Source organism: Rhinichthys klamathensis, unplaced genomic scaffold (genome assembly GCF_029890125.1).
Source record: "Rhinichthys klamathensis goyatoka isolate OS25496 unplaced genomic scaffold, OSU_Roscu_1.1 h1tg000040l_1, whole genome shotgun sequence".
Classification (NCBI taxonomy): Eukaryota; Metazoa; Chordata; class Actinopteri; order Cypriniformes; family Leuciscidae; genus Rhinichthys; species Rhinichthys klamathensis.
Window position 1 is genome coordinate 11,226,258 of NW_026606587.1, and position 144,179 is coordinate 11,370,436.

The 144,179-nt window shown below is 39.7% G+C and overlaps 3 protein-coding genes and 1 long non-coding RNA gene across 5 annotated transcripts in view; 1 reads left to right on the forward strand and 3 right to left on the reverse strand.

Moving 5' to 3' along the window:
- Positions 1 to 6,462: 6,462 nt before the first annotated feature.
- Positions 6,463 to 76,569, reverse strand: antxr1a (ANTXR cell adhesion molecule 1a). Its single transcript, XM_056246858.1, has 18 exons — positions 76,041 to 76,569; positions 61,851 to 61,922; positions 61,196 to 61,267; positions 57,980 to 58,061; positions 57,739 to 57,772; positions 57,213 to 57,292; positions 55,079 to 55,147; positions 54,833 to 54,913; positions 51,023 to 51,083; positions 49,558 to 49,656; positions 43,894 to 43,963; positions 43,687 to 43,765; positions 42,157 to 42,252; positions 34,781 to 34,822; positions 32,720 to 32,815; positions 28,619 to 28,786; positions 25,866 to 25,946; positions 6,463 to 6,879 (listed from the first exon to the last, which is right to left on the reverse strand). The coding sequence occupies exons 1-18, from the start codon at positions 76,181 to 76,183 to the stop codon at positions 6,463 to 6,465; spliced, it is 1,842 nt and encodes a 613-aa protein (XP_056102833.1). The 5' UTR covers positions 76,184 to 76,569.
- An 8,644-nt stretch (positions 76,570 to 85,213) lies between these two features.
- Positions 85,214 to 85,657, reverse strand: LOC130082080 (uncharacterized). The gene is made up of 2 exons (XR_008806738.1): positions 85,586 to 85,657; positions 85,214 to 85,288 (listed from the first exon to the last, which is right to left on the reverse strand). It is a non-coding gene; the product is annotated as an uncharacterized LOC130082080 (long non-coding RNA).
- Positions 85,658 to 95,597: 9,940 nt separating this feature from the next.
- Positions 95,598 to 104,213, reverse strand: LOC130081786 (beta-microseminoprotein-like). Its single transcript, XM_056246489.1, has 4 exons — positions 104,209 to 104,213; positions 103,901 to 103,995; positions 96,855 to 96,975; positions 95,598 to 96,026 (listed from the first exon to the last, which is right to left on the reverse strand). Exons 1-4 carry the CDS (start codon positions 104,211 to 104,213, stop codon positions 95,936 to 95,938), a joined length of 312 nt encoding a protein of 103 aa, XP_056102464.1. The 3' UTR covers positions 95,598 to 95,935.
- A 3,247-nt stretch (positions 104,214 to 107,460) lies between these two features.
- Positions 107,461 to 144,179, forward strand: part of kansl3 (KAT8 regulatory NSL complex subunit 3) — a 43,815-nt gene continuing 7,096 nt past the window's right edge. The window contains exons 1-21 of one of the 2 annotated variants that reach the window (XM_056246861.1): positions 107,461 to 107,660; positions 108,999 to 109,287; positions 109,594 to 109,764; positions 109,988 to 110,078; positions 111,295 to 111,480; positions 111,588 to 111,719; positions 111,900 to 112,016; positions 113,431 to 113,529; positions 114,306 to 114,377; positions 114,462 to 114,536; positions 114,666 to 114,823; positions 117,411 to 117,474; positions 118,842 to 119,030; positions 119,487 to 119,643; positions 121,253 to 121,330; positions 125,005 to 125,181; positions 128,087 to 128,174; positions 128,917 to 129,044; positions 135,462 to 135,550; positions 135,655 to 135,847; positions 140,981 to 141,093. In XM_056246861.1, coding sequence (XP_056102836.1) covers positions 109,073 to 109,287; positions 109,594 to 109,764; positions 109,988 to 110,078; positions 111,295 to 111,480; positions 111,588 to 111,719; positions 111,900 to 112,016; positions 113,431 to 113,529; positions 114,306 to 114,377; positions 114,462 to 114,536; positions 114,666 to 114,823; positions 117,411 to 117,474; positions 118,842 to 119,030; positions 119,487 to 119,643; positions 121,253 to 121,330; positions 125,005 to 125,181; positions 128,087 to 128,174; positions 128,917 to 129,044; positions 135,462 to 135,550; positions 135,655 to 135,847; positions 140,981 to 141,093 — 2,592 coding nt within the window. In that variant the 5' untranslated portion in view covers positions 107,461 to 107,660; positions 108,999 to 109,072. Of the gene's footprint in view, positions 107,661 to 108,998; positions 109,288 to 109,593; positions 109,765 to 109,987; positions 110,079 to 111,294; positions 111,481 to 111,587; positions 111,720 to 111,899; positions 112,017 to 113,430; positions 113,530 to 114,305; positions 114,378 to 114,461; positions 114,537 to 114,665; positions 114,824 to 117,410; positions 117,475 to 118,841; positions 119,031 to 119,486; positions 119,644 to 121,252; positions 121,331 to 125,004; positions 125,182 to 128,086; positions 128,175 to 128,916; positions 129,045 to 135,461; positions 135,551 to 135,654; positions 136,289 to 140,980; positions 141,094 to 144,179 lie in introns of those variants that run through there. The other variant, XM_056246860.1, reaches the window with a different exon arrangement.

Here is a 144,179-nt window from a genome sequence, read left to right on the forward strand (position 1 = left end):
GATGACTGGATTGCTTTATTGGCTAGAGCAGAAAGTGGGTCAGGGAGTGTGATGCTAAACCCAAACTTCACCGAATGTGTAAAGAAAGAAAACCAACCTACAATGGTCTGTCACTCACAGTAACACATCACTGGCATGCCACCCACTTTGTATATGGTCAGTTTGGGTAAAATGTCAGTTTACTGCCAAGTCTGAGCTCACTTTAACTCCATTGTGTGTTTAAATTCACTGTTTATCCAGCCACAACTAGTTTTCTTTTGGGTGCAGCGTCTGCCAGGAACATAAATGTAAATATTACAGTGGCCTTGTTACCTTTTAAGTAATAATTGATTAAAATCAGCATCGAAAAGATAATAATCGAACAGTTTTCCAGTGAGAATACACCAGACAAAATTTGCCCTATCAAAACATTTCTGAAACTGTGTTCAACCATCTTTCCATACAGTAACACCAACATTATCACAAGCAAGATTTCTCTTGTGGTGATATTCAGATTCATAGTGTGATCGACTGGTAATGTTTTATACACCAGTTCTACAAACAGGAGGTTAATGACTTGAGTTTCAGACCATATTTGGCCAGTTTGTCTCTTTTTTTCTCTGCCAATAGTTCCAAAACAAGCCAAATCATCAATCTTTGTGTGTGATAAAGCAGACTACTGACTGAAAGCCGGTCTGGATTATTGTTAATGTTTACGGAGTGGAAGAGCATTTACTCCAGGTTTTTCCACTTGTAAATTCCGTCATGTAAATAGCGAATCCGTCATGGATAAGCACAACTGCTTTTAAAGGGAATGGGAGATGAGACTCTGATTGGTTTATTGCACGTTATGCCCAAAACACACCCATTACTCATTAAGAGAATAGGGACAACCACTTTAGTGCGCTTTAGACCATGCGCTTAGATCGTTAAAATTGGGCCCTATATGTGTATGGCCCTTACACCTGCTATTAAGATGCATTTTAGTCGATTGGATCACAAATAATAATAGGTGATCCAGACACTTTTCGTTTACTGTTAAGAATTCAGATACTATTTTCACATACTGTGTTCTGCTGACTATAGCATTAACAAGTACCAATTCAGATGTAGCCTACCGGTTAATAATGATGAAAATATAACAGTTCTTATATTTCTGGAATGTTTATTTAAACGATTTATCTGTGCACATCTTTTTAAAAATCAATTCCCATCCTACTGTACATTTCTTGTTCAAGAAGCCGTTTCACTCGAAAAGACTCGCAATCAAGCCTACATTAAACTAGGGCTGTCATTTTGACATGTTTATTTTGTTCAATAAATGATGGGATAAAAATGAATGCAAAAAAAAAAATGACAATTACACTCACCTAAAGGATTATTAGGAACACCTGTTCAATTTCTCATTAATGCAATTATCTAATCAACCAATCACATGGCAGTTGCTTCAATGCATTTAGGGGTGTGGTCCTGGTCAAGACAATCTCCTGAACTCCAAAGTGAATGTCAGAATGGGAAAGAAAGGTGATTTAAGCAATTTTTAACGTGGCATGGTTATTGGTGCCAGACGGGCCAGTCTGAGTATTTCACAATCTGCTCAGTTACTGGGATTTTCACGCACAACCATTTCTAGGGTTTACGGGAAAAACATCCAGTATGCGGCAGTCCTGTGGGCGAAAATGCCTTGTTGATGCTTGAGGTCAGAGGAGAATGGGCCGACTGATTCAAGCTGCTAGAAGAGCAACTTTGACTGAAATAACCACTCGTTACAACCGAGGTATGCAGCAAAGCATTTGTGAAGCCACAACACGCACAACCTTGAGGCGCATGGGCTACAACAGCAGAAGACCCCACCGGGTACCACTCATCTCCACTACAAATAGGAAAAATAGGCTACAATTTGCAAGAGCTCACCAAAATTGGACCGTTGAAGACTGGAAAAATGTTGCCTGGTCTGATGAGTCTCGATTTCTGTTGAGACATTCAGATGGTAGAGTCAGAATTTGGCGTAAACAGAATGAGAACATGGATCCATCATGCCTTGTTACCACTGTGCAGGCTGGTGGTGGTGGTGTAATGGTGTGGGGATGTTTTCTTGGCACACTTTAGGCCCCTTAGTGCCAATTGGGCATCGTTTAAATGCCACGGCCTACCTGAGCATTGTTTCTGACCATGTCCATCCCTTTATGGCCACTATGTACCCATCCTCTGATGGCTACTTCCAGCAGGATAATGCACCATCACAAAGCTCGAATCATTTCAAATTGGTTTCTTGAACATGACAATGAGCTCACTGTACTAAAATGGCCCCCACAGTCACCAGATCTCAACCCAATAGAGCATCTTTGGGATGTGGTGGAACGGGAGCTTCGTGCCCTGGATGTGCATCCCACAAATCTCCATCAACTGCAAGATGCTATCCTATCAATATGGGCCAACATTTCTAAAGAACGCTTTCAGCACCTTGTTGAATCAATGCCACCTAGAATTAAGGCAGTTCTGAAGGCGAAAGGGGGTCAAACACAGTATTAGTATGGTGTTCCTAATAATCCTTTAGGTGAGTGTATATATCCATGACTCATACTTAAATTCCAGGGAGAGGGAACGATGGGATAATGGTGAAAAAAATAAAAAGTTAAACAGATATCAGGGTCAAAGACGTGAATTAACACCATCTATACAGAACATCACATTAGATTTTTGTAATAGATCTGAACAAAACGGGTTACACAGGTCCCACTGCACTGCTGGAGAAAATGCATACTTATCCCAATTTATTTTTCCAGCATAATTTCATTTGCTTATCTTTGGCTGCTCTTGAAACATGTTATGCCAAACCTCGCTGGGCTTGTGCTTATTTCACTGAATAAAACTGGCTTTTGAAATTGGACACATCACTGATGGCGAGAGTGGTTTATAGTCTCCGTCTCATGAGACGCCAGCTTTCTGTGCAGATGTTGACAGAGCCGACTCTGGACTAAATTATACCTGGACAAAAGGGAACCGGTTCAGGAGAGGAGGCCGAGCTGCCGGAAATGTCGGATGGAAAATCGACATTTCGTTGTCAAATTTCACTGTGTGTTTTTTGTACAATGACAATAAAGGAAGTCTAAGTCTAAGTCTAAGTCTAAAAACAACACGGGAAAAGGAAGAAATCATTTGTATCATTTTTTGTTTATTTCCTTGAGCAGACTTAAGATCACCTAAAGATCAGATGATATTTTATAACCAAATTATGCAGAAATCCAAGTAACCTATGACTCTTTCAAAGCATGTTGTCAACCATGTTGAAAATCAGTCCAAGAATGTTTAATAAATGTCCTGGTAGCACTTTATTTTACAGTCCTGTTTCGCTTGTATACTATGTATTTATTGTAGTAATGACAGTATTTTTGTGGGTAAGTAAACTGTAAATACATTGAAAGTGCATGTACTGTAAAATAAAGTGCAACCAATGTCCTTTTAAAACATCATCCGATGACCACATGATTTATAGTCAGCTTCTGGTGCTTTATGCCAAGAAAAAATCTGTAAATGTGATGTATTTTTCCTATAACAGAGTTGAACTCTTCACATTATATTAATAAACATTGAAAGAAAAAACTAAAAACTTACCTCTATTTAACCATGTGGTAAAACCATTTTTATGATGTCACTCCCTTAAATATGACTTCAGACTGTAGAACAAGATTGAACAATAAGATTTTAAGGAAACGATTCTTCTCTTGATGAAAACAACAGGCACACCATCCATGAAACGCATGCAAACAGGAGGACCAGTATATGACTTTTATGACAACATTTTATTTCAAAACAATAGAACGTAAAAAAAAATAAAAAAAATAGTGTAGTGTAGTCATGATCAAAGTCATTTGGAGAGAGATTCATTTACATGATTTCTTTGAAAAGCATATGTGATTTAACATGGACATATGTGATTTCTTTTATGTAAATTACCCATAAAACCATCATCATAACAGGGTTTTGGAGTTATATAAACAACACTGGCATCATAGGGACCGCAATAACTTAGACTCGGAGACCAACGGAAAATGACAAGAACTCTTTAGAAGCAAATGATTGTGAAATCTGACACTGTGATGCATTATGACAATAATATATACAGCATGTAATTATGAACAAAAACAAACTCATATATCAAATGCATTGGACTCTGGGTTCTCAATCGTTTTTTTGGCAGAAATAATTTCCAATGTGAAAAGCTATTTGTAATATTCCCCTGTGGTTATTCATGGTGGATAAAACGCAGAGGCTTTAGAACTCTTACTGGGAAAATGTGCCATCTTTTGTTTTGCCTCTACATTATTTCAAATTGTAATCATGCCACAATATTAATAACAAAAAAAAAAAAAGTTTTATACATACAGCATGTGTAAAAGTATGATAATTTGTACTATTTTTAAATGATGCACCCATACACCATTACAACTGTGACATGTGCAAAAAGTAAGGTGACGTTGCTTATAGTTTACATACATTTCAGATTTTTTTTCTGATGTTTCAAGTCCGTCCCCATAAACATCTTAGTCGCTTCAACATCATTCTAAAGTTAATAGTTGACCCAAAAATTATGACAGAATTTAAAATTTTGAGTAAACCATCCCTTTAATTCATCATGGTCTGGTACTTTGTTAATAAATTCAAAGACCAAAAAGCAACATGAAAACCCACCCCCCCCAACCCAAACAAAGCCACTAAAATCACTATTGCACAAAATAATAAATGTCAATTACCTGAATGAGCAACAGTTTTTTGCCTTCCTGCAAAGCATTTAATCCAAAAATGTTTGTAAAGTGGTTCAATTTTGCAACTGCATTTAGTTTGAAAGAAATCTTTTTTTTTCCACCATCGCTAGAATAAAAACACATCAAGAATGATTCAGCCACAATGGGTCATTCACAATGGTAAAATCAGTGTACAAAAATGTTCACATAGAAATCATGATTCATTAATATGTTGCCATTAAAAAATATTCTAAATTTACCAACTGAAGTCACATGTACGCTGCACGCTTATGCCTGGTTCAGATTACATGATTTTAGGCCGATTTTGACACGATATGTTTGACGTAGAGTGTCGTGGGGATTCGCAAACGACAACGGGCGTCGGGACGCAAGATTCGATCGTATCATCTCGTATAGTGTGTCATAGTGTGCGACAACCTACGTCGCGTCTACGATGCTTCACGACATCACGACAAAAAGACTAGCATGTTTAATTTTTTTAACGGTCGTCCACGACGGGTTCCGTCACATGTATGAGGTTGACCAATAGGAGCACAGAAGCTTTTCCGTACACAACTTTCAAAAATGGCGAAACGAAAGAGAGACGATGGTGCTACTAGGTGGAGTTATGACATGGAGGAAAGGTTCAGGAGCTGTGGCAACAGTAACAGAAAACAATATTATTTTACCTCAAGTTCTCTTTGGAGGATTGACAGCCCATACTGTCCTCTTCGAGCAATCCAGGAACGTGTCCATTGACGGGTTTTCTTTCTTTTTTTAACGTTTTTCTGAACACAGGACAGCCAACACTCACCGCTTCATCCATTGTTTGTTTACGTTCGTTTCCGGAAGTCACTCGCTACTAGTTTCGCCTTCTCGATGACATCACGCGCGTCGTTAAAGACGGCACGCGATGACTGGTCAGGAAGCAACGTGTAGTCTGACATGTTTCTTGTCCACGACAAGATTTTAGGAGTCAAAATCGCGTAATCTGACACAGCGACTATCGTAACAGAAAAAAAAAAAAAGTGTAATCTAAACCAGGCATTATATTGAACATAAACCCTTATATGGAGATGGGCGTGTTTATGCAAATTACATTTGGGGATTGCAGTCTTTCATTTAGAATACTTCAAATCATTAACATTAGAAAATCCGTGTGCATAGCATACGCACCATGTGAATCTGGATTAAAATTTTGCGCAAAGTTTTCCGGTGTAATTTATAGCGAATGAGACGCAATGTTTAGTTTTGCCTTTTAAGGAAGTTGACCTGTATATAGTCACACTAGATACAAAGGTGCATATATTTTCTCAACTGTTCTGAACAAGAAAGCTCCTGAAAGGTTATTTTGTTTCAGCTTTCCTCTTTTGTGGAAACCTGCTTTATGAGATGGTCCCATGTGCATGCGATTGTGAAACATCCATGAATCCATTAATAGAACCAGCCGCTTCCATTCTCAAAGCTTGGTTAAACTCACAAATCACTCTTGCCGAGAAACAGGAGCTTCGAACGTGAATTTTCTGTTTCTTTGCAATGCCTAGTGTGTGTGATTCTGAGTGTTGCTCCCTTTAGAGTTTCCCGGAGGCTTGTGTTCCATTTCATTGCTCTTTTCACGGGAGCGAATGCCCTTGATGCCACAGGTGAGCCATGTTTTATTGTGTTAGGCCACACAGCAACGGAATCTTGAGGAGGGTGTGGAAAATGTATATTTCCTGTTTGCTTCCAGTCTTCATCTTTAGACACAGGGCCGTGGAGGTGGACGATCTGGAGGAGGAGCTCTGCCTGGAGGCGGGGCTTGAGGGGGTGGGGGCAGGGAGGAAGTAGGTGATGGTGGAAGAGAGGGCAGAGATGTGAGTGGGGAAAAGAAGAGGGTGGTGGGGGATGAAGACCAGACGGGGGGTGGAGAATAGGATGGAGGAGGAGTAATGGGTGGAGATGGGTTGATGGTGAGAGGAGGAGGGGTGGAAGGTACCGGAGGAAAACTGGAGGATAGGGAGTCCGGTGGACTGTGTGGAGGAGGGGGCAGCTGGCCCTGAGGAGGGGGTGGGTTGAGGGTCCGTGTGGGGGTGTAGATGGGGGAAGAATGGTGGTTGTAGGATGGATACCGTGGAGGAGGATTAGACTTGACGCGGGTGAAGTTTATACAGCGACCCTGAGAGAGAAAGATAGGACAGAAAAAAGTCTTTTAGAATTTAAATGTAACATTTTTCTGAAGAAAATGTGCTGTGGTATGGTTTTTCCTGTTGTCAAGGTGTTGCTATGAAGCAGCTTACATGTTATGGGGGATTGTCAAGGTGTTGCTATGTAGTGGATAGGATGTTAGGATGTTCATGGAGGTTGCCAGGGTATTAATATAAAATAATCACATTTTTTGTTATGCAGTTGCTTGGGTGTTCTAAATGGTTGTCAAGGGGTAGTTACACAGTGAATACCATGTTTTGAGTGTTGTTAAGGTGTTGTCATTGCTATTCAGTACTAAAATGTTCTAAAGAGTTTTTAGTACTTGCTATGCAGTTGTTATGTGGTTGCCAGGGCATTGCAATGCAGTGTTAACATGTTCTTGGGAGTTTTTAGCATATGCAGTTTACTAGAGATCTCTAGGTAGTTGCCAGGGCGTTGCTAAGCAGGGTTAACATGTTCTTGTGGGTTTTTAGCATGTGCAGTTGCTAGGGATCTCTAGGTAGTTGCCAGAGTATTGCTTAACGGGGTTAACATGTTCTTGTGGGGTTTTAGCATATGAAGTTGCTATGGATCTCTAGGTAGTTGCCAGGGCGTTGCTAAGCGGGGTTAACATGCTATTGTGGGGTTTTAGCATATGCAGTTGCTAGGGTGCTCTGGGTAGTTGCCAGGGCATTGCTAAGCGGGGTTAACATGTTATTTTGGGGTTTTAGAATATGCAGTTGCTAGAGTGCTCTGGGAAGTTTCCAGAGCATTGCTATGTGGCGGCAATAATTTATTTGGATTCTCTATGGCTTTGTTCACACTGTACACAGCAGCTTTTCAATTTAGTTTTAAGGACTCACTGTCTGGAGTCATTTTGAAAGTAAAGAAACTGGATCTGTTTCTTCAGACAGTGTTGTCAATATGAGGTGATCTACATCGGTTGCTATAGTAACAGTGACCGTGTAAGCATCATCACAATGCAAAGAGATTATTTCCATGCAATACACAAAGTAGCATGTAGAGAGAGAGGACAGAAAATTGGAAAATTTGATTTTGCGTATCATGACGTATCTCAAGCTTGAGATCCAATATGACATTTAGACTGAGACACATTCCAAAACAAATTCTGTTTACTTCGATTTCAGACGAATTATGGATGTAAACCCTTTGATGGGTTTGTAAAAAGGTAACACTTTAGTTTTTAGGGTCCATTTCTCACTATCAAATAACTATTAACTTCGACTTTTGCCTCAATAAACTCCTAATTACTGTTTATTAATAGTTAGTAAGGTAGTTGTTAAGTTTAGCTATTGGTAGGAATAAGGGATGTAGAATACGATCATGCAGAATAAGGCATTAATAAGTGCTTTATAAGTATTAATAAAAAGCCAATATTCTAGTAATATGCATGCTAATAAGCAACTAATTAATAGTGAGATTGGACCGTAAACTAAAGTGTTGCAATAAACAAAACCGATTTGAGTAAAATTTGGCTGGGAATTAGTAAATTAGGTCATTGATATTTCATTACAAAATGTGGCACAAATAATAAACAGGCATGTTGCTCCCCTCATGCTGAAAACATACGGCTTATTGTTGAGTTGAAACTCTTCTCTCAGAGATCGCAAAATAACCATAACATTGACTGGCAAAATGCCTTCCATTGAATTTGTTATTTTGCAGCCTCGGCCTCAGAAGACGATCGTAAAAAGCTTGTTTTGATGCCATCGTGTAGGACAACGTTGCAGGAGAGAAATGTATTACATTATTCGATTTCACTTCAGATGAAGTGAATAAGCCAGGGATATTCATCTCAAGTCTCCAAATGCATGTGTCTGCAATGATGGACTTTACCATCAACATGACAAACACACCTACATACCGAGGTAGAGTAAAGTGCGAGAGGAGTCTTTCTGCTCTTTTTCTGTCTGCTGTAGGAAGTTATAAATGCCAGACCAGTTTTAATGATAAACAGAGTAAAAAGCTAGTTGTTGATGGTTTACTAGAAACGCTTATGGAAAATTAGTGCACTCTGTCCCAATTTCCTGTCAACTAATGAAGATCTCCCCCGCTGGCCCCATAAAGGCGCACACACATAAACACACACACACACACACACACACAGTTCATGCAGTTAAGAGCTTATGGTATGTACTGTAACTAAGCACATCAAAGACTGAAAGAATGTGGTATGTATAGCTCTAGATTTCACGTGACATAATACCTCTATAGGAACGCCCACTTAGAGGACAAAACAAAGCTTTCCTCTGCTCCCTGCTAGTTAGTTCTACCAGGTTTGTACTAAGTACTAATGTAACAAGACATTGATATATTAAAAGACCAAATTAAGTATACACTTAAAACCTCAGTAACCTAATATAGGCAAGCAGATGAAGCAATATGAACATAACTCACAAAGTTTCACGTTAAAGGATTAATTTACCCAAAAATGAAAATTCTGTCATTATTTACTCACCCTCATGCCGTTCCAAACCCGTAAGACTTTCATTCATCTTCGGAACACAATCTTCGATGAAATCCGAGAGGTTTCTGAACCACCCATTGCAGCAACGTCATTGCAACTTTCAAGGCCCAGAAAGGTAGTAAAGACATCGTTAAAATAGTCTATGTGACTACAGTGGTAGTGTTTAATGTTATGGAGCGACGAAAATACTATTTGTTACGCTGCTGCTTATGGCTGGTTCAGAAACCTTTTGGATTACATCAAAAATATCTTCATTTGTGTTACGAAGATGAGCGAAGGTCTTACGGGTTTGGAACGATATGAGGGTGAGAAATCAAATACATAAATTTCAATTTTGTGTGAAATAACCCTTTAAGTGTTTTCTTTATTATGGGTTTCTATGGGAAAGCGCTTAAAGGTATTGTAGGTAGGAATTTTTAAAAAAACTTTTTGCCAAATGTGTTTAAACTTTCTATATATATCATTGCATAATTAAAATGTAAGTACTCTGGAAAAGAGAGTATAAAAATCGAGTGTCTGTAGTCCTCTCAGGGCTGTAATAAACACAGCTACTTATCTCCATTCACTTCCACCCCCTCCATTCTGGGCTCCTTCCAAAACCACGCCCCCAAAACACATGAACGCGCGATGCCGACAGCTCACAGCTGGAGGACGCGCTTATACCAGCGCCGAGCGGAGAGGAGCAGTGCGTAGTGACATCATGTCAGACTCACATGTAATAAAATACCTAACTTTATCATTATGAATATAAACAACTAACATGGCTGTTAGTACTCACTATCAAGCTAGCATATCGATACTGGTAAAGTTTAAAATATATTGAGTTTGATTCGTTAACGAGCTAGTAACATAAAGCAAAGCTAAAAACAGGTTGCATTGATACACGTTTTCCCATTACAATCAGTTACACTGTGATGAAGGTGAATTTCGTGTAAGATTCATAACATATACGCCGTGTTTTGCATGTAATTGTGTCTCTTACTAGTCTCTTACCCTCCTCGAGTCAAACGAGTGTAGCAGCGGGGGTGTTGCCATGGTTGCGAGAGAGTGACAGTCGCCTAAGCCAATCCATTGTTTCGTCCCGGAAGGAAATAATGAGCTGTGTTTAGTGCAGATTAAACGGTCTAGAGTCACTCGATTTTTATACTCTTTTTATCAGAGTACTTACATTTTAATTATGCATTGATATATATAGAAAGTTTAAACAAATTTGGGAAAAAGTTTTTTAGACCAAAAACGACCTACCCTACCTTTAACGTGAAACTCTGAGTTACTTTCATATTCTGCGCGATTTAGTGTGATGCCTTTATCTTGTGGGCTCATTTGCTTGCCTGTATATAGTATTCATCATCAATAAGGTGTAAATTGAATTTGATATTTTAATATCTCTAGTAAGCCACGTAAGGCGTTTTAGAATGTCCCGCTGTTTTTAGTGATTAAATTACTGCGACAGGTTCTGTACTTGCATCACAAGTGCCCAAAACTTGCAGTTTGTTCACATATCATTGTTTTTTATCTGTCAGGTGATTTAAATATTCTCGAGACAGATGGGAAATTGACAGGCCTGTGTTGCAGTTTTATGGATATTTTTCCCTCCAGGTCTCTGCACCAGTCATGTGACTGAAAACTATATAAGGTCAACAATATAAAAATGAGACCAACCTCTAGAAGAAATTATGGAAGAAATCATAATAGTAAATGTGGAGGAACAGAAGTCCCGCTTTTTAATAAAATAACCAATCATGTGTTTGGTTACCTTGGAATGTGCATGCATAATATCTGGTCGTGACAGAAAAAAGAAAAAAAAATCAGTGTGATTTGAGCCAAATAAGCTTTATTCATAATTTTATTGTCATATTTTATTTGTTATTTGACAGATATTAATATCTTGACAAACGGTTACAGAGATTTCAGTGTTTCCCAAATAGCTGGGGTGAATTTTGAAGGGACTTCGGCAATAAGTAGACAACCAGACAAACTTTCAGCACACTTATTAAAACCCTCTGGGGTCCTTCGGTCCAAATGGACCCGAAGCATTTAAATAATTTTTTTTTTTAAATCATAGCTTCATCGGAATGGTCCGAAATTTGGTGACTTTGTTGGTACTTGGTATATGAACACCCAAAAAAATTGGGGACAGGATTTGAATAGTCTAAGTGGTTGTAAAAAAAATAGTCACACTCAGGACCTTCGGGTCCAAATGGACCCCCATGGGAAATGAATGGGAAATTGTCAAAAATATGAAAACACAGGGTTTTTTTGTGCGTACAATCTACAAATCAGCCACGATCCAGAAAAAAAGCACACAACAGTGAAGGGGTGAATCTATAAAACATCAAGAGTGCAAAACAGACACACACACACACACACACACACAATTTGCAAGCCTTTCTACAGAGAGCTGTAAATCCACTAGTGGTAAAAATGTGCTATTGCTATCCATCTCATTTCAAAAATTGCTTTCATGAGGCCTAGGCTTGACTCTAAAATGAAATACAGCTTTAATAAAAAAAATAAAAAAATTGTATATATATAAAAAAAATTATATTATATTCAATGGGGAAAAAAATGGGTCATAATTATTGCATAAATATTAATTATAAATCATAAAATTATCTCAAAACACCAAAAAAGAAAAGAAAAAATATTTTAAAAAATAAGTAAAAAAAAAAAAAGATTTTCTTTATATATATTAATCCCGCCCTCCGTATCCATTTGGACCCGAAGGTCCTGACTGTGACTGTTAAATGAAGGACCCCAGAGGGTTAAAACAATATAGGTGTCTATAGTTATAATAAATTGGCAGCTTGCCAACCCTTAAAAAATGATATTAAAAAAATGTAAATGGTTCTGTTCAATTATCAGAATTTTCAAGAATTGTGTTTTGAGCACTGAATTGAAATTGAATACACATTTATAGACCAAAACAGTCTTTTTATTAAAATGTTGCATATTGTTTTGCAGTCCTTTATGACTCTAGTAGATTGTAGGTTTCACTTTTAAGGACATTTTTGATTTCTTTTGTATGCAAACCAGTTTTGTAGGGTGCACTCTGAAATCGGTCCTGAAGCAAAACCAGATGAGAAGCATCTCTCTATACTCCATCTGAACACTGTTGCCTTCATTTCAGATCGTTTCTCTCTGTCTCCACGCTGTCTCTCTCAGAAGTAGCCGGGACAGCAGCCAGCTGTAGTTTCTTTTTAATTTTACAGTCGCCAGACCCTACAGTTTTTTGCTAAATAACAACATGCCTACATGCCTTCCTCTGTTAATGTCTGGTCTTCATTCCCAGACTTGTGTCATCTGCTCTGCTTAAACGGCCCTTATTGTCACCACTTGCTCCACTTCAGAGCGAATAGAAAAATCATCACGCAACAAATCAAAAACATAACGATACCTTCCTGTTTAAAAGGAAGTACTGATGCTATTTAACCAGTGCACATGTTAGGCATATGTGCAGACAACAGGATAATTACATTTTATGTAACTATGCATGCATCTTTACACTGCAATGGTGGCGCAGATGCTCCACATCTGAAGTGACATACAGTACAGTATACCATGGTGCATTAATACAGACTAAAGCAAGATTGTTATCGTTAACTTTCAGACTATTTTTTTATCTAAAATAAAACTGAGTTTACAAAGATCAAAACTCAAAATGATAAACATGCACAACAATGATGTACAAACAAAAGCTAAATGGAATAACAATAATTGTGTTATTGTATTTTCAGTTAATGCTGGATGGTCTGGATTCATCTCTTGAGGCACACTTTCGAACCATATATAATATGTTAAAAGAAATGAACATACTGGAACACTTTATGATGTATGTTCACTATGTTACCGGTAATACAACTCTCACACTTCATATTATTGTCAGCGCTGGTTGGAACGAGGACAGATGAGGCGAGAATCTATTCATACTTTATTAAATAGAACAAAAAATCATGAAACACGAAAGGGAATGCAAACCAGCACCATAGAAGCTTGTTTCCGCCACAAAAGTTTACGAGTTTACATCTTCATTATTGCGTGTTAAAAAGTCAGAATTGTGAAATATAAACTCGCAATTCTGACTTTTCTCCGAATTGCATGTTTATTTCTCGCAATTTTGACACCTTTTCTCAGAATTGCGAGAAATAAACATGCAATTCGGAGAAAAGCTAGTTAACTTGTGTGTTATAAATACCTCACAATTGCGAGTTTATATCTCGCAACTCTGACTTTATAACACGCAATTCTGACTTTATATCTCGCATAAAAAAAATCTGTTCAATTTTCGGTAAAATAACGGCAGCTGTGGTTGCCAGAAATTTACCGTATAAAATAGAGTAGCAAGACTTTACGGTAGCAAGGTTTTACAGACTTAACTTAAAATTTACAGAAATAAACCGTATTTCATTATCTGATATAATGTTAATTTACTGACCTATTGTTTTGTACCATTGTAATACACTGACAGCCAACAATCACAGCAGTAATGAGAGTCAAATGCCTTGATAACATAGCATAGCACTTGCTGAATGAGTACAGCAATATGAAACATTTGGCATATATCTGTTCTCACACTAATCTCATGCTCCACTTGTCACCATGATGGTAACCCTCTGTAAACCCTAACGCTCAAAATACTTAATTGGTTTGAGTAGGACAAACTTAAAATAAACTAATTAGTTTAGTCAAATTAACTTTTATGAGTATTTAGCACTTTCTTTTTCTTTCAATTTCACAGAACTGATATATTTTAAGTAAACTGAACAGTTTCATTGTTTTGAGTTGTATGAAATTATTTCTTTTAATTTAGACAAACTTAAGTTTAACTAAAACGGCCGGGATGTCTATTTCCCAGCATGCTTTGCCGATGGCACTCGAAAGGGAGAGTTAATGCTAAAATAAGTGTAATATAATGTTTTTTTGTGCAAGATTAATGTTAAGTGGGAGATTTAGAAAGTGATTAATGTTTTGTTATGCTATATTTAGAAGAATTTCAGTTAATGTTGGTTTTAGGATAGTTACCATCATGGTGACAAGTGGTGCATGAGATGATTTGAGAGCAAATAAAACCTCTATAGTGCTGCACTCATACAGCAAGTGCTACTGTTTAATATACATGTTTGCAAACTAGCTTGTTAAAGCTAGTTAAGTATACACTAATAAAAGTGATTATATTGAGATTACATGAAAGTTTTAAGTTAAATGTATGATTTAATGTACTCAAACATTTCAAGTTAAGAACAATTAAAATGTATAAGTACTAAATAAAAATCTGCCAGTTCTGCTTACATAAACTTCAAATTTCTTAACTTAAAAAATTTGAGGCAACTTATTCGGGTTTACAGTGTACAAAGAAGCAACATAACAGAAACTCTTCTACACAAAACATTAAACACAACTAAATATCCAACTTAACAGTAATCATTATATAACACTTAATTTTAGCATTTACTCTCCCTTTTGAGTGTCATGGTAAAGCTGGGAAATAGAAATCCCAGCCCAGTTTCAGTTCAATTAATGTTTGTCTAAATTAAAAGAAACAAGTTCATAAAACAAGGAAACAATTTAGATTACTTAAAATGTGTCAGTTTTGTGAACTCAAAAGAAAAAAGTTCTAAATACTCATAAAAGTTAATTTGATTAAACTAATTTATTTAATTTGAGTTGGCTCTACTCAAACCAATTGATTATTTTGAGCATTAGGGTTTACGCAACAGCTATTTCGTTCCTGAATGAATCCACGTTTTCAACAAATAGAGTGAGTCATTCATAAACACAGTGGCTGCATCTGGAATTGCATTCATCCCTAATATAATAGTAAGTGCAAAACAGTATGTGACAAAAGAAGTATATCTGAATTCATAGTACTCATAAAAGAGTAGGCAAAAAATACCCAAATGACCTATACATCTGGTGAGATTGATGGACTTTACTATCGATTGTAATTGCAGTATAAATGTATTTTTCCCCTCTGAGCTGCATTGAAAAGTCTGTTTAAATCAATACATCAACTTGTGCAACTTGATGGATTATTTTGATACTGATTTCATTAGTGGTAACAGCCTGATTATGTCTTATTATTATAATTGAACTTACATAATTGTTTAAAATTTTTTAAACAAATTTAAATACATTTTAATTCAAGAATTTGACACAAGAAAACATCTGACAGAAGAATTTAACAGATCATGTCAGAAGGATACTGTTCATTTGTTCACGACATTTTACTGCAAATTAATTTTAAACAAGACAAAGTTCGACGCAGGAGAGAAAATAAAAGAATGATGCAGTAATGCATAAATGTTTCACATTGTTGGCAAATGTTTCAACTACTGCGACATTGAAAATTATTTTAATATGCAAAACTGTTACCCAGTCATAGCAGTGGATGTTTAGTCTTGAATGAGACACACCCATCAAAAGAGAGTGATCGAAAGAGAGGGTCAAAAATAGGATAGAAAATAGCTTCTAAATTAGGATGTTTTGATAACATTATAAGTAGACCTCAGAGAACATTATAAAAAATGACCCTTTATAGAAGATATCATCACAGGACGGCTCAATAAAATATCGTCTGCTTCTTAGCCTAATAGATTCATGTTGTTCGATGATTTTGTACGTAGCATCAACTTGACCACTTGACAGAAGCATTTGGCATACCGTAAAATTTCAAATAGTAGCCCGGGCTTTTAATTACCCAAATCGTCGAACTGCACCGGCTTGTATTTGAGACGGGCGTCTATATGAGACAGGCCTTTATAATTTAGTGTTGAGATGTTGTTCATTGAGTGTATAGGCCTGTCTCTAATCTCTAGAAATCTCCAAATGCTCCACGTGAAACTGCGGTCTTCCGACCTTTTACTATCGCGTCAATTGATTTTGATTAATATGCGCGAGGGAGAGAGAGCAAGACAGAGCTCGTGTTGTTTGAAGACGGGAGAGTGCGCACGCGCGGCCGGGGCGCTCTCTCTCTCTGCTCGCGCGCCCTGTCAGGCGCAGCAGTCATTCTATTCTACATCACTCATCGATCAAAAAAAGGCTTTGGAGGGACAAAAATGTGCTTTGGCGGCCGCCAAAAAGCGGGCGATCTGGCGGTTTTAGAGGATTAAATACAACCCGAAACTAAAAAACAGACCCGGCCTCTATTTGAGACCGGCCTTTATTTACCCAAACCTGCAGCCACACCAGGCGTGTAAAAGAGACAGGCGTCTATTTGGGACTCGGCTATTATTTGAAGTTTTACGGTACATTAAAACTGGTTAATTTCCCATTTTGTTTTTGTTTTCTTTTTTGAAAATGAAAGATGTCTTGATCCACTCAAAGCTCGGCAGACATGTATGACCACAGTTGCTATACGTGACCCAAGAGACACAACCACTGAACTCACATTATGATAATGTCAAGTATCTGAATCAGACCCACCACTGCAAAAAAAATTCCAATACATATCCATCAACTGACACACATCTGATACATATCCGTCAACTGACACACATCTGATACATATCCGTCAACTGACACACATCTGATACATATCCGTCAACTGACACACATCTGATACATATCCGTCAACTGACACACATCTGATACATATCCATCAACTGACACATCTGATACATATCCGTCAACTGACACACATCTGATACATATCCGTCAACTGACACACATCTGATACATATCCGTCAACTGACACACATCTGATACATATCCGTCAACTGACACACATCTGATACATATCCATCAACTGACACACATCTGATACATATCCGTCAACTGACACACATCTGATACATATCCGTCAACTGACACACATCTGATACATATCCGTCAACTGACACACATCTGATACATATCCGTCAACTGACACACATCTGATACATATCCATCAACTGACACACATCTGATACATATCCATCAACTGACACACATCTGATACATATCCATCAACTGACACACATCTGATACATATCCGTCAACTGACACACATCTGATACATATCCATCAACTGACACACATCTGATACATATCCGTCAACTGACACACATCTGATACATATCCATCAACTGACACACATCTGATACATATCCATCAACTGACACACATCTGATACATATCCATCAACTAACACACATCTGATACATATCCGTCAACTGACACACATCTGATACATATCCGTCAACTGACACACATCTGATACATATCCGTCAACTGACACACATCTGATACATATCCGTCAACTGACACACATCTGATACATATCCATCAACTGACACACATCTGATACATATCCGTCAACTGACACACATCTGACACATATCCATCAACTGACACACATCTGATACATATCCGTCAACTGACACACATCTGATACATATCCGTCAACTGACACACATCTGATACATATCCATCAACTGACACACATCTGACACATATTCATCAACTGACACACATCTGATACACACATCTGATACATATCCGTCAACTGACACAGATCTGATACATATCCATCAACTGACACACATCTGATACATATCTGTCAACTGACACACATCTGATACATATCCGTCAACTGACACACATCTGATACATATCCGTCAACTGACACACATCTGATACATATCCATCAACTGACACACATCTGATACATATCTGTCAACTGACACACATCTGATACATATCCGTCAACTGACACACATCTGATACATATCCATCAACTGACACACATCTGATACATATCCGTCAACTGACACATCTGATACATATCCGTCAACTGACACACATCTGATACATATCCATCAACTGACACACATCTGATACATATCCGTCAACTGACACATCTGATACATATCTGTCAACTGACACACATCTGATACATATCCGTCAACTGACACACATCTGATACATATCCATCAACTGACACGCATCCACTAGAATGCTGACTATGCATTTTTTGGTAAGTGGCTAAATTTACTGGGTACATTTGTTAACATGAACTAACAATTAAAAATACTTCTAAAGCATTCATGATAACACTTGATTTTACAGTGTCTGTGGTAGAGGGATCTCTCTCTGTATGATGTTACTGTCATAATAACAGTAAATTATGCATAATTACATGCAACTAAACCAAACCCTAATCCTAACCCTATAGAAAATACGTTGTTAATATTACACAGTATCTAAATGCAAAATTAGACTGTAACAAGGACACCTTAAAGCAGCACTTAGTAAGAATTCCGTTTTTGTCAAACAGCGACCCCTAGAGTCGCTGTGGAGCACTTGTACTGTCGTGAATAGCACTCACGCAGAGATGGCTCGCACTCACGGCCGGATCCCCTCCCCCTGTACACCGGTACCTGTTCAGTAGGATGGACGCTGTAACGAGTGGAAATAAGGTATGGCCCCTTTAAGAGCTGCGCGCGCCCAACACCACATGTATACGGCGCCGGGTTATTTCTGTTTGATGCTCATTTTATCATAGACTGTAAAAAAAGATGGACGACGCCCCTTCGCTCTTTTCCATTGGAGAGAACTGAAGCCGCCAGCGTCCCGATATGGCGCTGACATATTGGAACTTGAGTCTGCGCAGTAGCGTTTTCGGGACCAGTCATGCGCAGTCGCGAGCAGGAAGTAAAGCCGCGAAATCAAGGCCCCGCCCCCACTCTCGTTGAATCAATCGTAAGCACACGCCCTGCACTTTTCTTAAGTGGCCTTGTCTGCTCCGTTCCTCTCCAATGATGTCTGCTGAATCCAGTACCTCGTTAAAATAAGGTAAATACAACTACTAACCACATAGTCAACATTATGAAAAAAAGTCCGTTAGTACTTTAGTGACTACTTCGCACAGAGAAGCTGTCAATCACAGCTGTCAATCATGATGTCACAGCACCGTTTTTATAGCATCAAATAACTAACTAAAAACTAACTTATTTTAAAAACAAACACTTGAAATTACATCAACGTGATAGAAACTACACTAAATGACAGAAACTATCTTTAGAAAAAAGATATGTGAAGTGTAATTTAATTATTTAGTTGGTCTCACGTCCCGTTGAATAACATGGGGAGGCAGGGCTTATGACCAATACTAGGACCGGTCACCGGGGGGCGATCGAGACGTTTTGGCTTCACTTTTGAAGGCTTGTGCGGCACGCTTGCATTTTATCAGATCTGTTTTTTTTGCCGTAAAGCAATTCGTTACCTCGCGAGACCTGATATCACACGATACTTCCTAACACTCAGGCCGGCGGCTCGCCGGCCCAAAGTTGCAAGGGTGGTTTTGCGGCTCACAGGCACCAGGGGGGTGCGAAACGACCACCATTCAACACGAAATCAGTAATATAAACATTACAATGGCTCCAAAGCTTACTTAGTTACTTAGTTCACCTTTAGTAAAAAAGTTACTTAGTTCACCTTTAAAGTGTGTTCGTAGTAATCGGGTGCTAAAAAGGCAGACAATGCATGCAAATTAACATCACTATCAATTCAGTCATTGACTGAAATAGTCATTTTGATCTCTCACTTCATGACGCATATTTTTCATTGTGTCTTCACTAATCGTCATCAACCAAACATTTTCATCAGTAATTTTGTTATTGTGGATATATGATAAAAGAACATACGGTTTTCAAAGGAATCAGTCATGATGCGCACACGAGTGTTTAGGTGAGGTGGGTGAAGTCAGTGCTTACTTAAATGAAAGATTACAATAGCTTGCAACAAAAAATGTTTGCAAAGCCCATTAAAAAGTTAGCTCAGACTCCCTCTGCCTCCTGTGCCCCATTATATAAGCAGCATATTTTAAAGCTGGCTTCAGATACTGAAATCTTCCGATGGGTTTGCCAGACAACAACATCCCTATCCGGCACCATAACTGTCTGTGTTTGCTTTACGGCTCACAGCTGTTTGTCCGGTGTAATGTTCTGCATATGCGACCTTTATCATCAATTTAACTACTGTACCACTGCACCAAAAACACAAACCTAAAAAAAATATCATTTGTCAAACACATAATTGCAACTCTAACAACATTTAAGATACATAATATTCATTTTTTGGACATAATGCCATGGGAACACCAAGTGTTCCAGACAGTTATTGTGTTTTTTGGAGATATGTACCAATAGTAACACCAAGGTCTTCTTTGAAGTTGTGCCATATTCTTTCATCTTCAAATAGCATATTCTAAACATTATGGTAATCATATACTACTATGGTATCAAAGCAGTGCTTCCCACAGGATTTTGTGAGACTAAGGGTTGGACCTTGGTCCCTCTAGAGGGGAAATTTTTTGTATATTTAAAAGTTAAATGCATCGGTCTGGTACACTTTGAGAGTTGAAAACTAAGAGCTCCAACTTGTTTTCAATGTCCAAATTGAACAGAGTAAAAAGTCTTTGCATTGACTTGTACCTGGACTTTAAAGGTGCAGTATGTAATATTGACAGCTAGTGGTTGAAATGGGTACTGTAGTCCAAATTCTAAATATTGCAGTTCGTTGTTTCCCGCCCCCTCCTGCTCAGACTCGACGCTCACACGGGTTGCCAGATTGAGGACACGCAACAGGAACGAGCGCAATTGACAATGGAAGGCTTAAATTGTAAGTTTATGAGTTGATTTATGATTCCATGGCTACAATACGCTGTGTTTTCAATTCCGCCAACTGTCAACCCTGAGGTGTCAAAATACGATTGGTTAAATTGGAAGTGGGCGGGATCACACAGATCAAAACAAAAACAGACATTCCGACACGGAACGCACATTTCAAAGCAGAATAACTGGCTTTGTTATTGGTAGCATTGTTATTTAGAGAAACGAGTATGTGAACTTAGCATGTTTCCTAAATCTCTGCAAATATATTATGTTTTTTTGTGCTTTAGTAACGTCAAAAATATTACATACAGCACCTTTAAAGTGGACTCAAACCTCTTTTTAGTTGTGATATAGTGTCTCAGTCTTCATTAAATTCACAATATACTACTAATAATGCACTGTAAAATAAATGTAAATTAAAAATGAATATTTCATAATACTTAACAGTATATTACAACATTTTGGTCTTAAGTTCTTCACTTGCAGTTGCTTCCTCAAGCTTTTATTTTTGTGAAAATCTGAAGTTTATGTAAAAACAGGTTTACAAACATGTTTTAATAATGTTAATGAGAAGTGTAAACCCAGACACCAACACAGTGTCGGCCCACATCTGGTACACGTGGATTCCAGACGTACCAGATGTGGGCCGGATCTGGGCCGACACTATGTTGCTGTCTGGGAAAATATTTTTGGTTCATTATGAAACGGTGGCAGGACAGATTAGACCGGGGGTTTTCAAAATCGGTCCTGGAGGGCCACTGTCCTGCAGAGTTTAACGCAAGCACAGCTGCCCGGAAGTTTCTAGTATGCCTAGTAAGAGCTTGATTTGCTGCTTCATGTGTGTTTAATTGGGGTTGGAGCTGAACTCAGCAGGACAGTGATCGAACCCCCCAGGAGGAGGACTGGACACCCCTGGATTAGACTGTGACAGGTCACCAGAGTCTAGGTAATTAACTCTTTCCCCTTATTTTTGAAATAAGTTGCCAGTCACCACCAGCATTTTCTATCATTTTCACAAACGTTTTATGGTCCCCAGATTAATTTGTTGTATGAATATCTGAATATGCAATATATCAATAGAAAGAACAGAGCCTCTGATTTAAAATGCATGCATGCTTCATGCATTCCTTTTTTTATCAACACTTGAATGTGGGTAAGTTTTATAAATGGATGGAATGGGATGGTCTGGATGGGATTAAGAATGATGATCAAAACACAGATGGAGTAAATTGAGTCCATCAACACTCATTAAAGGGACAATGTGTAGGAATTTTTTCACATCTAGTGGTGAAATTGTATTTTGCATTCAAACGAATAGTGCTCTACAGCGCCTCGCTTTTTCAAATGCGTGTTGCTTCTATGGTAGCCGTTATGTACCAAAAAGCTATGACAGGATGTCTTCTAATAGCACTTCATCGAGTTTTCCTTTGGGTGAACAGGTTTGTTATTTCAAACAAACTGCAACTTGACACAACGAACAAACGGATATTTGATAGAATTGAAAGTTTCCTAGCAGCAATGAAAAAAAGCTTGTAATTTAGACCGTAACATTGACTTACCTGTTGAGAAGAAAGCAGGCAAGTTCAGCATCTATTTTGAATGAAAGCTTTCTCCTGCATCAACTCTTTCCACCCGTAAAAAGCTATCCCGACATCAAACCTTGTTTTTTGCTAATTCCACATAAGTATGGTCCTCCATTATAAACAACGTGAAGTGCAGCCTTTTAAACTTGCCGTGGCAGTGACAAGCGTCTCTCAAATCTTTTTGTCCGGTTCAGCTGCTTTTAGTCACGTGACGCTGGCTCTGAACGAAAACGAGTTGTGGAAATGCGTTGGCATAGTACTTTTTGTCCCTCTCTGCTATTATAGTTTATCAAGATGGCGGAACGACATGGAAGCCTCCGTGGACCTACCCGTCCTATGTATATAAAGATAATAAATTCTTCGTTAACGAGGATAAGTCAGATCATTGGCAGAGGTATTTGTACACCAGTGAGGACATATTTATGAATAAAAATATTGATTTTAGATAATTAAATATTTAAAAAACTACACATTGTCCCTTTAAGCTTCACTTAAGCTTCTACAGCTCGTCCTGGGTCGACATTTCATTCAGTAACATTAGGCAGTTTTGAATTATATGCTGTTTAATTTTGATGATCACGCCATTTTACAGATCGCTTGTTTCTTCTTCTTCTTCACATGTGTTTTGATCAGGAGATTCTGTACTCTTTCGGAAGATTTGTAATTTCCGTCAATGGCGGGGAAAGAGTTTATGGGAAATACTGCAATGTAGTGTCATTGCCATTCCATGCTATAACTGCACAATAGTACTGCCACATTCATTTTCATGAGACCTGTGAACACTCAGTCATCCAGATCATCACTGAATATCTTTTACTGTTTCGTTTTGGAGCATCTGGATGTGTTTTTCCATTAGGTATCGGCATGCGTCCAAGTGGCTTCATCCATTGTGGTGAAATGGTGATGTTTTCAACCTCATACTGTGATGTCATCATACTCTATAATCTCTGAGGGTGTCGCCTCCCTGATGGTGTTAATCACTGTACTATGTTTGGCTGTCCTCTTGTAAAGCAGTTGTATAATTTTCATGATAGACAAGTCTAGACTCTATTGTTTCTGGTTTTCTGTTGGATCTTTTAGGGCCATATCTCTTTTAAGCTTCTTTGTTGAAATCTGATTGCTTTGTTGAGTAGTCAGTTGTGTTGAGTATCACTGTGCATGTCCTTTCAATAAAAATCCTTCTATGATGCAAGCACAAATTCTTGGCATCGATCAGCAATCTGATCAACACCATCTTTCCTGCAGATACATGGAGCAGCATAGCACAAGACAGTGAGGAAATGATTTGTTGGTGATTTTGTGAAACATCTCTTTAAGAGGATTAGGTCCAAAGTTGAAGTCAAATGTGACTCACAGTGGGGATATGGCATGTAGAGCTACTAAGCAAGCTCCTCAGAGAAAATGAGGGTGTGGGTGTTGAGTTTTGCACTGTGCTTCACATTTAGAAATGACAACACCCTCTGCGCATGGTGTTAAGTCCAACTGGTTCTGTTGACATTGGAACCCATCTTTTTACTTTGGTAAAATAAAGCTGCACATGTTTCGTAGAGGAGAAAATGACAGCCTGGTTTAGCAGCACTCAGTACAGGCTTGCAGGAGCCGCCAAGTTATTGGTAGTGCATTGTTCAATGTGATTTATCTTGTTCATACAATCTAGATTTCATGCACTTGGATTAACTTTGTGAAGAAATTGTGAGTCATGGTTGCATATGCATAAGTTGCTGCCAAGGTTGCGGTGCTGTTGCAATGTGGTTCCATTCCATTCAAAGGTTTGGGGTCGGTAATAAGTGATATCAGTAACCAGTGTATTGTATATTTTCTGAACAACGAGACCTGATCGTGCCCTGAAAGAGTTCATCACATCTCCAACCCGTATTTAATAGTCTATGAACAGCATTGTGTATGGGATCCTGTTCCCATTTTTTATAAACTTTATAGTCAAATCACCCACTGCATAAGTAGCATAATAACATACGAGTCAACCCTAAAGAACTTCATATTTAATTTCATGCACATCCCCAACTGGGATACATGATATGCATTTCCTCTGTTTATTTGCTTAGCCCAGGAGACCCAGCATGCAACAGGTGGGCTTTGACTCGGTCTGTAGTTGTTCTCCGTCCAGACGAGGATAGAAGAATGTTTGAAAGAAGCACGGAGTGAAAGCAAATGCAGGCTATAGAGACGAAGCCAAGTCTAACTGCAACATTTGTCATAAACGTTCATGATAAATGTTTTAGCAAAGGTGACCTTTGTTTTACTAAACATTACTAAATGAAAATATACACACTTATATGAATAGTTTATACAATCATTATCATAATTTATTGAACCCTCAAGCTGTTCCGTATGTTTATATTTCTACATATGACACAAAAGGAGATTTTTTAATAAACAAAAATGGATAGTGAGCACAAGCTCCAAAAATGACAAAAAAGCTCTTTGAAACCGAACTGAACAAAGATCTAGGATGTCTATATCCATGCTGTGTAAAGCTCTGTCAGTGTGAGCCTGGTTTTCATTTCCTATCAAGCTGTAGAATAGAGCCATATTCATCTTTTTATTTCTGCTTTTCAGCACTTCAGTAAAGCCAAGTCATATTGAATTAACTGACAGTTATAATAGCGATTTAACAGATTGCTCGGTTGGACTGTGAAAAATGAATCAAGAAAAGTCAGTAAAGATCTTTTTTTAAGCTTCGGAGTCATTGAGTGTGTGTTCGTCTTTACAAAGAAACTAAGTGGAAACTGGAAACAGTAAACTATTTGCAGATAATTACCCCGTTCAGCTCTAAACTCCCCAACTTCCATCCACTCTTCACACATATTCCCAACAACCGCATCCTACTCACTCATATTACCAAACAACAACTCATAAAGCGTATACAGTACTGCATGTCCGTATATCCAAATCATGTCTAATCCCAACTGCTCAAAACCTTGTATTATTCCATTCCTGTTCACAAAGGAAACGACGTTCTCACACCCTTCTAATGTTGCTCCTTTGTGCAAACAAAAATCAATAATGCATTTGACCAATATTTTTTCCCCAAAGTTACATACAGTACATTCGAGCTATATACAGTATGTTAATAGGGAATTGAACCCATGACCTTGTCAATTATAATGCTATGCTTTACCAGCTGAGTCACGGGAACGGGAAAACAACAGTAATTATTGACTTCTAGATAACACCGAATTATTTAATTTTCGTATTTTAGTTACTGTGTATATACGCACAAAGAAATGGGCTCTGATAACATGATAAAGAAACAAATTGTTCTGTGATACAATAAACAATGAACTAAGTGGCTTACCTTGTCTCCTGGTTGTGGTCGCATGATGGACACTCGATCATACCCTTTCTTCAGAAGTACCCACAATGCATCCAGTTTTCCCTGCATACACACACACACACATCAAAGACATGAAAATTAAGTTCGAAAAAGCAACTGTGCTTCTGCTGTGCGATTCAGGTCTTCTTCGACCCTCAGGTGTTTAAGAGCTTGTTCCTCACATTGATCAGTCACTAAACTCTGGGAAATGGGTTTTATTAACAAAGAGATTTCCTGAACTCAACACCCCACATGTGGACTATCTGGCTCATTATCAGATGAGACGGATAAATCTCAAAGCCATAGTTTAGAATGAATCAATGCTTCGCTATCTGCCCCAGGGTTATTAATATGAAACAGCATTCTTGGGGGGGACTTGGCAATGCTCAGCGCTCTTGGACGGCAGGGTCTATGAGAGTGATTGTACAGAGAGAGGTGAAATGAGGGAAACCTGGTTTTGAGTGTAATGAAATGCTGACTCCGCAGGCCCAGTTTCTTGGAGGTCATCACAGTTTCTGGTCTGTATTACAAATCCCCCAGCTATGATTCATGGACGTTTGATTATAAGCATTGACATCTCAAGTCATGGTTTTAGACATATTACTTCAGCAGGAGAACTGCGTGGTGGGGGGCTGCTCATGTATAGCTGTCAGCAGAGTCTCATCTACAGTCTTAGGGCTCTATCTTGCACCCGGCGCAAATGACTTTGTACACTGACGCATGTATCATTCCTATTTTGCACCCGCGCAAAGCGGACTTTTCCCTCCACAGACACACGTCGGTTAACTAAGAAATACACTTGCGCTCCCCGGGGCGGCTCAGCGCAAAGAGGAGGCGTGTTCCGGTGCAAACTTTCCCTCATGCTATTTTGCTGTTCTATAAAACAATTGCCCCACTGACCAGAAAAACCCTAGTCTAAAGTCAGTGGCGCGTTGCGCGTTGTTCATAATGCTATTTTAAGCGCGCATGCTTGGCCACAATGTAGCGGGTGCACAACGCGCATACACTTTGATTCTCTCATCAACACAGATGCAGCAGTTTTTATTTTTGCAAATCATACATTATAACAAGGAAAAATATTAACACATGAGGGAAATCATTGTGGTGTCCATGAAGATGTAAAATTTTTAGTTTTTTTCCTCCCACGCCTGTTTAACCGACGCTGATTTGGGTGGGTTTCTCCCATCCCCATACAACGTCACTTCTCTGTCTTTCACGGTCCTGACAAGAACGTCGGTCTCCTCGGCTGTGAACCGCTCCTGGCGCGCGCCTGGTAAATCCGCAGTTATAATAGCAATCCGCCATGCAACATGCGCACCTGCTCTTAAAGGGAATGTGAGATGACGCTCTGATTGGTTTATTTCACGTTACGCCCAAACCACACCTATGAATAATGAAGCTAATTCAGACCAACCCCTTTTAGATTTGCGCCAGGCGCAAGAGGCATTTATCCCGCCGGGAAAATAGCAACAGCGCCGGGATCCGCCCACAAAGTTACTTGCGCTTTGCGCTTTGACACTTGCGTTTCAGATCGTTAAAATAGGGCCCTTAGTGTTCAATGGAACACGAATAAACTTTTTTTTACAAACATTCAGTGTTTTTGCGCATTCATTGAAAGTGAATTGAGCCAATTTTGTTGTTCTTCAAAATATCTTCTTTTGTGCTTCACAGAAGAAATCAATGCATTATCTACATGCCCATAATAGAAAACCATAGAAAACTCATAGAAAGAGACTATAGTGCACCTTGTGGCAAAGCTAAGACTACAGCACGTAGGTATTATAAATTTCAGTCTGGCACAAAACACGGCAATGCCCAAATTTAAACGTGTAGCTAGATGCATCTGCAGTCACATACTTATGTAGAGTATGTCTTGGGCCTTATTCAGAACTCAGCAACAGGGCCCATCCAAACGAACAACACTGTGAGCTGCAGTCCAATACAGAGATCAGCAAGTCATAACAAAGGTCATGTACATACTGTATGCAAAGTTCCTCTGATCCTAGGCTAAAATCTGAAGTCTTTGTCCGTTAGTTTGACATGCTCACCGACAGCCGATAAATGACCGTTGCGATCGAATTTTACCTCAGATGAAATTCTGCCAGTGTCAGAAGGTTTGACTCTCACAGTCCTGCAGTGTAACGTCTACGACGACCGCCAAATGGTCTTCAGTTTTCAAGAAAACCCATGACCAAAATTAACGTTAAGATTTCTTTGTAGCCACCATTTCAATCCCGCGTGTCATGCAGCTCACTGTCACCGAACGTGTCATTGACTGATGATGTGAATTGAGTGTGTCCGTTTTTAACGCATCTTGATCGTCGTACAGTCTGACATCAATGACAACTGAGATCTTACAGTGTGACGGATTACATCGGGGATCATGTTCGTACAGTCCGACAAGGAACAATCGTAAAGGACTATTATAAATGGAAAACGGTATCGCTCTTTACAATAACGGTAATTAATATGATTAGCCTTTTGCTTGACTACGTTATAAATAAGCTAATAATGTGTTGCCATGTTCCCATTCGCCATCTCAGAGTCAAAGAGCGCCTTCTACCAATCAGCATCCTTAGAAACACTTTGAACAACTCAGAACGTCGTCAGTGGAGAAAGGCATAGGTCATCATAACATCGTAATTTACATCATATACATAATTCACCCGCTATATTGCTAAATGTACCCGATTTTAGTTATCATGTGTACCCCGAGAACATGCTATTGTTCTCACCTTTATAGGGGAGTACCATTTGCGAGGGCCTGGTGGTTTCCGCATGCCATTATTTAGGATGCGAGAAGGAGGAGCTTCAAACTCTTGTTCAGGCATCTTTACCCTTGCGTTCTTCGCCTTTTCCAGTTTAGCACCCTCTTCGGTCGAACCTTTCTCACCCCAGCGAACCTGAAAGGATGGTGATGATCATGTTATCCAGCATGATATGACAATGATCTGAAGAGCTTTAAAGGAAGCAAGAACATCCGACCTTCTCCAAAGAGGAGTTCAAATGACAAATCTTACTCTGAAATATTTCTTATTTTTTTCCATTTGTATTATATTAGTTACTTTGACTATCGTGTTATGTAGAGGAGAATGAGGAGAAGAGGAGCTAAATATCAATTAGACATTCAACCTGATTTATAATAGTAACAAATTGCTTTCAGAGTTGGGAGGGTTAAAATGTGTTCCGTTAAAGTTACAACTTACTTCATAAAAAAGTTATTCAGTAATGTAATCCAAGCACCACAATATGAAAGTAATGTAATCTGATTACTTTTGGATTCCTTCATGGTCACGTATGTAAATAAAGTCAAGTAAAAAGCAATATTCAGGAGAATGATGAGACACACATGAGTCATGACTGGCAACAGAACCAGCTGTCAACTAGAGATGTGCGGATCAGTTCTAACGTCAACCGTATTCACTGTTAATATAAATCATCCACCCGCCACCCACTCGAACCTATGATTTTCTCTGATTTAGATATCTGCACCCGGTCGTCACATTGCGGTTTACCGTGAAATGAGAGTTCCACGTCTTTATTAAAATCAACACATTGATGATTTATCTCTCATCCGCCAGCAATTAATTGGAATGTTATTTTTTTATTACTTGGCCCGCCCGCCCGGATTATCTGCTGTCTCCACTGATATGATGCAATCTGCTCATCACTAATGTCAATATATAGCGTTATTATGTCAAAATACTAATTTATTTAGTTTTAAGTGAAACCATTGTAATCCTGAGAGTATTCCTTTTTTTTTTTTTTTTTTTTTAAATGGAACTATAATCTGATTACTTTGTTTTTTTATTTTTGTTTTACAGTTACCACATTTTCTTATCCTGATTACGTAACACCATTGCATGGATTCAGTTACTCCCCAACCCTGATTGCTTTCAATTATTGATGACATCATAGCAGCAGGCACAGGTTCAACATAGTCGTTGTCTGTGGCATCAAGATAGGGGTGGGATCCTTTTGGGTAGGGGCGTTTTTGTTTTGGTGATTTTATATATCAACAGTGATCCAGAAATCGGTTACTGCTCCTTTACATCGCCTACTCTGCAGTGCTGGTAATTTAGCGAGAATGTTTGACGGAAGGAAGGATCCCAAACAGCAGATGAGCTGTATAATGCACACACGCTTGTTGTCCTCAATTTAAGTCCTGCTGTGATCGTAAACTCTGATACTCTACCGGCAACTATTTGTTAAAAAAAAAAAAAGCCTTAACCAGCCTAAAGGCCGGGACACACCAATTTATTTGGTGTGTACCACACCGTTGGCTCTAGTTGGACGCCGTCAGGGTTTTTTGGGCCGATTCAGCATGTTGAATCAGCGTTGGGCCGTCGGTGAGAGAGAGAACTCTGATTGGCTGCTTAGCTAACGAGTCAGTGCACAAGAATAAAAGCAAATGTGATGGAAGCGAGTAAAGAAGTCAAGACGGTACAGACAGAAGGGTGTTATCATTTTATGTCATCTTACCTGAGCATTCAAATGCACAGATATTTTCATTATAACATGATGACTGGAAGTGATCAGCGTGACTGATATTCAAAATGGTAAGCAAGCGCTTCTTTGTTTATGGTTTTTATATCTGCAGATCTAGTTTCAGTTTCCCTTTTTGAATGATGAAAATAGACTATTGATACCTGCTGATTTAGACAGATACTTACTTACATGCAGGGGCAGAACACATGCGCTAGTTAACAGTCGCCTTTAGTCCTTTTAGTGTGTTCAAGCGCAGTTTTTTGCAGAGACGCAGCTGACGAGAGGCGACGCTAGTTCTTTGACGTCGGCTTGGCGTGTCCCGGGCTTAAGGTGGTTTAGCTGGTCTCCCAGCCCAGTTAAGCTGGTGTTCAAATGATTTAGTTTAGCTCCAGTGTCCAAAACCCATCTAAAACCAGCAAACTAGACCGGATTAAACTGTTTTCCCTTGTTTTATCATGGCATTTGTAAGGTGTTGTTAATGAGGTTTGCATAGTAGGCTACATTGTTTATTTCAAGCTTACTTTTTGTGAATGCACCTAACAAACATTTTACTTTCCCTTCTGTATTTCCTGTTTTTCTCCACAGTTGTAGGCTTTTATATTCACTTTCGGCAGCATTGCTGACTTCAATTATGACGTGCTTGGGGAAGTCTCTTGGCAAGTAATGTAAACAACAGTGGTTTCATTCCAAGTAGAGGCAAACTGTCAACTGGAGATTTACAGACAGAATCGATCACCGTTAAGAAAGATACTTAACCCTAGGTTCCTCAAGAGACACGGCCCACTTCATCTGGATGAAAAGCATCTGTTAAGTGACTGAGTGTGTGCTAATTTAGTGGCTGGTGGCCTCTAGTAACAGTGGCGGAGCCAGGGGGTGGCCAGGGGTGGCCATGGCCACCCTTGGCTTGAGCTTGGCCACCCCTTTGGCCACCCCTCTCACAACTTCTGTTTCTATCTCGCTCTATTTTTTCTTTTTCTTTTTTTCTTTCTTACAAGAATTGCGTTTTTAAAACACAGAACCGTCTCTTTAAGACCACAAAAAACGTGAGACTTTTCAGACGCGCACCCCAACTTCACCTCAGCGCCAGGCGCAAGTCAAACGAGTGCGGAAATGTACAGGTGCCGAATAAGCTTCAGCAGTGATCGGAGCATAGTAAATACAGATTCGAACATTCGATGTTCCTCAACTGGTGGGTTGCATAACCGTTTTGAGTGAGTCGCATATGTGCAGTCAAAGAAACAACAACGTAATTCTCTTTTTTTTCTGATGCTACTTTTATTTTGAACGATCTGTGTGAAAGCGTGTGACACTTCTGTCAGATGCGGAGAAAAACGCGTTGTCCTGAATCAGTAGGACTGCGGCAAGATGAGATGTTGTAAGGTCAACAAATGTCAGTAAAACTAACTTTCCGGTCCTGTCAGCCGTTGTACTGTACTTGCACATCACGCGCAAATGTGGCGTGCTGTAGTTTTCTGTCGTCAATTAACTCATGAAATAATCAAAAAGGCGATAAAATCTGTGTCAAAACTGCATGCATGCATGTATTTGTTATATATGCATCACATATGTCTCGACTAAAATATTCTGCCATGTGAGATCACAATTAAAGGCACAAACTGATAGGCTATGTAATTTTTTAAATAAATGTGAGCACTGTGCATTTGTACTAGAAGATATAGGCGGTAATTTTACATTAATTTGTAAAGGACAAACAAAAATGGATAATTTTTAAATTCATAAAATAACAAATTTTACATTCTGGCATTTATGTGCTGTTGACTTCCGCCTTGTTCACATTCTTGCACATAGGGATTCAAAAGAGATGTTTACCCCCCTTTTTAATTTAGGTATATTATTTATTTTGACAACTAATAGCCTATAGAAAGTTGAAGTTCATTGATTATATAAAATTCAATGAAGGTTAAATAATCTTTGAACTACAGTAGGCTATCTGCATGTCTCATCCATGAAGGTGCAACAATGTTAGGGGTTTTGAGAACCAGAACCAAGCTAACTGAGCAAGTTGAACTTTAGCTATAGTGCGTGTCCCCTTTATTAATATGCCTGGAGGTGGTAAGTAATAATAATAATAAAAAAGATCAAATTCACTCAGTATTCCATGATTCCTAATTCACTACTATCTCAATTACAATTCAGTACAAATTAACTGTATTCAGTTGTGTAGGAAGGCACTAAAACAGTCCAATACATTATTTAAACAAATTTTTATGTTAAAATAATTAAGATTTATGTGCCACCCCAGACTGTTTGCTGGCCCTTGCCTGGCCACCCCTATGAAAAAATCCTGGCTCCGCCACTGTCTAGTAAGTAATAAAACTGTTGTTTACCTCCATTCTTTTAATGCCGCCAACTCCTCTTCCTCCATAGTAGGACGCGTCGACTGTGGGCCACTTCTTCTTCGGCGTTCCATCCTCTTCATCATCCTTGCACAGCAAACAACGAGACAATAAACAAAAATAGAGCTCAATGGTTCTCAGCCAGCAGGCTGCAAAGCTATTCTAGTTTAGGACAACAGGTAACAGGAATTGTTTTTTGGTGCACATTACTAAGGTAGCCAAATTAAGAAGATGCCAAAATCCTCATCCCTCAACCCAGACCATATTAAGTAGGGGTTACAGGTTTCATACTAAATCTGGTTCTCGGGTGTCTCTACGTTGAGAACTAATATACATATCTTGTTGAATGAAACAAGAACACTATTGTGAAGATTTTTTTTTTTTTGTTCCACAAACATATTTTTGTGGCCTAAATGGCACAGCATTTTCCTAAATGAGATGTGACTCACTCTTTTAAAACATGACTTTTTCATTTATTGCCTCTCAGAAAGGCACGAGCAATGCCTTACGCCCTCCCTAGCTCTTCCTGATCCAGTAAAATAAGTCCAACTTGGCTCACTCAAGTTATGACTTTATTTTTCCAGCTCTGAAGAAATTTAACCCTGTTTAACAATCAGTCCTCGGGATTTGAACAGCCATCTTTTATCAATGACTCTATACTTAATCAAAGAAGGTTTACAGCCGTCCCCTCCCTTCATATTTCAGACCACCCTCTTGATTCCCCATAACATTTATATCCTGAAAGTTTAGTGTAATTTAAAGAAACCTTTGGGGAAAATTCCCCAACCCACAACCATTCCACATATGACATTCCTATGGTCTTACAAAAGTGACATCACTAATGAAAGATTTAAAAAGCTATCATATTACAGTTCTTTAATAAGGCCAGACTGAACTAATTCATTTTAGCACAGCAGAGCATGGTTAAACAACAGTCTACAAAGATCTAGATAGTTTTATTGAGTCGAAAGTCTCTCCCAAAGTTCCTGTTGAATAGCTGGATCATTCTGGCCTTCAGAAAGAGTTTGTCAAAATAACATTGTTACACAATTGCATCAAAATTAGACTCTTTTTATGGTCTTAATTAATGCACAATTTTCATGTGTGGATTTGTACTTTGAGACCCCTAGGGATTAATCCTATAATCCAAGAAAAATAAAGAGTTAAATAAGACAATCACCATAAACTCTACAGTTTAGGGTGATACAACACCCCTCCGTGGTCTGAGTTTATTTAAACGACAATGACCAGCATGCTATACGTTACCCCACTTATTACACAGCTACTTACCGGGATATTTGTCATCTTACTTCCAGATAACCTACAGACACATTTTCTCAGTAATAATGTATTAATAGTAATTTGCAATCCAAGGTACTTGTCTTTCTCTGTTTTAAGTTCTCTCTTTTCCAGCTCTTTGTGTCTCTATGACAGAAATACCAATTACGAGATTCCAACTTGTAAAAAGCATTCATGTCCTCACAAAACTTGTAATTACATGGCATGAACACTGCAACGTATTGGGAACTTGTTGGTCAGAGCAAAATTTTTATTTTTTTATGCTGACCATATATAGTATATTAAAATAAATAAAAATTCTATTTAGAGTTTCTATTCTAAGTTCCATTTTTTTCTTAGAATTAAATAAACAAAAATACTTGACTGCTCAGTTCTATAATTGATCAATCAGAATCAAGTATTCCAGAATGCCATAATAAAGTGCTGATATTGCAACACATTAGCTGATATTTCATTTTGTTTCACACCACTTGTCTGTGCTCATTGCGTTCCAGACCAGAGTGTGTGCATGAGCGTTGGCATGATTATGCTTTGAGCAGAAAGGGGAAATCTCCACTGATTTTCTGTTCCAGACCAGTTTTCATTCTGTGTGCTGCTTCGTGGAAGGCAAACCTTGATGCTTTCTTCTGGCATTATTTTTTTGTTGGCGGGGAAGAAATAAATGACCTAACTAGCCAGTTTAGAATAAGATGCTGCTTAATTACATTATGACAATTGTGTGGCAATTACCATAAAACCAAAAAAAGTTCTTACCGAACTATCTTCCACTATTGGTGGTGGAGGTTCATGGATAATCTGCAGAGAGAGAGAGAGAGAGCGAGAGGAGAGAGGATGGAAAGATAAACAATCTCACATGAGCCCACTCATGCTGGCATGTCAGACCACATGCTTTCCAAAGTAAAAAACAAAAACAAAAAAAACCTTTTTCTTCCACTGACAAGTCAAAGGACCCAAGTAATGTTTTCAATGTGCGCCAGAAAATCAGGTTACACAAAAACACATGGCTAAGGAATTGCACCCCTCCCCTCCTCGTTTTCAGTGTGTTTACAAGCAAGTTTAAATGACCTAAAAATCTGGAGCCCATATCTAAATGCTTAAAGGCAGAGCTCAACAAGCTTTTCCAGGTACGTGTCTTTCAGAGTAATACAACTGATTATTTACTTGTCCGGAAATCACCCAACAACATCTTAACAATGCAGTACAAAAATAAAATAAAAAGGTTATGTTTTCCAGCCCAAATTAATGTTCCTCTGGGTACGGATCACTGATCATTATAATTAATAATAATAGTTTTATAATATAATTATAATAATTTTGTTATTATTAGTCTTATTATTATTACATTGATTATAATCATATAATTCAACAATGTACTGTTATATGATTTAGCAAGAAATAAGATTCTACCCTCCTTAGACATCAAGAAATTCTGAAAAAAAAAAAGTTTGTAAATTCTGAAAATCAAATAGCTCGTTGCATTATGACATTTCTTGATATCTTTTTGCAAAACTTTGTGTAGTATGAGGTTAGCAGACTAACCAGTTAGTGTATTCTAAGTGTATTCTCAGCTAATTGGAAAACTGAAAACACACAAAAAAGATCTACCATGCAGCTTTGGTTATATGCTGTGACCTGCAATATATCATTTAAAAGACATGAATTGAAGTTTAAGGCAGCATCAGTTAAAAAAAATATTGTGGAATTCCAAGTCAGGCACCAAGTAAGTAACCAAAAGAAGATCTTTGAAAAACTAATATTAATAGTGCAAAAGAGTGTAAAACACATCAAGTATTTATCCACATGCAAAAGAGCACATGTTGTTATTGTTTTGAAAACTCATCTGGAAATTTTCAGGAAATTCTGGGAATCATGTGAAAAACATTTCAAGGATAGAGACATTAAAAATTCCAGAGTGTAGTAATAAATCCAGCTCTTTTGCTTTTTCTTTGGACTGAAGGGGACATTATTTGATTAATTTGAGTGTTTGTATAAACATTTCTGTGGTCTCTTTCTGTGATTTAGTGTTGTCAGGGATCAGGATGATCGTATTTATGAGTGAGAGCATAGGGACAACACCACACTGCAAAAAAAATATTTTCTATTTTGTTTTACATTACCAATATCTAACAATTCTTAAATCAAAATAAAACTATTTAAGACATTGTTATTTTCTGAAAAAAATTATCAAATTTAAATGTTTATGATTAAACAAGAAAAAATATCTGCCGTGGTTTAAGAAAAATAACTCCCTTTGAGTTTAAGTTTATTTTTCTCACCCCACTAAGTGTAAGGGATTTTCTGGTTTTAGGTGGGTTTGTCACGTGTTTTAGTTCTGTGTCCTAGTTTTCGATTAGTTTACATAGTTTTTCATTGTTTGACTTATTTGCGCACCTGTTATTCATTCCACTGATTAGTTTTTCTGGTTATTTAAGCCGTGTGTTTCTTTCAGTTCTTGGTCAGTTCTCGTCGCTTTTTACATGGTTGTTCTGTTCGTGTTTCTAGTCTGGAGTTCTTTGATAATAAAACTAAAACTGCTGCTATTAGATCCGTTCATTCATATTTATTTTGCAACCATAGTAGACAGAAGGACAGACCATCTAGCGACAATTTGTTTCCTCCTCTCCCTGGGGGACAACACCCTCGAGAGACAGAGACAGGCCTTCCTGGATTTATGCCACCTTGTCCACTATGACGACGACAGCCTGTATTTGTTTTTCCTCGAGGAAGCTTTGTAATGTGGGTCCCTCTTTACCATCGGCGAGATGGAGGAGGATCGCCACACTACAGCCCACGCTGTGCACTTTGTGCCACCTGCCACCACATTATCCGTCACTGAGGAAATACTGGTGGAGTATGAGGGGAGGGAGTGGAGCCCCATCCCATTAGCTAAGGCGAGTGTGTTTGAGGATATGGAGGATAATAGCACCGAGCCTGTTTCGTCACCCAGTACCGAGTTATTGATGCTGGTGTTCCTGCCCTGCCTCCCACTCCAACCTCATCTGCCTGTTCCAAGTCGGCCAAGAGAGGTGTTCCTGAAATGTCTGCCTGTTCCTCGTCCACCAAGAGGGTCGTTCCTGAGATTTCTGTCTGTCCCGTATCAGTCAGGAAAACTGTTTGTGAAACCCCTGCCTGCACTGCCCAATCCTTCAGCCCTGCCTGCACTGCCTCTCATCAGCCCTTCGTCTGCTCCTATGTTACCAGCTCGGTGCTTCGTGGATCCGCCATGGGCTGATAGTTTGCCAGCTCAGCCTTGGACTGTCGACCTGTTTATTCCGCCTAGAACCTCCGTGCCTGTCACTCCACCTCGGGCCATTGACCTGTTGGCTCCATTGTGGCTCAACGCTCCCTCAGCTCCACCAGGGACCGTCGTCCCTACGGCTCCACCGGGCTTCCTCGTCCCTACGGCCTCACCTTGGTCAGTCGTCGCTCTGCCTTCACTGGACTTCCGGGCCTTCAGCTGCGATTTGTCCCTCCACCCTTTTGGCTCCATCTTCCCTCCGGCACCACCTCAGCCCTTGGGCGCACCGGCTCCGTCTCAGTCCTCCGGCACCCTGGCTCCGCCTTGGTCTCCAGGACCTTCAGTGTTGCCTGGACTCTTTGGTTCTGCCTGAGTCTCCATCATCATTGGCTTCATCTTGGTTGGTAGTCCACCTGGTTCCGTCTGCCAAGTCTCCACCACGACTCCTCACTCGACTCTGCCTTGGGCTTTAGTCCTGGGGTACCTGCAAGGGATTCCACCCCATTTTCTCCAACCCTCATCTCTGCCCTGGTTCCTTCCGTTGTTTAGTCCACCATGGCCCCTGTGCTTGTCCCTGCGCCCACCTCCTAAGCCCCCTCTTTCCCTCCTCTGTTGGACTCCTCTGGTTATTGTTCATAAAGTTGTAATTACCAGTGAGAAATGTTTTTTTTAAGCCCCCAGTTTCCGAGTTAGGGTATAGGGTGTCAATTAAAGAATTAATGGTAGAAGGAAACTGTTATTGAAAATGTTGTCATGAATGTTGATGTACCATTTAGTTTTATACACATATATTCTGCTGATGAAGATCAGCAATAAAGCTTATTTTAATACAGCTCATTTAGCTACAGTAGTTTAAGACAAGCTTGTGCAACAAATCTACCCACAATTGTTGTTGGCTGAGATGGATTGAATACAGATAAAGTAAAATGTAACCAAATGCACAACAATTACTCTTTATTTTGTAGTGCTACAAAGTTTCTTGTCTTTGTTGAGATATTAAAAAAAGAAACAATTTTCCAACACATTCATTTTTATTACATGCAAATTTACATTATGTTGTAAATAAAATTTCTGAATTTGAAGGTTGAAACTGCCCAGAAAGACTTGAACACAGCATTGAAATATACAGTGTGTTTCATATACTGGCTATCCTACAGTGAAAACAGCTTTATTTATTAAAGAGGAAGCATTCCAGTTTTGTTTTGTCGCATTGCAAATATGGCTCTGTACCTCCAGTAAAATGCTAGCATTAGGCTACTTGGCAATCAATAGATCTTAATGAAATTGAGAATGGGCACTATTCCTCCTTGTTATTTTAGAGGTCAAATCACAATTGTATTTCCCATGGTAACACAGGATAACATTTCCCAAACAGAGCCGTGCCCCCTTGAAGTTCCCCGGAGAGATTTCAAGTGGCAGACAGACAAGTCTTTTTCCGTATTTTTGGTCAAGACTTGTAATAATATTCATTTCATAATGCATTTTGCCGAGCAGGATTGAACTTGACTAACACACATGGTTTTTAAAATCTAAAAGAACTTGTGTTAATAAATAAAGCCAAGCTATTTAAACGTAGCAATAAGCTAATGCTAATTTGGTCCATGATAGCCAACAGTTGGTCTCTATGGAAACTAATTGTGGCTGAGCAGGATTTTAGTTGGTTTAGCTGGTTCAACCTTCCATGAACTTCACTCCAGGGCTCCACACTCCTCTAACATGGCAATGACTAATTTCTTCTCTTTTCCTGTTGTGACTTTCCAGACAAATTCCAGACTTGTCTAGTTCTTCTGATATTCCTCAGTTGGACCTCACTGACAGTCTAAATTATTATATGTCCCCCAGAAATCAAGAAAAAGGCCAGGCTAGGGTTTTAAGCAGTGGAAGCACAATGTCCTGTAGAAAATGTTTAATCTCTGTAAGATCTATAGGTCAAATTGTACCCTGCGGAAAACCTGCCTAGACCCTTTCAGGCAGGTGTGTTGATATTCTGCAGGATAGCATCAGACACCCCTGTCTGATGCTATCCTGCAGAATATCAACACACCTGCCTGAAAGGTTCTAAGCCAACACCTTGTTCTGGTTCAAGTGTGTTTAATTAGGGTTGGAGCTAAACTCTGCAGAAAGGTGGCCTTCAAGGAGCAGGATTTGGCATCTCGGGCCAAGACCATCTTGGGTTCTGCTGTTGATTATCTTAAATTACTAGTCAAAACCATCCTATTGACCAGTATGAGGTATATTTTAGGCGCTTTCATGCTGCTTTTGACTCGACTGGTTTTAGTCACCATCATGGCTACATTGGTCAAGCTAGTTTACCTGCAACAATGACCTTCTAACCAGCTTGTGCTAGTGTAAAAAAAGGCCAACTAGTATACAGGTAAGCTTTTTAGCACCTTTGATGGTGTGTCTGCCTTTGACCAGATACAATGGCGCTGTGACACGGATGGGAGTGAAGTTTCAGAGGGTGACACTGGGTCTATGCTGGAGGCAACAAAGCAACCATTGCAAATGAATTTGTCCTACGGGTCATAAGTATTGCAAATGCTTTGAGTTTGTCAGAAATAGAATGGGGCATCAATTTATTGTTGGGGATTTGTCGTGTTGCATTGCGATCTGCCCAGTGTTGACAGCATCACTTACTATAATGGGTTCTATTATTATTATTTTTTTATGTTGCGCAGCTCACGTCTGTTGTAAACACAGTGTAACGAAGGCCAGCTGGTAAGAGCAGTGCAGGTAAATGTTAAGAGGCACGCTAGCAACTCACGCTAGAGGCTGCAGTTACACTAGTAGAAGAGCAGCATTACCCAGTAGTTGAGACCAGCTACTTTGAGTCAGAGTTAAAACCAAGACCAGAAGAGCATCAAGTCCGAGTCCACATGCTCCCGAGTCCATGACAAGATCAAGATATATATAGTATACCTTCTTATCCACTATGACCTATATCTTGATATAGTATATATCAAGATATATATAGCCAACTTACCTCTATTCCACAACAGTTTTCTAGCATCCCTCCACCACCTCACAAATTTGCATACTTTTAACTATTTCCGATTATATGTAGGGGTGAACTTGTGATTCAAGTTAGGTTAAGCAAGAATAACGCCAGCAGTGGCTGGCACATGGACTTGGGTGCATGTGGACTCTGTCTTGACTCAAACTTGACAGTCTTCTGATCTCGGTCTGGTCACAATGAGAAAAAAAAAATCGAACAGTACAAGTCAACCTCACTAATCAACAATAATTTTTGGATATTGTTTTTGGATGTCTAGTCACATTATCAACCATTTTGACCCACCCCTAATTCACACTATTCTTTTTTTTTTTCTCTTATCATCTCTACATTTTTATATTGAAACTTTCTTTGTTGTAAAAAAGGTTCCACATCTGCACCTCTGCAGGAAACGTGATGAGGAAAGTCACAATTGACATTTGACCTTGAGAGTTCAAAGGTGACATTATATCCAAGAGTTGTCGGGCGAATCTGTTCATAAATCCCAGGTGGCCTTGACCCTGTGTGGGTCTAATATACTCAGTTGGGGCTTAACAAGTCATTACAGAACAAATAGGGCATGAAAACTAACTTAACACAACCTGCACATAGTGTCTGGAAACACAGTGTACTGGAATTAAGGTTAGCAACAGAAAGGCTCATTACATGGTCAACAAACCTGAAGGGTCATGGCAAGAACCAAAGGTAAATCTTCTCAAATTGTTATTGATTCATTCTCAGTTACCTCATAACATAAGAACCATGGCTGTGCACTTATTTGGAAAATAATGAGATTTTACATTTTTTTTATAGTTTTCCAACCAATAAATAGGCCCACACATTCTTTTTTCACAGATTGTGGGGGGAAATCTGATCGAATCTATGAAATGGTAGTATTAAAGTACTAAACTCTTAGTCCTGTTCTAAGAATAGCAATTCCAATATGCTACTTTTCATAGTTTTTCTATGTAAATTTGCTAGATGGATGAGTACACTCACATATTGCATCTTTTGCACCGTCTCTTGAGCATGACACAGCATCCTAAAAAAACACGACGTTCAAGTTAAAAGAACTTCGATTTAAAAAAAAACTTCTCTAAACCTTGCAATTTTTTCCCCAGCATTTCATATTAAATGCAAAAATGCATTTTATGTGAACGGTCCCCTAATGCTAGCTGATTATTGTTTATTATTAACAAATTACTCAAATTATTTAGTAACTGAGCAAACAAAGGGAGAGGAATGTGAATAAAACTGATGGGAAAAACAAGTTGATGAATAGCTTATTGTGGCCACACTTATTATTACTGATTGAAGACTGTGTTTGTTGGTTAACTTAGGAGTAAAAGTCATTCTGCTTTTAGTGTCACTTGTGGTCATTTCACCAGGAAACTGCAGTGATTATTATCCGTAGTAACCTTTCTAAGATTTAGCAGAAATGTGTGTAGTCCAGGGGTGCATTTCCTATACAACAACTGAATAACTACCATAGTATTATACATCATTGGAGAGCTAGCTAGTCGCAATTGTTTCCCGAAACCTTAGAAACTTTGTCAAAAATCTGTTGGTTCAACAATATAGAACTGCCGTTAATGACGCCAGGCAGGTTTTAGAGTAATAATTCTGCTAGTTAATCATTTCGAGATTATTATTGAGATTATCCTTGTAAATAACGAACATGGCATCTGAGGAATACTTCGCAAATTTTTGTTCTCCATTGTTTTTTTATTTCCAGATGTTTGATTCCATAGTGGGTTCTCCGAGCACATGCACATTCATCTATTCATTGAGTTTTCTGTGTAATTCTGCAGATGCAGATTTGGGTGTAAGTCCTAATATGTAGCAGCACTTCTGAGTAAACTAGCACAGAGGTTGAGCTGTTTCACGCAGAGGACTCACCACAGTGCAGCAGAGAGGCCAGAACCACCACAGGAGAGCCAGAATCAGCAGTAGCATCACTATCAGTAGCGCTATGGCCAGGATCGTACCATCAGACTGCAGGGAGGAGCAGATGAACACCACTCTGACTGGGACCGTTTTTTGTTATCACATCAGTTCCAAATGACATGCAGAAAAACATTTGGAAAATGCAATGGAACAAAACAATGAAGTCAGTCCTTCAACCTCCAGTTCAAACAATGGCTCCATATAAGGGTGCTAGCTGTGAAAATAACAGATGATGCATGTCGACAGAGATGGTTAATAAACGAGGGGGTTGAACCAAGTTACAAGTGATCTCACTGGGAGATCTCATAACCCATTGACTCTCTGGCTGGCGGGAAGCATATTGTGCTCTTCTAAAGAGCTTTGACTGGCATCACTTTACAGGCATCAGACATTCCAGAAATCCTTTTAATGAATAGGTTTTTTTCCCTTTCTTTGCAAAAGTTCCCAGCCTGCAGACTGTAGTTGGACCCTGTTATTTTCCTTTAACAATTTTTTTTACTGATTAATTTTCAAAAGCTAAAATGCATGACTGTTAGCTAGAGAATCCATTGTGATTACCAGTGGTGCGGAGTAACTAAGACTTCTTCCAACGTGTATCAGTACAGTTTCATTAGCATCACTGGAAACAAAATAAAAAACAGTGACAAAATAATGTCACATTGTCATTTAATGTAAAATACACTTTCCTAAACTGTTTTGTATAATCTGAAAGTTATATTTTAAAATATATTGTCCCTTTAAAACAGCTTTGATGTAGATAGCTAATTTTAGAGATACAATACCGATTTGGGGTCAGATTTTTTTTTGTTTTTAACAAAGTGCTACTTTTATACAACAAGGGCGCATTAAATTATCAAAATTGACAGTGAAGACATTTAAAATGTTACATAATATTTCTATTTCAAATAAACGCTGTTCTCCAAACTTTCCTTCATCAAAGAACACTGAAAAAACAGTAATACTTTATTTTACAGTGTCCTTGTTACACGTTACATGTAGTTACTGTATTAATAACTATAAATGATGCATACTTAAATGTAACTAACCCTAAACCAACCTCTTTTCCTAACCATATAGTTTTCCCAACCATTTCTATCAAATAATACTAATCAGAAATGTTTTCTAAAGCAGCAAATCAGCATATTAGAATGATTTCTGAAGAATCATGTGACCCTGAAGACTGGAGTAATGATGCTGAAAATTAGCTTCGCATCAAATAAATAAATAAATAATATTTTAAAATATATTAAAATAGAAAATAGTCATTTTAAAAGTTATTCATATTTCACAATATAACTGTTTACTTTAATTTATTTGAAATAAATCCAGCCTTGTTGACCATAAGACTCTTGTTTCAAAAAAATAAATAAAGATCTTACTGGCTACAAACCTTTCAACAGTAGTGCAGCTGTCCCAACATTGGTTGTCAAAAACAAAAACACAAAACATAAATAAAGAAAGATAATTTAGAATAATACTTACACAGCTTACAGTGGTGATAGTAACAGAACTAGAGATAAAACTCAGGCCTTCGTTCATGCTAACATAAAGGGAGGCTGCCCTGCAATTCACATGGAAATAATTTCTTAAGTCTTTTGAAAACAGTATATTACGTTCCGTCATGAGTGAAGCCAAAGTTAAAATTCTGCAACTAGAAAGAATGCAAAAAGGTGTATCTGGGACACTTACGTTCCCTCCTCTCGAAGAACAGGAGCTGGGCACAGTAGATACGTGTCCTCCACTATCAATGGCTTCACCACTAATAAAAAAGACAAATTTAGAGTAGCGTCAGTTCTGGCAGGTCACGTTAGTCAAGCTCGCATCAGCTGACTCTCAGCTGATACACGTCTACCTGGTCACCGTGATTTTGCCAAGTAAGACATGGTCCTGGACAACATAATTGATCCTGGATCAACATTCCTGTCCCAAAATGTAGCCCTTACCCAATCCCTAGCCCTAAATCTAACCCTACTCATAACTTTTCCCTAAAATCAGAGGGTAATGATAGGTGAATAACACTGATGTTTAAGTACTTCACCCTGGTTCTAAGCCTAAACTTGACATAAACTGTAAACTTGTCCCTCAAATCTGATTTGGTTGATTGGAAAGTTGATCCAGGATCAACAAAGATGTTGATCCAGGAACATGTGGTACTTGGTGAAATGACGTTCACCCACTGTATACGTATAAGCTCCTTCAGTATTATCAGCAGCTATCGCATTTCTCAGGAGCTAATACCCTCCTCCATCCCCAGCTCCTCCTGTCGTCAGTCAGTTTGGCATTCTGATTCCCCTTGAATCTAGCCTGGTTAAAACCAGACCATTCTCAGTTGTAACTGAGTTATGGTCTGGCAAAGCGTCATAGACAACTCATTTCCAGAGGGGCATCACCAAAGGACGTCGCGGATAGACCTAAACCCAATCAGAGCGATGAAGGAGATGACGTATGCAGAGCGGTGGAGAAACATCTCCGAGTGTTGTTCTTTGCTCGGTTTTTAACAAAAAGGTAACGTTCAAATCGCTTAAAACAGACGCGATAGCTGATTCGATCCATCTTTGTAATGTAGGCTACAAAATCTGCTTCAAAATCCCAGCGCTGTCGTCATCGTGTAAAGCCCGCCCCAACGTTTCTGATTGGTGCCTCGATTTCGACGGATTGGAAATGGGCTTGAATGAGCAAATCATTAACTTGCAGAGCAAATCTAAATTTGCCGGTAGTTGTCTGGGTTTTCCCAGGCTACCTAGAATCAGAATAAATTCTCGAATCATGTTGTACTTTAAAATCTTGAATTATGGATATCTGCAATACATTCATGTTGGTTCTGTTCTGTTTTATTGCTGCTCTCCCTGCTCTTATCCATGCTATGGCTGCATGAATTCGCAGGGAGTTCTCGCCCAGAACAGAACCATACCGCCAATCCAAACTGTATGCTATTTGTCAACCGTATTTGACGATAGTGGCCCTGACAGAAATGCAGACTAACATTTCAAACGGCAAATCTGGAAAACACTGCATTAAAAGTCATCATATTTATTTTGTTTGATTGCTTGTTGTGTAAGAGGTTAGATGATGACAGACTGCATTTAACTTTTACTTGTTTTATTTTTACTACCCACTACATTTTTATAAGCTTGGATTTGAATGTTAACCTTTAAATGTAACGTGCACTGCTTCTAGTAGTGGCTAATGCTCAGGGCTAAACTAGAAGCTTCCCATGAGCTTTCAGCATTGGGCTCTTAAGCAAGGCATTTAGCAAGGCCACGGATTGCAAAACAGGAGAAATGGGATCAGAGCTCCGGAGCCTCTGACTGTCAAAGGCCTGAGGACTGAGAAGCCAGAGGAGGCCAAAAACAATGAATGATTGAAGATGTCAAGGTACATTCTTGTAATTGCAACTTTGTGATTTTGTATATTGCCATTGCACCACTGCAAGAAATCAAATGGACAGGAGGTCGATTGTTGCTTTAGCACCTGACACAGCCAAAGCAAGAGACAAATATGACACTACTGCTTTTCCCTTTATCCTGTAGGAAGTTGTTTGTTGGTGTAGGCGGTTGACTCAAATCCCAAAGAATTCGAATTCTGGCAGAGGATCCTGTTGTCATTGTGCTTTAATGGGCTGTTTACCCATAGCATATGAGGGAAAGTCATGTTTTACTACTAAGTAAAGACATGTGCACATGGTTTCGACTTGCGTGATAAATCAATAAGAATTACTGTTGGTACCAAATTGCATCTGAGCCTTTAGAGAGGGAAATAGCTTGCACTGGGCTCAAGCCTAAGGGGTGAATTCAACAGCTCATGTGCTTATTATGCAAACATCTAATTGCTTGAGAATTTCCTTGAGGTTAAAGAAAGGAAATGCAAGTAAAGGACAGCTACACTAGACACCCGCAAACCGCCCACAGTCCATTCACTGGCCGTCAGTTTCATGCTACACACAAGCAAAAACCTTTGAAGAAGAAGCCGTTTCTGGATTGGCAAAGTAAGTGGTATCCATCCTAATTGCTCACATACATTTTCATTCATTTCTTGTGCATCTGTTCACTTTTTTCCACACTGTGATTTCAGCTAATTAAGATTTATTCACTGCTAAATGGCACATAAAAAATAATTGATGGACCCTTTTCACATTTTAGAGTTCTCAGAAGTTCTCAGAAAACAGTTTTGCATTTCTATGACTTTACAAATAAGGAAAAAATATTAGAGATTGATTACATTGGTCAGAAGAGAGAAAGATGTCAAATTTGCCGTGACTCTCTTAGCTGTTTTCCTATGGGCAATATTAGCCCAATCAGCATGCACAGATGCACATTAGTAGGCTACACTATGACACTGTATACATTCAAAGCGCCTATATCATACTATTTAATACTACAATTTTATGCATTAATACTAATCTTCTATTCTAATTAGGAGACATATTATGCAAATTGGGCAACTTCAAGAGCTACGACTGAAAGTCAGAAGCTAAACACGCTGGAACCACACGGGGTTCTTTTCCGACAGCCTGCAATCAGCCTTGGGCTCAAAGTAAGTAGAACAGGTTGTGTATGATGCACATTATTATTCATTGACAGGATATTCTCTCTAGTGTTTACAGTGGTCAAGAGTAAATAAACAGCAGGCCTCCGCAAAGTCAGAGTAAATTTGCTGCAGGTCTGAAAATGTGCCTTTAGGATGGGAAAGTGGGGCCGGTTTGCTGAAGGGTGGACAGAAAAATGTTTTTTCTTGCTGTTTTTTTTTTTTTTTCAAATTACTTTCATCACACAGCTACACTCATCAACCGGATGTTCTGGTCTTTGTCGGACACAAACAATTAGCATGCTGCTAGTTTGAAAAGTCCAGCTTTAATCAAAGCAAAGACAAGCAAGATGTGAAGCACCAAAGCTGGTACCTATTACTGATACTGTAAAATAGGATTGCAGGCAGATGACTGGGCTTTGATCTCATATCCAGTGCCAATTTTAATGAAATTACGATTGTTTGGATCAAATAAGACACTCCCTGAAGGCTTAATACCATTACACAATCGCAGCATTTGAAATGTCAACACTGAATCACTTGCACTTCAATAGTTTAACTTCAAAAGGAAAGTTGCCAGGCAATTAACAGCAGATTTTGTTAAATATACAATGCTTTCACATCTTTTGCATAACTGCCTTAGTAATTGATTTGTGCCATCATTGATGGGACAAATGTGAACCTTAGCAGAAAACATCTCTTTATTTTTGTAAAGGCAAAGCTTATTGTAAAGGTTCTCAAGTGGTCTGTTCAGGTCTGTTCTGAGAGTGTAAAATATGTTGCCACCAACACAATCTCACGGCAATTTGAAACTATTTTACACTTTGCCGATTTGGTGGCTAATTCGTATGATCACATTCATAATTTTTTTTACAATCCGCTTAAACCCCAGTGACGGTAATGTTCAGGGGTGGGGCTAGGGGAGGTTGCTTTTTATAAAAATCATATGATACAAATCGTACAAATTCGTGCGAAATAGCTTGAAGCAAAAATCAATTGAGATTCACTGCCATAGAGTAGTTCTGCATACTAGTTTAACTCTTTCCCCGCCGGAATTTTTATACGGTAGGGGGCGCTATTAGGCATCTTCTATCATATCCCTATTTTAACGATCTAAGCGCATGGTCTAAAGCGCAGGGCGCAAATGCACTTGGGTGTGTCTGAATCCACTTTTGCTAGTTTAACGAAGGGAAAAATGGTCGGCGTGCAGCGCATGGTCTAAAAGGGTTATCCCTATTCTCTTAATGAGTAATGGGTGTTTTAGGCGTAACGTGAAATAAACCAATCAGAGTCTCATCTCCCATTCCCTTTAAAAGCCAGTTGCACCCGCGCAATGGTGGATTCGCTATTTACATGACGGAATTTGCAAGCGGAAAGACTGAATTTAAAGCTCAAGCAGACCATCTGGGACAAGCCGGATTCCACCATATCTTTGTGTACACAATATTAATCTTTTACAGTACATTGTAATCCTTTTATTTTTTATATTTGGCATGTTTGTGTGTTGCTGCCTCCCTGTGTGTGTAATAAGCAGAGTGTACGCACATTGTATTATTAAACGCGCTCTTTAAATATTTAAAATATTGCGCCATTGACTTTAGACCAGGTTTCAGTTGCCTCAAAATAGCAACGCGCCAACAATGTGCCCGAACACACCTCGTTTTTTGACCAGTGCCCATGGCGCACAAATGGGCGCAAATGCATTTGCCATTTAAACAACGTGGCGCATGACATGAAAATGAAAACTGCGATAAATTTTTTCAAAAATGCTGGAACGAATAGAGTTAATTTCATCGTGCCATTGGCTCATCTGCCAGGCTCTGCAACACTATAGTGTACAAGAAAGGATGCATATCCTGTTTGAAGACGAGACCTACAGTAAAAACTGCAAGGGGTTGAGCTGACATTTGCCTGACGGGCTTTGCAAACTCTGTTAGCCTCTTGTGTGGCAGTGTATCTTTCTTATATCTCCTTCATTTGGCAGGAATCCATCCTGTAAAACTCCTAATGTAGCCTTTAAAAACAGCTATTAGCAAAAAAACAAACAAATGAGACTGGTATTTGTCTTGGCTTGGTCGGTCGTTCCAGGGTTTCTATGAAAACGAGTCTGCCGGGACATTCGGTGGAAAAATGATAGCTAATCAGAAGGGTTTATAGATTCTGACTCAAATCATTCCAACCATATGATAATGACGCAAGGAAGTCACGGAAATGTCTTATATAAGACTGCTGTAATCCCACATAACATTTCACCCCCTTTTTAGTAGACTTTTTCGAGCCAGTGATGTGTTCCGCATACATGATCTTTGTAATACAAGACGTATGTAAGCAACCAATTCAGCCTTGTGGGCTTAAAGGGATAGTTCATCCAAAAATGAAAAATCACGTCGTTTCATACCTGTATGACTTTCTGTTTTCTGTGGAAAACTATTTTTTTTTTCCATTTCAAAGTTCAAAGCTACCAAAGTGAGGAACAGACTGAAACTTAAATCCCTATTAGTCTTCACCAACAACTCAAATATTGCACAAGTTACAAGACCATAGAAAACCAATAACGTTTACATAAAAGTCTACATTTTATTTAAAGCTTCAGAAGGTCTGTTTCAGGTCTGTTCACCGCACAAAGCTACTGCATGCCTGCAGAATTTTGTACACTATATGGTGCACTATGGTTTAGTAGATCGACAGTCCATGGTCACTATGAACTGTAAATGAAGACGACGATTCCAAAAAAAATTAAAATTGCGTTCCATGGAAAAAATAACAGCATACAGGTTTAAAACGATGTGAGGGTGATTAAATAATTGCTAGAATTTGATTTGTACTTACTTCTGGTAAGGGTGTCATTTATTCGGAAGCTGCAAAGAACCTTCTCCACATTTCTAGCATGAAGAAATCCATTTCCTCTAACAACAACTTGGAATGCCTCTTTAAAACAGGAAGTTAACATATAACAATGTTAAATCATGTGGCAAATTTTGAAAAGCACTTATCAGAGCCATCAATACAATTTTTATTTTAAGATTCATTTTCTAAAGGACAAAGAAATGTTATGGTGCAAAGCATAATATATGATAACATCATCAATATTTTGCTTTAAGGTGTGGTGACATTAGCAAAATTTCACAAGCAAAAAAGGTCTGTTGCAAAATCTGCATGGGGAAATTATTTGTTCTTACTACTAAATATTATTACATGTTGTTTTTAATTGAATTTAAGTGCCTTTTCAGCCTCCTTATTAGCATATTTAAGTAATGGTTTACAATTTATTTCGATAGTCCACTTTAGACATTATACTTTATTTTGATGTTCCCCAACAGACATTCTACTGATGATAAGTAACTTTTCAACTACATGTCAACTAACTCTCATTTAGAGTATTAGGGTAGTAAAGTGTACGTTTACACGAGAGATATGTACTAAAAATCGAAGTTTTTCCTTTGCAATTTACGCATACAGACGACATTGTTGTTAAAACGATGCCCATTCACAGGGTTCCGGGAAAACCACTTAAAACGCTGTATTCTGCTGCCAGGCCAGTAGTTGGCGTTGTCACCTTGTACAAAAACACTATAAACTGAACATGCAATATGGCTTTCACCAATTGAACTGTTGTGTAAATAAAAAGGGGATCCGTTTTTAGTTGAAAATGGTGTTATGTAAGTACTTGCGAAGTCAGTAGAATGTCTGTTGGGGAGCAGCAAAGTAAAGTTTTAGCAGATATTAAGCAGACAGTCTACTAATACTCTAAAGAGAGTTAGTTGACATAGTAGACAAGTTACTTATAGTAAGTAGAATGTTGGACTATCAAAAGTATTACCAAGTAATGTATAATATAAATCCACTTTGTTAAAGGTGTGTAAATCAGTAAGGTGTGTCATTTTTTTTTTAGATGTTAAAATATTTTTCAAACACAAACAAACCTCACTTCCAGGCTTTTGATCAAACTAAATCAAACCTACTAGTCTGGAGGATTGTTCGCTACTGTTGCAAAAACCTTGAAGCTGTGGCTTAAGGTTGCTTTCCTCGGACACACAGGAGGAAAGCAACCTTCATCCCGAGGGCTGTCCAGCTTATGAACATTAATAGGAACAAATTATTTCTATGTGCATTTTTTTTCTTTTTTTCGCATTCTGATTAATTTTTTATTTATGTATAATGATATGTGGTATGTAGTGTGTGGTTGTGCAGTGTGCCTGTGCAAGCTACTGTAATGTGCCCTTCAAATTTCCCCCTGGGGACAAATAAAGTGCTTTGAATTGAATTGAATTATATTAAACAGAATTGTACTCACCTCCAGCACAGATACTGGAAGGTTCTGCAGCGAGAATCTCTATGCATGATTTCTTCAAGATCTGGTGGGTACAAAGATATTTAGCAGGTAAAGAACTAGGTTAGCTTACCTACTAAAACTAACTCAATTCCATTCCCTTAAATTCATAAAACAAACAGTTAGTAGAGAAGACCTTCCGCTTTTTTTTCAGAATACGTTTATTTTATCTTGAAGGATCCACCAATCAAATGAAGCAACACCTCTCCAGCGAGTGCCTCAACGGGACAATCCTCATGTGGTATTTGTGTTTTGAAATGTACATCTGCTTTCTCCGTCTCTTTCCTCTCGTCCTGGAAATAGCCTTCATCAGCCATACCAGCACCTATGTGTGGCGAGATTGTTTTGATCTACATGACTGCCGCCTTCCTCTGTCATCTATGAAGTGTGCCTTCAGATCCCAAGGTCCCTGCTGATTTACGACACTCTTCTCCTGAGCTTCAGCCAAGAGCTTTCAGCGTGCAGCTAATTGAGAGCAGATGGAGGCCAGCTGGACTGACCCCAGTCTCAGCTCATGAAACAGACAACCTCTGCATGGGCGAGACGAGTCTTTACCCAAATATCTCCTCTTTTCTTCTACCTTCAGAGCTTAAGAAATATAAATCATTAGCTTTCATTGCAAAAAGAAAGGACACTGTGAAGAGGCTTTGATCGTGTTTGGGCAGACTCCAGCGGACCGTGGGATCAAAGAGGTCCAGGCAGGGCATGGCAGGTCTTTGTTAGAATTCGGATACTGTAGACAATCCGTCATCTTCAGTTGGGACTCAATGATTATTCTGGTTTGTTATTCTTTGTTTTTTCTTTAATTCTTCTATTGTTTTTTCATCATTAGGCTGTTTCTTATGGTAATTTGTATCCAAGGGGTCAAGGATTGGCTTGTTGGCATGGCCCTGTTAGACCCTGCTGGTAAATGCATCTTTCTCCAGTGATGGCCATGAAAGGTAGGGTAGGTCATTTTTTCGAACATCCCTTCAGAGAGTCTACAAAGCCACGCGTCCTTCAAAACACATGAACGCGTACAGCAAGGAGCAAACAAAAGAGTCACGAGAGACGCGTTCTGACTGAATGCAGTGTAGGGGTGACCCCGAATAGTCGAAGATTCGATGCTTCGATAGGAGGAGCCTGATTCGACAACCAATCTCATGGTCGAATCTTCGCAGATGTGTTATTAAACGAGGATTATGTCATTTTGGCTATATGAGTGTGCTCAATGTCTGATTTCACATAGAACTACTGGTTTTCTGTCAATACGTTAATATACAGCCTATTATGATAATGCTGTCAATAAAAATGTGCAAAGAAAGAAGCTTTTAATAAATATTTTTTAACGTGCGTGCAGCGTGAATAAATCCAAACACCCCGTGACAGATTTAAGTTTCACTTTCGATCCGTGACCGACAGAGGAGCGTCTTGTCGGCAGGGATTTAAATCTTTAAAAATGTCTGGGATAAGAAAATCTAAAGATGCACACCATCAGAAAGGATTTTCTCCAAGGCTGGATTTAGCATCAGGAAAACCATGATCGCAATTCTGCCGGCCAACGTTAACAGGTTGGTTTTCCTCGGGACGTTCTAAAACGCTTAACGTGAAAAAAGCTTTTAAAACGCTTAAATGGCACTTTTACGTGCTTATGTACACAGTAGGCTACACACCTTAAGAAACCATTCTATGTGCAGATAAGCAGATGAACCCAGAATATGAACGCAACGTGTTTCTCCTATAGAAAGTCACGTAAAGCTTTTTCTTTAACGGGTTTCTATGGGAGGAAAATGCTTAACGTAGCCTATAATAAAACGCGTTGCGTTCATATTCTGGGCTCATCTGCTTTTCTGTAGTAGGCTATATAGTATGCTTTATTAATAAGGTGTGTACAGAATTTGATCTTTTATTATAACAGTTTTAGGACAAAGCCATTAAGCGTTTTAGAATGTATTTTATCCGCGCACACAATTTGAAAAGACTCAAACGGACACAGGCCGAGTGAAAGACTGGATTTTGTTTTTTCGATCAGGTATGGGTACAAGTGATTTCAAAACATTTCAGCCGGTTCTAATTTGATTTTTGGATACTGTGAACACGTTTAGCTAAAAAGACTGCCGCTCCAGTTTAGCGTTTATTGTTGTTTCTGCAGTTAAAAAGACAAAGTTGACAATCCTGGCCATACTTTCGTTATTTTAATAATTTCTTTATTTTATTTTATTAATTGATCACTCAGGGTGATCTAATTTAACTATTTGTGACTTGTGTTTTGAATATTTGTTCCCCTGCACTTTAGGCATTTTGCACACATTTGTTCTGCTTCTTGTGACTTGATTCTGACTTATTTCGTTTTGTATTTTTATTTATTATAAATGTAGGCCTATATTGTGTTCTTAATTGTTGATTATTTTTCAGTGCATCGATGTTGCGCTGTAGGCCTACTTAGAGCATGCTCGTAGGCCTACAGGCAATTCAGCCGATTTAATTTGATTTGCATGTGAAATGCAAATCCTATCTGCAGTGTGGCCTTTCTTCAGTTATTTATGTTATTTCTTAGTTTTATTGATCCAAAATGTTTTTATACATTTTCTTCTATATCTTTGTGTGATGTTCTGTACATCGCGGCTTTAAAATGTTAAAGCCCCGCCCCCTCCCCAACACCACACACCACACACATGATTCGACTATTAGTCGACTATAGGCAGGACTTGACGAATCTGATTCGACTATGAAAATCCTTAGTCGGGGACACCCCTAATGCAGTGATTGGACAAACATTTTATGGTCCTGCGCCTTTAACAGACGATATATTATACATATAAATACATTTAGACCGCTTAATTTAGTGATTGCTATCAGGATGTGAAGAGACTTTCAACCAGCATAACAAAAAAGGTTTCTGAAATTTCAGAAACATTTCAGAAATTTATTTTGTTATGTATATTTAAAAAAAAAAAAATTTAATATATTTTTAATCACATACTACATACTAAATATATTTGAAATCACATACTACCAAAGCTTTTGGCAGATATTTATGAAAATAGTCTAATTAGTATTGATTGAGTTCGGCAAAAAGTAATTCATAGAAAGTGCATTAATGAAAAAAAATCACCTCATTAAAATTTTAAACTTACATTTAATTGCTTAACTAAAATTACTATAAATAATACATGAAATTAGATATATTAATAAAATACTAAAATATTTAAGTGGTTACCAAAATTACAAACTTCAGTGATGAGTCATTTTTGAACCACTTTGAATTATATTAATGCTGGATTTTTTTTAAAGCTGAAATTCTGACAAATAATAAAATCAAGTTAATCACAAAAATCAAGTTTGTGTGTTCAAAATGTACAAAATGTATATAATAAGCTAGTACATCATGAATCTAAACTAAACTGTGTTTTTGTCTTATTCCTGAATCACTATGGTACACCTATAATAAGTGTTTATATTCTGACTATTTTAGACTGGTACGGGTCATACCACTGTGGAGAATCCCAGTACCTGCGTGACTCGCCATAGACATAAACACAGAGAAGGAGCTCCGGCTACAATGTTCTTCCACAAGACAAATGCAGTTTATGAACTGCTAGAGCACCAAAAGTTACGGACTGCAGCTTTAAATGGATGGAAACAAATATGTTATTATAAAATGCTATATTTTATCATAATAATATTTTTTATTTTATATAATCATAAAAAATACAGTGTGACTTTTCTCACATTACTTAAATATTTCATAAAGAATACAATTTACTGTATTAAACCATATACATAAAAACTTACCGAATCAATGACACCTTGTAGAGCTTCAAAGCCGTCATTTACTGGGAAGACATGATCTTTGCTGTCAGCAATCTTGGCCAGCTATGAAAAGTGTAAAAATAAATTACAAAAAAAATATATACAGCATTTACTTAAACAAGTGCAAATTCATAAACGCCCAAGCATCATTTACAGAAACCTTGTAACACTTAAATGGCATAAGTGGCAAGATCTATTTTTGTGCACAGCACACACACACACACACACCTGAGTCTCATTGAAATCTTTCACCCCTACGCAGTACACAGAGGCACCCAGGCTGCGAGAGCGATTGGCCTAAGGGAAACACAAGAGCAGAAACACTTCAGACAGCTGTAATCTATTAGACATAAACTGCCTTATCCAGAGATCATGCTTTTGGCACTGGCTGACAAAGCTAAACATCAATGAAGAGGACACTGGGTAATTGGAATCATTAGAGATGTTGAATAATGTCTTTGTTGGTTGAAGCTGAGAGGAAAATTGGGTCAAAACATGGGGATGTGAAAAAATGATGTACAGTACATTATTATTTCAGTGAATGTGGCTGACATTTTGTGTGTAAAAATTGTGTTGATGATTTATGCTAATTCAAATTTATGTTACTTCTTATTCATTTCTTTACACAAATCTATGGTTCAAATTGGTTAATAGGTTGTAATATTGTTACCCTCTTGTTATAGGATGATGAACAAAAAAGAAATGTGCGATCTAATTCCCAGTCTGCGAATAAGTTCAAATGGGACACTGATGACTCAAGTGTTGCGTCACATTGTTGCTTTGCAGTGAAGAAAAAGTGCGCTTATGTTAAGCACTAACAAAAGTACTTCATTACAATTTTACTGTAGTGTGTTATTCAATATTTAAAGCTAACTCATTTTAAATGTACTAGATTACAACTTAATTTCTAATGTGTAATTACAAATATATTTAAATACATGATATACCCTAAATAAATTACATTAAGTATAAAGTAAAGTTAGTTTACCATATATGCTTTGTCGGTACATTCACATTTCAGACAATAGAAGTAATTATGAAATTGCTTACTTAAGTCCTACTTAAGTGGGCCAAATGAAGTTCAGCTAATTGAATTTATTATACGTTTAAACTATGATACATTTTGATTTAATTGCATTTACATGCAATAAACTGTCAATAAACATTACATTCAGTTCACATTTAAGTATATTCTTTTAAAGTATTATTTCTGTAACAATATTATTAGTGCTGTCAAATCGATTAACCGTGATTAATCGCATTTAAAGGTTGGGTAGGTCGTTTTTGGTCTAAAAAACTTTTTCCCAAATTTGTTTAAACTTTCTATATATATCAATGCATAATTAAAATGTAAGTACTCTGATAAAAAGAGTATAAAAATCGAGTGACTCTAGACCGTTTATTCTGCACTAAACACAGCTCATTATTTCCTTCCGGGACGAAACAAAGGATTGGCTTAGGCGACTGTCACTCTCTCGCAACCATGGCAACACCCCCGCTGCTACATGCGCTGCCCACATGCGCGCACTCGTTTGACTCGAGGAGGGTAAGAGACTAGTAAGAGACACAATTACATGCAAAACACGGCGTATATGTTATGAATCTTACACAAAATTCACCTTCATCACAGTGTAACTGATTGTAATGGGAAAACGTGTATCAATGCAACCTGTTTTTAGCTTTGCTTTATGTTACTAGCTCGTTAACGAATCAAACTCAATATATTTTAAACTTTAACAGTATCGATATGCTAGCTTGATAGTGAGTATTAACAGCCATGTTAGTTGTTTATATTCATAATGATAAAGTTAGGTATTTTATTACATGTGAGTCTGACATGATGTCACTACATGCACTGCTCCTCTCCGCTCGGCGCTGGTAAGCGCGTCCTCCAGCTGTGAGCTGTCGGCATCGCACGTTCATGTGTTTTGGGGGCGTGGTTTTGGAAGGAGCCCAGAATGGAGGGGGTGGAAGTGAATGGAGATAAGTAGCTGTGTTTATTACAGCCCTGAGAGGACTACAGACACTCGATTTTTATACTCTCTTTTCCAGAGTACTTACATTTTAATTATGCATTGATATATATAGAAAGTTTAAACAAATTTGGCAAAAAGTTTTTAAAAAAAATTCTACCTACAATACCTTTAACAGGAACGTTTGTGTATATACATATATATATATATATATATATATATATATGTACACACACACACACACACAATATATATGTTAACAAACTTTTATGTTAGATGCAATTAATCCATTTGAGAGCACTAGATGCTATTTTTAAAACTATGATAAAGTGAACTGTCAACCACTCCACTCCTTTTCTTCCCCTTCTCCTGTCTTTCATCATTCTTACCTCTCTCTCAGCGTAATAGAAGAGATCTTCATGCAGCTCCCCGTCTGTGAGGCCGATGATGACACTGGCTGTGCGGTATCCTTCACAGAGACACAACATTTTTGTTACGTTTGCAACTTGATTACAGATTTTGATTGATTTTTTGTATATACATTTTTTAAAAGCAACATGCAACATGCTGAAACTAGCAAGCAAGTAATTTTGATATCTAAAAGAACAATATGAGGGGAATAAACAGTAATTATACTAAATTGAAACAGCTAAATTGGTTAAGCTGATGACCGGCTTAAATAACCAATTAAGACCATCTTGTTGCTGGTTACCAGTACGAGGTGTGTTTTGGGCACTTCCAATGGTTTTAGCATGGAGTTAAACTGGTCTACCTGTTAGGTGTTAATGGTTAACTAGTTTATAGCCAGTTTATCTTCTGTCAGTAATATAAAACCAATTAGAAAAAAAATTAAGACTGCTTAAACTGGTCTAAACAGTTTTTTCTTTAAGCAAAATAGTGGTTAAATTGACCTACCCTCAGAGTTACCATAGTAAATCTGCTCACTTGCCTAGTAAAAAAAACAAAGAAAAACATCATACATATTGTAATCTCAAGCAGATCAAACAGCATTCAACGTGACTGGTTATTTCACTGAACAGGTCCATCAGTCTGAGTAGAGGCCAAACATTACCTTCTAGAAGACTATTTAGAGCTATATGTCATAGCTCTGTGGGAAGCACTGCTGAGCCAAAATGGCTCCCATTGGCTCACTCACCCTCTGAATGCCGTCATGCATAAAAGTGTCTCCACCTGGCCGGACATTCTTGAGTTCCTCCAAACCTTTACGAATTTGGTCCCTGGCATTTGCACACAATGAAAAAGAGAGAAAAATACATAATTACCAATAATAATAACAATAATTAATAATGATATAATTAATTAATTAAATAATTAATTAAATAATAATTCCATAATTCCGGAGAACATGGTTTGACCAGCCAAAAGTTTGTAATGATGAAGATAGTAATATTGCAAAAAATTACTACAAATTAAAACTTTTTTTTTTTCATTTTTAATATATTTATAAATGTACACCCAAAAAAATGATATGTTGGCTTTACTTAACTTTTTTATGTAAACAGGTTCCACCGGTTCCACATAACTATGTTTCGTTAAACAAACATAATATGTTCATGTAACTTCAACATCATGGAATTTGGTCATTTTAAGCGACCCAATTAAACTCTGAGCTAAAGAGTTAATTAAGTCAATAACTGAGTGATGATTGAGCATTATTGAAGACACCTGATGTTAACAAGCAGAATCTCTAAAGGAGAAAACCGGAATGTTTAAGTCACCATTATGGAGATAAGTATTTGATTTAGTTGGGCTCTTGACCATTAACTTTAGATTTTGTTTGGTTGCTGTACATGAGTTATAACAGCCGGATGAACAATGAACTAAGGAGATCTGATGGTGTTGGTTGTGATTTAACATAATCATTATTTCACAATCATTTGACCTCAATCACTGAACTTATATTGAACCCAAATTCTGAGTTAAGTTTACCTTACTGTCATTGTAGAGCATACTATTTTTAGGCTTTTCAATGAAATTCAAATGATCAAATCAAGAAATAAAAAATAAAACTTCTTAAAAAATATGTTGAGTAGGCACACACAGACATCAAGAATCAGCATATGAATCTCAGCAATGGTGACAAACAGATCATAAGCTCATTATTTATTCATGCAGCAATGCATGATGGGAGCCATGAATGAGTTTTGATTGGTGGCACCCAGAATGCACTGCAACATGCTTTATAATTGTCACCATTGTTGAGATTCACAGGCTGATTCTTGATGTCTGTGTGTGCCTACTCAAAATATTTTTTAGGAAGTTTCTTTTTTATTTATTGATTTGATCATTTGAATTTCATTGAAAAGTCTAAAAATAGTATGCTCTACAATGACAGTGTTGCTATTATTCGAAAGGTTAACTTAACTCAGAAATTCGGTTTAATATAAGTTCAGTGACTCAGGTCAAATGATTGTGAAATAATGATTATGTTAAAACACAACCAACACCATCAGATGACCTTTGTTTAATGTTCATCCGGCTGTTATAACTCATGTACAGCAACCAAACAAAATCTAAAGTTAATAAGTTAATGGTCAAGAGCCCAACTAAAACAAACACTTATCTCCATAATGGTGACTTAAACATTCCGGTTTTCTCCTTCAGAGATTCTGCTTGTTAACATCAGGTGTCTTCAATAATGCTCAATCATCACTCAGTTATTCACTTAATTAACTCATTAGCTCAGAGTTTAATTGGGTCGCTTAAAATGACCAAATTCCATGATGTTGAAGTTACATGAACATATTATGTTTGTTTAACGAAACATAATTATATGGAACCGGTGGAACCTGTTTACATAAAAAAGTTAAGTAAAGCCAACATATCATTTTTTTGAGTGTAATTTATTCCTGTGATCAAAGCTAAATGTATGCATTATTACTCCAGTCTTCAGTGTCACATGATCCTTCAGAATATGCTGATTTGCTGCTCAAGATTTTTTTTTTTTTTTTGCCTGGGAGCATCAGACTAACTGCAACAACAAGCAATTAAGGCCTTTTTATGTATATATTTTATTGTTTTACACTTGTCCCAGATCCAGACTTTCAATCTATATCTTTAAAGACATACTATTTCAGGCAAAATGGCTGAACAATCATAAATACAATCACTAGTAATATGATTTAATGGTTCATCTCCTTTGACCAATAAGTGGGCTGTTACAAAATTGATCTGGAGTGGTCAGAGTAAGGTGATAATGACATGTGCAAAGTTTGTCAATATGACAAAGCGATTGCAGAAATACAGCCTCAGAGTTGTTTTGGCATCATGGCATCAACTTATCATACGAAAACTGTTTTGTCTATTGACACAAAATCCAAACATTTTTGCTGGCATGGTCTGAAAATTCTACAATTCGATTTTGGCGGAAATAGGACAAAAGATCTAGGAGGAGTCCGAAAAAGTAGGGTTTGAAAGAAAATCAAAATGGTGGACAAGAAGTTTGGCAAAATGATGGCAAACTATGGCAAAATTGGTATCTATGTTCTCAGCATGATCCAATTGATCCAATTAAGACCAGTTTCCTTACAATAGGCAAATCTAATCATTTAAAAAAATATATATCCACATAACTTTTTACCAAAAGGTGGCGCTGCCCCAAAACGTTTTGAGAACCTAAAACGTTTACCTAAAAAAACCTAAAAAAAACTTTAAACCGAGCCAACTCTTTAGTTTATAAATGAATTATGTACAGAAGATGGGGTCGTTTTGACCAATCAAATGAAAGTAGCATCAGTGCCGCACTAGTTGAATGAAATACTCAAGCCATAAACTGAGGTAGGTATGGAGAGGTATGGAGGAGGTATGGAGACGAAACCTCGTTTTCCATTTGTTATTAACAAAAATAAATGATGAACCTCTTTCGATTTATCATTATTCCTGTTCAAATAGAAAACATCACGAAATGGTCGAACGTACACCGACCACAAATGATACCATGAATAATATTGAAAATCAATCATTGACAAATCAACACTTCTCTGGACGCCTTAGTCACAATGAATTTTGGCATTGGCAGCCCACAAAAGTGACTTTCCTTTAGAAATTGTAAGCCACGTGCTGAAGTCATAGAAGTTCTGTTTTAAAGATCGGAGACGATCGCCAAGACCAGGAAATGTTCACAGCAGACGTGTCGTTCTTTATGGGTCATTAACTATCACATAATCGATTCTCACAGATTTGGCCTTCGTTTTTTTTTCTTTCTTTATTTTTGGTAAGAAAATTGTCAAACTTCTGTTGGCACAAACTCATACTATGATCAAAACACTTCAAGACAGCAAAAGTTATCACAATGCGTTTGTGCAAACGGCTGGAGTTAAACAGGTAAATCATGGAGATAAAGTTTACTCACCTGTCTTCTGTAAGCTGCATCAAAATCTTGCCCTGATCGGAGAATACAATGAAGGACATCCGCAACTGTGGGCTATATGCAATAACAAATTATAATGTATAAACATGTATATTTGACTTAAAATGATTATTTCAATGTAAATTTCAGCTGCACTGTAGTTTGATTCCAATTAGATTTCCACTATTTTGAATGAACTGAAATGGTGTATTAGTTTTAAAATCATATTTGGTAACACTTAAAAATTCTGCTAAGTAACTTAGCAACTACATGCAAACTACCGGTCGACTGGTAGACTGTCTGCACACTTTATTTTTGATGGAACCTCAACATGATTAAATTCTGCAAACCCTAAACTAACAGTCCACTAATAGTCTAATGAGACATGTAGTTGTAAAAATACTCACTGGTTGTAGAATGTCTAAAGTGGACCATTGAAACAGCGTTAATAGGGAAATAGAATTAATTAATTTACAGAACTTATTAAGACAACTAGAAATTAAAGATGCAACTAGTCACTAAATATTTTTAGTTAAACATGTTTAAGAGAGGTGGTGTTTGTGCAGGGAATTTTTCATCCACATACAGTATAGCAGAAAAGATTACATAAAATGACATGCACACACACACATTTTTGTAAGACTCAGTCTTTGCCTACCTTATGAACTTATGGGCCAGATGTTCCACAAAGTTATATATTTCATTCCAGTGATGCTGCACACTTCCTGATCTGCAGGGTGAAACAGACAAATTGGACACTTACAGTCGAACATCAAGGGGGCAATAAAGATTCACAAGCTGAGAAGAATAGCCAAAGTTTGAGATTTACAGCTGTGTGAATAGGACCGGTTTTTTTTTTCTAAAAGCAGCAGTTCAAAAACCACATTGACACATTTTTATCCTCCCCAGAGGGAAATCGTTCAAGTATCAGCATCCTCCCAGAGCAGCTGTCTGAATGATGTGATGCCAGCTGCTAATATTCCATTGAGTTTGAATTAAGCCAAAGATCAACAATTGTGATCCTCAAATATTACAATAGCACTGAAACCTCACATTGGAATCTGGCTTTGAAATTAAATTAAATTAAATGAAGTAGGGTAAGATAGGGGAGGATACCCCTCTTAAAAGGATAGTTCACTTTGAAATTAATTTTTGGTATGTTTTAGCTTACCTCAAGGGCATCCAAGATGTAGGTGTCTTTGTTTCCACAGTAGTTTCAATTTTGATATTTTTAGGTCAAACCGTTCTTGTCTGTCAGTCATATAATGCAGGTCTATGGTAACTTCCTTAAAGAGCATGCACTCGTAAATGTAAGTACACATTGATGGCCTAAGACACGAAACGAGCGGGTTGTGTGAGAAAATGAACAGTATTTATATCGTTTTTACCTCTTGTAAACACAGCCACGTCCAAGTGATCTGAGGGCGCCGGCGCTTCGGTCTTTTCCGGCAAGCGCCGGAAGTGATCTCTCGCGCGTGTACGTCACTCATACAATTGTTTTATTTTTTTAATTGTTTTTTTACGACGGTTTAAACATCCCGGATAAGCGCAAATTAGTACCATTTTAATTAGCCGTCTTACCTACAATCTCTGTTCTGTGTAAACAATGAGTGACGTACACGCGCGAGAGATCACTTCCGGCGCTTTCCGGAAAAGACCGAAGCGCCGGCGCCCTCAGATCACTTGGACGTGGCTGTGTTTACAAGAGGTAAAAACGATATAAATAATGTTCATTTTCTCACAGAAACCGCTCGTTTCGTGTCTTAGGCCATCAATGTGTACTTACATTTACGAGTCATTAAATCATGTTTAATTTGGACTTCTCTGTGCATGCTCTTTGAGGTGGTGACCATAGACCTGCATTATATGACTGACAGACAAGAACGGTTTGACCTAAAAATATCAAAATTGAAACTACTGCGGAAACCAAGACAACTACATCTTGGATGCCCTTGAGGTAGGCTAAAACATACCAAAAATTAATTTCAAAGTGAACTATCCCTTTAAGAACAATGTGCATTTACTTTTAAATTGTGACATATTTATATGTAACTTAAGAATGTACAGGATGATGATGCATCAGCTAATGTGTTTTTAATGGAAAGCGAAACATTTGGTACTAGGTTACGGTGACTTCATAACTGGGTTAAGCAGATATTTTATAAAATGTATACATTACTTTTGATATCATTCTTATTAATATATGTCATTAATGTAACTATAATACTGTATCATATATTCTATTTAAATTTGTCTTTTGAAATTTTAGTTGAATAATTGAACAACTGGTGACGAACAAAGCAGAATCCTTGATTGTCAAGTCTGTGTTTGGGATTGATTTCATGTTCAAGTTTTCTTGTCTTTTATTTTGAAATTTGTCATAGTCATGTTTCTTTCTCATGTCATGTGATTCCCTGTTCCCCTCATGTGATCTTGGGTCTGTTCATGCCCTGTCCCAAATGGCACCCTAAACACTCGCGATCTTCCTGCAAATGCGCACTTTCGTGACGTAATGGCACTTTGACTGCTGTGGAGCTCGCTTCAGTGCGGGCTCGGCAAAAGTGTGCATCGAGGGTGCATATAGACCACGAAGGGGGCGCTCGCGAGCACCTTTCTGAGACCTAAAGTGACAAATGGTACACCCTACGGTCTCATGGACTCAATGGACAGGCGCACGCGGCAGCCATTCCATGTCCACAAGACCATGGGCCCTATTTTTACGATCTAAGCATGGTCTAAAGCTCACGCCGCAAGTGCACTTAGGACGTGTCTGAATACACTTTTGCTAGTTTAACGACGCGAAAAATGGTCGGCGCACCTGGCGCATAGTCTAAAAGGGTTGTCCCTATTCTCTTAATGAGTAATGGGTGTGTTTGAGGCGTAACGTGCAATTAACCAATCTGAGTCTCATCTCCCATTCCCTATAAAAGCCAGTTGTGTTCACGCCATGGCGGATTCGCTATTTACATGGCAGCATTTGCAAGCGGAAAGACTGAACGCTTCTCCAGCGAGGAAATGGATCTGTAAGTGTACGCGCGTTGTGGACCAGCCCTATAGGCGCATATTACTGACGCGCTCTTTAAAGAACAAAAAAAATATTGCGCCATTGACTTTAGACCAGGTTTCAGTCTATTTGTTTGCCTCAAAATAGCAAAGCGCCAACAATGCGCCTGAACACACCTCGTTTTAAGACCAGCGCCCATGGGTGCACAAATGGGCGCAAATGCATTTGCTATTTAAACAACGTGGTGCAGGACAAGAAAAAGATAACTGCGTTGGGCTGAAACTAGCAAAAAATACTTGCGTCGCGCCTGACGCTGAATTGTCTCGTATCTCTCACGGAGGAGCGGAAGCATAAAAGGAGGAGCGACGGACAGTGAAGGACGAGATAGGACCAGGCCTGGACTATTTTATTTGCTGTTTTGTTTTATTATGTGTGGCGGCAGTCGACCGTGAGAAGCTGCCGTCTTTACTTTCGTTTTTGTATTTGTTTCTTTATTTTATTTAAAGTCTTTGAATGTTCACCGGTTCCCGCCTCCTTCTTTCTATAACATCTAACTGCGTTACAGAGGCTAAGTGCATCCCATCATGCATCATGTTCAGGAACTCACGTCACATGCCCAGATATTGAGAGATGTCGTGGAAAATAAGTAAGTTAAAGTAATAGTGTCCAGGTATGACATCACTTTGTAGGACAAAACGTGGAAGCGAGTTAGCATTTTAGCACTTCTGGTTCCATCGTCCTGAACTCAATGGTTTTTTTTTAAAGGATTTTGGTTGAATGGCTGAAGGTCTGTGGTAAACAACTGAAGGTCTGTGGTAAACAAAAGCTCAAGATACTTTCACGTTTTATTCTACGACATAAAATACATAACTATTACCCCACTCGTGATTTTTTTAAGCTGTTGTGTGTCTTGAAAAAGGCGGTTGCAAACAAGTGTCTAAATGGGACTACAGAGGCAGTCGAGGACATTAAACGCCCAGTTTCACAGACAGGGCTTAGATTAAGTCAGGATTAAGCCTTGGCTCCACTAGGGCACCTCAGTAGCTTTTATTAACATGTCTTAGGAAAAAAAAAACATTACTGGTGTGCATATTGAGACAAATCAATGGCACTGACATATTTTAAGATATGCGAGTGCAAGTTGCTTTCAGTTAAAACAGCTGAAACATGCATTTTAGTCTGGGATTAAACTTAAACCTTGTCTGTGCAACTGGGGTATAAGTGTGTGAGCCATTGGATAATCAAAAGTTCTTAACACACTTCACGCTTACTTGAACACTTGGGCCAAATACAGCAAATATGTCATGTAAGTAGACAAGTGGTCAAGTGCAAAGACCGCAAGTGTGTGTATTTGGACAGGCCCCTGGTCATTTTGTTCCTTTGTACATGTGTCTTGTTTTAATGGTTTCCTTTGATTCATGTGTCATGTTCTCATTGGTTCTTGCTTCATTAGTTCAGTCTGTTCATTGGTTGTTGATGTCATGTTACACAACAAGACAGGGCAAACATAAGGCTTCAATACATGAATGGGCATGGATTTATGCTATCGTGTTTGCCTGGTCTTTTCATGTATTGAAGTTGCTGTTCCATGTTCCCATACGTTTATAATGCATAAATAGCTATATTACACACTAACTGAAAGGTTAAAAATAAAATAAAAGCATAATAGATGATGCCATTCATGTTTTAGTTCCAGTATAAATACCTCATGAAGGCATTCTGCTAAATGCAGTTGTCAATGTGCCAGATGTTATTTCAATGATGCCATGTCTAGTGCAGAGCAACGGCCATTGATTGATTCAAATGATGTACATGTTGTTATAAAGTGTAACTCTGCCAAAGATTACATTGCTTCCAGACAGATGATCATGTTTTTGCATAGTAATGCTGTTTAAAAATCCAGGCCCTGCTCTCAAACCTATCTCAAAGTGATAGTGGTTTACTCAGATGTGCACTTTATATTAGTTATTATAAATATAATCATTGTTGCCATATTTTACTCATTTGTTAGAGTACAATGTATGTCAAGTACATTGGAGAAATGTGTTTTGCTACACTTTAATACTGTTTGAAATGTGTAAATTTCATGGATAACAAAATATCAAATTAAGTAGTATCTGCAATGTGATTTTAGTAAAAGTGTATAATATGTTTGTACTATTTAAAACCAAATAAACTTGGTTACATTTTGATTTAACAGAGGCTGTACTGTATTATTATTATGTTATTATATCTTATTTCTGCTATAAAATCCACAATATATTCACAGCGTAAAACACCTACAGAGTAGTATACATATAGCATATGGATATTTTTGTTGCATAGCAATATTTTGTTATGGCACTGTCTTCTTATACTTCTTAAGTATTGCTCTGGAACAAGTGTAAAATAATACATCTACACATAAAAGGCATTTGAAAAGCAACAAAAATAGTTGGTGTTGGGATAGTACAGTACATTTTTACAACACACTTTCTTATAAAAACAACAAAATAAAATTAAAATCTGTTTGTTTAAATAAAAGCTGACCCCTGGGACATAAAAATTCCTGTAGTTGAAGAAAAACTTACATATTTTAAGAGTGTCCAAATAATAGAGCTGAGACAAAAGAAGATATTTTAAAGAATGCTGGTAACCAAACATTTAACAGAAGCAATTGACTTCCATAGTATGGAGGGGGGGAATCTGTTTGGTTACCAACATTATTCAAAATATCTTCTTTTGTGAGTTTTCAACAGTTACTCAGGTTTTGAGTAAATGATGACAAAATTTTCATTTTTGGTTGTACTATCCCTTTAAAGGTGCTACTCCAACTCAACTACTGTACCTCATAACTGTATATGTTTAGAGTTATTAATTGCGGTGAAATGATGTGAGATATTAGGCACTGCCTCTGTCCTCCTCTCGCTCTCCTCTATGCTTGTCTTTCTCCCTCTCTCATTATTTTTCCATTGTTAGTGGGCTCTAAAGCAGCCAAAGCAGGCAGGGTTTGGAACATCTGGAGCTAATGGTGAAATGGTTTAACAAGAGGCAAATGGTATGTGTGTGTGAGTGTGTAAAAGAGAAGGATTTATTTATATAGCTATAACTCTTAATGAACTAGCCTTCTACAGCGGCCCAATATTGCCTATTCATTTTCACTGAAATTGGACTGGATTGTCACATTATTCAGTTCCTCCCTAACCCAAAGGTTTAGATAATCTCTGGGAATGGATGAGAGCGCAAATCCCACCCCAAACCACATCTCTCAGCTTTTATTTGAGTCCTAGAACAGGTCAACGAGGACATTTCACTTATATTGGCTCAAAACAATAGCACCTAGCAACCATTAGGTAAATTATGTTTTGTATTATATTTAACCTTTGCACAAGAATAATTTGGTGCTCAGAGCCAGATAACTAGAAAAGAACTCCAAGAACATTATTTCAAAATCAGTAAATGTGCTCAGATATCATTAGATCAATGCTAGGTCATAAACTGTAATAGAAGTATTAAAGGTCTTACTGTAAAAGTAAGCCATGGATAATGTATAGTCAGACAGTTACAGAAATCATAAAGTATCCATTACTTGTTTAATTAAAAACACCATAAACTGACTCAAATAAAGTTAAAAGTAGCCCATTAAAAAGATCCTTAATTTTATTAGAATATTAAAATATTAAAGTAAATTATATAAAAAAAATATTTAAGTATCAAAAAAGTACAGTAAATGTTTATGAATGGTATCAATCATGCCTATTTTAGGATACAGTTAAAAGTATTCATACAGTCATAAACTCCTAATATACAATACTGATATTAAACATAAATGAATGTGTCTTTTATTAACGTAAAATGCATTCCTTGTTTAATAATCCATTACTTGTTTAATTAAAAACACCATAAACTGACTCAAATAAAGTTAAAAGTAGCTCATTAAAAAGATCCTTAATTTTATTAGAATATTAAAATATTAAAGTAAATTATATAAAAAAATATTTAAGTATCAAAAAAGTACAGTAAATGTTTATGAATGGTATCAATCATGCCTATTTTAGGATACAGTTAAAAGTATTCATACAGTCATAAACTCCTAATATACAATACTGATATTAAACATAAATTAATGTGTCTTTTATTAACGTAAAATGCATTATTTGCATGAGAAAGTACAAGTATAATATCATTACTAGAGAAACTGCTAATATGTCTGATGTCTCTGAATATATAGAGAGCTTTGGCATCACACAAATGCACTAAATCAAAGAAATAAACCTCAATATAAATATAAGCTGCAATTACATAATGAATATTATACAGCTTACAAAAATCTGGATCATGTCCAAAACACCATGGTAAAACTGTGGTACATTTTGGTACTTTGTCGTACATGTAAAGTGTAAAGAGTGTGTGCATCTTTTTTTTTTTTGGAAATGATCCCCTGCTAAACACTCCCCCAACTTCGACAGTCAAGAGAAGATTCAAAACGGATTGCAGAAACATTTCTCTCGGGGAAGCTTGGTCGTTTACTAAACTTTTGTTTACATAAGCAAGCTCGTGCGAAGAATGTTACGTTCCAGATCACTCAACCCTCTACTAGGAAATAACATCTGGAACGCCGCTCAAAGTCGGACATCCGACCTGAGAACTCGAGGTAGATCGATCAACCCCGACATCAGCGAGACGCGTCATTCGACGTCAGTTCCATTATAGAGGCAAGTCCTGCTATGTCATACGTAAAACCAAACTTTAACATTAAACATTAAAGGTGCTCTATGGAACTTTTAGCGGCCTCTAGTGGTGACGTTTCAGATTGCAACAAGAGCGCTCGTGCTCGTGTGCGTGTGCGATCTCAGGAGCGAGCATTCACTACCGGCAGAGACTATTTATATAGAGACATGCCACTTCCCCAATCCTTAATACAACTATATAGGGAAAACCCGTAACGCCAAAGATGGCGGTTGTATGCACATGCCCCGCCCCTCCCGCTGGAAAGCCAATCGTCTGCTTTTAACAGTCAAGCCGGAAAACATTTAAGCCTATCGTCTGGTTCCACTGACGCATGCGCACAGTTGAGGTTTGCGACAGCGGAAAATATGTTACTGTTTGAAAAGGCGGCAGATTTGATGTGTTAGTTGTGTAAATATCAGACATCCCAAGTCTCCCGGAAGTTCCGGGAGTCTCCCGCAGATTGATAGCGGCTCCCTGATGACCGCAAATTAGTTCAAATCTCCCGGAATCTAGAGCGAGCGAGCAGTAGCGCGCGCACGACAGAGAGCGAGAGAACCCTTGCGCATGCGCAGTAAAAGTATAACCTGTGGGGAAAAAGGCGTTTTAAACCTTATTTTGGGGCAAAGTCATCACACTTTTTCAGCGATTTTTATCATATTTTATTAGTGTTTGTATACATGCAGTTTTTATGTCCTGGTGACCAGTGAAAGTGCAGTTCTGGGTCTCTGCCCATTCATTTAGATAGGAGCCTGGTCTTGTTAGTCCGAAATAGCTGCCCGGAGGCGTTGCCAAGATGGCGGCCGAGTGGCACGACTTGCCTAAAAGGACTTTGCTACCGGCCACACGGAGACTTTCAACGCAACGGCGAAAGCATCACACAACATGCTGGAAACTCAAGTAAACTCCCACTGCAATGTTACAATAATAGGCTACTTTTATCAGCTTGACGTTGAACTAATGCTCCATGCTCGTACCATGATAACGTGACATTGACTGCATTTAGCCGACATGTGATGTTATCTAGCATAGCCTACGGCATTTCACTAACTATTCGTGTATCTTTCAGTGGGTGAATGTATAATAATGATAACGAAAACGGTTAGTGAACTAGACTAGACAATGTCAGTGTAACAGTAAGACAGTAGGAAGTAACATTACTGTACTGAACGTGTCTGGAAATGTTTATTATAAACAATATGATAGTGGGATGAATTACGTTATAGCGTAACGATGCATAACGTAGATCTAGTACATAAAACAAGTATCCTAAAGCACCTTTTCTTATCCTGGAACAGTCTTTTGTATTCATTCCATGTCTCATGTAGTTTACCTTGCTTGCTATTTCATTTGAGTTTACTAATAATTCAAAAGCTCTGCCGATGTTGATCCGTGTTTTCGTCCTGAGTCGATCAGAATCACGTTTGGCCTGACGAGCTTCAGCAGATAAAACTTTGTTTTGTTTTTTATATTTATGTGGAGTTAGTGTTGGAGTGTGTGTTGTGCTTGAGGCAGGTCGTTTTTTGGGTGTTATCAGACTCCATGTCGTCAGCTGCAGTGCCGTCGGTCGCATAGACTGTATATAAGGAGAGATGCTCAGGAGCGCGCATGCACGTCACATCCGATGGATTTCGCGGTAAATCCGACCCGGAGACTTCACATATAAATATGAATATTGGCCTTCAGAGGTAATAGCAAAACCCGACAAGTGGATCATTGTAATGTGTGATTACAACCCCTTCACACACAGGCAATAAAAAAGGATTCATTTTAGAAGAAAAGTTCCATATAGCACCTTTAAGTTTATATAATGATACCTTAATTTTTGCATCACGTCACCTATTTTGAAATTGAAAGCCATTTAATGCTATTATTTTATTATTTTTTGCTATATAATTGTCACAAACACAAGAAATACTCTCGTTGTGTCATGGCCAGTGTAACGCAAATCAAGTAGCCTAACTAAGTTACGTAATCAGATTACTTTTTTCAAGTAACTAGTAAAGTAATGCATTACTTTTAAATTAACAACAAGATATCTTCAAATAAGTAACAACACAATTGACTTTGTTTCCCCACTTATCGACTGACCCATTTTCAGTCCCCATGTTGAGAAAAATCAGGAGTAAGTGCATTGTGTGTGCTGTGTTCAGTATTCTGCAAAATGAATAAAACAGTGAAATGCAAACTCAGAATATAACACAAACCTACAATTATTAAATATAATAAATTACACCAATATAGCCTACTTTATGCATTTAATCTCACTTTATTAACCAATGCCTTTGCTGACCATCAATAATCCAATTCACAGGTGTCACATGTACCAAAATGGTATCAATTAGTTTTAATAACTTGTCCGTGAAGACATAAAAAAAGACCGGTATGCTGAAAATTTGGGACAATGGACAAATATTTAGTTGAAAGAATGATGTGACTGACCAGAAGTTCCAGAACAATTCCAGAACGGGCCTTGGTAATTAGTGTTATGAGTTATATTATTAGTTTCATAACACATGTGCCTTTATTCCCAACACTGCTTCTAAACTGTTCTCTTGTTGCACTTTCTGCAGAAGTGATTGAGCTGAATAAAAAGGAGGAGAACAGTAAATGTCCTTCACAGACCCTCCTGAGCACAGAAGCCAAACCATCAAGCCCACAGCTATAAAGTGGAGCCACAGAGATGGCCCATAAGTAGAACAACCAAACCCTGACTTTCCCATAACTCAGATACAAGGAGATAACTTAACCCGTGTAAACATAACCAGAACTTAATGGTAGGCATTGTCCCATGATAGCTCAAAGGCTCATGTTTTATATGCTAAATTAATTTCATTGTATCTCTTTTGCTGAAGATTCTACTGTAACACCACTAGACATGTGCCGGTATTCGGTAATGCGATAAATCGCGGTAGTGAATATGCACGATATTGTTATCGCGGGCACTTCAAAATACCGTGAAAAATAATATATTCGAATTTAGACTTTTAGAACGCGCATTAGCTTTTTTTCCATCAACCGCTTTAACACTGCGTATATGCTGCGCAAAACACGTGCGCACTCTGATGTAAACAATCCCCACATGTATAAGTACTGTGTGCATGCGGCGCAGTGTGCACTCTAGTCTAATGTAAACAATCCTCACATGGAGAAGAAGCATGGCGGAAGGAGGAACGCTGCTGACGATTTATCCCCCGCACGGCTGCCAACTCTCACGCATTCAGCTTGAGAAGCGCCTTTCAGACAGGACGTGGAATACGCGCGAGACGCGGGGGGACGTTTTGTTTCTGCGTCGACCAAACCAGCGCCACGCATTCTGCGTCCTGTTTGAAAGGCGCTTTACGCAATTGACACTTTTCACACGCTCTCACGCAGAGAAAAATCGCGGAGCAAAGAGACACTGACACCGACAGACTAGAAAGAGCAGGTTACTTTTGATATGAAAAAAAATAAATAAATCAGCTCTTAGATTCTGTCCATTGTGACAGATCGCTGCGCCTCAGTTCAAGTAAACCGATCATCTGTTACTTTTTATTTAAAGATACAGTACAACTTACTGAAAGGTAAATGCCTCATACATAATATCGATCAATCAGTGTTTTTCAAGCACGGAAAGAGGTCAATAAAACTGCAGGAAAACAGTTATGTCACAGAACGTTACATTTACCTCAGGAATGCCATTTAATGACCAGCATAGTTGACTAGAAAAAATAGCGAGGAGTATTTTGCTAAATATGTGCACTATATTACATATTTGTTATATGTTTACTTGTCATTGCATAATTGTTATTATAATGAAAAACGCATTATATTTAATTTCTCTCTGTATGTTTACAGCATTATGTGAGATACTGTATATTTTTTTCTTGAGAAAAATTAACATGCAGACTGTAGCCTACCTAATATTTATCCAAATGAGTCAATATTGAATTAAGATTGAAATCAAATCCAAGAATTTAATTGAATAATACAAACAGTAGCCTACCAGTCATTGTAGCATGTAAACATTGTAACATGTTGTCACTAAACTTAATAAAATTCTGTTTAGTTACCATGTTTTGAAAATCACAATTACACATTGTGATGCAAGTTGTCACCCACAATCCATCCGTTTCTCTTGAGCAATTAAAATATCGTGATAATACCATATACCGTGATAAAAGCTCAATCAATTAACTGCAGCATGAAAATTTGATACCGGCACATGCCTAAACACCACATGACTGATTATGACGAGTTGTGTATATAACATTTAAAATACATGAATCTGATGTGGAAAATAATTCTGAAACTATTGCAATAGTCAGATTTGTCTGTATCTTGCCAAATTTATACTAAAAAGGTGCCACAGGAGCGCTTTGAAGTGGCATTTAGGTGTCTTTACATCGACTATTTAATGCTGCTCAGAGGTGGCATACAATTTACAATCAAATTACAACTGTCTACTTTGATACTGGGGGCTGAGGTGGGTCAGAGCATGCAAGATTTAGTATGGCTTTTGTAATTGCATCTTTACACTGAATTTTGTGCAGGCACACAATAGCCTTAAAGGTAGCTGCATTTTTTTTTTTAATAAACACTTTAAAACTCTTCACATCCTGATAGCCTGTCAGCATATGCATTTCCATCCATACCTCCTCGCGCAGACATCACACGTCATCAGCGCGTTCTGTAAGGCTATCCAGAGTTGAAGACAGACGGTCACCGAGCTCCACAAACAAACAGCAGCGTTTTATAGTTCCTCCTGAACGAAAACAATGAGCTTATGCTGCGTTCACGCCGTGTCAATTGTTACATTAACTACGAGATGGCAACCCTTGACGTTCTACCCGTCAAGTCCTCAGACTCGGACTTATGTGTTTCTATGTCAACACTATCAACACCTTAATGAATCTGCAGCAGTCAGGTGGTACAGCCAGAGCTCTGTAAGTTGTTTTCGGTCATTATGATTGTAATGTTATGAGGCTTGAGACATAAGGTAGTTTAACGCCATCTCTCATAACACCATATGCAGACTGCTGCGTTCATGTGTTTTGAAGGAGGTGTGGCTTTTGAGAGCATGGCTTCAGGAGGGAGTGTGGGAAATCATGCTTTCAAAGCTAGCTTGCTAATGTTAGCATCTCAGATTGCCTAATGCCTACCGTACCTTTAATGCCACAATAAAAAGGGGGTGTTATTAACATTATTAAGAAATAAATAATTTAAATCAAAGAAAAGTTTTGTTAGAATGTTAAATACATACTGATGTCCTTTCAATCATTCAAATCATATGGGAAATCATTCTGAAGAACAAGACCATCAGAGTCACTTTGAGTGCTGCTGTTATTAAAGTCAAATTAGACAGCAAATCAAATCCTAAAATGAATGTAACTTAGCTATTTGCTTTGGTGGCATGTTCTGTCATCATTGCATTCATTAACTTTATTCTCCCATCGCATTTCTAGAATTAATTTTGTGTCTCTAATAGAACAATAATATTTTGACTTCACAAGTCTTGTAGATGATGAAAGACATGAAAAGAGTGAACCCCTGACAGAGTGTCTTGGCCATTGGCTGCTGAAAATGACGACATGTTATTTGCGCCAATATGCAATACATCAAATCAACATTGTTATATTCATGTAAATGTTCTTACTGAATACAAAAAAGCGAACGGACGAAGCGAAAATGAATTAGATCCAACAGAATTCGATTTACACACAGGATCCAAGGCAGTGGCGTAAAGGGGAAATGAGTTGAGATACAGCTGTATGTCACTGTAAAACAATATCTGTCCAACAAAAACATCACATTCACAGCTGAACTGCCAGGCTATCCATGACGAATGATTTACATGTATTAGGAAACACAGCTGTGTTATTTTTGACTTAAAACACATTCGTCGAACATGAACATAACACTCAGGGGAAAAGTTGCCAAGTAGAGCCAAAGTTTAGACTGGTAGAATCGAAATAGTTGGAAACTGTGACCCACATCCAATCAAATGTATGTCCATGTGTGTGTATTCATATTGTGTACAGCACACAGGCAAACATGATGATTGAGTTCAGGGCCATATGTGATTGATTTTCCATGTGTTCTTATGAGTCCTAGGGCTTTCGCCACAATACACGCCAAAATTAGGTCAAGATAGCTTGTGATTTGCCATGCATACTACCAAACAAAAACTAAAGCAACCTTTATTTGTAGTCAAAATGCATAAAAGTACATTACTTTTCTATTCAACTGCCTATGTGGAACTAATATGGCAAATAGCCTCTTAAACCAGCTGTTTAATCTATCATTCCCTTGCAGGCTTTTGGCTCACGGCTGCATATCTGTAAACTGCCCTCAGAGGGGACCACTGTCCGCATTGACCCCAAACATGCAATTTTCTCACCTCATGTTAGATGGGACACATGTTACAGAGGAAAACAATTATCTTTATCATCATTCTCTCTCTCTCTCTCTCTCTCTCTCTCTCTCTCTCTCTCTCTCTCTCTCTCTCTCTCTCTCTCTCTCTCTCTCTCTCTCTCTCTCTCTCTCTCTCTCTCTCTCTCTCTCTAATATGTCAATCCCATTCTGCACTAAACTGATAAAATATAAATCTAAAGCAAAATATTTCACCAAAAAATGTAACAATATAATAATAAGTATAAAAAAATAGATATAGTGAAGACAAAATATAGGTTATTTGGGCACTTTGCTGTTGCTGAACATTAGTGGATAATATTTACTGCGATGATCTACATCTGATAGGACACCTGTGTGAACTTGAGGAGAACTGACTTTAATAAAAGTCACTGAGCAAAAATTACGAAGAAAAGTATTTCTCAGAAAACAATGTGCAGCATTTGTCAGCAGACGCCACTTATTTTGCATCTTATGTAATGAATTTCAGTCAGTGAGTGTTTAAATGGCATAGGCATTCATTTTAAAATGATCTTCAAAGTATCCTAAAGAGACGGACGTGACTGAGTTAGTTTCCATTGAAACAATGGGTTACAACATTAATACATGAAAGCATCACTTTCATTGTTCACTCATTGGTTCACTCATTGTGAGTTTTATATGGTATGCAGATGCCAACACAGCATTTATGGAGTGTTGTCATGCTTAACCATTCATGGAGAAGTGGTAAATAACAGGATAACTTACTTGTCAAGAACAAAATAGAGGTCAAAACCCCCATAGCAGGAGGAAGCTGCAGTCCCTCTTTCCGGCACAAGTCCTGTATTTCCATTCGCAGTGCCCACCAATTTGACACAGAGCAAAACTGCTATCCTCCAAAGTCTGCACATGTTGTAAAGCACTGTTTGAGTCAAGCAAATGTCAGGACTACAGGAAAAATATAAAAGTGACCATGAGAGGAAAAATAAGGTTTCACAGGGTCCTTAACAATCCGTAATCCTTATGTGGAGACGTAATTTGGAGAAAGCATTCTCCAAAAGACTGAATTTGTCTTCTTTGTTCTTCTAGTGTCCTGTGGTAGCAGAGTGAATGTTTTACAGAAAAAAATGTCTCTGGACAGAAATAAGTTTCTAGAACCCAAATGCACACATGTAAATGTGCACATGTACCCAACAATCTGACACACTTCTGCTCGCTGCCCCAGTTGCTTCTAGATTGATGGAGTGTGGGAGGGAGTGTGGATGTGTGTGTTTATGTTAGAGAATGTGTGTGTGTGTGTGTGTGTGTGTGTGAGCGTGATTTTGCCAGACAGTGCAAAATCATTGTCTCTCTCAGCCCCTTGACTCCAAAACAACTTTCCATCCTTTTTTTTAAAGCAATAAAGAAAGCCAAGGCATTATTAAGGTTGTTATTTTGCCATCTAGTGGTAAGAAATGTTAGTGAAAATGTTGCTGTATATTGACGGCATCACATTAACCATGTTATCCACCAAATTTCAACCATTAAGAGTTTAGGCATATTTGAAAAAGTGTCAAGATAGTACTGGTCTGTGCTGCTGTAAAAAAAAAAAAAAAAATGCTACCAAACACATTGTATTGATTCAGCTTTATTGATATAAACACAGGTGTACATTTAAAAATGTAAACTAGAATTTACATCTTTTAATTTATGTACGTAATTTCATTTACATTTTTAATGTCAAATGCAGTTAATAAGCTTGCCTAAATACCTCAAATCATGTTAACTTACACTACCAGCCAAAAATACAGTGAAAACAGCAATATTGTGAAATATTATTTCAATTTAAAATGACTGTTTTCTATCTGAATATATTTTTTAATGAAATGTATTACTTTGAAGGCAAAGCTGAATTTTCAGCATCATTACTCCAGTCTTCAGTGTCACATGATCCTTCAGAAATCATTCAAATATGCTGATTTAATCCTCAATTATTATACATTTCATATAGATGCACTTCATGAGTAAGAGACTTCTTTCAAAAACATTAAATCTAAAATATTCCTAATCTTTGACCGGTATTACAAATTTCATGTTCATTTGGACATTTCTGTAATTACCCTTTAAATCCGCAGATAAAACTGAAAAATTATGATTGATTTCTTTCCCTATAATTCATGGCCGTCATTTACCAATAGCACCATGAGCACATGGAACTTTCTCAAAAACTTCATATGTGCATGTAGTGTAATCATACTCCACTGTGCACTTGTCAGGATATGAAGTGGGAGTCGCCATTCTACAGAAATTAAACAAAATAAAAGGAATTGTTATGTATCATATTAGTACAACACTGTGCCACAAAATGTATGTGTGTTAGCCTATGTTAAAATGTCTCTGGATTACGCATGTAACCCGATTCCCTGAAAAGGGAACAAGACGTTGCGTCAGTCACTGATGCTATGGGAACGCCTTTAGCATGCACTGGTGTCTGAAGCACAGATTTCAGAGGCATGAACACTCACCTCAACTCAATGCCCCTTCTAATAGAACTCCTAGAACCCATGGGAGAAGAGGTAGCAAGAAAAGCTGTAGACGTAGTATCAGCCAGATTAGCAAGAGTAGACCAAGAGCCTGTGGCAATCAACCAATTTTATTCCACCTTCACAAGCATCATAAAAGTTTCTAAAAAGCAACCCAAGCGTGGGGAATGCAGTCCTGATTGCACTTCAACCTCTAGTTAATTAACTAAGGGAAGGTGACAGGTTATGGGTGGTACGCCCATGGCGATACTGTCCATCTCTTCTACACTGTCAGTTGCCTGTTCAACCCTGATCCTAAAAGTGCTGCACAGTGGATCCCTTCCGTAGCCTGACTTCGTCATACTCATATTCTAGTCAGAATGTGAGTCTGATGCTGCTCCATAGGGCTTTGATTATGAGGCGTGTCTTCTTAACCGAACCAGGAAAAAAACAACTCTGCACTCAATTGGATAGACCTACAACCAATCAGAGCAACGCAGTAAGTGTTTTTTTTTATGAGCTACGCAAAGTTGTCAACACAACTCAACTACACACACGCTGGAAGAAGTAGTAAAATAATGAGTGTTGCTTCTTTTACTTGGTCCTCCATGAGTGCGACCAAAGGAGAAACCACAACGACCACAGGGTTTTCATTGCGTCCCATTTTCTTAGTGACCATCAGAGCCAGCTGATAAATGAAACTTTTGCCGAATCCTGTAGGAAGGACGGCAAACACATCTTTCCGATCGACAAATGCCTTGATTGCAGTTCTCTATTCGTCTTTTAAAGTGAATGAGCTGTCGATTACTTTTACAACAGACGCGATAGTGGAATCTATACATCTCAGTTCTCCAGCGGCAGTCTTCTCTGAGGGAAACCAGTTTAACCCAGGCGCTCTTTGATAACGTGATGATTACGTAACTGCAGATCATCTATCCATCATCGTACAAAGCCCGCCCTGGCAATTTGATTGGCCCGACGATTTCTGAACCGATCATAATTACTCCTCAATGGATCGAGTCCAGACCGAACTTCCCGACCAAAAAATGTTGTGGGCGGCGTTCGGGCTGGCATCCAGGCTATCCCTTCCGTGGAGCAAAACAACATACTAGGGCAGTGTTTCCCCTACAATGTATTTAGCAGCGGCGCAGCGCCGCCACTGGATTTTCAGCGCCGCTGCAAAATCTTCAGATGATCAGTAATATCATGACATTCACTTACACACCTAAAAACACTGAGACATGGCGAGCGGCGGCGCTGCTAATGCGGTGACTCTGAATCCACTTGTTGACAAGAAAGGAGGAAAGAGCCACATATGGAAATATTTTCGATTAGGCTAATGTCACGTTGCCATAAGGGGCCGTTCACACAACGCGTTTCTCTGCGCGTGCAAATTCGTTATTTCAAATGTAGGCGCACTGGAAGCGCGCTCATTTTTCCAGGCCGCCTCTGTTCATGGTTGCATAGCAACGACAGACGCCACGGGAGAGCAAGCGCTTTTGGAAAGGAGAAAGCGGCGCTCTCCATGAGGACGAGGAAGTATCAGCAAAGAATTAATTGATTTCTAGCCCTTGCATTAGCTTTACTACTAGATATATTTATGGAGATGAGAAATAAAAAGCCGCACTGTACAGCTATGATCAGCTTTTCGGCCGAGCTTTCGATGTTGTTACGGAAAGGCCGTAGCTGATCGGTTGGTTTTTGTCTCATGGCCTGTTGAGATGAGATGTTACGATGTTTTCATCTCGCCACGCGCGCCTACAATTGAAATAACGAATTTGCGCGCAAAAAACGCGATATGTGAACGGCCCCTAAAGTGGACTCGGGTGCGGTTGTATCGGGGTAGTTTTGCGAGTCGGAGTACATGAGCACAGTATCGGACTGACACCCGAGTACGGTTTATCTCATTATTAGTCCGTCAGAAAAGCAGTTCTAGGCTTATTCTTGGCTGGATAACTCTTAGCAGGTTTTAAAAGCCTTTTAAAATTAAATATGAACACAGTTTTGGATTTAAATAAAAGTACAGTCAATTCAAATAAAACACGTTATATCTCCTGTATTGTTTGGTAACACTACAATAAGACACCATTCATTAACATTACTTAATGCGTTATCTAACATCAACACATTGAGTGAACAATATAAAAATGTTAGAAAAATTAAGTGCTCACAGATTGGGTGTGGCCTTTGCCATTAAGATAAAATTTTCAATAAATTCTAAATAATCTTTTTCTGGGTTGTGCCATTTCATTTTTTCCCCTATCAATATCTACCTTATAGCTGAAAATTAACACAAAACAAAAACGTGAAAAATCTTGTCTAAAATTATAAAATGAAGGTTTCTGTTTGTGACCAGTTCAAGGTACGTGCTGCAATAATCATGCTTTGAATCTGTTGATGGTATGTCATATTTGTATGTCTCAAAATGTCGATTTCTATCCACAAAACTTGCCAGAAGTCATGGTTAAAGGGGTTATTTAAAAAAAAAAATCTTCCGGAGGTACATGCCTCCGGACCCCCCCGCGCGCGACTTGGTAACATCCTCCGGCATGTGACAGCACCGCTGCTGGAAAAATTTCTAGGGGAAACACTGGAGGGAGCGAGAGGTAGCCCGCAAGCTCTTCTATTTGAGACATCTTCATACATCTGTGCTTGCGTAGCCCTTGCACATTAGAATAATTCGATGGTGAACCAGTGACTATGCGAGGCGACAACTCGTCATGGAGATTAGGAAGAAACAGAAGGCTCAGGAGGGGTTATGCCGGCGCGTTGAGAGACGTCATGATTTCCTTTGCCAATAGAATTGGCGTGATTACACACGTGCTTCAGACACGTGTGACACACACTGAAGGCATTCCCATAGTGTCAGCAACAGACGCAACGTTTCCTCGAAAGGGAACCAAAATGAATGAGTTAACCTAATGCTTTTGTAATAGAGAGCAACAGTGATCCCCCACTGTGGCCTTGGGTCTTAAAGTATTTTTCAATTAAATTTCTGCACATGGATTAAAAAAATAAGTATTTCTTGTATAAAAAATAAGAGGTTCTCTCGTATTGCGTAAGTTTAGCTTACGCTACGGGAAAGATTCATCTTCTCGAGATATTGAAGCCAAAAAATGATCCTTAATTTTGTATTCATTGTCAACGCAGTGCAGCAGCTAGCAGACCTAGAGCACGTAGCCTTGCGTGCTCATTGGCTGCCCTGCGGGCATCTGCTGCAGCCTACCAGTGAGCCCCGCGTGGCGTCACGCCCAATGAAGGGCGCCTGCGCCTTCATAGCGTCATAGCCAGCCAGAATGGGCGTGGCTTGGCGTATAAAAGAAGGGGCTGTAGGCTGAATTCCCTGATTTTCGTCTCTTCAGCGAGCTCTTCGCATCGCTGGATCTGAGAGAAGCCACCGCCGCTGTCGAACAGCGAACAGCCAGCTTAGGACAGCGCTGAGGAAGCCGGCCGTCTTCGCCACCTTCAGCCATCCGTGCGAGCTACGCTATCCGGCGACGTATCCTTTTTTACATTGCTATTGTATTCTCTTACTCCTAAAAGAGCAGCGAGCTTCTTTTTCAAGATGCCTCGCACTTCCTGTGGCTCGTGAAGGGCCCCGCTCAGCGTCGGAGACCGCCACGTGATCTGCGCTCTCTGCCTGGGCCAGGAACACGCGGAGCTCGCCCTCGCGTCCGGGGGCTGCGAGTTCTGTGAAGCGCTTCCGCTGTCGACCCTGCGGGCTCGACTCGAAGCCTTCAACCCGGAAGCAGTCACTCCGCCCTTTGTGGGACCGCGCAAAAAGAAGCGCCGTTCCCAGAGACAGCCGGAACCTGTGGCCACAGCGACGCGCTCGCCGGAGAACCTCCCTCTCGCCTCGCTCTCGCCTTCCCTGCCTCCCTTCACCGACGTGCAGCTGCCACTCACGAGCCTCACTGCCGTCACGTCTGAGGATGAGGCCGAAGGACACGCCACGAGAGACTGCTGCTCCATCCTGGCATCAGATAGTGAGGAATGGTCGCTAAACTCCGCCTCCTCATCGATCCAGGAATCTGGCCGTACCCGCGCTGGAGCTGATGCGTCTGCTGACGCAGGCGGTTGACCGACTCGGGCTCGAGTGGTCGCTGCCGAAGGAACCCGCGCCGAACAGGCCCGACGGATGTTTCCTGCAAAGTCGCCGCCGTTCAGCCCCAGCAAGCAGGCCTGCTCCGTTCCTACCGGAGCTTCACACGGAGTTGACAAAGTCGTGGAACACACCCTTCTCTTCGAGGCTTCAGTCTCAGGCCTCCGCGTCGCTCTCCCAAGTGGACGGCGCCGCCGAGAGAGGATACACGGCTATTCCTCCTGTGGAAGAGATGGTCGCAGCGCACCTTTGTCCGCCCTCCGCGAGATGGCGGTCAAGGTCAGCCCTCCCGTCCAAAGCATGCAGAGCCACGTCCGCCTTGGTCGGCCGCGCACATGCCGCCTCCGGCCAGGCCGCATCTGCTCTCCACTCCATGGCTGTTTTACCAGAGAGGCACCTTTGGTTAACGCTCGCGGATATGAGGGAGGTTGAGCGCGCCACCTTCCTGAACACGCCGCTCTCCCCTACTGCTCTCTTCGGCCCAACGGTGAACGGGATCGTTGACCGTTTTTCTGAGGTACAGAAGACCACGCAGGCCATGAACCTCTTCCTGCCGCGACGCTCAAGCTCCGCCACAGGCCGCTCTCGCGAGAGACAGTGCCAGCCTCCAGCGCGAACCAGCACCCAGCGTCCAGCACAGCCTCAGCCTTCGCAGCGACGCCAGGGCGGCCCCCCAGAGGGCCTCGGCAAAAGATCACGCTGAAGTCTGAGCACACGAAGCCGTCCTAACTTCTGGGGGGCTGTCTGAGCGCGACCTAGTGCGGCCGCCCGGGCGTCGCTGCGAAGGCTGAGGCTGTGCTGGACGCTGGGTGCTGGTTCGCGCCGGAGGCTGGCACTGTCTCTCGCGAGAGCGGCCTGTGGCGGAGCTTGAGCGTCGCGGCAGGAAGAGGTTCATGGCCTGCTGCGGCCGGACCGCCGTCAAAGGTTATTTCCCTGACAGACCCCTTCAAACAGGCTACTGCAGTGGTTCATTTGGCAGCCAACGAGCCGGTTCATTTACCCTCTCGCCTGCACACAAACGGCGACCCAGAGAAATCTCAAAAAGAGTATAGTGTCTGGTCCGGCTCACTCCGTTGGTGTTTTAAGTGTAGTGAAAGTGCCCACGCCCCAGTGTTCACCCCTACACACAAGCACATCAAATCTCGTGTCACTCATAGAGCACACTCTCATAAAGCGCAGAAAGGACGATCGAGTGTTGAATATAAGAAATGTGTCGACAGGTCTGTGCCCACTATCTGCCCGCTCTGTTACACGGTCAATAAAACAGGTTATGAATGTAAGTCTCGTGCCCGCCGGAGAGCGTTCACGCTTACTAACACACACCTCCCCCCGGGCGCCGCCCGCGCGTTTAAATGTTATCACAAAACGCAGGGCATTGATAAGACGCTCCCCATCCGTTATGATCGGGGCGTCAAATACACTTGTAAGTCTCGTGCCTGCGCACACGGGCTCACGCTTACAGAAAGCTTTTCCACCCAAAGCGCTGCTCGCGCGTCAAAAAGTGAGAATAACGTTGAACAACGTTCCCCCAGGGGAATGGTCCCTGCACCCCCAAACAGTCCAGAAACTGTGGCGCCTATTCGGCAGAGCGGAAGTCGACCTATTTGCGTCAAAAGACAACGCTCATTGCCCGATTTTCTTTTCGAAGAACGAGGACGCGCTGGCCCAGCCTCCCACTGTATGCTTTCCCTCCGGTCTCCCTGTTACCACAGGTGATCAAGAGAATCAGGGAAACGCGCCACTCGGTGCTCCTCATAGCTCCGCACTGGGAGAATCAGAATTGGTTCCCGGAACTAGCACGGCTGTCACATGCACCTCAGTGGCCTATTCCGGTGAGGGCAGATCTCCTCTCTCAGGCTCGCGGCTCGATCTGGCATCCCCATCCAGAGCTCTGGTCTCTGCACGCATGGTTGATCAACGGGTACTCATTGCCCTGCCAGAAAGAGTAATGAACACGATCACGCAGTCTAGAGCTCCTTCCACGAGAAGGCTCTACGCGTCTAAATGGTCAGTGTTCTCCAAGTGGTGCACCGACAGAGATATGGACCTGCGGACGTGCGAGGTTGTGCATCTGCTCACTTTCCTACAAGAGCTGATGGATAAAGGGAGGTCCCCATCCACGCTCAAAGTTTATGTGGCAGCCGTGGTGGCGTTCGCAGAATCGACGCACGGCCAGTCACTGGGAAGACATGAGCTGGTCATCCGCTTCCTTAGGGGAGCCAGAAGGATGAATCTATATGCTATATGCTTATACAGACCAGTGCTCTGCTCTGTATTCCCTACGTGTGCTTATGTACGACTGATGGCCCTGGCCACCTTATTTTTCCACTTATTGGGTTCCCCGAGAAACCTCGGCGACTCATGGGTGGTTGCCTGGCGCGCACGGCGTTGACAAAAAGTTCCCGTAGCGTAAGCTAAACTTACGCAATACGAGAGAACCTCTCGTAAGAGAACGTACTCGGTTACTAACGTAACCTCGGTGCTCTCTAGAGAGGGAACGAGTATTGCGTAACCGGCCGTGCTCGCGCCACGAGCGACTTCGCTTCAGTCGATGAAAACCAGGGAATTCAGCCTACAGCCCCTTCTTTTATAAGCTAAGCCACGCCCATTCTGGCGGGCTATGACACTATGAAGGCGTGGGCGCCCTTCATTGGGCGTGACGTCACGCCGGGCTCACTGGTAGGCTGCAGCAGATGCCAGCAGGGCAGCCAATGAGCACGCAAGGCTGCCTGCTCTAGGTCTGCTAGCTGCTGCACTGCGTTGACAATGAATACAAATTAAGGATAATTTTTTGGCTTCAATATCTCGAGAAGATGAATCTTTCCCGTAGCGTAAGCTCAACTTACGCAATACTCGTTCCCTCTCTAGAGAGAACCGAGGTTACGCTGGTAACCGAGTACGTTTCACCGTCTACACGACAACACTGCAACCGGAGTTTCTAAAATTTACCCTGGCAGTTTTCAAAAAAGTTTGGTTTCAGTGACCGAATACTGCGTTTGCGTGTGGACGAACTGCCAAACTGGTTTTGAAAATACCCGTGTTCATGTGAACAGGGCCTTAGTAACTCAATTCTGTTGTATTGATGGAGGATTTACAACAGGTAATGTCACTAGATAATAAAATTTAATATACTTACGCATCACAGCAACTCGTCGTGTAAGCAGAACAATTACAGTCCATACATTTACTGTTTCTCCAAGTGGATCCAATAGGATGCCAAGTCTTATCTGTTGAGTCCTGGCAAAACTTAACTATTAAGGATAAGAGAATTGGGTCATACTCTTTAGTTATGCATTAAAAGCAAAGGAAAGTTTATGTGTGTATGTACCTTGTGTTTCGTGTCCAGTGGTGAAGCATGCAGCATTGACCAGAGGAAGGACAGTGCACAGAAACAAACCCAAAACCACAGGCCTCTTCACAGTCAACAAACACAAGCAAATAAACCAATTGATCCAATGTTAAACTTTAAATAGTTTTACCTGAAGCTGTTGAATTTAATTATACAACAATGAATAATAAAAGCATGTTTGCTTTACAGAGGTAAAGTCATTTAGAGGAATGGTATGGGGAAATTTATCATCGACATGTATAAAAAAGTATAAAATATCACATGCAACTGACACATTTAATGAATCCTGTAATTAATTGAGAAAAATATATTGAAAATCCTAATGTAATAAACTATAAGCAATATTATAATGGGAGCTTACCATGTTTCTGCAGACAGCGATCCGATTATATGAAACCAAAATCATGCCTGCATGTATTTAAGTGAACAGAGGAGGGCGGAGCAATATGTTAATGATTAATTAAAACTAATTATTTTTAAAAACTGATACAAATACATATAGGCCTGGTTTTACAGACAGTGGGTAGATTAAGCCATAATTAGGCCTTAGTTCAATTAGGGCATTTAAATAGCTTTTATAAAAGTGCCCTAGAACATTACTGGTGTGCATCTTGAGACAAAATATTGCCACTGACATATTTTAAGATTGTCAGTGCAAGTTGCTTTCAGTTAAAACAGCTCAAACATGCATTTTAGTCTGGGACTAGTTTAAGCCTTGTATGTGAAACCAGGGGATTGTTTCATTACATTATTTTTATTATAAATAAGTACTATTTTTATGCTTTGGTAATAATCATTTTTAATTACAGAAAGATCATGACATGTTTAGGTGACATATGACATTGCATTAAGAAAACTTTACACAAATAGCATATAGATAATCGCTATGTTTTATTGAAGAGATGTATTATTCTCTTGAGTAGAAAAACAGCCTTATCTGCCAAGTAAAGTCCTTTTTGGACTTTGAAGTTGAAACAAACAACAGCTCGGCAGCATTACAGTGTTCCCAATATACACTACTGGTCAAAAATGTTTGGGTCATTAAGTTTTGTTTTGTTTTGTTTTTTTAATAAAACTTCTATTCAGCATGGACATACATTTATCAAAAGTGACATTAAACACATTTATAATCTTACATAAGATTTCTATTTCAAATTAATGACCTTTCAGAAATGTATTTTGAGCGCCAAATCAGCATGATTTCTGATAGATTGACGCTGAAGACTGGAGATGTGGCTGCTGAATATTCAGCTTTGCCGTCACAGGAATAAATGACATTTTTAAATATATTAAAACAAAAAGCAGTTATTTTAAATTGTAGTAATATTACAGTATTACACTCTAAAGCATATTCAGTGGCTTTGTAATGTCACAACAATGAATAGCTATGCTACCTTAATGCAATCTCTGTATATCAATTAAAGGTGCAGTAAGCGATATTTGAAAAAAGTTGAATCGGACACACTGAAAAGGAAACATTTCACCGTTTTTCTTGCTATGACCAACCTCCCTCAGTCAACATACACCGTGCACTGCTTATTCCAGTGAATAAGCAAAACTTCATTGACCATGCTGAGTATACTACTTCCCCACGGGCAGCTCCAGTAGTGCTAGTGCCCAAGAGGGATGATGTATTCGTTTCTGTAGTACTCAGGGAACGAGGGTTACATCCGTAACCGAGACGTTCCCTTTCGTAGTCACTCCGAGTTACGTCGGATGACGGAGAATGGGGGTCCCCGTGTAATCACGCCACCTTCACAGCTGTCTTCCAGTGCCCTGCGCAGTCTGACCTCCCTGTCGTGATATAGGCACGGACGAAGGAGTCCTACTTAACACAGGAATACCAAGGTACACTGGGAAGCATATCTCAGGGGAGATATGCCGCAGCATGCCTACCCGTAGGGAGGACTTAAGAATACACATATGGCCCGAGGGGGCTTCATATGGAGGAACACTGGAGTGACCAGCCCGTAGGGTGGCATCTACTTTCAACTCCAGGAGTGGCAGGTGACTTGCCGAGGGAAAGACACATGCTCAAAGAGGCTTACAGTGGAAAATACACATGTGGGGGTTACTCAGAGGAGGAACCATGCACACGGAGGCACCTAGCCGACGCACAGGCAATAGACACTGGCGCCAGCGTCAACAGCGCTGGAGGAACTCAGGGCTTCAGAGGGGAAGGCTCACCTGAGGAAATATCGCACGTATCCAGTCCGTGGAGTGGAATGGCGAGCAAGCGAGACACTTAACAGCTCCCATGTTAGCTTGAAAAAGACAGTACATGGGCGGAGACTGGCTCCACTCGGAGATTGTAGAATCTGGCGAATGTGTTAGGTGTCGCCCAGCCTGCAGCTCTGCAGATGTCTGTTAGCGAGGCGCCACGCGCTAAAGCCCAAGAGGACGCCACACTCCGGGTGGAGTGGGCGGTCACACCAAGGGGGCATGGTCGACCTTGCTGCTGGTATGCCAAAGCAATGGTGTCCACTATCCAGTGAGACAACCTTTGTTTGGAGAGAGCCTTTCCCTTCAGCTTCCCACCATAACAGACAAAGAGCTGGTCTGAGGTCCTGAAACACTGCGTCCTGTCTATGTAAGCACGGAGTGCGCGTACTGGACAGAGCAGTGCCAAGGCTGGGTCTGCCTCCTCCCGGGGCAGCGCTTGCAGGTTCACCACCTGGTCCCGGAAGGGAGTGGTGGGAACCTTGGGCACATATCCAGGCCGGGGTCTCAGGATCACGTGAGAGTGACCGGGCCCGAACTCCAGGCACGCTTCGTCAACGGAGAATGCGTGCAGGTCCCCTACCCTCTTGATGGAGGCCAACGCAACCAGGAGCGCTGTCTTTATTGACAGGATCTTAAGCTCAGCTGATTGCAGAGGCTCAAAGGGAGCCCTCTGCAGGGCACTTAAGACCACTGAGAGGTCCCAAGAGGGAACGAGAGGAGGGCGAGGAGGATTCAGTCTCCTCGCTCCTCTCAGGAACCTGAGGATCAGGTCGTGTTTTCCAAGAGACTTACCTTCAACTGCTTCGTGATATGCGGCGATAGCGGCCACATACACCTTCAGGGTGGAGGGAGACAGCCTTCGCTCCAACCCGTCTTGCAGGAAGGAAAGCACAACGCTGATCGAGCATCTCCTGGGGTCTTCTCGGCGAGAAGAGCACCAGTTAACGAAGAGGTTCCACTTCAACGCATAGACATGTCTCGTGGACGATGCTCTAGCGGAAGTGATGGTAGCCGCCACCGCTGGTGGCAGGGTACTCAAACCTGCCTCGTCCCGTCCAGGAGCCACACGTGGAGTCTCCAAAGATCGGGACGAGGGTGCCATAGGGTGCCCCGTCTCTGAGAAAGGAGGTCCTTCCTCAGAGGAATTGGCCAAGGAGGTGTGTCGCGAGGAGTATCAGTTCGGAGAACCAGGTCTTGGTGGGCCAGTATGGGGCGACCAATATGACCTGCTCCTCGTCCTCCTTGATCTTGCACAGAGTACGTGCGAGAAGGCTCACTGGGGGAAACGCATACTTGCGTAGGCCCTGCGGCCAGCTGTGCGCCAGTGCATCCGTGCCGAGCGTGCCCTCGGTCAGGGAGTAATACAGGGCGCAATGGGATGAGTCGAGGGAGGCAAACAGATCTATCTGTGCGTCCCCGAACTGGTCCCATATCAGCTGGACCGACTGGGGATGGAGTCTCCATTCGCCAGAGGTTGGCCGGAGCCGTGACAGCTCGTCGGCTGCAAGGTTCCGCACTCCAGGAATGTAAATAGCACGAAGGGACCTCAGGTGCTTCTGACTCCATAAGAGGAGGTGGCGTGCGAGTTGCGACATACGGCGAGAGCGTAGACCACCCTGACGGTTGATGTACGCTACTGTCGCGGTATTGTCCGAGCGGACAAGTACGTGTTGACCCAGGAGCAACGCGTGGAAGCGGTGCAGGGCAAGGCGTACTGCCAGCAACTCGAGGCAATTGACATGCAGAAGGCGCTGGGGTCCTGTCCAGGAGCCCGCGGCTGCATGACCGTTGCACATGGCGCCCCAGCCCGTGGCAGAGGCATCTGTGGAGACGACAACATGCCTGGAAACTCGTTCTAGGGGAACTCCGGCCCGTAGAAAGCTGAGGTTCCGCCACGGGGTGAAGGTCTGACGGCAGGTCGGAGTTATTGGAACTCTGAGCGTACCGCGATGCCATGCCCACCTCGGGACCCGATCGCGAAGCCACAGCTGAAGCGGTCTCATATGAAGCAATCCGAGTGGCGTTGCCGCGGCTGCGGATGCCATATGCCCCAGGAGCCTCTGAAAAAGTTTCAGTGGGACCGCACTCTTGCCCTCGAACTGTCGAAGACAAGTCAGCAGTGAGTGTGCGCGCTCGCTCGTAAGCTGCGCGGACATGGCGACCGAGTCTATCTCCATACCGAGAAAAGAGATCCTCTGCACGGGGCAAAGTTTGCTCTTCTCCCAGTTGACCCGAAGGCCCAGACGGGCTAGGTGCCGGAGCACAAGGTCTCTGTGTTCGCAAACCTGATCTCGAGAGTGAGCTAATATTAGCCAGTCGTCGAGATAATTCAGGATGCGAACCCCGTGTTCGCGTAGGGGAACAAGGGCTGCCTCGACGACCTTCGTAAAGACGCGAGGAGACAGAGCCAACCCGAATGGGAGAACCGCGTACTGGTATGCCTGCCCCTCGAAAGCAAACCGAAGAAACGGTCTGTGTCGAGGTAAAATGGAGACATGAAAGTAGGCGTCCTTCAGGTCTATCGCTGCAAACCAATCCTGTGGCCGCACGCATTCGAAAATGCGTTTGGCCGTGAGCATCTTGAACGGCAGCCTGTGAAGGGAGCGGTTCAGGACGCGCAAGTCCAGGATTGGCCGTAACCCACCGGTTTTCTTGGGGACAATGAAGTAGGGGCTGTAGAACCCTGACCTCATCTCGGCTGGAGGGACAGCCTCGATTGCACCCTTCGCCAGCAGGGTAGCAACCTCCGCTCTCATGACCGGGGCATTGCCACCGACCATAGTAAAGCGGACTCCCCTGAAGCGGGGAGGAGACCGTGCGAACTGAATCGCATAGCCGAGCCTGATAGTTCGGGCGACCCAACGGGACAGATTGGGGAGCTCTAACCAAGCCGCCAAAAACTGATCCAGCGGAATCATCCGAGCCACAGGCGTCCCCCCGGAGGGGCAGCGGAGCGGAGTGACCGGCACAGGCAAGGGTGGCATAGCGGCCCTGAGCGTGTGCACAGCCAAGCTCCGCGCCCTGACAGAGGAGACCAGGGAAGGACCAGCGTTCCACGGGGGTCTGCTCTGCCAGGGGTCTGGCGATAGAGGGGGATGAGAGTGGTGTGGTCCGGGGACGGCACGCACTGTCATCCTCGCCCTCAGAGACAGAGGAGGACGAGAGTGGCGAGGCACGGGGGCGTCGCGCACTGTCATCCGGCTCTGTGTGCTCAGTGATGGACATTTCGGTTCTTTCTTTAACCACATTAGGGTGCTGCCCACCCGTGGGTGAGCAGCGGGGAGTGGAGAACAAAAGATTCTCCCCCGGCCCTCCACCGGGGGAAGGAGGGGGCCTGCAACCGCCTCCTGTGAAAAAACCGACACCATCACTGAGCAGCCCGTCTCAGGAGCGCCGCTTGGCCTGGCGTTTAGCGGGGCGCAGGGCCTGAGGGGGCTGGGACGCCTTCCTGCGGCTTCCTCCACGACGCGGCCCGGGTGAAGGCTGCTGCTGGGGCCGTGCGGGAGGGGCGGGAGCCACAGGAGGGCGCCCTCGGCGGCGCGCAGGCTGAGGCGTCTGTGCCGACGGCAGGGTGGAGGCAGCAGCTGGCCGTCGGGGCAGAATATGTTTGATCGCCTCAGACTGCTTCTGTGCGGTTGAAAACTGCTGGGCGAAGTCTTCAACCGCTCCGCCGAAGAGGCCGGCCTGGGATATGGGAGCATCGAGCAGACGAGTCCGCTCAACGTCCCGCATATCGGCCAGGTTCAGCCATAGGTGACGCTCCTGGACCACATTAGTGGCCATCACCTGACCCAGGGAGCGTGAGGCCACTTTCGTCGCCCGGAGAGCGAGGTCAGTGGCGGCACGCAGTTCGTCGAACGTCCCTGGGTCAGTCCTGCCCTCGTGCATGTTTCTGAGCAGCTGGGCCTGGTAGACCTGCAAGGTGCTCATCGCATGCAGGGCAGCAGCCGCCTGTCCTGCAGCTCTGTGAGACCTCGCCACCATAGATGACGAGAATCTACAGGCCTTAGACGGGTGCTTAGGATTGCCACGAGAGGAGGCGCTCTGAGGATACAGTTGCATCGCAACAGAGCGCTCCACCGGGGGAATCCCAGTGTACCCATGGGCAGCTGCGCCATCGAGGGGAGGAAAGGCGGAGAAAGCTGACGAGCGTTCACGGGAGGTCAAAGGAGCCTTCCATGATCTCGACAGCTCCTCATGCAGCTCCGGGAAGAAAGGAATTGGGGTTGGCTGAGGCCGTGAGGCGGCAGCCGCACCCAAAAACCAATCGTCCAACCGCGAGCGCTCGGGGCAGGGCGGAGGGTTCCACTCTAGCCCGATGCTCACGGCTGCCCGGGACAGCATGGCTGTCATCTCAGGATCCGATACGGGCAACGCTGGGACTCCCGAAGGAGGCAACGCAGCCGCATCCTCACTTCCTGAAGACTCAAGCCCACCTTGTGATGCCGCGATCGACATCGCGTCATCCTCTGGAGCGCCGAATGAAACACGCGGGGCTTCCGAAGAAGAGCCCGCCTGAATCACCGCGGCACTCGCGGGTTGCAACACAGCGGAGGGGGGCGTGGTCCGAGGACGCATCGTCGGATTGCTCCACACCGTCACCCTCAGATCACCCTGTCCCCCAGCCGAACTACCACCTCTCGTGGAGGAAGCAGAACGGGTGGTGGACGCGGGGACTCTCACTGAAAGATCATTGAGTCTTAATCTTAGTGTTGCGATGGCCATGTTCCCACAGAAGGAACATGAGTCATCCACGAGCGCTGCTTTAGCGTGTTCAAAGCCCAGACACACAAAGCAGCGCTCGTGCCCATCAGAAGACGACAAATATCGACCGCAACCAGAAGAACACGGGCGAGACATCTTTAAAAAGACGTGCCACGTGCAGCTCTTTTAGGAGAGGAAAAACTCTGCAATGCTGAGGCGACCAGGGAGAAAACACAAAGTCAGGCAGACCACTGCACAGATCGCAGGCAATGTGAAGACTCGCTGGGTACCGCCGTCACACCAACACTGGAGAGTTCGCTCGTCTCGAAGAGGTGAGTCACTTGTAAACTCAGATGTGGCTGTGGAGTGAAGAGGTTCTCTTGGCTCCGAAGCGAAAACATGATCTGCTGTTGCAGGTGTTTCTCCTTAAATACTCACGCAGTGAGGCGGAGATACATTATGCAAATTCCGCAGACCCATGGCATTTCTTGCCATTGGCTCGTTTTTTAATACTCGAAGAGGATTGGCTTTCTGGCGAAACCCCCATTCTCCGTCATCCGACGTAACTCGGAGTGACTACGAAAGGGAACTGCAGATTCTCATGATGGATGTGCGGCCACCAAATCTGCAGCAACTGATGCGATCATGTTAATATGGACTAAAATCTCAGAGGAATGTTTCCAGAACCTTGTTGAATCTAAGCAACGAAGAATTAAGGCATGCAGTGCTGGCGAGTGTAAGTTTGAAGTTGAAAAAAAAAGGATTAATTGTTAGAAATAATTTATTTTTTTAACAAAATGGCTTATGATGCAATCATACTATGCATACTCTTCATAATTATCAGGTCTAAACACCCACATATTCTCCTCATTTCCTGTTTACAATCTTGGTGTTTGGGGTCAAACACCAGAAACTTATAGAGTGACACTTATAGAGTGATTGTATAAATAATATACATTTTAATAATGCAAATGATATGTAGTTTTCTAATCTATTTGTTTATGCTGTGTTTTAGGGGATGTGAAGTACTTTTTTTTAGCCAGCGTGAGGGTATCGCCGTCAGATTGGCCCTGTTGTGGAATTAAAGTCCGCAACACGCTTCTCTCACGAGAAGCACCTTTATCACACCTAAACTCAGGATCAAAGCCAGAGTTGACAGAGAAAGATGATGATCAGCGTCATGGTACCAACATGGTCCTGAGTTTGTTCAACTACCATCATGGTACGGGCCCCTGGTTTCATGTAAGGGAATTGTTGGTCTCCTAATACCTACTATTTGTCCTCGCCGGGATATTATTTTACCTCTTTTCCTGAGACAAATCATGGACACAGTTGGTGCTTGCCTGATCCATAGCTTTAGTTATATTAGATCTGAGTGCTGCATTTGATTTGGTCGTCCATGAGGTCCTGCTGAGATGCCTGGAGATATCTCTGGGCTTTCGTGGCGTAGTCTTACAGTGGTTCCGTTCTTATCTGACCAACAGATGGTTCAGTGTTCGTACTGCTAAATCATTAGAACAGGTCAAAGACATCAAATTCAATATTTAGACAGTATCCAGATTCAGAGCCAGATCAGAAGTCCATAGACCTGAAGATGAGGGCTTTAGTAAATATATTTTTTGTTTGCCTATATCAGCATCACTGTTTTGGAGGTTATTTTTTTTTACATGAAACACAACCTCACATGTTTTCTCATGGTTAAACACATGCCTAATTGGAAGATACCAATAAATCACTACGATTTATGAAAAAAGAACAGGATTTGCATTTAGAAAACTGTAAGTTAAAGTCCCTGTGTGGTTAAAATCAAGCTTTTAATGTTGTTTATATGTCTATGTGGTGTTTTTAACATGCTTTAAGACAACACCAAAGACACAATTATTCAACCCCCTTAACCTGCAAGACATTTTTCAAATTTCATGAAAACAATTCATCAGTAAACTATTATAGAAAGTTAAATACACATCTGAATTATTCTGAGAAATTTTGGCTCTAAACATTAATGTACAAAATTATTTAACCCCCAAAAGTCAAATTTTGTGCAGAATCTTTTGTTCTTTAAAACCTCAAATAAATGCTTCATGCAAGAGCTTGTGTCACCTACTGCAGTCTCGGACCACTCCTCACTTGAAGAAGCTTCCAGATCATTGATACACTCTAAAAAATGCTGGATTGTTTCAACCCAAATTTGGGTCAAATATGGACAAACCCAAATGTTGGGTTAAAAATGTAATTTAAAATTTTAACCCAACTTCAACTTTCACTTTCAACTGTACATTTTTTAATTACATTTTTAACCCAACATTTGGGTTTGTCCATATTTGACCCAAATTTGGGTTGAAACAACCCAGCATTTTTTAGGTTTCACATCACCACTGCTTTCTTCAAATTCCATTCCACCAAATATTTCCAATGAGATGTAAATGTGAAGACTGTACAGGCCACTCAAGAACATTATGACTGATCCCTGACCCAAGCTTCAGTAGGTTTGGGTGTATACTTTGAGATGTTTGTTCTGCAGGAAAGTCCATTGATCATCAAGCTTCGGTCTCTGCACTGAAGGCATAACCATCTTTGCCAAAATGGCTTGATACTTCAAAGAATTCATGATGTCCGTCATATAGTCAAAACTTTTTAAACTTATGTTATGAATAATGGTGCCAGCTGAGTCTCTAGGAACTTTTAGTGTTTTGGAAATCTTCTTGTAGCCATAGACTTTCTAATGTAATAAAACAATTAGTGAGAGCTCTTTTGACTTGGCCCATATTTACTACTCACCTTTAGCACATGCATGGGCTAAATGTATGTATGTGTGACAGAATAGAGTTTACAAAGGCTTAAATGTATTTTAAAACAATTTTGTACTATACCATACAAATAAGTGACTTAAAAACAGCAGCGTTGAATAGGGATTGAATAATTATGACATAGTATTACAAAAAAAAAATCCTATAATTCAAAAGCATTACATCATATATTGACATTATCACTTTTAATTTGCCACTAAACTGTTATAGATGCAATTAAAAAAAACTGTATTTTTAGGAAAACGGATTAATTTGTAAATCATTACAATCCCCGTCCAACTGTCCCCCATATACAGTTGAATAATTTTGATTGCAAATGTACATAAAATTACCAGTAACTTCACACACTATTCATATAAAGTAAAGTCTTTCAAAATGTAATCCACAAACTTTGTATTTGCTTCTGTTCTCATTCATAAATTAATATATTTGTGCATGTGTGTGTAAGTTTCCATTACAAGGGTGTAAAATTCCTAATCGTACTTCATTTCTTACGTCTTTTTTAAATTTCTTTTAAAAAGTGAGGTTTTTAAAAGTGAGATTATAAATATTATTTTCACACAAATGTATTGTAATGTGTAATAAGAACATTTTATTTAATCATTTTTAGTAATTTTAACAACTCAGCTAGTTAATCAACAATACAATCAAATAATAATTCTACAGTAATTTTACAGTAAAATTATCTTCCAGCATGCATTGGCCTTTATACATGGACAAATGCTAAGGTATAAACTATTTTTTACAGATATAAGATGTTCTCTTATTAGCTTCACTTTTAAAATAAGAACTTTTTAGCGATAAAAATAAGAAGGAAAGCATTGAATGCCAGACCTTTTGGTTATCAATATTTAACCTTTTTTAGTTGTTTATTAATTTCAGTTGGAAGCGTAGTCCGGGATGGATCCAAAAGCAGTGGATATTTTAGTCTAAATACGCACTACACATCACTGATTTGAATTTTCAATCATTGGAAATTATTTTCCAACAGCACCATAGGAACACTGAATATTGGGATCTTTTGGATGAAACACTTCAAATGTGCATGTGCTGTAATGTTTATGACAACTGTCATTAAGTGTCATTCGCTCAGTTATGACATTTTTAATGCAAATATGACATTGTTTGAGATGTCTTTGTTATGACACCTTGACATAAACCAATACTTCATAACCTGTCTTTGTCATGACAACTTGACATAACTAAGACAACACAACCTGTCATAAACATGACCTAGCTGATTAATTATCAAACTTAAGAAACCACTTAGCTTTATGGGTTAACATTACATTAAACTGTCAGGTGGTTGGTTTTGACATTGGCTGTCATGAAGCCATTATAACTTTTTAATGACAAATTGAATGTGTACCACTGTAGTTGAGGTCATGAAAAATATTCATGACACAGTTATAATGGCCTTATGACAGCCAATGTCAAAACCAACCACATGACAGTTTAACTTAATTTAATGTCAAGTTGTCATGACAAATACACTGACAGGTTCTGGTTTATGTCAAGATCTCATAACAAAGACATCTTAAACAATGTCATATTTGCATTCAAAATGTCATTATTGAGCGAAAGACACTTAATGACAGTTGTCATAAACATGCATAAACCCTACTTCATATTCATGACATATGTCATGCCATGGTTATGAAGGTGTCATGTCAGTCTAATGCACACCCCTTCAAGTAAAGTGTTACCCAATTTATATTAACTTTATATGTAATATCAAATATCAAATAACACACTAGAGTAAAAAAAATGTGTTACTGTCTAAAGTTTTCTCTGTAGCTGAAACTGAGGGAAATGTCTAAATTTTATTTAGTTTTAAAGAACAACATATTTGGTTTTGTAAAGTTTTCACAATAATTAACATGTTAAATATTTTACGTGTCACAGCAGGACATTCCATTGGAGGTGCAACGGCATCTGATACATCTGTCGTTTGTCATTGAAGTACTTCCAAATGCATGCTTGGATTTATCATAGCCATCGATACAACCTGTTGCCCCTATATGAATTCAAACAAATTAAGAGTTGTTAATAAGAAATAGTGTTTAATTACCTAATAGTGTACATACATTCACCATCATTTAAATGTTAAGTAACTGTCGGTGAGTGAATCACAAACATGGTTTATTACAACCTTGTTGTAGCTGAATATTTTCTATTCTTCACTGTAAATCTTTTTAATAAAGAATCATAATAAAGAAACTTCTGTAATAAACCTCATTTACTGTGTTTATCCAATTGATTTGTCCAATTCGATTGGACAAAATTATAAAAGTTGGCTAAACTTTAGGGAGTAAGTAATGAATAGTTTTATATATACATATATATATATTAGGGTGCATCAAAAAACACAATTCTTGAATTTTGATATGGCTGGGTGCTAAAAGTGTTCCAATATAAACAACAAATGCAAAATATTTTTCCAGTACATGATGATTTAGGGGTGCCACCGTACATCTGTTTTTGTTGGATAAAGTGGTTAACAGTGCTCAATGGTCGCCATTGAGATCTGAGGTAAACAATACTACAGCTCAAGAAATCTGAGGTGATCTTTCTGTTTGAGGTGATCTTTCTGTGTTATTACATATTACTATCATATCTGGAATTGTATCTTTGTATACTTATTTATCATAAGTCATTTAAGTCATATTTATAGGTATTTGGTGCTCATTACATCTTGGCTAGCAACAGTTTGCTAACTACAGTTAGCTATCTATGTTAGCTAAGCTATTAAGCTTAACATCAACAGTATTCTAGAGTGGACAATGTCATATTCACAGTATAGATGACTCATGTTTATTGAGAGTAGCATTGTAGTTGGTGGTAGACTTAGTCAATGCTAACAACAAGCTGCGGAAAATCGCCCAGGCCAATCGCTCCAGTGAGACTACAGCGAAACAATTGGAGAAAATGGAGTGCAGACTTGATGCCACATTTCCGCTGTGGCCTCCAAATGTTGAAAAGCTGATTGATAACCCAGAAGACCTAACTTTCTTGGCCAGCATGAAGAATGAGAGAGTGGCCACATTTGGGGCCGGTTTCACAAAGCTATTTTAGACCGGTCTATAGTGTTAGACAAGTCTAAAATTTGCTCATAGACTAGTCTAATGCAAGTTAGACTGTTTCACAAAAATAAAGACTGACTTAATTTAGACCAAAAAAATTAGACGCCTTCCCCCCCAGGCTAACTTAGGTCTAAGACTCTGTTACCTTGGCAACCAACAGTAACAATCAGTTACATTACAAACAGCCAAAAGCAAAGGGAAAATGGCCCTTTCCAAATTAAACATTTCATCTTGTTACTACATTCTCCGCTAAATTTCCCAATTAAAATGTCCTTGTAACTGTTATACTCCTCCAACAAACATATATTTTCCGCTGGGGTAAACTGCACTGAGCGGATGAATGCGCTTACTCGATCCGCCATGTTTTTTGTTTTGAAAAGTGTCTTATTTTACCCAGAATGCATTGCAGTGTAGTCCTACTTAAGATAGTCAGAGCCTTAAGCGCTTTGTGCAATGGTCTGATTTAGATGTCTATGTGAAGTCTGACTATCTACTATATCTAAGCCATAGTCAAAGTCTATCTTTGTGAAACCGGCCCTTGGTGTATTGGACAAAAAGCTGCAGCTCAAGAGGCGAGAGGAGCGTCAAGCTGCCGCAGCAGCCAGGCAGTCCCCCTGTGAAAAGGAGCTGGAGGAGATGACGGCAATGTCCAGCTTGGAGTCGGAGAGCGATGAGGAGACAGAGGAGGATACTAACACAGTCTATCCACCATCTGAGGGCGAACCATCCCACAAGCATAAGAAGACTAGACAAACGTCTTCATTCCACATGACATCCTTAGCCGACCAAGTGTCGTGTCTCTGGCTACAAGGTTGAAGATGTCACCAATGCAACAGGCTGCCTTCACACGTGGCCTTGTTGCAGAGTTAGGCAGTGAATGTACACATCTCTCTGCATCTTACGCAAATGCTAACCGAGCAAGACGCCAAGTGCTGGAGACAATCAGTGAGGAACAGCACAAGCAGTGGACACCACCTCCATTGTGCACCCTACACTGGGACAGCAAGTTAACACAGATGCTCAGCAATGTGCGCCAGTTGGAGGTGCGTTTTACAGTAGTGGTTGGAGATACAGAGCGGCTGAAACTGCTTGGTGTCCCAGCGTATAAGATGCAGACCAATGAGGCATGTGGAATGATCATTGCCCGGTTGACACAACATGGCATTTGACACCACTGCGTCAAACACCGGCCATCTCACAGCAGCCTGCATTACCATACAGCTCTCACTGGGTCGACCACTGCTTTGGTCTGGGTGCCGGCACCACATTGGTGAGGTCCTCCTGAACCAGGTTTTCACAGTGAGGTCAATGTACGTGCAATGAACGTGGTCAATGACTGTGTCCCGATCGTGGCGTCAAGCTCACATCCGACTTCGTCGCAGTGTCAAGGAAGGAGCAGAATGTGAAGGAAAGAATGTGCTGCAGGCAGTTGAACATGACCGCAACATACAGCCAAACCTTCGCCACTGCAAACGCAAGCCAATCCCTAGCCAATCCCTGAATAGGACGGTTACTCTTGGGTGGCGGGTGGGGAGACATTTCTGGGGGAGACGCACTGGTTACGTTCAGAGTTCAGGTTCCATTTCCTCTCTCTTTGTCCCTGGTGATGTTGCTCAGTGGAGCAGACTCTGGCACAGACTGAGCAATTAAGTTTAAAATTTAGTTAGTGTCAGCTCTTACCATTAGGCCCTGTTAGTTGCCAGTGAGTTAGCAACTAGACATCCATCCGACATCCATCCATGCTGCACAAAATTCAGGGTAAGGCCACGTGAACATGTCCCATGTCCCATTTGTCTATAGGACAAATGAATGGAGAATCTTGAAAGTTGAATTCTGAGAAATGCCCAAATTGCCCAAATGGCAAACAAACAACTTTTACTTTTATAACCCGATAGAATATGTTACTGTATAAAAGTTCACTGTACTCAACATTCCCAGGTCAACCTTTTGGCAATTAGACTAAAAATTGAAATTTCGCCAAAGTTCATGTGTTAGGTGGCACCCCTAAATCTCAATTGAATTCCTTAAAACTTTGCAAAAGTCATTTTTATGTTAATTGGAACAAAATGCAATGCCAGCCAAATTGACATTTTGAAATTAAAATTTCCCATTCAAATTTGATGCACCCTAATATATATATATATATATATATATATATATATATATATATATATATATATATATATATATATATATATATATATATATAACTATTCACTTATTTTATATTATTTTTTAGTACATTAAATATTCTTTGGCGAGCTGATATGTCCTGCAGTGTAGCATGCTATCCCAGCTGGCATTCGACTGACATTAAACGTTTAAATGTGGTTGAAATAATGTCAGTTTATGAAAAAACATTAATTCAACGTTAAAACAACGCTGAACACCAAATAGTTGACGTTGTGTTGTTGACTCACTACGGATTCAACATAGAAATATAAATAAAAATTGAATTGTACGTCAAATCAACATTATTTTTACAACCATGACTTTTAAACATTTTGTTGAAATATATCAGTAGAAAAATAACGTTGTTCCAAAATCCAATTTGCAATCTGATTTGCAAAATCTAAACAAAATTCAACGGTTATCCAACACTGGCACCTGACGTTGATTCAACAGTGACTCAACGTTAAAATGCCAGCTGGGATACTTCATATGAAACTTTTATAACCATAGTTCCTCTTCAGTAGGTCTCTCGACGCCACGTCGGGTACCGACGAAAAGGAATCTCTCGAGAGAGGCCAATCTACAATGCACATTGGCGTGCAATCATTTGCATCAGCTGTTCAGCCACCCAGCGCCGGTATATAATGAGCAGCAGGTGTGATTGCACTTCAGCTTTTTGCTTCAGACAGGCCAAGACAGGCTGCACATTTCCTGTCTGTATCCGCTGCGCCCGTTCCCCTGCGTGCTTCAGCACCAAGGAGAGCAGTCCCTAAAAGAGCTTACACGGGTGGAGCGCGTCTTTTTAAAGATGTCACTCTACCTGTGTGTTTCTGGATGCGGTCGTGAGCGCTGCATCACGTGTCTGAGCATTGAACATGTTGAGGCAGCGTTCGTGGATGAGTCATGTACCCATTGTGGGAGGATGACCATCTCGGAGCTACGGTCGAGACTCTCGTTCCTGCAAAGGGGCAGAGTCCTTGCGCCTCTGCCGCGATCTAACCCTCCACAGAGGGTTACTTCAGGCAGTAGTGCAGGTGACCTGAGGATTACAGTGAGCGAGCTTCCTTCAGAGAAGCAACCCCCTGAACCCTCATCCCTCCCACGCTCCGCAGCCAGTAGAGCCGTCGACGGAACGCGCTGGACCATCCACGAGGTGTGTACCAGCCGTATGTGGTGTTCTTCTCGCCGAGAGGACCCCCTAAGATCCGTGCTTTCCTTCTTGCAGCAAGGGTTGGAGCGAAGGCTGTCTCCCTCCACCCTCAAAGTACATGCTGCCGCTATTTCAGCATAGCACGACCACATAGATGGCAAAACAGTAGGAAAGCACGACCTGATCGTCAGGTTTCTTAGGGGGGCGAGACGGTTAAATTCTCCTCGACCCCCCTCCATACCCTCTTGGGATTTTTCCCTGGTGCTTCGAGCACTCCAGGATGCTCCCTTTGAGCCTTTTGTAATCAGCAGACTTAAAGGACAAGTTCGGTATTTTGGGGCAACCACAGAAACTGACATTTCTCGGGACAGCAGCATGTGTCCAAATTTTAATCTTAACCGTTCTATTTCATCAGAAACGATCTTGAAACAGGGCTTCAAGTGTAAAAGACTGAACTTTTAAGCTTCTCTCCATGAAGACTTTGCTGCTGGTTGCACTGGCCTCTATCAAGAGGGTAGGGGACCTTCAGGCATTTTCAGTCGATGAATCGTGCCTAGAGTTCGGGCCTGGTGACAACCATGTTGTCTATGTGCCTAATGGCTATGTTCCTAATGTTCCTACCACTCCCTTCATGGACCAGGTGGTGAACCTGCAAGCGTTGCCCCTGGAGGAGGCAGACCCAGCCCTGGCTTTGTTCTGTCCCGTTCGCGCTCTGCGACTGTACGTGGACAGAACTCAAATCCTCAGGACCTCAGACCCGCTCTTTGTCTGTTACGGGGGCCAGCAGAAGGGAAAGGCTGTCTCCAAGCAGAGGATGGCCCACTGGATGGGGAGTGCATTGCACAAGGCGTGCATTGCCCGCTCAGGTTGCATGCTCACTCCACGAGAGGCTTTGCATCCTCCTGGGCCCCTACACGTGGCTCCCCATGTTCCCTGAGAAGGGAACGAGACACTGCGTCTGTCCGCCATGCCTTCCCCTGCCTGGGAGGGAGCTACATGCTTCATCGCAGAAGCTGACGGTGTTGTGTGCCGGCATCCCTTTGTAGCTTCCGTGTATGCCGTCACACGTTACGCCATGATTAACGCCAATCAGGATTGGAATAGTTTCATTAATGCTTCAGACACGCTACGCTGGGGGCATTCCCCAAAGTGTCGTAATCGACGCAGTGTCTCGTTCCCTTCTCAGGGAACATGGTTTACAGTCATACCCCGAGACGTTTTTTTATTACTACACATAATAATGATTGGAGTTAAACTCAGGGGTGCGTTTCCCAAAAGCATCGTTTGCCAACTATGGTCGCAAGTTCCGTCGTTATCAGCATAGTTCAATAAGTCGGTGTTTCCCGAAACCATCGTTCCAACGAACATTCGTAAACAGCATCGCAAAGTTGTGTGGTTGGAACGACAGCTCTCGACCTGTGGTTAGAAGCATAGTTTCTAGATTGCATGACATGTGGACTTAATAAATCCGTATCTTGAGCAAAATAAGCAAGCTGACATTCAGTATCAACCTGTGTCTTTTATTTAGAATACATACAAATGTCATTTATGTCTTTGAGATATTTAAAGCACTACTATTTAATGCTCTACTATGTAAGACAAGCCTGTGATTGAATCTGGAAATAAAGCGAAATAACTGAGAAAAATGAGAATTAGTCCTCAGATGCCATGTCTGTAATTTATATCAAAACATCTAGCATTAATTCGATCTCAAACATTTTCATTAAAAGAAGTGATTACTCCACCACTTGCGTGACGTCATAAACCAACGTGGTTGAATGACCACTTTGCAACAAAAGTTGATTTCTTCAAATGACCTCTAATTAATTAAGAAACTACTTTTAAAAATATAATACTGATTTGTTACAGGACAAGACTGAAAAATAAAATAGGGGAACCAAAAAGATGATTAAAATTGTAAAAAAAAAAAAAAAAATTTTTTACATATATTGTGTTAATAGTTTGGACATTATAGATACAGTTTCCTTTAAAGGTATAGGCTACTCCACCCAAAAAATGAAAAATCTGTCATCATTTACTCACCCTCAAGTTGTTGCAAACCTGTATGAGTTTCTTTCTTCTGCTGAACACAAAGGAAGATATTTTGAAGAACTATTGGAACCAAACAGTTGTGGGGCACCATTGACTTAATAGGAAAAAAAAATACTATGGAAGTTAATGATGCCAAAGTTCCAATCGTTCTTCAAAATATCTTGCTTTGTGTTCAGCAGAAGAAAGAAACTCATACAGGTTTGCAACAACTTGAGGGTGAGTAAATGATGACAGAATTTTCATTTTTGGGTGGAGTATCCCTTTAAACATTTATCAATTTTGATATTTTACCTAAATATTTGTTTTGCTGCAAAACAACAGAGTGATGAGTAACTCATGATACTCCAATGAATCATGCACTTGTATTAAAAATGTTAACTTCGTGTTAATATTAAAAGACTTTAAAAAGTCTCAGTAGTGCATTAATCATTCTTTCACAATATGTGAGGGCAAAATATGGTATTAGTTTGTGTATTTTAATTTACCTGCTTTTGGAAGTTCATGGAAACAGGAAGAATTGCTTAAAGAGACAAAGGCACAAAATACCAAAACCAGAGCCAAAGATGTCTGTAAAGAGAAACTTGTTATAAAAACAATGGTAATGTTTATATGTAGATTGAAATTCTACATTGATTTTCATATCTAGATTGATTTTTACTATATTGAAATTCAGTAGCATTAAACTCACCATTTTTTGCAAGTTTAGCACAGATGATGGTCCAAAGAAAATGGAGTTGTAGCACATTGGGTCTTTTTAAACAAAACAGAAGAGGGGTGGAACATCTGGCCAAACCACATGATCACTGATGATCAGCTTCTAAGATTATTGACTTTAAAAATACCTTTGCACTTTTATGCAGCATAATACGTTTCAAGTCTTCAATGTAAGCGTAATGTTAGTTCCAACATAGGCTATAGAGTATGTGAAATGTATTTTTGTGAATATTTGTAGTGTTATTGTATGGTTATTGCTGAATTTGTTCATTGTGAAATCGTTATCAAAAGCTAAGTATTTTTCATTGTATCAACAGTAACTTATCATAACCGGTTTCACAATCACAATCGCAACACCAGATGCAAACTTACTTATTCTTACATATTTCTCAATTGTGTTATGATTGTGTCAACCCCATGTGATTTCTCCACTGTGTATTAACAAATGCTGAACTCTTTTTGCCCTTTGCATATTCAATAGTCAACATTATGACTTTAAACACAAGCTAGCCCAACCAAGCCAGTCCAAGTTAGTATTGTAATGCTCAATTTATGAAAGCAAAATGATGAATATAGAGATAATGTTAGGAAAGGGACTATACCTAACAAAGGGAAATACACCAGTTCAATGTAACCCTGAGATCTTGGTACATTCTGCAATGTTTCTCTTCTGTGATCCATGGGAGAAGAAAATTAGGGTAAGTTATTTATGATAATTTTCATTTGTGAAATGGTTTCCACTAAAGATGCAGAGTGGCGTATCCTGGCAAAGCTTTTGGATCTGGACCTCCTTGGCCTAAAATATTAACTGGAGTGGAACAAGCCAAAGAGTAACCTTTCAAAGGCCCTCGGGATTGTACTCAAAGATGATTTTATACAGTATATAAAATAGATTTAGAGGCTTTTAGTGGTGAATAACTAATATTTTAGATGAATGTTGATTTTTTTTTTGTGACATCATATGTGTGTTCAGACTGATTACATGTGCTTGACCCTCTGCCTGGTATGGACTATGACCTTAGATTATGATTGTCAATAAACCGCATTTGGATTCTCACTCTCTCTGCTGAATGCTGTCATTCCACCAACACCAAATCATTACAGTAAATTGTATTTTGTAAATATTAACAAGTTTTGATTTTGGCGAGTTCACACTTACAAATCCTCAGATAGAGTAAAAGATTATGCGTATCTGTCGTGCTGTCTGAGGAGAGGTCTCTGAGCTCTGTATTTTGGCCCGAACCCAGAATACTCCAGAATACTACAAAGTATTCCTGGCTGTTTTAGGAACCAGCCAAGAGTGAGGAGTCGGGGTGGTGGAGGGATGATGAAAACTGTCGAGGAACGTAGATGAGTATGATAATATTGCTGAATATTAAGGGCCTTTCCAAATACCCACACTTACGGTCTTTGCAATTGATTACTTGTCTACTTACATGACGTATTTTCTGTATTTGGCCCAAGTGTTCAAGTAGGCGTGAAGACTGCAAGTGTGTGTAGAACTTTTGATTACCCGATTGGACACACTTAGTGGGCCCTATCATACAGATGGTGCAATGCAGCGCCAGGCGCGACGCAAATGTTTTTTGCTAGTTCCAGCCCGACGCAGTTATCATTTTCACGTCCTGCACCACGTTGTTTGAATAGCAAATGCATTTGCGCCCATTTGTGCAGCCATGGGCGCTGGTCTGAAAACGAGGTGTGTTCAGGCGTATTGTTGGCACATTGCTATTCTGAGGCAACTAAAATAGACTGCGCCATTGGCTGACTGAAACCTGGTCTAAAGTCAATGGCGCAATATTTTTATTTTTTATTTAAAGAGCACGTTAGTAACGTGCGCCTATATGCGGGTCCACGGCGCGCACACTTTGTCCCGTATGGTTCGAGCGCAACTGGCTTTTAAAGGGAATGGGAGATGAGACTCTGATTGGTTTATTTCATGTTACGCACAAAAAAGAGAATAGGGACAACCCTTTTAGACCATGCGCGGGGTGCGCCAACCATTTTTCCAGTCGTTAAACTAGCAAAAGTGGATTCGGACACACACTAAGTGCACTTGCGCCAGACACTTTAGACCATGCGCATAGATTGTTAAAATAGGGCCCACTGTGTTGCAAAAATGCAAGTGTTTACAGAGCTTTGATTTGATTTTCAATACTTCCGTTCAGTAGTCCCTATGTAACAGAAAACTCAATTTAAAATTGTGGTGCGTCTAATTAAGTGATACAAAACAGTTGCACATGTTGCACAAAATACATATAGCCTACTCATCTTTGCACCAATAAAAAGACACTTTAACAATTTGTTTTACTACCAAATTATATGTAATAGCTAATTAATTTAACTTACAGTGGAATGTTTTCCTCGCTATTTCGCGATTTAGCTTTTCGCTTTGCCATTTTTTAGACATGGGACAGTCTTGCGGACTTACTTCCCGTTGCTTCTTTACTTCCTCAAGTGGCCAAGAACGGCAGTGTGGGTCTTTGAAAAGGCCCTAAGTGTCCCTGACTAAGCAAGCCAGACGCGACAGTGGCAAGGAGAGAAAAACTTGGGAGAACCCAGGCTCAGTCGGGGGCCAGTTCTCCTCTGGTCGTTTGATCCGTTGATCTCTTCTGATAATTTTTTGCAGTCTTAATATTAAATATACTACTATCTTAATAATTATGTAACCTGTCGCTATACCATGTGTCCCTATTTTTATTTAATAGTCGTTTTAGTGGCTTAATCCTGCGAAGAGTCATTTGCATGTTGTTTACAAGTTTTAAGTTTAATTTATTCATTCACCAAAGCAGATTTTTAGTCACACACTCACAAAAAGTACCACCATATTTATGCGTATCATTTACTGCAAATACTAATTTGCAAACTGCAATTGCAGAAATGACGACAGAGGAAAAACTGCGGACTACTGCTTTAATTTCATGAATATGTATGAAATTAATTTACATAAATAGGTCTACTGTAGACCCAAATAAATGAGTGTTATGTCAGTCAGATTACAGGCACTAGACCATGATTTTAAATAAAGAAAGTACTCATCCAACATTTTAGCTCAACCAATGGATAGCTCATTATTAATAGCTACATTTTAGTGAAATCCAAATATACCAGTACTAAAAGAAGCATACAGTAATAATATACCATATGAAAGATATATCAAAACAAAGCACCAGAATAATTAAATGTACTTTTTTTTTTTTACTAGGAAAATAATTCAACAAAGGTCAACAACATCTTCAAAGGCGGTGTTTATAGTGGTAACATTGTGGCAGTGTGTAGTCCAGTCCGGGTTTCTCGGAGTCCCAACAGCTACACTGACGCCGAATGAACTCCAGTCCGGGTTTTCCGTTGAGCCGCTGTGGCGCGGTAGTACAACAAAAGACAGTCGTCTGTAGCTAAACCTTTATTAGAGTGGATTGGAGTTTATTGTTTTCTTGTCTCGTGATTCCGAGTTCTTCAGTATTATTTACAGAAGTTACAGAAAATTGTTATTTGGACCGAAATGACATGAAAGGAGCCTGATAGCGAACAGTGAGTATTGTGTATTGAGTTAGCCTCAAAGCTAAGCCTAACGTTACCAGACCATAATATAACACCGTAATGACGACACGTAAACGTTTGAGGGTTTTCTACGTATTGCGTCATTTGTCAAGTAACACATGGGATATTTCAGGTAGATTATTGCGATTCAAAAGCTCAACTGTATCAAACTGGCATGAATGTGACGGACTGTGTGGCGCGGGCCCTAAACACGCCCATGCGTGAAGCCTCGCGACTGGCGTTGCCACTCATGCTCGCGCGTCAGCCACCAACTGAAACTGTTACATTAAATTAACATTTAACTAAGCTAAGCACTGCAACGCCGTCCTCCTCCGTATGTTGGGTATATTTGCAGCATTTTTAGTGGTTGCAACAGCTTATGAGGCTTGCCTGACGTTTAAGAGGCAGGGTCCCCTACAAATTAACCTACAAAATTGGACATGATAATCGTTTTTTTCATAGTTAATATACAGTGCCATTTGATACAGTTCATCATAATTACACTAACAACATCACACGAGTGCAAATGTGTCATTCCATGTCAAATCAACTAAATTTCGTAAACTTTCCCATCTCAAATTTTTGATTTTGTTAAGATTTTTTTTATCTCGAAGAAAGACAAACATAAATCGTGATGAAAGTCAAAATATTAAATGTTATGATTGTATATTGACGGAGTAATTAACTATTTTGTCGAGGGGGTCAAATGACAATTTTCACCTGAGATTTGGAGCCAAATTTATTCTTCAGACATTCCCCTTTAAATGCAATAAGGATCAGTTGTGTGCAAAGTGTACCACGTTTGTTTTTTAAAATGTTTATTATACATTTTATTTTAATTAAAACCCAGAATCTAGAGGATATTAATACATCTTTGATACTTTTTGAGTCACAGGCATGCAAACTTGGGGCAAAAAACACAAGAAGAGCTTTTTCCCATTTTTAACGGTCACAGTTGGCATATAATGCAACAAAGATTGCTGAAGTAAACAGATTTTTCTTATAGACCTACCAATGTCTGTAATAAATAAAATAATGATGCTGCCATGCTGTGTTTCTAAAGTCATTTTTACTCCCCTGTAATTTGGCTCTTAATTCTCAGGTGAAAATTGTAATTTTAATCCTCCTCTACAAAACAGCAGATTACTCAATGTACATTCGTGACATTTATTATTTCAGCTTCCATCTTTATTTACGCATTTCTTTCACTAGAGAAAAAAAAATCGAAATCAAAATATTTAGCCGGGGATCTCTGGTTGAGTTTACACGGAATGGCCCAAATGTTCTGTTTATCAGGATGCTTGATACTGATAGGTTGTTTAATTCTAGGGTTCATGTTTACGGTGCAAGCGTCCCTTTTTTGCGGGAACCGGCGCAGAGCCTCCGTGTGGGGCTAGAGGACCATGTTCCGCCCTGGAGGAGAGAGAGACTTCCAGACGTCGGCCCGAAGGATGGGAACGTCCCTGCTCTTCCAGCTGTCGGTTCATGAGCGCGAGTTGGACCTCGTGTTCCTCGACCACAGCTATGCCAAACCCTGGAACGCCCACCCGGATGCCAGCAGTGCCCGGCCCACCCGCATGCTGTTCGTCACGCCTCGACGGCAACCGGACCCTTCTGTGTGAGTATTCTCTTCTAGAAGATTGTCAGAAGTAGGAATGTGTTGTTTTAAAGGCCATTGTTTGCTTGGGTCTATTTTTATTACTACAAAAAAACAAATCTGACTACTTCGATAAATAATCGACTGATTATTTATTGCCAAAATAATCGTTGGTGACAGTCCTAAAAAAAAATCCTTTTATTTCCGAGCAAACGAGGTGCTGCACAATATTGGTTTTACTGAAATCATAAGGCTCTATACATTTCAAAGCTAGTTACCTATTCACGTCACAAAATGTATAATTGGTTGTGATGTCATCCACTACAGTGATTCGGACATTTCCATTGATGTGGAGACGGTCAAACCCACTCCAATGCCTCTCTATGACAATCAGAAAGCTCGTAGTGTGATGAACGAATGTGAACGTCACGTTCTGTTTGCACGAACCGTCGCCGATGGACCACCTCCTCCCGATGATTGGGAAGAACACATCAACAAGTAAGAAAAACTACTCTCAGTTAATTACAAGATCACTGAAGTTTGAGAGCGAGGATGCTCATATTTGTATAGGGTCTTTCAGCAACACAGATCTCCAATTCTTTAGTTTTTATACGGCCTGACTGTTGCATGAGATTTCCGTGTTCAAAGAAAACGTTTTCTTTTTGCATGGTCATGTTTGAGAGATTGCTGATACGCCTGTTTTTGTTCCGTTCTGTTTTAGGGCTGGCTGGTCGTTGGCTCAGAACAAGCTCTTCAATAAAGTATTAAAAGCCCTACAGGCAGAAAGACTCGGAAGACTGGCCAATGATGGTGTGAGTTTTCAAAACTGGGTTTATCTTGCAAGATCTGTTTTATAATCAGTCAAACCCATGAGATGCTGTTTCTTAAAGATGCTCAGAGGAGTATTATCACAGACAGATGATAGTTGTCTTAGACTTGCATACTGCTTCATCCTACTATATATATATATATATTTATATATCTCACAAGGCTTAGCACTGAGCAGTAATTTCTTAAAGCCAATGTTTCTTAAAGTGATACTGTAGTTCACTCAAAAATGAAAATTCTTCCATCATTTACTCAGCTTTATGTCATTCCAAACCTGTGTAATTTTCTGTCCTCTGCAGAGTATAAAAGAAGATATTTTTTAAGCATTTTGGAAACCACACAGTTTTGGTTATCATTGACTTTGATTGTATGGAACAAAAAACAGAGACATTTCTCAAAATATCTTCTTTTGTTCTTCATTGTAGAAGAGAAAATCATAAAGGTTTGGAGGAACATCAGTTTGGACTAAAGGCACCATAATCACACAGAGATGCAAACTTGTCACCTTTCGACAAAAATCGCCGTTTTGATCCCAAAATTGGTCATTTGTGTAAATACGATACGTTTTTGAAATCCGGCAGTTCGTATTCTGGTGTTTTTAATGACTTTGAGCGGCTCTGCTGCACCACATGACCATCGCTGCATGTGCTGTGAGGTTGGGTCACTTAACATGGATTTGAAAATGCAACGCGCACCAGCCATCTTCCCAAATTTGTAATGAGAATCAGTCTCTCTGTGAATTTCCACCAAAATAAAAGCCCTGGTTTAACATTAGAATGCAAATAAATTCGACCATAAATATTAGTATTATAATTTTACTGTAAAATAAAAAAACTCTAAATCCTAATGTGGTAATCGGCTGTAAATCCACGTTTTAAAGCTGATATTTTAAAAGTTTTGGACTCCCCCAGACGGGTCACCTGTTTGTCACCTTTTACCGCTGATGAGTTTGCCTTTTAAAGATAAGCCTATCTGTTTTATCATAACTATATTGTAAGATTTTATTATTTGCATTTTAGCAATGTAAACCAATGTTTTCTCCCTGCTGTTCACTTACCAATCAACACAACCCACCAGTTTGACAGTTTACTCTTTTATTGATGCATATCTAGTCTAGTGACAGTCTATCAGAAAGAAATAGTTCTGTGAAAGTTGTCAGGTCGTGCTCTCTCTCAGTCTCTATGTCTCTGGTCTCCACAGGCCTGTAATGAACCTGTCTTACGCAGGATAGCTGTGGATAAATGTGCTCACAAGGTACGCCACGCTCTGTCCAGTGTCAGCTGGGACATAAAGCTGACACAGTGGCTGCATAGCACACTTGTGGAGTCTTTGAGTCTTGCTATGCTGGCGGCTTACCTTGATGTACTGCAAACACTCAAAAGCAAGGTGAGATATAAGATATCTCATACTGTGATATTATCATACCACTGTGTGTTTAGACAGAGTCCATAGCAGGAGGTTACCGGAGACTGTTTTTATTCTTCCTCTTTTAGGTACCATCCCTGATCGACCGGATGTTGCTGTCATCGTCTGTAAAAACAGGAGCTGCAGGGACTGAGGCTCTTTCTCTGCTCCTTAAACGCCCATGGGACCCTGCTGTGGGTGTACTCTCACACAACAAACCAGTATGTACCAGGCTTTACTTTGTTGGTTTATTCATTCCTATTGAGAATGAGAGAGATTTGTTTGTGGTAATATTTCTATAATAAAAGGGTATTTTACTGAAAATGTCTGGTGATGGTCTCCTGATGGACTTCTTGATTGCTGTCTGAATCAAATATGAGTGTTCATGTTTTTATTTTCAGAGTAAACTTCCTGGATCTCCACTGATCCTGTTAGCTCCATCAGGGCCAACCAACTCTGCCTTCTCTACCTCTCGGCGAATGAGATTCTGGCAATCTCAGCTCTCCTGTCTAGGGAAGGTACGCAAAATCATAAGCGAAACAGTTAATCTCCTCAATAATTTCTGATGTTGGCTTGGTTACATTGAGAGTAACGGCATTTTGTGAATAAACTATTGCATTCGCATTTAAAGGTGCCCTAGAATGTTTTTCTTTATTATTTTATAATGTTTCCTGGGTTACCCATATAATGTTAGTATGTTTTTTAGATAAAAAATAATCATAATTTAGAAATTAATGGCATTTTTCCTAGCCTGCTTTTAGCCTCTGATTTGAACACTCTGTTTGAAGGGGCGTGTCTGCTGTGGGATTCAGTGTAACCGCGGCCACTGCTGTGATTGGCTGACATGCTTGCATATGAAATAGCTAGTACGCATTACATGTGAAACTCTCTCCCGAATACTTTTACTACTGCTATTATACGTTTTTACTATAACAGCTATCGAGATTAACGAATCGTGAGATGTTTTTAAAGTATTTAGATCTATTCCCATCACATAAAATGTTGCCGTGATGAGCATTGAGCAGATGACAGTGTGTTGATCGCGAGAATGAAGATCTTATCATTGCAAAGCAGTTTCTGCACTCTCTCTGCTTTCACCAATGCAAACACGATGATGTAAATACAGTAAGAGCTTCGTTGTGCAGTAACGTGCGTCATTGATTTCATAACGAGTTTGGCAAGTGTCCAGATAAACTCGCGCTGTGTGGAAAGATTGTTCTTTGATCGCTTTCTGTATATAATTTGTTCACAATTCAAATACGATTATTTTCATCCTACTAAAAGAAACGATGTGAAGCTGATATTTTAGTCACTGGCTTGACTTACTGATGCATAAACAATATTGAACGATTTTGAGAGAAAGATTACCTGTCTGAACTTGAACAATTACACATCAGAAAGTGTTGCTTGGTAGCTCGATCCGAGGCCAGCTCTGTATTGGCCCAAGTTGAGGAAACAGTCGGTGAAATGTTTGGAAATTTCCAGAGAAAATAAAATTACCCCATTGTTTCTTCAGAGGCTCAGATGAAGGAACTAAAAAATACTTTTGTGTTCATGTGTACATCCACACTGAGCAACTGCCATGCTTCGGCTGCGCAGTTCCGCCTGGCATTGAGGGCTGGCATATGCAAATATTTGGAGGCGTACATATTAATGATCCCGACTATTGCGTCACAGTCGGTATTGTGTGGAGAACCGACCGTTTTTCAGGGGTGTTTTTCATAAACGTGAATTAAATGAGAACGCGAAAACAGTCCAGTTTGAGATTCACTCTATGTCATGTCCATGCACTGAACTCTTGTTATTTGAATATACCAAGGTAAATTCAATTTTGAATTATAGGTCACCTTTAAAGAGTCCCTTCCGTTTCGGATTGAAATAAACTGCACTTTTTAAAGTCTGTATTTTGTGTCTGCTTGTTTTGTGATTCAGGTCATTCCCATAAACGTTCATGTGGGCAGTGGAGCCAACATCGGAATCACGCAGTGTTTAGAACACATGATCGGCACAGTCCGAGGAAAGGTCATTGAGGTACGAAACGACACACAGCACTAGCTAGACAATGCCACTTTCGCTTTACAGACAAAGATAAATCAGGGATGCGATTTTTCTGTATTGGACAGCCGCAAATATTAGCATTAAGAATTTATTATACACAACTGTAAAATTACATTGTATTGTTATTGTATTCTTGTCCATTTAGACGTCCCAAATCCACATTATGTTAGCTATTTGTGATTATCTTGTACCTATAAGAAATAAAAGGTGTATTCTTATATTAGTTGATTGTTTGGACAAATAAATGTCTATGGAGAGCATTTATTTGTGACATGGTGTCAAGTACCACAGAAAATAATTTGGACACATACCACAGTTTGTGAAGTGTGAAAAATATGTTTACATAGCAGAACACTAGACATATCTCATTTAATGCTGTTTGATTTGTATTTATTTTTAGTATCATTTGTAATAAAATGAGTCATATTTTAATAGAATGTTCTTCTTTTAATATAACTTGGGAAAACATTTGATTTTAGAAAGTTTAAAAAAAAATGTTTTTAAGAAGGACTCAACAGGATTTTCTTTTTATTATTTCGAATGAAAAAAATGAAGTAGTATCAAATTAAAATATCTTTTGTAGTTTCTAAAGTGCTTCAAGTTTTTGTTTATCATTTGCCATTTGTATTTTCAATGATCATGTTCTTGCCATGGTAATTAATCTTTGGTGATGACAGGGCAAAAAATAGATACATTTTGTTTGATGATAAAGTATATTTGAAGGTAAATTGTATGTATTTGCTCTCTAGGTTCATAGTCACTTTCCCCATAAACCGATCATCTTGGTGGGCTGGAATTTGGGGTCATTGATCTCTTGTCATGTAAGTCTCTCTCAACAACAGTTTTCTAATTTCTTGTCTATGGTCGGCTGTAAACTGATGATAGATGTCTATTTTTGCATCCAGGTTTCCCTCATGGAGTACATGACTGCTGTTGTGTGTTTGGGTTTCCCTCTGCAAACTGTCAGCGGGCCACGAGGGGTAAGAGGAAACAGTCCATCGTTTCTCATTCAGTGTAAACCGCTCTGTCACGATGAGCTTCATGAAATCATTTAGCAGATATTTTTAAAATTGCTGGCTGAAATGTAATGTTTGTATTGTGTTTGTCAGGATGTTGATGATCCGCTGTTGGACATGAAGACTCCTGTGCTGTTTGTGGTTGGTCAGAACGCACTACAGTGCAGTCCTGAGAACATGGAGGAGTTCAGGGAAAAGATTCGAGCTGATAACAGCATGGTAGTTGTCGGAGGGGCAGATGACAACTTGAGGTTTGTGTCTTCAGACATTCACGTGTGTTTCTGGGGAATCCCCAGTGGTGGACGAAGTACACATACCATGTACTTGAGTAAAAGTAAAGATACTCAAGGTAAAATATTACTCAAGTAAAAGTAGAAGTGCTGCCTTTAAACATTCACTTGAGTAAAAGTACAAAAGTATTTGCCTTCAAATGTACTTAAGTATCCAAGTACTTAGATTTTTTTATGGCTATAATGTCCTATTATAATTTGTCACAAGACTCTTGCTTAACTCAGTCTAAGTGAAGACTAATGTCACTCTTGGCACACCAATCTATTAATGAAATGACATTAAAGGAGTAGTTCACTTTTAAAAAAACTTTTGCTGATAATTTACTCACCCCCATGTCATCCAAGATGTACATGTCTTTCTTTCTTCAGTCGAAAAGAAATTAAGGTTTTTGATGAAAACATTCCAGGATTTTTCTCCATATAATGGACTTCCATGGGAACCAGACGGTTCAAGGTCCAAAAGACAGTTTCAGTGCAGCTTCAAAGGGCTTTAAACGACACCAGACGATGAATAAGGGTCTTATCTAGCGAAACGATCGGCCATTTCAAAAATAAATAGAAAAGTTGAAGTTTAAAAAGCACAAATGATACACGTTCGTGACTCTCCTGCTCGAACTCGTTCATCAAAATGAACGAATCTTTTTTCGAGTCATTTCGTTCATTTCGTTAGTTGAATGAACGAAATTAATCGAAAAAAGATTTGTTCATTTATATGGAGAAAAATCCTGGAATGTTTTCATCAAAAACCTTAATTTCTTTTCGACTGAAGAAAGAAAGACATGGACATCTTGGATGACATGGGGGTGAGTAAATTTTTAGCAAAAGTTTTTTTAAAAGTGAACTAATCCTTTAATTAGTCTGATATATATATATATGTGTGTGTGTGTGTTAGAGTTCTCAACGGGTCGGGTTGGCCCGACAAACCCGACGGGACCCGCGGGTTCGGGTCGAAAATATTTGCAAATGACTCGGGTCGGGTCGGACCTCGGGCTTAATCTTTTGAATTGTACAGTGAAAGAAAAAAAAACATTTATTATTCATCGCTGCTGTTCACTGTAAAGAAAGTCTGGCTGCTGCGTGCAACGTGCATCGCGACGCGAGGGCAGACCTGACGCCGCTGCGTGCACGCCTTTAGCCCGGAGAAGAAGATGGAGTTGGTGAAAAGTAAACTTGCTGCAGGTGAAATCACCGTTGCTCAGGGGCGGCGCGACACGTTGTGTGATTATCTCGGCAGTTTAGGACATCGCACAAGATTTGCGTCAATACAGAAAACATTTAATCACTGGATAGTTTTTTTCGTTTATTGAAATGTGGTTTATGTCAGCTGGATGGGCGGAATGTGTGAGACGTGAGAGTGCGTGCGCGCGGCCGGGGCTCTCACTCTCTGCGTCAAGCGCAGCAGTCATAGAATACATTCTATTCTACATACATCACTCACCGATCAAAAGGGTGGCGTCGGGCCGCGGGTCGGGTTCGGGCAGATAATTCATGTTGATGTGTCGGGTTACATCGGGTCCGGGCTTTAAAAGCCACGGGCCGGGTCGGGTCGGGTTGTAATTTTCAGGCCCGTTGAGAACTCTAGTGTGTGTATATTTGAATTGAATTAATTTTTTGTGTGTTTAATTTTGGAGGGAAGGGGACTGTTCCCATAAGGTATAAAACATTTACAGTATTTACTGTATATATTTTTCTCCAGCGCCTATGGTCATAATTATTAACATCTTAATGTTATGATACATTCACATAAACCTGCACAACGCCATTATATATATATATATATATATATATATATATATATACACACACATACACATATTCACATGCGCGCGCGCGCACGCACACACACACACACATAGGCTACATAACGTTATATATATATATATATATATTCTATGTTATGGGAGCAGCCAATTTCCCTCCAAAATTAAACACAAAAACGTATTAATGCAGTGTTTCTGCTAGGCTACTCCCCAGAAAAAAAAAGCTATTATATGCAAGTCATTTTAGTGGCAACGTAAGCAATGTACATTATGCGTCAATACTTACCAATAATTGCTGCAATAATAGCTGCTGCTCTCTGTCCCGCTTAAAATCATTGTCAACGCGATTTGTTTGGAACTATTGAGAGCTACACGAATAATGTGACCGCGCGGCGGCGAGATCACGGTCACAACCATCTATGTTCGCAACTCTCATATTTAACGGCTCTGATTCGCGCTTAGTAGATACCACCAAGGCAATTTCAAAACAAAGCGCGCGCGCGCTGTACTGTGATTGGTGGCTCGTTTGACTAGTTACGTTTTTATCCACTCATAAATAAAAAGGAACGACTGATTTTGAAAATGTAGTTGAGTAAAAAGTAAGATATTTGACTTTGAAATGTAGTGGAGTTAAAGTAAAAGTCTCCCAAAATGTAAATACTTGAGTAAAGTACAGATACGCAAAAAAGCTACTTAAGTACAGTAACGAATTACATTTACTTCGTTACTGTCCACCACTGGGAATCCCTCTGTATAGACTAGTTGAAAACACTCGGCTTTGTTTACAGGATCAACTCCACTAAGATGAAGACAGAAGGCCTCACCCAGACCATGGTGGACCGCTGCATTCAAGTCAGTACTTTTCACTTGTGTTCCCCACATCGTGATCATTTAAAGGCAAAGTCAATGAAGCATGATTTAAAATCACTTCCTTGAGAGGGATTTCTTAAGACATTCAGGGAGAGACTAAAGTCCAGTACAAGACAAAGTCTATTTTTAGGGAAAGCTGACCTTAAACGTTAGCGCTGATAAATGCATAAAGCTTGTCTTGTGTGACCTCTTTAGTCTTTTAGGTTCAGAATTTTGGACATCGGGCCTCATTTCCAAGTTAGCCTTAGTGTTATTTATCAGTGGAGACAGTTTTCAAAAATGTTCATCCAGTCGTTCCAGTTGCATAGATATGTAGTTACCTAGGCAACCGAGAGAGGTAGTGAGAGAGAGAGGTAGTGCAGGGCTGCGTTCCAGTCCACTTTTAGACACGCACTTGCGAACTTCCCTAAGCACTTCCCCTCGGAGGAATCCCTGCCGCCATTTTGAAGTGCGTTCCACTTCTTGAAGTGGACGAGGGAAGTTTATATGGACAGACACTTGTTCCCTCGATTTTGACCGAGGGAGCGAGTCTACTTCATATGTACACTTCAGGCAGCTCCATATACGACAATGCAACACAATTGTGACGTCACCGCAGATCTCGTCTAATCACCACCACCCCCACGAACAACTCTGATATATTAATTATATATACATTTAATGTAAAACAACCCAAACACACCTATATACATTTGGATGCTGCATTAAACAAATTCTTAAAGGAAATTTTTTTTTAAATAATAAATCAACTCCATAGCTGATTCCAAGTGATCAAGGCTTAGGACGTTCCAGTTCAGCCCATTGCAGTTTCCGCCAGTAGTGGGCACTCGTGCAACGTAAGCAATGACGTACATCCGAGTGAACGAGACGGAGGGAAGTTAGCGAGTGAAGGGCATGACAATTTTGGACTGGAACGCAGCCCAGGTAGTTCCGACTGTAGTGCGCTTCGGTTCTGTGTTTACTTTTCCGGCGCAGTACTACTAACTGGAGCAAAGTAAAATTCCGCCACTGCTGAGAAACTAGTTCCTGTAAATCTATTGCGATCATTGAGATGCAAGAGTAGTTTGATTTTTAACATTATTCTCTCAACAGACATTTACATCGATAGACTGGCGTTATAATCTATTTGCTTTTGGTGTACTGTGGAGTGGGCAAAACTGTTTTTAATGGCAGGCTAGCAGTTACCATTGACTCGCGCTAGCCTAGCACCGGCGAACTATGCAACTGGAACGACTGGATGAAAATTTGTGAAAACTGTCTCCACTGATAAATAACTCTAAGGCTAACTTGGAAATGAGGCCCGATGTCCAAAATCCTGAACCACCCCTCCCCCCCCCCCCCTTTTTTAGGACGAGATAGTCGATTTTCTGACAGGAGTTTTGACCCGTGCTGAGAGTCATGGTCATGGCTCTGGTGAAACACGAGATTTGGATGCAGAGAAGAAGAAGAAACCACGCCGTGAGCTGCCCTTTGACCTTGAGAGGTCACGACCCTCTTCACCTGCTGTGAGGGTACCCATCTCCCCATCTGGCTCAGAGGTAAGACCAAAAAAGTTACATTTAGGAGGATATAGAGTGCTGAAATATGAATGCCTGAAATAAGGTCTGTGGTTAACACCAGCTTAAGATATTTTATTGAAGTCACGTGACCGTAGTGTAGTTCGTTTATAGCTTACGTTTAGCTTTTTGCTTCTGCCGATTGGCTTCAAAATACATAACGTTCATTTGTGAAGATTATCTTGTTAGTTGCAGAACTTCTTTTCTGCAATAATCCAATATCCAAAGTCAATGGAAAACAATTAATTGGCTTTGTCTCATGGGTACCAGGGTGATGCTAACTTCCGGGTTGGCCTTCAAAACATACGTCGTCAGTGCAGCTCTCTATAGCAGCAGATATATAAGGTTTATCTGTACCTACGTAGAAAAATGAAACGCATAATAATCTGGCTAAAACCAATCAGAACATGTAGATAATCAATATCGTTTCCTCTCCAGGATATGTCCAGTGTCTGCAGTAGTCCTACAGCCAGTCCCAAACCCAAGACCGTCGGGCTTTCACCAGCTCAGAAATCCAGTCTCATCACTGCCACTCAGCTTCTGAAGACCCACATGCAGCGTTCAGGAACTGTGCTCACACACAAGCAAGCACAAGGTGTGTATCTTTCCAGGCACAAGTTCACAGATTCCGCCCCAGAACCCTAAGAGAGCTTACATGCAGGATGCTTTTTCACATTTTGTCTGTGTTGTTATTAATAGTGCTAGGATTATTTATGCCTTGTGGGAGACAACTGCACGTAACAAAACCAGGTCATTCCGTGCCAAATCAACAGTTTTGGAAACTTCCCCGGCTCAAATTTTTGATGTGGTTAGTATTTTTCTGTAGAAAGACAAACATAAATAGTGATGGAAGCCAAAATATTAAATGTCACGAATGTATTTTGACTGAGTATAATCAGTTTTGTAGAGGAGGGTCAAAATGACAATTTTCAATTGAGATTTGGAGCCAACTTACAAGGGTGTAAAAGGGCTTTAAAAAGATGGCATAATCATAATTTTATTTTTACACAGAGATTGGTAGGTCTATTACTTGAATCTGTTGACTTTAGAAATCTTTGTTGCATATGCCTACAGTGACAGTTCAAGAATGGCACAAAGCACTTGTTTGCAATGCTTGTAATTCAAGAAAATTTGAAAAAGAAAATTTGTTAAGAATGAGAATCTAGAAAGATATTAGGACGTCTTGAATACTTTTAGAGTTACAGGCATGATAACAATTATTAACAATTGAGCTGATATAAATTTTTTTTGATACATTTCTAGTTTTAACATTGTTTATTCTTTAGATATTCCTAGAAAAAAAAGTATCTGCTGTGTGCAAAGTGACCCACATTTGGTTTTTGACCACTGACAATGTGTACAATTGACCAATTTACTCATGGAGCCACATTTAAGATCTCCATCCATATCTCTGGGATTGAACCATCGAGGGCCTTTAAAATGAAGATACCAAAAGGAAAGTTTAAGAACCAGAATCTATATGAATATTATTAAGATATATTTAATGCTTCTTGAGTTACAGGCATCCAAACACAAGTGCTTTTTTCCATTTTTGAACGTTCAGCGGTAGCATTTAATGAAACAAATATTGCTAAAATAAACAGAATTTACTAATAGACCTACCAATCTCTGTGTAAAAATAAAATAATTATGCTTTCTAAAGTAATTTTTACACCCCTCTAATTTGCCCCCAAATCTCAGGTGAAAATTTTACTTTTGACCCTCCTCTACAAAACAGTGGATTACTCATTACACATACATGACATTTACTATTTCGGCTTTCATCACTATTTATGTTTCTTTCTACAGAAAAAAAAAAGATCAAAATCAAACATTTGAGCCGGGAAACTCTGGTTGAGTTGACACGGAATGACCCAGTAGTTAAAAATGTGCCTCATGACCCCCCGTGTTCTGTTCCATTCTGTTTTTGAAGAGTGTGTCTTATGTGTATCTGCATAACTTAAACACTAAATCATGTTTTAGCCTGACGGGCCTCTTTTAACCCTGAGCTGTTCTGCTGATGCCTGTGCATGTTAAATGACAAGCTCTACACTGTTAACTATCTGGGATGTAGTCACATCATCCTTGTATTGAGGAGAATCCCAGATCCCATCAAGCAGTAATGTTGTGTGTGATTCCTGTCTCTTCAATCCCCTGTGCTTTCCTTCTTCACTCTCTCCATCTTTGTCTTCCGTTCGCTACAGCTCAGTTCGCTGCTTTTATGAAACATAATATGCTGGTGAGGAAAAGCATTCCTCCTGGCAGCCCTTCATGTCTCTTTGGTGAGTATCTCTCCCTCTCTTTTTCCTTCATTCTTTTTTGTCTGTCTGTCTGCCCCTTTCATGTCTTTCTTTAAAGTTGTCTGTCATATCTGTATCACATACGTCCCTTTTAATGTTTCACCACTTTTGTGTTTGCAAAAGGCAATAACAATAGTTAATGCTTCAAATAATGACTGCTTGCAAATGCATGTTCTTCCTGACAGAATCTATCTTAAATCGGTGGGAGAGTGTAAAAATGCGTAATAGTTTTAATAATAGTTTTCCCTAACAGAGTAGGTGCATTGTTTACCTTTTCACACGTCAACACATTTAAGGTATTATTTGATCAATACATTGCCTAGGCCTATATTTATTTTTATTTTTTAATTATTGGTATCGGTCAAGTTTTTCTGTGCTGAGTAAAGTTGGAAGTAGAACTTGTATTGACAGCTTTGAGATCCCAGATTGCCTTGGTATTTACAGTAATGTTGAAATTGTTGTTTTAATTGATTGAATCAATTAAGCATAACAAATATTAATTTTAATGTTAATACATCATTTTTAATAGGCCTTTAAAATCCGAGCTTGCACAAAACATTATCAATTTTAGGATACTTTGACTGAGGCCCTGTTTACACGAGAACGCTTGCGGGTGAAAACGTAAAAATATTTTATCGGACGTGCCTTTTGTTTACACGGCGACGGCGTTTTTAGGGCTTAAAAACGCACAAAAGTGAAACCACCCTCCAGAGTGGAAATCTTTAAAACGCTCCACCGTCGCGTTCCCGTGTATAGGGTAAAAACCATAGACTGTAAAAAAAAAATATGGACGTAGTGTCCGTGACGTCACCCGTAGGTTTCTGAAGAGCGTTTTTGAAGCCTAAAGTGGGCGGGGCCGGCCGTCGCCATCTTGGCAGCGCGTCACCTCTCGTCACTACCGGATAACAGAAAATGGGCAAAAAGGCAGGACGTAGGTGGAGCTACTGGCCTCACGCTAAAGTGACAGCTGTTTGAAGAATTAAAGCCAATAGTTTAGTTCATGTTTTTTCCCAAATATTATAATAGTTAAAAGACGTAACTAAAAGTGAGACTGTGTATCGTGATGTATTATTATTCTGCTATAAAAATGTATTATCATGCAGTAACTTACAATATTGCTCTGAGCTTGTGCGTGTGATTCATGCGCACACGTCAGTCAGCAGGGCATCGCACGTCAAGTTTGTAAAGAGCTTTGTTCAGTCCATTTCAAAATCTGATTTTTGCCGCCTCTCAATTATTCTAATGGGTTAAACCAAAGATATTACCTCAGAAGTTCAAGTAAATGCACTAGAAATCTGCGCTCATTCAAGGGTGTGCATCTAACGTTACTGCATGGACGGAGAGAAAGCACTGACACCTGCAGGATTTAATCTGACGGTACTTACACTAAAAAGTTAAATAAGCATATCTGTTCCGTGAGAGCAACAGTACCGCATTTAACGAGTGTGCATGGTCTCTATATCTATAGACTTTTTTTTAGCAAGGAAATTGTCAGACATCCATTAACGTTAGTGCATGCGAGGAAAACAACTGGAAATACAGCGCTAGTTGTTCTCTCCATACTCGATAACGACGGAATCCAACGGCGTGGGCGAAGGTATAATGCGTGTATTAAATTGTATGAAATAATCCCGAAAAAAGCACAAACACGGCAGAGATGGCAAGTACAGCAGCTGCTCAGAGTGACGTTAACAGACAGCAGACAAACGGCCGCAATCCACCTGTCACTCAAGTGGCCACGCCCTTAATTATGCAGGCTTAATATAATTTAAACGGATGAGTTGTAAAAAAATTCACCCCCCTCACAGTTGTCATGAAGGGCAAAATAAGCTATAAAGACCAAAACCACTTTTTGCTCCAGGCTGTAAACATGTTTTTTTCTGCTGTAAAGTTGGGCATTTTAACATGGGGGAGATGCAGATTTGACTCACTTCTGGAGCCTGCCTCAAGGGGCCAGTCGATGAATTGCAGTTTAATTCACTTCCGTGTTGGTTTCAAGAGAGAGACAGGGAGGTTGCCGCTTGGTAAAAACGCAAAAGTCTGCTAGACAGTGAAGGTTGTACGCAGGCGCGCGGACTTGGTGTTGTGTGGCAGTGCTTCACATTGCCACCTAGCCGCCTGGAGTGCGTACTACATCGAATTTCACACACTTTTGCGTCACCATATGCACGCGGATTTCCCACCCATAATGCTCGTCTAAACGCAGAATAAAAAGTGATAACGCAACGCCACTTTTGCGTTTTCTCTTCAGATCGTTTCCGTGTAATCATAGCCTTATTAAAGAGCTACAAGGCTTTAAAACATAATTGCAGGCTGTCAGTCAGTGCAGTTACATTGTTACGCCAGCAGGCAGCGGCAAGGCACCGTCGTTATGAGGGTGTCTTTATTAAACCATTAATCTAACTAATATGCTTAAATGCTGATTCATTCATGAATCAAACAAGATGTTGAAATTAACTTCGAGCACCACTTTACAAGGCTCAATCGATGAGCGACGCCTCACCTGGGTAACGCTGAAGCTGATGTTTCACGTCAATAGCATTGATTCCATGCACTGGGCTGAAATCAGATTTAGTTAGATTAAGTTTATTGGATTTTTAATAATAGTAGTGAGGCAAACTCTCTGGCTTATTAGTCTGAGGATGATGCAGGAATACATGATTAATATACTAAATGAATTATCTATCGCTTTAGAATTTTTACCACGCTATTCTTCCAAACTCTTTTTTGTGTGTGTGTGTGTGTTCAGTTGTACTTGCTTGTATGGATTTCTCACCACAAGCTTCTCAGCTGAAATCGCAGCCTTGTTAGTGTCAATATATCATCCATTGATTGTAATTAAACCAGAATCATTTCACGTGAACATTGTCGTTTTCCCATAGTAATGTTCCTTTTAGTATTTACAATTTCAACTACCAAAACGTAAAGGATTAATTTGTCGATTTTTAAACCAGCAATGTTAAAATATCGGTAGTATGGGGTAAATGGACGATGTGCACTCATTCTCCATGTTACCTGCATTCATATATCACATACATATTTTATTTGTCAGCAAAGCAAACGTCTTCTGAATGATCATTTTGCATTATCTGGCAGAGGTTTTTTCAGCTCCAGGTCTTTTGTTATAATTACAGCTGTAACTTTCACTTCTTTAATCCCTGCCAGCGGACAGTTGGATTGACAGAGGGGTGGTGGCACAATCAAAAGTGCATTATGGGTTTTTGTTTCGAGTTTCTACTGCATAGACAGACCTGATCATCATCAAAGGCAGTTCGTCAAGACAAGCAGCAATGAGAAACAAATGATACTGTAATGGCTAAATTGTACATCAATTCCGGTTCACTTTTGCAAATAAGGACAGATTATTTTCATACTATAATTAGGCTACATATTTATTAGTACTTACCCCTAACCCTACCCCTGTTGTCAAGCTGTCTTGAGTGCGTTTCCTTTCTGTGCGCCTGAGTTCAAAAAGCATCTCTCACAGAAACCAAACACTGCCGTCAAAATAATTTTGGGTCCGACTCTTTTGGAAGCGTCTAAATTTGTACCCAGAGACCTCTGCAGCACTTCATATTAACTGTATCGGCACCTTGTGACTCCCTGTGTGACCTTGAGACTGTTGGAGCTTAACCCTTCAGCATCATGTGTTTCAGTGCCGGTGCCCAGTGAGCAGGTGGAGGGGTTGGACCGAGACGACATGAGGCTCCACCTCAAGAGAAGACAAACTCCCAGTCCCACTCCCAACAAAGCCTCCAAAAGAGCCAAGATCAAAGTGACCATCGTGTCCCATGGAGACGCGTCAGGAAGCACTGGCTCCACTGCTCAGGACGGTACTGAACACACAGCCCTCTGAGCCGCTCATTAAACAATCTGTGCCACATATTGATGCATTTAGGGCTTGAGGAGGAACGTTTTGGTTTAAGCAATTTTCAGCCATTACTTTAATTTGCTTTGTGAGTGAGCCTGTTGTTAAGCCATTTCTTTAACTCTTTCCCCGCCAGCATTTAAAAAAAATTATAATAATAATTGCCAGCCAGCATTTTTGATCATTTTCACAAGTTTCATGGCCCCCAGAATATATTTTTGTATGAATGAATATCTGAACATGCCTTGTAGGAAGAAGGCATTCTGCTTTTAAACAAAAAAAACATGTTTTATTCTAGCTTCATGCCTTCTTTTTTTAATCAACACTTGAATGTTAGTAACTTTCTTAAAGCAACACCAAGTAACTTTTCCTCAGCGGTCGCCCTACAGGTTGGAAGCGGAATTGTCCATTACCGCTGTCGTAAATAATTTAGCCTACCGTCGCCTACTGTCGCACGCGCACATGCTCTGTTTATCCAGCACCGGCTTTGGAATCAACAATGGCCACAGACAATTTGAGGAAGTGGTGGGGGAAGTGACGTATGCCGTAAAGCAGTCGAGTTTTGTAGTTCTTGTTGTGCTCGGGTTACTACCCGAAACCCGAAGTTACATAGTGCGAGTAAAAGCGATGCAGACCACGTCAGGCTATGACAGATGTGTCATTTAACCAATTGTAAGTCGATGTACCATCACAAGGGTCTTGGAAATATATTATGAAGGTTGAAAAACTTCATAGTGTTACTTTAAAGCAACACTTTGAGCAAAAAGCTGTTGCTTTAATGGCATGTGAATGTTCATGTCATTCTGAACAAATGCATTAATATTCATTCAAAGTAATTCATTCAAATTAACAAAAGTTGCACTTTTTTTTGCATTTTTTCAACTTTATACGGACAGGCTTTTAATCTTGAAGAAACAAGTTCTACTTCTATTCTTATGTGATGAGATTGCAACCCTGCCCAACGGTTAGCTTTAGATCTGTGTTTTTGTGACATTCGCATGATTTATGCAATATCATGTTGTATAAGATCAGATAATGTCCCCACGCTTGCATAACTTCATGACACTGCATCTGGACTATATTTTGTAAGTTTCCACTTATACATAAAACCTTGTTTTTGTCAAAGACTCCGTCAGATCAAAACACAGATGGAGTAGATCGAGTCCATCAAAGCTTCACAGTCCAATAACTCGTCCTGGGTCGACATTTCATCCAGTAACATTAGGAAGTTTTGATTTATATGCGGTTTAAAGGGGTCATATAATGCCATTTTTGTACAAGCTAATATGATTCTTTAGGGTCTAAATTAAAAGTTTGTAATATACTTTAATTAAAAATTCTCATTAGTATTGTAAGAAAACAGTTATTTTACCTGGTCAAAAACAGCTCTGTTTTCAGCACGCCGTTTCAGTGCATATGACTTTAAATGATCATGAGCTTTGCTCACTCCGCCTCTCTGTTCTGTGCGTACACGTTTATAACACAATAATAACACAATAACCATAATGCATTGTTCATTATAAACGTGGGATTATGAATTATATGGAGAACGTCGTACATAGAAAACATGCAGTAATGTACCCTGAGTGTAAACCTTAGACTCATTCATCGTGAAGCGATTTGCAAAGATATAAATATTAATATAAAGTTTAATAAAACGTTACTCACTTCAGTTGTTCTAGAGGTTCAGCAGGAACACGAATAGCTGGTACCGATCCTTTATTCAGGAGCAGCCTCGTTTATAAAGCAGTCTGGTGAGAAATGATTCGCGCAAACATGAAAACATTGACGTTGCTCGTGGGGAATATTCCCTTCGAAAACAAAGGGGCGTCCGACCGTGTGACGTCACACGGTCGAACGGCTCGATTTGAGGCAGGGGAAAACATATAAGGAGATTAAAACAAAAACACTGGATGGATTTTTATCATTATATGATGGTTGTGTACAGGCACTGCCAACACACATTTCAGTTCAATCAACTTGAAAAAGTGCATGTACCATTATATGACCCCTTTAAGGTTAATGATTGTGTTATTTTATAAATGCATCTGCTTGCATTTGATATCTCTTATTTCTGATTCTTCACCTGTGTTTTGATCCAGAGAATCCAGTTCTCTTTCAGAAGATGTCTAATAGCGCCCCCTACCGTACAACAGTGAAAACACGGAAAGCTGGACATTTCCGTCAATGGCGGGGAAAGAGTTAATCATTGATGCTTGTATAAGCTAGGTTTAGATATCAGATCCACACAACATGCAACATGCTAAAACAGTAACTTGTCTAAGTGTGTCATGTTGAATGAAGCACCTGACTATCAGTACCCTATTAGCTGGGCTGGTTGATGCAGTGACATAGTACCGTTCAAAAGTTTGGGGTTGGGGAGATTTTCTTTGTTTTTGAAATCAAGTATTTTATGCACACTAAGGCTGCATTAATTTGATTAAAAAAAAATTGTGAAAACAGTCATATTTTGAAATATTATTACAATTTAAAATAACTGTTTTCAATAAATACATATTTAAATTGAATTTGGTCCTGTGATCAAAGCTTTTTCCCCAGGTTTCTGGAAAGGAATAGAAAGTTCAAAAGAACAACATTTATTTGAAATGCAAGTCTTTTGCAACGTGTGTCTTTTACTGTCGCTTTTGATCAATTTAAAGCATCCTTGCTGAATAAAGTTATTCATTTTTTAAAAACAACTTACTGACCCCATACATAGTTTTGAATGCAAGTGTACTTCTCCAGTAAAGCCATTTTATAATGAAATCTTGCAATAGCCTACATAATCCCACGTACAATTTGAAAAAGGTGTCTCAGACTGTCTTGCCACCTCTCAGTGTTCACGCTTGTATTCCTGTTTTTCTGTGCAGTGGGTCTGTCAGGAAAGCCCCTCGGACTCACAGTGGGCCAGACGGTATCGGGGGCCAAAGAGCTGTCTGAGCTTCTCAGTGCACAAAGGTACCTTTATCTCACACACCAGATCAATTGTACAGAAGAGAAAAAAAGCCTCTTAAGACCTGTTCATACAAACACGACTGTTCAAAATGGACATTCTGCAAATTCTTCACACCAAATACATGTGTACAGAGAAGAGACCCACTTCCAGATTCTTCCTCTGCTCTTCCGTGTCGCTTAGCAAGACAAGTGTTGTTCATGAATCATGAGCACCACCAAGTCATCATTTTATGTTGAAGCAGTGGCTTTGGGCATGTGACCAAAAGCGTGAATCTTTCTGGATAGTCAGCTTTATTCGCAGTGTAATTGAAAAGAGATTAGAACCATAAAAAAAATCTTGCATTGATGGCATGTGAATGTTCATGTCATTCTGAACAAATGCGTTAATAGGCATTCATTCAAACGAACCAAATTTTTGCACTTCATTTTTTTTCTGTTCTTTTTTTTTTGTGTGTGCATTTGTTTTAACTTTGTATGGACAGGCTTTTAATCTTTAAGAAATACGTTCTACTTCTGTTCTTGTGTGATGAGATTGCAACCGTTCCCAAACGGTTAGCTTTAGCTCTGTGTTACACTGCGTTTGGACTATATTGTATGTTTCCACTATCCAACCTTGTAAACTTGTGGGAAATAAAAAAAGTGTAGAATGTGGTTGGTTGAATTATTATTCTTTTTTTTATTAGTTCATGTCAGCATCTGTGTTTATGGTGGCTTGATTCTGATGTGGTATCCTCTGCTCTTTTAGATCAGGAGGTTTGGCAGATGTGTCTGGAGTTTTGGGTTCCAGTGAGGGGTCATTTCACAGCCTTCAGGGGAGCGTGATGTCGGGTTCTTCCTCTCCTGTCCAGGCTCAGGCCCCCGCCACTGCTCAAGGTACCACGACCTTCGAATCCTGACAGCTAGTAATGGGCGATAGAAACGATATGCAATACAAACGATACAAAATTGGCCTACGGTAGAGATTTTAAATCGCGATAATGCATGTCGACGCAATCTACCAGCAAAATGTAGGGGCCACGAGCTGCTACCGGCTGCAACGCATCATCGTATTCGTCATCTTGAGTAAACATGGCTGAAAGCGAAACGGAGGAGCCGGTGAAAAAGACCGGTGCAACATCCATTATTTGGACTTGGTTCGGATTTAAGCCGTCCGACGAGCAGCAGCAAACTATACTCTGTAGGGGCAACAGTTCTGACTAACTAAGCCCCTAATGGTGCGTTCACACCGGACGCGAATAGCGCGTCCGGCGCGAGTGATTTCAATGTTAAGTCAATGCAAAGACGTGTTACGCGCGTAAAAATTCCTGCGGCGCGAATGAGGCGTAGAGCGCGGCGCGGTAGACGCGAATACGCCTCATTCGCGTGTCACGTTTGCGCGAATGGCGCGAATTGAGCGTCTGGCGCGTTAAGCGCGAATGTTTTATGTAGTGCTTTTTGTGCATTCTCGCGTTTGACGCGAATTCACGTCTGCCGCCCGAGTTGAAAAATCTGAACTTCTGCGTCAATTCGCGCCGCGTTAACCAATCAGGAGCCTGCTTGCTGCTGTCACGTGGTGAAGTGACAGTTTATTATGTTATTTTATGTTTGGCCTCAATAAATTATTTTGTAATATGACAAAAATGCTTGGTGTGCAAAGCAAATCTTTTCACGATTTCAATATATGAGAGATACTCATTTTGTATTGAATGCTATTTATTCTATATCTATTCTAGATTATATAAAACATTATTATTCTAATGTAAAGACAACAAACACAATTTAGTGTATAAAAACTTTTTTAAAAATCACAGGACAGGTTTCACTTTTGGAGGCTCCATTTATTATCAAAACAAAAATAAATGACAGATTAAGTGGATGCGGGCGAGGGTGAACCTCGCGCCGGGCTGTAGAGCGCGGGCTCGACAGGCATAGACCACTCGAGGCCGAGGGCTTATACGGCCTACGCTGTCCTCGTCAGCGTCCTCACCGTTAGGTCCACCAAACCCAGCTCCTGGAGCAAATTGTGAAACTCCTGAAACCCGCCGGAGGTTCTGGTGGACCCGAGTACAGCGACGATGTCCCCTACGCAGCTGTTTCTGCTCTCCAGAGCATATACGAGCGGTGACTCTCTCGAATAATGCTAATGCTCGATAAACATCTAAAAAGATGGCCGCCAACGGGTTTCGAAACTTTCGCCTCCGGATTTCGCCTCTGACGCGCGTAAATTTCGCTTCAAACTTTTGTTTTTACGCGCGTCAATTTCGCCATTGACACGCGAATTAACACAAAGTGGTCAAGCGTCAAACTAGACGCGGTAGACGCGAATTTGACGCGCTATTCGCGTCCGGTGTGAATGCACAGTAAGCCTTACGATGCTTTTGGTTCAGTGTGTATGTGGACAACACCTGGATACAGGTCGCATGTTAATGCTAATTGTAAATGATCCCACAGTCATCTGCAAGCTCTTAGTTTAATAAAAATGAGTGTTCATTTTGTTAATGAAAACATTTTTTCCCAAGACTTAGGCCCTGTCCACACGGACACGGGTATTTTTATAACCGTGACTTTTTTTACGCGGTTCGGCCGTTCGTCCACACGAAAACGCACTGAAACCAAACATTTTTGAAAACCCCTGCCAGGGTGAGGATTTTCAGAAACGCCGGTTACAGTGTTGTGGTGTAGACAGTGAAACCGGGGTTTTTGCCTTGCGACGTCAGAGTGTGCGTCGTTATACGCTGTGTTTGACGTCAGATTTGCGCTTCTGATTGGCCAACGTGGCTTTACGGTTAAGGTTTACATCGCCGCCTGCTGGCGTGGCATGCTCTTGATCGCGCTTGATAGCGTGTTTTTGCGTTTTCATGTAGACGGAGGCCGAGCATGTGTGGATGGGATTTTTTTTTTAAACGCTGTAGGAAAAAGTCTGGTTATAACAGGGTATCCGCGGGTCCTTAAAAAGTCTTAAAAAGTCTTAAATTAGATTTTAAAAATTTATGGCCTTAAAAAGTCTTAAAAAGTCTTATTTTGACTTATGAAAGGTCTTAAATTTTTAATGGCAATTTGAGTTAGACATATCTAAATGTTTTCCAAATTAAAACTATCTAATTAGCGTACTTTTTTTATTTACTATTCGTTCTTTGTGGATTTGCTCGTTCACGTGACATTTCGCGTCACATTCGCGCCAGCATTACGTCTGTCTCCTGCACGCGCAAACAGCAGGAGAGGAGAAGAAAGCTGGTTAATTTCAGTTCAATTGTAAGTTCATTCTCTATGTGCGTAGTGGTGTGCGATGTGTATTGTCTATTATGATATTGTAATCATTGTTTTACTTTAACGTTAACTATGTACGAAGGCGCACTGCGAGCTGACATCGCATTTGTCTCTCATGCTTGCTTTCACTGCGTGATGTGTCAGTGCAGTTATAGGTATGTTCCCTAATAGACGTATAACGTTTTTGTATTTTATATATCATATGTTGTTATCATACAATATTACATCAGCAAGAGGGCTGTTTTCCCGTGCACAATAGCAAATATGATATTTATTTTATATAACAGTTAAATTAACATTGTTACATTTTATAAACAATATTGTCAATATTGTTTGTTTTCCCTTTATTTCGCTGACGAGAATTTCAAAATGAAACCGTAGCAGAGTCTCAATGCAAAAGACAGCGATGATTTCTTGACTGAAATCCGCGTTTTGAACGAATCATTTTAACGATTCAATGAACAATCACTAGTGCTGCGTCCCAATTCGCCTACTTATACTACGCCCTAAAAGTATGTACTCTTTTTGTGAAGAAAAAATACATACTTTTGAGTGTGTAGCAAAAGAGTAGGCAAGCTTTGGGACATACTACTTCGTCATCTTTAACGGACAGATCTGTCGCGTGAATCATATCACCGTAAACTGCCCTGTCAATCATCTCGTCACAGTTAAAATCCTCCATTCAATCTAATATAACTTCTTACCATTTCGGAGATAATAGTTGTCGCACGTTCATCTGCCAGTCATGGGTCTTTCATGCGGAGACTCTCCTCATGTGTTTGGAATTTGAATATAATAATGCATTTAAAAGTTAATGGCTAAACGTATCTGTGCAAAAGTTCACAATGCTGCTGCAGATGCAATATAATGTGGACAACATTGAATAAATACATTTTCGTCAGGTTAGATACTGATAATTAATCACTCAAACCCCTTTATCTAAACCTCTCTACATAACCGTCGGACTCGCGCGTCCTCCATGTCTGTAGTTTTTGAACACTTTTCATTCGTGTTTGTAGTTCTAACCGAACCCTCGTCCAACGCGCGATGGGTTGTGGGCAATATCAGCCGTTAGAGTGCGCATCGATCTGCACTTCGGATTCTGACCGGATATAGTAGACCATCCGGGTCTCTTTGGGACACTCATTTCAACATACTACGATTTGGGACGTACTAATTCTATTTTCGAATACTATTTAGGACGGATAGTATGCGAATTGGGCCGCAGCATTGCAGTTCCTGAATGAATCAGCCGTTTGAACAAATCGTTTGAATGAATGACTCCCTGAGACAGTGACTTGCCGCCACCTACTGGCGGGTTTAGTTTCACATTTAAAGTACCCTGTAATTAAAATGTTACAATTAGAAATCAGTTCATATTTAAATATTGAATTAAGAATTGAAAGAATTGAATATATCATAGCTTTATTTATGCAATTGTAAATGGAGTATAAATATATTAATGCCAGTTCTGATGCTGCTTCTGTGTCTCCTCTGCACTGCAAAGATGGATTTTGATTTAATGATTTAATATAACTGGTAACAGTGGTATTGTGTTATTATTCTAATATAATTTAATTTGAATGTTAGAATTTGACATAAAAGGTGATGCATACCTCGAAGTAAAAAAAAAAAAAAAAGTCCATATATGGGTGAAAATGCCCCTGGAACTCAATTTAAGGTTGCAAATATTGCCCTTTAATAAAAAAATGTTAATTCCTTTCACTGCTGTGAACTGACCACTGCATAGAATATGAAAAATATGAATATCTTCGTGAGTCAGCTGTCAACAACAGGCCTAAACCAGCCATGGTACCAGTACACAAACACAATCAGTAAAATATCATCTAATTATCATCAACAAAACTTTGAAAATATTGAGACATTTTTTTTTTCAATATTGCGCACCCCTAATGTAAGGTATTAATTTTGATTTCTTCAGGTCTTAAAAAGGTCTTAAAAAGCCTTAAATTTGACTTTAAAAAGTGTGCAGATACCCTGTATAAAAATACCCGTGTCCGTGTGGACAAGGCCTAAGACGAGACAACATCAACATTATTGAACACTGACTGTGACTATATCAACATCCAATATTGTTGACCAAAAAGGTGACACTAAAATGCAGTTTAAAAAATAAAAATCCAAAATCTCTATATATTCAACCAAAAAAGGGGAGAAGAAATATTATAGACAGTTTTTTGTTGTTGTTTTTTTTACAATTCTTCACTACTGTTTATATGTGGGGTTGCCAGATGTCAAGAGTTTAAATCCCCCAATCGTCTTTCACAACCTGGCAACAATGCATCGGATGAAAAATCAATTATGTATTAAATCAATCTATTTTGTATTAAAGGGGTCATATAATGCCATTTTTGTACAAGCTAATATGATTCTTTAGGGTCTAAATTAAAAGTTTGTAATATACTTTAATTAAAAATTCTCATTAGTATTGTAAGAAAACAGTTATTTTACCTGGTCAAAAACAGCTCTGTTTTCAGCACGCCGTTTCAGTGCATATGACTTTAAATGATCATGAGCTTTGCTGACTCCGCCTCTCTGTTCTGCGCATACACCGTTTGTAACACAATAACACAATAACGCGTTGTTCAGTATAAACGTGGGATTATGAATTATATTGAGAACGTCATACATAGAAAACATGCCGTAATGTACCCTGAGTGTAAACCTTAGACGCATTCATTGTGAAGCGTGCAGCTAGCGATTTGCAAAGTTTAATATATTAATATAAAGTTTAATAAAACGTTACACTCACTTCCGTTCTTCTGGAGATTCAGCAGGAACACGAATATCTGGTAGCAGCTACCGATCCATTTTTCATGAGCAGCAGTTTAGCAAATCCAGCTTTATACTGATCCTCGTCTATAAAGCAGTCTGGTGAGAAATGATTCGCGCAAACATGAACGCAGTGACGTTGCTCGTGGGGAATATTCCCTTCGAAAACAAACACAGCCACTGCGTCTTCAGCGGTTCGGATTTAGGAACATTAAAATGACTGCTGTGTTCGTTATTACACCCAAGAACAGAACACCACAATCGCTTAGACGCCATTCTGCTCGAGCGCATCAACAATGGCGGACTATGTTGACATCTCGCTCACGAGCGAGGGCGTGTCTGTGTTGAAGCGCTGCTGTCACTCAACAATCGTGGGAGGGGCGTCCGTTTTATTGACGTCACTAAAACGAACGGCTCAATTTGAGGCAGGGGAAAACATATAAGGAGATTAAAACAAAACCACTGGATGGATTTTTATCATTATATGATGGTTGTGTACAGACACTGCCAACACATATTTCAGTACAATCAACTTGAAAAAGTGAATGTACCATTATATGACCCCTTTAAAAAATTTACAAATATAGTTAATGTGTCTGTGCAGGCTATGCTGTATATTATGTGCAAAAAAGGGTTAAAATATAAACATTACACCAGTTAATTTTGAATTGTTACCTTGGTGTGTTAACTTGAGTTTCTTTGTGTGTGCGGTGTCAGTACATAATAATTTATTTTGATCTGCTGTCTAATAAAAGTTCAACACAAAAAAGAATGGTAGCTTATATAACTGCACTCGTTTCTGAATATTGAATCATTTAAATTGTCTAACGAATAAAAAAAATTACAAACATAACATTTATAAAATTATATAATTGTATTAAATTCAGTGAATTTGGCGTCCGGTGCCACTTTATAAAAGCAGAGCACCACCGCTATTGACGTATTTGAACGCCATTGCAACGGCTGTTTTCTGTTATTATGTTTTTCAACTGATGATCACATGGCCCACAAATTAAGAAACCAGTGATGGATTATGATTGGCTGTTTATGTCCGATTCCAACAACATTGTTTCTCTGTGCCGTTATTGTTGTGGTGTGGATTCTGATTTTTGGAACAAAATCTTTATCATTCTTGTTATAGTTACCGTCCTTTGTGTGAGCGGGCCTTTAGACTTAATGGAAAAAATAGCTGAGAAAAGTAACTCTTGTTTGAATCCTTTTTGCCTGTGTGTGTGTGTGTGTGTGTGTTAGGTCCCTCTGCCAGTAGTCTGCTTCAGGGCCTCAGCCTCAGTCTGCAGGAGATCAACACCAAATCCCCAGGCGTTCCCTCCACCACACAGGTGCCGGCCCAGTCACACAGCATATGCTTCTTAAACTAAAATCACCATGTTTTTGCATCCTTTATAATAAACATGCTTGTATGATTCCCTCTTGTGGTGTTCAGGTGTCAGGAGGGAAGCCCCAGAGTCAGGGGCAGGTGTTGAGCTCTCTCAGCTCGGGAAGCGGAACGCTAGTGCGCACGGTGCCGGTCGTGTCTACCAAAACCACAGCGATACACCAGCTCCTCACCAACGGCGGCCTGGCCAAACTAGCCAACAGCCTGCCGGGACTGGCCCACGTCTCCAGTCAGAGCACGGGTACGTCCTCGTCGCCACTGATGACACAGCGCTCCAAACAGAGGCGTCCGCGATGAGTAGCTGACTAGAGTAGCAGTCAGGTCAAAGGTCAAATCCATGAAAAGGATTAGCAGAAAAAAAAGGTGTCTGGCAGGTAAATGTTCTGAGAGAGCAATAAACATCCAGCTGAGCATGTAAATATGTACCATAAACAAACATTTGTGTAAATTTGCACTTTTTTTATGCATGTAAAAAGATTTATTTGGGTGATCTTCTACAATTATTGGTCTGATTAATTAAGTTCCTCTTTGGAAACGTATGTACTTTTATACAAGTTGTTCATTTTAGTGCGTTCTAGGGGTTGACCTTTAACTCAAACTGCTGTTATGCACAAAGGACCAAAATATTTATATGGGAGTGCTATAAAATGACAGCTGTGAAAAATCCCACATCACCAGCTTCATTCAGACCGCCTCACTGTTGTTTTATGTTTCATTTTTCTGTTTTTTTTTTATTTTCTCATTTCTGTTATTTGTTCTGTTGGATGAGGTTTATGTAAATCATAATGCTTGCTCTACTCACAAAGACATTCATTAAATCCCCAACAGCAAAGTATTTCCTACCTCTTCTTTGTGTCATTATTATTGTTTTCATCGTCTCCCAAATTGCATGCATTAATGTTCTCTATAGTTTGCTGAAGTTATTTAAATGCAGTGCAGATAAAAAACAAAAGCAAATTATGGATTATTAATCCATAATTGTTTGGTCAAATGCAATACTGAGAGTATTTCTGCAGCTACACCGTATACAGTATGCAAATGTGTGTAAATTGTATTATTTTTTTAAATGTTAGGCAGTGTCTCCTGAATTAAGCAGAATTCTTGATTTAGAGAGCCACTGATGGATCTGATGGACAAAATTTAAGGCATTTTTTAACAATCGGATTGCGGATATGCTAAATAAACTGAGTATTTAAATGGACAGCACTCGCTGAATTAAATATGCAAACTAAGTTTGTGCATACTTAATCACTATTTCAGTAATATCTAGTATCCAGTATATTGTCAGGGCTTCTGTGGGGCTTAAAGTCTTATTTTGCATGCATTGCAAAAAAATGAATATCTTCCTCAGTATCTTTGTGCTGTTTTCCAATATTAAAATTGTCAATTTGTTATAAAAACTTCCCTTTGAATTAAGTTGATTTTGAGCCAATTGGCAGGTATGTTTTAGTTAGTTTTAATCATAAACTCACTTAATTTTGATCAATTTCACAGAAAACAAGACTTAATATTTAGCAATTTTGCATTTCACATAAATGTATCTTGATTTAAAGGGATAGTTCACCCCAAAATGAAAATTCTGTCATTATTTACTCACCCTCGTGTCGTTCTAAACACGTAAGACCTTCGTTCATCTTCAGAACACAAATGAAGATCTTTATAATGAAATCTGAGAGCTTTCTGTCCCTCCATTGACATTTGGACTGGGAAACAAGACAAAAATACTGAGGAAGAACTTTTTGCACTGCAATCAGAAGATAGAGTAGAAGTTTTTTTACTGTTTGGTAGCAGAGCAGTTCAAGGTAGGTGTGTGTGTGTTCCCTTCAATTTATTCCTTGCATTTTCTTTACTTGGTCTTTAAAAGGTCTTAAATTAATTTACCTGCAGAAACCCTGATTGTAAGCTATTCCTTTCCATACACTCATTCTTCAACACAAACGTCAGCGCTCCCAGCTGACACCTCATCACAATGCAGTCACGGACCCACACATCCACTGCATTAGTAGATGACTAAGATACCAAATATATATTTTTTTAACATTTGTTATTTAGCATTTGCAGTTCTTTTATGCAGCACATCCACATTTCTGAGGTCCGTGGTCATTTAGACCATCTTTTGATGGACTACTAAAATAGCAGCGGGGATGTATTTTTATTAAAGCTGCTGTCCGTAACTTTTTTGGGTTAAAAATTATCCAAAATAATAATAATTAAAAAAAACATAACCAGCCAGTGTTCAAAAATATCTGCTTGCTTTTGCCTGATTCAAAACGGTTAGCTTGTAATAATGATTTTAATTCCAGTGGTACTGGTGGATTTCCGCGGGAAATTCGAGCATGTCTTTGCTTCATTACGTCACATCTGTACACATAAAGAAGGAGTCTCGGCTAGTCGGCTATATTGAGTCATTACGTCACATCTGTACACATAAAGAAGGCTTCCCGGCTAGTCGGCTATATTGAGTCATTACGTCACATCTGTACACATAAAGAAGGAGTCTCGGCTAGTCGGCTATATTGAGTCATTACGTCACATCTGTACACATAAAGAAGGAGTCTCGGCTAGTCGGCTATATTGAGTCATTACGTCACATCTGTACACATAAAGAAGGAGTCTCGGCTAGTCGGCTATATTGAGTCATTACGTCACATCTGTACACATAAAGAAGGAGTCTCGGCTAGTCGGCTATATTGAGTCATTACGTCACATCTGTACACATAAAGAAGGCTTCCCGGCTAGTCGGCTATATTGCGTGAGGATGTTGGAGGTGGACATTTTTAGCCTTTTCTCACAGCATTAAATAATTAAACTTATGGCGGATCCAGAAAGGTTCAAACGACAATCACCAGTGACAACTGGACATTCACCACTTGTAAAACCCCAAATAATTCGGACTTCGGAGTGGGTAGAGAAAAAAGAGACTGCAACTGGCCCACGCGAAAACAAGGATAAACATCGGTTCAAAACGGACGCAGAGACGGCTTTTTTTCTTTTAGGACAGGTAAGACATTTCAATAGTTCAATCGTGTAACAGTAGCACACTTGTTCGCTTAATTCACACAGTTACGGAGTTTCCTGTCTTTATTCGTTTAGCTATTATGGTAAATATTTTGTGCTAGCTATGAGAGGGAGCAATTCACCTCTACTCCAAGCAAACCAAACCGGCCTCCTCCGAAATTATATATAGTTTTAAATATGCATCGGATTACAGATACGTGTTTTTTCTTTTCTTTTTTTTTTTCTCAAAGAAAACCAGTAAAGAAACATTAATTTATTGGTATGACAATTAGAAATTAGACTGCACAGAAATAGAAACTGAACTACAGGGTAATCATAATACACATTAAATGTATGTAGTCACAATGCTGATGTTGATAATTTGAGAACAAAGTATAATTTGAAAGGTTTGACGCGATCGTTATATTTAATCAGCACGATTTACTGCAAGGCTTTCCCCCCTTAGTTGAAGTGGATGTTACTTACTTGTTCAGATGACATTTTCCGATGAAAATTCGTATGTTGTCATGGTCATACTGTAGGCCTACTTCCAAAAGTAGAATGTGTGATTCTGAATGCCAGTTTCCACATCGGCGCGGTGACTGACAGACTCGCAGTCTCAAAACATTGTGTTCATCCGCGCTGTTTCATGCCGATGTGCAACTCACGCAAAGTTAATAATTCCGCAAATAACTGCAATTACAGATTTCAAACAGAGATGGCGACAAAGAGGAAAAATGCCGGACTGCAGCTTTAAGTAAATATTTCAAAATTGATGGAGAATAATTATAGCAGTTTTTTTTTTTTTTTTTTAAATAGGTTTGTAGCCTGGGAAAACCCAGACAACTTCCGGCAAATTTAGATTTGCTCTGAAAGTTAGTCTGGCGAAGAGCTCATTCAAGCCCATTTCCAATCCGTCGAAATCGAGGCACCAATCAGAAACGTTGGGGCGGGCTTTACACGATGACGACAGCGCTGGGATTTTGAAGCAGATTTTGTAGCCTACATTACAAAGATGGATGCCGCCGTCGAACATCACTCGTTCGAATCAGCTATCGCGTCTGTTTTAAGCGATTTGAACGTTTCCTTTTTGTTAAAAACCGAGCAAAGAACAACACTCGGAGATGTTTCTCCGCCGCTCTGCATACGTCATCTCCTTCATCGCTCTGATTGGGTTTAGGTCTATCCGCGACGTCCGTTGGTGACGCCCCTCTGGAATGACGCTTGCCAGACCATAACTCGTTACAACTGAGAATGGTCTGGTTTTAACCAGGCTAGTAGTTCAGTACTTTAATGAGGAAAACAATTAGTAAACAAGATCCATGGCATCGTGTCTTAATTTCTTCCTTTTTTAATACAAAGGGATTTTAATGAGGAACAAATGGCCTCATGCACTTGGTGGCTAATTTGTATGAATTCATAAGATCTCATTAATACTTTAAGTATAATCTTAGGCCTACTCCCGGTGACGGTTATACACTGCCTGGCCAAAAAAAAAAAGTCGCTGTTTGGATTTAATTAGGCAAATGCTTAAGAGTCATTATTGCAGTGATTATTATGTGATATGTTTGGCAACAGTTCTTCTAACCCTAATTGATGGAGTGTGTAGATTTTCATTTCTTAAACATCCATGTATGAAGAAACATCATGTTCATATTCCAGGATGATAATGTGCAGATTCATCCGGCTCAGATTGTGAAAGAATGATTGTGAGGATCATGAAGAATCATTTTCACACATGAATCGGCTCCTCTGAGTCCAGATCTTGAATTCACTGAAAGTCTTTGGGATGTTCTGGAGGAGACTTTACAGAGAGCTGGACTCTTGCATTGAAAATACAAGATCTTGAGCAAAAACTGATGCGCCTCTTGATGAAAAAAAAACATTTTTACCAAATCACCCCCACGTAAAATAGTTCCTTTTTTCATGAAATCGAGTTCATAGTCGCCGCTACTCTGGATAAAAGTGCATATGAATTATGAACTATGAAATGCATCTATTTAGATCAACACAAATATTAATGCTGTTATCGATAATTTTGCTTTTGATTATAGGCTTACGAGGTGAATTAAAAAAAGTCACCTGCATCATATATAGCCTATGAAACATTATTTTATTAATTAGGATACTTGTTATCATAGTAAATCTGATGCATCATCACATTATAAATTATGGACAAAACATAACAGGTTGCATTTAATTAGGCCTACAATTAATAAGCAACGCAATAACATGTCTGCATTGTATAATAGCTATGCCACAAAATAAGCATTCCACAATCTTACATATGTTTCCAAACAACCTGTGATTATAATATTTAGCTAACAATATTTCTTGTCTTCAAATATTTTTCCCGTAATGTGTGTGTCCTCTGCAGGGCTGAAAGCTCCCACCACCATCACAGTGACGCTGCGAGGGCAGCCCAGCAGGATTCCCTCTCTCGGCCACACGGGGGCGACAGCGCCCTCTCACAGCGCTCCTGACCACCAGGTGTGTGACCCGCTGTCACCCAATATAGTTCACATCTTTTGCTTGATGTACCAGAGCTGGAACAGAACAGTTGGCTTTAGGCTTCCCCTTTGCTTTAACTCGCGCTCGACAAATTAGAAGAGCTCATCAGTCTTTCCGGATTTTCATTAACATTGATTAAATCCATTTAGGGTTTTTTCATCCTAACTTTTTGTGTGAACTGATGTTTCCTCGCAGCCGGTGCCTTTAGTGCTCTGCAGTGTGAGCTGTTAGTGTTGCTGTAGTAACCGTCTCATTGACCATGCGGAGAGATGAGGTGTAATTATTTGCTTAATCACTCTGAAGAGCGTAATTATATGCTTGTCATTTTTGATTTGGATCACTTAGGTATTAGTAATGGTTTAGTTCATTTAAGAATGCTTATGATTCATAAAAACCCTATTGGCTAATTGTGTCTAACGTTACTAGTTAAATAAACTTAAATAAGCAACATCACACGAGCAAGAGCGCATGGGGCTGGGTGTCAGTGATGTATATTTTTAAAGAAATTAATACTTTTATTCAGCAAGGATTAATTAAATGCATCAAAAGTGACAGTAAAGACATTTATAATGTTACAAAATTGCAAACAAATGCTGTTCTTTTGAACTTTCTGTTCATCGAAGAATCCTGGAAATAAATGTATGATGTTTCCCTCAAAAATATTAAGCAGCACAATTCTTTTCATCACTGATAATAACAAATGTTTCTTGAGTGGCAAAATTAGCTTATTAAGGATCGTGTGACACATGTAATGATGCTCAAAATTAATCTTTACATGACAGGAATAAAAAGCATTTAAAAAAATATTAAAATAGTTATTTTAAAGTGTAATAATATTTCACAATATTCCTATTTTTACTGTATTTTGGTCAAATAAATGCAGCCAGATTTTGAAAAACATAAATGGAGATGGACTTTCTGCAAGTTGCATCTTTACACCAGTAGGTGGCGACAAATGAATATCTGTATGAGTCATTTGCATAAAGAAAAAACATTCAGGAACGAACCAAGCTGTTTTTAGTGAGCGAGACATTGGGTGCGTCTCAATCAGCTCTGTAGTCAGGGCACTGATCAGGGAGTCGGCCATTATAAGGGCTCTCAATCGCGAAACCCATCCAGTGCACTTGAATGTTCCCTCCCTAGACAATCCCACAATACACCGCAAAAGCCAGGGAGCATCAATGCTCGCTATGCTCCCTTACCTTACGTCACATTTCTGAAGCATGAAACATAAAACGTATGACCCAACTCAATAAATACACTCTAAAAAATGCAGGGTTAAAAAATAACCCAACCTTAACCACGCCGCTGGGTCACTATAGTACAGAACACGCGCTGGGTTGGTTTGACCCAAGTGCTGGGTTTTTCCATTTAACCCATATTGTTGGGTCATTCATTTGACCCAACCAGTGGGTGAAATTGACCATCTTGCTGGGTTAAGTCTTACTCATGTGCTGGGTTATTTCCTGTATCATTGCCTTATTAAAATTAGTAACAAATATTTTTTATATTACCGTACTAATGTAAAATAATGATTGTCTCTGTAATACAATAAACCAGAGAGGCCACTGTATATGTGATTTCAATCATTTATTTTTATTTTTTTACATTTTTAATACATCTTTAATATTTTTTTGTAAACAATTATTACAATTATACAATGTATACTCATTCTAAGGTAAAAAAAACATAACGGTTCATTAAGTAAGGTCTTTATACACCACTGAAAACATAGTTATGTATATAATATTGCATTTCTGTTAACAGATCCTCCTAAATACAGTATTACACAATGCACCTTTAAAAGTAAATAAGAAACTAATTTGAACTCTTATACGGTTATTTCATTTATTAAGATGTGTTGATTTATTAAGAATAGCTACAAACATTTACAATGCGACTAAATATCACAGGGTTTTCCTCACATTTGACAGAGGACGATTCTTTTCCATTAATTTGATACACTGCTTCGTGTATTTAACATGAAAAACTAAATAAAACTTTGAAACAAAGATCACCAGCCTCCAGCAAAGACTCGGTCTCGATGACGTGGCCTGGAACAATGGCAACGGTCTGACGTGTCCCCCTCGTCGGATCCCTGATGCTCCAGTCATTTTGTAAATATTCATCCATGTTGGTCCCCAACTGTTGATTACACACAATCACTTAGAGTGTTGCAATATAACTGACATGCAAGTTTTTTGTGAAAGTATTTATATTTTTTTTATTGCAAACATTACCAAATATGGCCAAATGTGAAAAACAAACAAAATGTATATTTACACATCTAAATAGACAATTAGCAGTCTAAAATAGTCTGGGATTCAGGATAAGACAAAAACACGATTTGAAAAATGGATTCATGATGTACTCGCTCATTATAAACATTTTGTAAATTTTGAACACAAAAAAAGTTATGGACTGCAGCTTTAAAAATTAACAAAAATCTATTTTTAAAAAATGCAATTTTATGTTGCAAACAGAGATTGCACCTTTAAATATTCTAAACCTAAATTAATTTCATAGTTATCAAGCATATCAAACTTACAGGTTGCATGTCAAGGACTCTGAGCCTCTGTGGTGGGTCTGAAGCCCTTTCCTCCTCTCCTGTAACGTTAGATGGATGGGGGAAGCAGAGTTTGCAGGACCTTCAAAGCCAGCAGCTAAACAATATGAGCATAATACATAAAGTTGCATTATCATTTAAATAGTATGCTGTATATAACAATTCATATTTCTAAAGCAGCATTTCTGACTTTTCTGCCCTGGTGTTTAAAATGGCGCTGTTGTGACAATAGCAAAAACTATTTATTGGCCTCAAACATCGCGCACACTTGATCCATGACCACTGTCTTAGTAGTACTAAATTATTCTTAGTAGGCCTACCTCAGGTCCTAACAACTTGTAATGGGTTCAGGGCGAGAACATGCTTAATATGAAATCGATTTATTTCTCATTGCCTCAGTCGCCGTTTGTAAAGATTGCACGTCAGACGTCATACAGTTATTATTTGATTTTTTTGGGTAAAAACGATCCTGGTTCCGACATAGACATTAACACGCAGA

Coding starts and splice junctions, on each gene's coding strand:
- LOC130081786 (XM_056246489.1), bottom strand. Junction 96,976..103,900: donor CCATGAACTTCCAAAAGCAG/GTAAATTAAAAT, acceptor GAATTCATATAG/GGGCAACAGGTTGTATCGAT. Junction 96,027..96,854: donor GGAATGTCCTGCTGTGACAC/GTAAAATATTTA, acceptor ACTTAATGACAG/TTGTCATAAACATTACAGCA.
- antxr1a (XM_056246858.1), bottom strand. CDS start 76,183: ATGTGCAGACTTTGGAGGATAGCAGTTTTGCTCTGTGTCAAATTGGTG. Junction 42,253..43,686: donor CTATCACCACTGTAAGCTGT/GTAAGTATTATT, acceptor TCCTCCCTGCAG/TCTGATGGTACGATCCTGGC. Junction 25,947..28,618: donor AATGGTACTCCCCTATAAAG/GTGAGAACAATA, acceptor GTGTGTATGCAG/GGAAAACTGGATGCATTGTG.